This window comes from Phocoena phocoena, chromosome 3 (assembly GCF_963924675.1).
Source record: "Phocoena phocoena chromosome 3, mPhoPho1.1, whole genome shotgun sequence".
NCBI lineage: Eukaryota > Metazoa > Chordata > Mammalia > Artiodactyla > Phocoenidae > Phocoena > Phocoena phocoena.
The window spans coordinates 134,020,129-134,164,307 of NC_089221.1; the positions used below are offsets into that span (position 1 = coordinate 134,020,129).

Genomic DNA, 144,179 nt, shown 5'->3' on the forward strand with positions numbered 1-144,179 from the left:
CCACATTTATACACATAAATTCACCACATTATACACATAAAATATGTATCTTTTACCATAGTTTAAAAAGAGAAGCCAAGTGAAATAGAGAAGGTAGTTGAATTGAATTTATGAGAATTAATGTCCAATTTTCCTCATTGCCCGTAATGTTCTCCCAAAATATATATGTAAGCAAGTACTTCAGTGAGAACAGAGTGATGGGTACACATTTAGTTTTGAAAGTGCAAGCTCTTTTAGGTATAATCTCCCCTCATCTAGGATATAATCTGAAACAAGTCTTCCATGAATATGTCCCTCAAGAAATCTCATTGATAAACTGGGGAAGTATGGTCCTGATCACACAACTATTAATATTAGGTGGGTGTACCACTTACTTGAGGGTCTCATTCAGACAGGTTATCAATACCCGACTGGCTGCCTGCTCGGGGAGTGAAGGGTTCCCTTAGAGAGACCCAGCAGTGCCCAGGTTACCTGCAGACACACAGAATTTTCATTCTAAATAGTTTCTAATTCACTGCAAGTCCATCTTGCACCAACTTGACCCTGATATTTCCTGCCTTTCCCATCTGGAAAAGTCTCCTTTGTTTTAAAAGAGTCTTGGCAAACGTGTTGTTTAGTGGAATAAAACGGAAGACATTTTTGAAACACAGACATTGTAAGCCTCAAATCAGGTGCGTAGGAGAAAGAAGTGGTACACTGGAAACGTGGCCACCAGTTTGGAGAGAGTGTTAGCACGAGTGTACAGCTACAAAGACCTGAGTAGCTAACGGTGGATTATTAACCTCCCAAACTCGATTCAATGTGACAGTGACACTTCACAGCACATTGCATCCAATCTCATTTGAAGCTGACAAAGATTGTTTCTACTTTACATCTATTGGTTTATTAATGGTCTACAGCCTCTTAAGCAGATGCATATTCATTAGGTAGCCAGCTGTTAGGAGGTTCCCAGGTGTCAAATGTAACTCTGTCTTGGAACATTTTTTTTTTCCTTATCATGAAACAAAGTAATTGAGGCCTTATTAAAGAACCAGTTAATTACTAAAGCGATACCTTATGGCACCTTTTTATCATTCAAATTTGAGAGCTCTTGGGACATCTAAAAAATTTGGTAAAGAGATAATATTTAAGAGCCAACCTTTATTATATAATTATAAATATATAGAGACTGATATTGTATGTGTGGAGATATACATACACACCCTTCCATGTTGGAGAAATTAAAAGTAAGTGAAACGTTCCTAACAACTGAAAAATTTCAGCTACAATATCCTTTCCTTGGTTCATTATAGGAATTAGGTCCAAAGGACAACACTGATGAACCTAGTAAATTAATTAAAGCTACTTTAATATTTCTTTAATCTTAATCACTTTCCTATAAAAGATGACTTAAAATGGGTTTTTGTGTAACTTATGCTTCAAACTTACTTCTTTTTAATTTAATTAATATATTTTTTATACAACAGGTTCTTATTAGTTATCTATTTTATACATATTAGTTTTTATGCATCAATCCCAATCTCCAATTCATCCTACCACCACCACCATCCCCCTCATCCCCCCGCTTCCCCGCTTTGCGTCCATACGTTTGTTCTCTACATCTGTGTCTCTATTTCTGCCTTGCAGACTGGTTCATCTGTACCATTTTTCTAGATTCCACATATATGCGTTAATGTACAATATTTATTTTTCTCCTTCTGACTTCACTCCGTATGACAGTTTCTATGTCCATCCACATCTCTACAAATAACGCGATTTCATTCCATTTTTATGGCTGAGTGATATTCCATTGTATACATGTACCACATCTTCTTTATCCAGTCGTCTGTTGATGGGCATTTAGGTTGCTTCCATGACCTGGCTATTGTAAATAGTGCTGCAATGAACATTGGGGTGCATGTGTCTTTTTGAATTATGGTTTTCTCTGGGTATATGCCCAGTAGTGGGATTGTTGGATCATATGGCAATTCTATTTTTAGTTTTTTAAGGAACCTCCATACTGTTCTCCATAGTGACTGTATCAATTTACATTCCCACCAACAGTGCAAGTACATTCCCTTTTCTCCACACCCTCTCCAGCATTTGTTTTTTGTAGATTTTCTGATGATGGCCATTCTGACCAGTGTGAGGTGATACCTCACTATAGTTTTGATTTGCATTTCTCTAATAATTAGTGATGTTGAGCAGCTTTTCATGTGCCTCTTGGCCATCTGTATGTCTTCTTTGGAGAAATGTCTATTTAGGTCTTCTGCTCATTTTTTGATTGGGTTGTTTTTTTTAATATTGAGCTGCGTGAGATGTTCATATATTTTGGAGATTAATCCTTTGTTGAGTCGTCTGCAAATGTTTTCTCCCGTTCTGAGAGTTGTCTTTTTGTCTTGTTTATAGTTTCCTTTGTTGTGCAAAAGCTTTGAAGTTTCATTAGGTCCCATTTGTTTTTATTGCCATTCCTCTAAGAGGTGGGTCAAAAAGGATCTTGCTGTGATTTTTGTCGAAGAGTGTTCTTCCTATGTTTTCCTCTAAGAGTTTTATAGTGTCCAGTCTTGCATTTAGGTCTTTAATCTGTTTTGAGTTTATTTTTGTGTATGGTGTTAGGAAGTGTTCTAATTTCATTGTTTTATGTGTAGCTGTCCAGTTTTCCCAGCACCACTTATTGAAGAGACTGTGTTTTCTCCATTGTATATCTTTGCTTCCTTTGTCATAGATTAGTTGACCATAGGTGAATGGGTTTATCTCTGGGCTTTCTATCCTGTTCCACTGATCTATATTTCTGTTTTTGTGCCAGTACCATATTGTCTTGATTACTGTAGCTTTGTAGTATTGTCTGAAGTCAGGGAGTCTGATTCCTCCAGCTCCGATTTTTTCCTTCAAGATTGCTTTGGCTATTCAGGGTCTTTTGTGCTTCCATACAAATTTTAAGATTTTTTGTTCTAGTTCTGTAAAAAATGCTACTGGTAATTTGATAGGGATTGCATTGAATCTGTAGATTGCTTTGGGTAGTATAGTCATTTTCACAATGTTGATTCTTCCAATCCAAGAACATGGTATATCTCTCCATCTGTTTGTGTCATCTTTGATTTCTTTCATCAGTGTCTTATAGTTTTCTGAGTACAGGTCTTTTGTCTCCTTAGGTAGGTTTATTCCTAGGTATTTTATTCTTTTTGTTGCAGTGGTGAATGGGATTTTTTCCTTAATTTCCTTTGCTGATATTTTGTTGCTAGTATATAGGAATGCAAGAGATTTCTGTGCATTAATTTTGTATCCTGCTACTTTACCAAATTCATTGATTAGCTCTAGTAGTTTTCTGGTGGCATCTTTAGGATTCTCTATGTACAGTATCATGTCATCTGCAAACAGTGACAGTTTTCCTTCTTCTTTTCCAATTTGTATTCCTTTTATTTCTTTTTCTTCTCTGATTGCTGTGGCTAAGACTTCCAAAACTATGCTGAATAATAGTAGCAAGAGTGGACATCCTTGTCTTGTTCCTGATCTTAGAGGAAATGCTTTCAGTTTTTCACCACTGAGAATGATGTTTGCTGTGGGTTTGTCATATATGGCCTTTATTATGTTGAGGTAGGTTCCCTCTATGCCTACTTTCTGGAGAGCTTTTATCATAAATTGGTGTTGAATTTTGTCAAAAGCTTTTACTGCATCTATTGAGCTGATCATATGGTTTTTATTCCTCAATTTGTTAATATGGTGTATCACATTGATGGATTTGCATATATTGAAGAAACCTTGCATCCCTGGGATAAACCCCACTTGATCATGGTGTATGACCCTTTTAATGTGTTGTTGGATTCTGTTTGCTAGTATATTGTTGAGGATTTTTGCATCTATGTTCATTAGTGATATTGATCTGTAATTTTCTTTTTTTGCTGTGTCTCTCATTTTGGTATCAGGGTGATGGTGGCCTCGTAGAATGAGTTTGGGAGTGTTCCTTCCTCTGCAATTTTTGGAAGAGTTTGAGAAGGATGGGTGTTAGCTCTTCTCTAAATGTTTGATAGAATTCACCTGTGAAGCCCTCTGGTCCTGGACTTTTGTTTGTTGGAAGATTTTTAATCACAGTTTCAACTTCATTACTTGTGACTGGTCTGTTCATATTTTCTATTTCTTCCTGATTCAGTCTTCGAAGGTTATTATACCTTTCTAAGAATTTGTCCATTTCTTCCAGGTTGTCCATTATATTGTCATAGTGTTGCTTGCTTATGATGCTTTGTATTTCTGCAGTGTCTGTTGTAACTTCCCCTTTTTCATTTCTAATCTTACTGATTTGAGTCCTCTCCCTCTTTTTCTTGATGAGTCTGGCTAAAGGTTTATCAATTTTTATTATCTTCTCAAAGAACCAGCTTTTAGTTTTATTGATCTTTGCTATTGTTTTCTTTGTTTCTCTTTCATCTATTTCTGCTCTGATCTCTATAATTTCTTTCCTTCTACTAACTTTGGGTTTTGTTTGTTCTTCTTTCTCTAGTTCCTCTAGGTGTAAGGTTTGATTGCTTATTTGAGATGTTTCTTGATTCTTGAGGTAGGATTGTATTGCTATAAACTTCCCTCTTAGAACTGCTTTTGCTGAATCCCATACATTTTGGATCGTCATGTTTTCGTTATCATTTGTCTCTAGGTATTTTTTGATTTCCTCCTTGATCTCTTTGTTATTTAGTAGCATATTGTTTAGCCTCCATGTGTTTGTGTTTTTTACATTTTTTTCCCTGTAATTTATTTGTAATCTCATAATGTTGTGGTTGGAAAAGATGCTTGATATGATTTCAATTTTCTTAAATTTACTGAGGCTTGATTTGTGACCCAAGATGTGATCTATTCTGGAGAATGTTCTGTGTGCACTTGAGAAGAAAGTGTAATCTGCTGTTTTTGGATGGAATGTCCTATAAATATTAATTAAATCTATCTGGTCTATTGTGTCATTTAAAGCTAGTGTTTCATTATTAATTTTCTGTCTGGATGATCTGTCCATTGGTGTAAGTCAGGTTTTAAAGTCTCCCACTATTACTGTGTTACTATCGATTTCCTCTTTTATAGCTGTTAGCATCTGCCTTATGTATTGAGGTGCTCCTATGTTGGGTGCATAGATATTTATAATTGTTATATCTTCTTCTTGTGTTGATCCCTTGATTATTATGTAGTGTGCTTCCTTGTCTCTTGTAACATTCTTTATTTTAAAGTCTATTTTGTCTGATATGAGTATTGCTACTCCAGCTTTCTTTTCATTTCCATTTGCATGGAATATCTTTTTCCATCCCCTCACTTTCACTCTGTATGTGTCTCTAGGTCTGAAGTGGGTCTCTTGTAGACAGCATATATATGGGTCTTGTTTTTGTATCCATTCAGCGAGCCTGTGTCTTTTGGTTGGAGCATTTAATCCATTCACATTTAAGGTAGTTATTGATACGTATTTTCCTATTACCATTTTCTTAATTGTTTTGGGTTTGTTTTTGTGGGCCTTTTTCTTTTGTGTTTCCTGCTTAGAGAAGTCTCTTTAGCGTTTGTTGTAGAGCTGGTTTGGTTGTGTTGAATTTTCTTAGCTTTTGCTTGTCTGAAAAGCTTTTGATTCCAGTGTCTTCCTGTCAGTGATTGTTTAGCAGTTAGTTGTGATTCCGTTGCTCTCGTAAGAGGGAGCCCAAACTTACTTTTATATTTCATTAAAATTAGTATTTTTTCCCTGGCAAAAATAAGATAGTTCAGGGCTTCCCTGGTGGCCCAGTGGTTGAGAGTCCGCCTGCTGATGCAGGGGACACGGGTTTGTGCCCTAGTCCGGGAAGATCCTACGTGCTGTGGAGCAGCTGGGCCCGTGAGCTGTGGCCGCTGAGCCTGTGCATCTGGAGCCTGTGCTCTGCAACGGGAGAGGGCACAACAGTGAGAGGCCTGTGTAACGCAAAAAAAAAAAAAAAAAAAAAAAAAAAAGATAGTTCAATTACTGGCAATCAAACTAGTGTTTTCAAATCGCCAAGTATTTCTAAATGCCTTTATATCAGTGTGTGTGTGTGTGTGTGTGTGTGTGTGTGTGTGTGTATATATATATACACATATATAGTTTTAAGTTGGTGATCTGTTGATTTCACATGCACTTTTAAATTTTTATTTATTTTATTTGTTTATTTTTGGCTGCATTGGGTCTTTGTTGCTGCACACGGGCTTTCTCTGGTTGCTGCAAGCAAGGGCTACTCTTGTGGTGCACGGGCTTCTCATTGCACTGGCTTCTCTTGTTGCAGAGCACGGGCTCTAGAGCACAGGCTCAGTAGTTGTGGTGCATGGGCTTAGTTGCTCTGCGGCATGTGGGATCTTCCCAGATCTGGGATTGAACCCGTGTCCCCTGCATTGGCAGGTGGATTCTTAATTACTATGCCACCAGGGTAGTCCCTCAAATGCAATTTAAAAACCCTGCATTTGAACTCTCCTCCCTTCATGTTTACTGTTTTTGATATCATATTTTACATCTAATTGTTTTGTGTATCCCTTAACTGCTTGTCGTGGATACAGTAACTCTCCTACATACATACGTTCTGTTCTGAGAGTGCGTTCATAAGTTCAGTTTGTTCATAAGTCCAACAAATTTAGCCTAGGTACCCAACTAACACAATTGCTATATAGTACTGTACTGTAATAGGTTTATAATACTTTTCACACAAATAATACATAAAAAACAAACACAGAAAATAAAGAAAACATTTTTAATTTTATGGTACAGTACCTTGAAAAGTACAGTAGTACAGTACAACAGCTGGCATACTGGGGCTGACATTGAGTGAACAGGCAAGAAGAGTTACTGACTGGAGGAGGGAAAGGAGGTAGGAGTTGGTAGAGCTGAAGGATCATCAGCAATAGGAGATGGAGGGCAAGCTGCAGTTTCACTCACACCTGATGTTGATGGCACAGGTTCTGGTTCCTTGCTGGATTCAATTCTATCTAACCTTTTGAAAAAAATGATCCAGTGATGTCTGGGTAGCAGCTCTTTTATTCTCATCATAGATGACACAGTAGCACTGGTTTGCATTCTGAACAGCTGCTGCAACCTTTGTGTACTGTTCTACGTTCGGGTCCTGTGCCTCAAAAACTAACAGTGCCTCCTCAAATAAAGAATATCCCCTTGCCATTTCCTGCATCGTGAATCTCTTCGGTTCTTCAGTTACTTCTTCCTCTTGTCTCTCTTCGTCCTTTCTCTGGGCCTCTAATTCCGTCAGGGCTTCATTAGTAAGCTCCTCATGTTGCACAGCAAGTTCCATCATTATCACTTGGCACTTCTCAGCAGTACCAGCTATATCACCACTGCTTTTACACTTGCTTCTGGACATCCTGGGCTTGAAATAAAGATACTGTATAGAGTACAGTACAGTAAAGTCCACAAAAGCACAACCACTTATAGTAGATGTATATAGTACATCTACTATAGTAGATGCATATGTGACAACATACACCAAACAAGGGAAGTAACTTATGTGATTGGACATGAGAACACAGGTTCCCATCTTTGAAAGTTTGCAGCTTGAAGGTTTGTATGTAGGGGACTTGCTGTATAGATAATTTTACTATTTTTGGATTTTAACCTCCCTACTAGCTTTATGTGTGGATGATTTCCTACCTTTCCTGTATGTTTGCCTTTACTGGTGAGCATTTTAATTTTATAATTTCCTTGTTTCCAGTTGTGGCCTTTTTTTTTTTTGCCTAGAGAAGTTTCTTCAACATTTGTTGTAAAGCTGGTTTGGTGGTGTTGAACTCTTTTAGCTTTTGCTTGTCTGTAAATCTTTTGATCTCTCCATCAAATCTAAAAGACAGCCTTGCTGGGTAGAGTATTCTTGGTTGTCAGCTTTTCCCCTTTCATCACCTTAAATATATCATACCACTCCCTTCTGGACTGCAGAGTTTCTGCTGAAAAATCAGCTGATAGCCTTATGGGAGTTCCCTTGTATGTTATTTACTGCTTTTCCCTTGCTGCTTTTAATATTCTCTATCTAATTTTTGTCATTTTGTTTACAATGTATCTTGGTGTGTTCCTCTTTGGGTTAATCCTCTATGGGACTCTCTTTACTTCCTGGACTTCAGTGACTGTTTCCTGTCCCAGGTTAGGGACGTTTTCAGCTATTATGTCTTCAAATATTTTCTCAGGCCCTTTATCTCTCTCTTCTCCTTCTGGGACCCCTATAATGCAAATATTACTGTACTTGATATTGTCCCAGAAGTCTCTTAAAGTGTTCTCATTTCTTTTCATTCTTTTTACTTCTTTCTGTTCAGCAGCAGTGACTTCCACTACTCTGTCTTCCAGCTTGCTGATCCGTTCCTTTATATCATTTAGTCTACTGTTGAGTCTTTCTGGTATATTTTTCATTCAATTATTGTATTCTTTATCTCTGTTTGATTGTTTTTTATATTTTCTAACTCTTTGTTAAAAACTTCTAACTTCTCTGTGTGTCCATTCTTCCTACGAGTTCTTTGATCATCTTTAGATCATTACTCTGAAATCGTTTTCAAGTAGATTGCCTATCTCCACTTCGCTTAGTTCTTCTTCTGGGGTTTTATCTTGTTCCTTCGTCTGGAACATGTTCCTCTGCTGCCTCATTTTGCCTTAGGTGCTATTTGTTTTTTTATGTCTGTGGTTAGTTACATTTCTTGACCTTGGAGAAGTGGCCCTCTGTAGGAGATGTCCTGTGTGTCCCAGCAGTACACTCCCCTCTGGACACCCAAGCAGTATGCTCTATGGGGTCTCCCTAAGAGGGCCGTGTGTGTCCTTCTGTTGTGGCAAGCTAAGTATGTGGGTGGTCTGGTAGGCTTGGTTGGCCCCTAGCCTGGGTGGTTGCCAGGCCCTGCTTTGTGTGGGTGCTGCTGGCTGCTGGCTAGCAGGGCCTGGTCACTAGGCAGCTGACTGTTGAACCCTAGGAGGTCCTGGGGCTAGTGCTGGCTCACTGATCGGCAAAGTCAGGGTCCAGAAGACTCTGGGGCTGTTGCCCACCCACAGGTGGGTGAAGCCAGGTCCTGGGGTTAGTGCTGGACTACTGGCAGAGCTGGGTCCTTGAGTCTGGCTGGCTGCAAGGCTCAGGGATCCCAGAGCCAGTGTCAGATCACTGCAGTAGAGGCCGGGGGAGGGGTCTGGTTCCTGGCACACAGTTGGGTATGGGGTCTGGGGTGTCCTGAAGCTTGCGTTGGCCTGCTAGTGGGCAGGGCCAGAACCCAGCTGGTCTCACGGCAGGGTCTGGCCTGCTATGGGTGAGCTGGGTTCACAGGCTGTGGGATTGTGGTTTTCTTGTGCCTGGTGTCTGCCCCCTGGTGGGTGAGGCTGGTCCAGTGGCTAGTGCAGGCTTCCTGGAGGGCAGGGCTGGTGCCTGCCCACTGCTGGGTGGAGCTGGGTCTTGGCCTTCTAGTGGGCAGGGGCGTGTCTAGGGGTGGCTGCGTGCTTAGGAGGACTTTAGGCAGCCTCTCTGCTGATGGATGGGGCTGTGTCCCCACATTTTGTTGTTTGGCTTGAAGCATCCCAGTACTAGTACCTACAGGCTGTTGGGTTGGGCCAGGTCTTGGTGCTAATGAGCTAGAGGGAGGATTCCAAGATAGTGGCCACCAGCAGGAGTGTCCATGCAGTAGATAGTCCCCAAATATGGCTGCCATCAGTGTCTATGTCCCCAGGGTGAGTTGCAACCAGCACCCTCCCCCACCTCACCTCTCTGGGACACTCTTCAAAACCAGCAGGTAGGTCTGGCCCAGGCTCCTATCAAATTACAGCATTTACCCTGGGTCCCAGTGCATGTGAGATTTTGAATGTGCCCTTTAAGAGTGAAGTCTCTATTTCCACCAGTCCTGTTGGACTCCCCAAACTAAGCCCTTCTGGCCTTCAAAGCCAAATGCTCTGGGGGCTCATCTTCTTGGTGCACGACCTCCAGTCTGGGGAGCCCGACTTGGGGCTCAGAACTCTCACTCCTGTGGGAGAACCTCTGCAATTATAATTATTCTGCAGTTTGTGGGTTGCTTACATAGAGGAATGGGACTTGATTATATTGTGAGTCTGCCACTCCTACACATCTCATTGTGGTTCCTTCTTTATGTCTTTAGTTGTAGAAGATCTTTTCTGGGAGGTTCCAGTCTTTTTTTAATCGATGGCTGTTCTGCAGATAGTTGTGATATCGGTGTGCTCGTGAGAGGAGGTGAGCACACCAAGACTCAGGGTCTTTCTACTCTGCCATCTTAACCCCTGAATGTCTCTAAATGCCCTTTAAAAATCCTATTCTAAAGATGTCAATTCAAATATTCCCTTAAGAGCAACTTAAATCTACAATCTCCACTTCTACTTTTATTTGGTGACTGGGCATCTCAATTCTATTTCTCAAGTGCAAGAATCAAAGGAGCAAATTAAAAATAGCCTAGAGCACATAATCTTTAGAAAACATTGCAGTACTCTTTTTAAAATCCTAAACAAGTAATCCAAGACCATCCAACTGTACTGTGGCTTGCTCTTAATATGTCTTCCCATCCCTTGAGGAGCCATTGTGTTACACTAGTCCAAATCTGCTGGAATTTTCTGCCTTTGAGGTTTTTTTTTTTTGCAGTACGCGGGCCTCTCGCTGCTGCAGCCTCTTGCGTTGTGGAGTACAGGCTCCGGACGTGCAGGCTCAGCGGCCATGGCTCATGGGCCCAGCCGCTCCACGGCATGTGGGATCTTCCCGGACCGGGGCACGAACCCGTGTCCCCTGCATTGGCAGGCGGACTCCCAACCACTGCGCCACCAGGGAAGCCCTGCCTTTGAGATTTTTTACACATTATTTAGTTAATTTATTTATTTTTGACTGTGTTGGGTCTTCATTGCTGCACATGGCTTTCTCTAGTTGTGGCAAGTGGGGGCTACTCTTTGTTGTGGTGCGCGGGCTTCTCATTGTGGTGGCTTCTCTTGTTGTAGAGCACAGGCTCTAGGTGCACGGGCTTCAGTAGTTGTGGCACGTGGACTCAGTAGTTGTGGCTCACAGGCTCTAGAGTGCAGGCTCAGTAGTTGTGGTGCCTGGGCTTAGCTGCTCCGCAACATGTGGGATCGTCCTGGACCAGGGATTGAACCGATGTCCCCTACATTGGCAGACAGATTATTAACCACTGCACCTCCAGGGAAGTCCCTGACTTTGAGATTTGGTTAATGTCCTGTGCAAGTTATATCACCATTCCTGCAAAAGAAATCAAAGGTTTACTCTTCAGAATAGATCAGTTTTTATTCGCTCTGTGGCTCATCTCCAGCTGGTAACCTTTAGAAAATGTAAAAAGACTTCATAAACATTCAGTACTTACTTAAAAAACATAATAGTTAACCATCTACTAGCGGTCTACTATGTGTGGCATCTGGGACAATGTGGTCAGAGATCAGGGATATGTAACAAAAAGCTGACAGTACATCTGTATGGCATGTACAGTCTTTAAATTGAAAGGTCTGAAATATTAATAGAGGAGTAATGAGGGATAGTGGAATAAAACTGGATTTGGATTCCAAAAACCTATCCTAGGAGACATGGCTTCACTGACAGCTTTGCTCTCTTGGAGCCTGTTTCCTCATCTTTAACAAGGGGATAATAACTGTTTTACCTTCTTCGCTTAGGGCTATTGTGAATATCAGGGAGGAAATGAGTGTGAATCCATTCTGTAAACTAATATGCAAAGGCAAGTTATGACTATTTGAAATACTCAACTTGTCTTTATAAATGCCCCTTAGATACCAAAAATTCATATCTTTCACATATAAATTCACTATTAATGTATTTCAGGTTCAACAATAAATATCAAACTTTTGCCATACAATTTTCCACTCAGGTTTTTAAAGTCCAAGTAAAGTTTTTAAACAGAGCCCTGTGATACTCTGTAATGACCTATATGGAAAAAGAATCTAAAAAATAATAGATATATGTATATGTATAACTGATTCATTTTGCTGTACAGCAGAAACTGATACAACACTGTAATCAAATATACTCCAATAAAAATTTAAATATAAATAAATAAAGTGAGCCATATGACAACCATGGCAATGAAAGCAAGGCATGCCTTTAGAACAAACCACCTCTGGTGGTCATAGTTCCCTCTGAGGAACTTTTGAGAACAGTGGAGTAATCACTTACCTCAGTCCCCAAAGCAGCGATTATTTCTTTTAAGCTTTTAAACTCTAGTACAAATTATTAAGAGTATAGGAGACCTTCAAGATGGCAGAGGAGTAAGATGTGGAGATCACCTTCCTCCCCATGAATACATCAGAGATACATCTACATGTGGAACAACTCCTACAGAAAACCTACTGAACGGTGGCAGAAGACCTCAGACCTCCCACAAGGCAAGAAACTCCCCACGTACCTGGGTAGGGCAAAAGAAAAAAGAAAACACAGAGACAAAAGGATAGGGACAGGACCTGCACCAGTGGGAGGGAGCTGTGAAGGAGGAAAGGTTTCCACACACTAGGAAGCCCCTTCACTGGTGGAGACTGCAGATGGCAGGGGGTGGAAGCTTTGGAGCCGCGGAGGAGAGCACAGCAACAAGGGTGTGGAGAGTAAAGCGGAGAGATTCCCGCACAGAGGATCGGTGCCAACCGGCACTCACCAGCCCAAGAGGCTTGTCTGCTCACCCGCCAGGGCGGGTTGGGGCTGGGAGCTGAGGCTCGGGCTTTAGTCCAATCCCAGGGAGAGGACTGGGGTTGGCTGCATGAACACAGCCTAAAGGGGGCTAGTGCACTGCAGCTAGACAGGAGGGCATTCGGGAAAAAGTCTGGAGCTGCCTAAGAGGCAAGAGACCATTGTTTTGGGGTGCACGAGGAGAGGGGATTCAGAGCACTGCCTAAATGAGCTCCAGAGACCAGTATGAGCCGTGACTATCAGCATGGACACCAGAGACAGGCACGAGATGCTAAGGCTGCTGCTGCAGCCACCAAGAAGCCTATGTGCGAGCACAGGTCACTATCCACACCTCCCCTCCCGGGAGCCTGTGCAGCCCGCCACTGCCAGGGTCCCGTGATCCAGGGACAACTTCCCCGGGAGAACAAATGGTGTGCCTCAGTCTCTTGCAACGTCATGCTGGCCTCTGCCACCACAGGCTCGCCCCCTGCCGCCTCAGGCTCACCCCGCGTTCCGTACCTCTCCCTCCCCCCGGCCTGAGTGAGCCACAGCCCCCTAATCAGCTGCTACTTTAACCCCGTCCTGTCTGGACGGGGAACAGACCCCCTTAGGTGACCTACACGCAGAGGCGGGGCCAAATCCAAAGATGAACCCCAGGAACTGTGTAAACAAAGAAGAGAAAGGGAAATTTCTCCCAGCAGCCTCAGGAGCAGCGGATTAAATCTCCACAATCAACTTGATGTACCCTGCATCTCTGGAATACCGGAATAGACAACGAGTCATCCCAAAATTGAGGCAGTGGACTTTGGGAGCAACTGTAGACTTGGGGTTTGCTTTCTGCATCTAATTTGATTCTGGTTTTATGTTTATCTTAGTTTAGTTTTTCGAGTTCATTATCATTGGTAGATTATTTTATTGGTTTGGTTGCTCTCTTCTTTCTTCTTTTTTTTCTGTTTTTTATTTTTAATTTTTTATTTTAATAAATTTATTTTGTTTTTTTCTTTCTTTTTTCTTCCTTTTCTTCTGAACCATGTGGCTGACAGGGTCTTAGTGCTCCAGCCAGTGTCAGGCCTGTGCCTCTGAGGCGAGAGAGCTGAGTTTAGGACATTGGTCCACCAGAGACCTCCCGGCTCCACATAATATCAGGTGGCGAAAGCTCTCCTAGATATTTCCATCTAAATGCTAAGACCCAGCTCCACTCAACGACCAGCAAGCTACAGTGCTGGACCCCCCTGTGCCAAACAACTAGCAAGACAGGAACACAACCCCACCATTAGCAGAGAGGCTGCCTAAAATCATAATAAGGTCACAGACATCCCAAAACACTCCACTGGACGTGGTCCTGTCCACCAGAAAGACAAGATCCAGCCTCATCTACCAGAACACAGGCGCTAGTCCCCTCCACCAGGAAGCCTATACAACCCACTGAACCACTGGGGGCAGACACCAAAAACAACAGGAACTACGAATCTGCAGCCTGTGAAAAGGAGACCTCAAACACAGTAAGTAAAGCAAAATGACAAGACAGAGAAACACACAGCAGATGAGGGAGCAAGGTAAAACCCCACCAGACCAAACAAATGAAGAGGAAATAGGCATTCTACCTGAAAAAGAATTCAGAATAATGATAGCAAAGATGATCCCAAATCTTGGAAATAGAATGGAGAAAATACAAGAAATGTTTAACAAGGACCTCGAAGAACTAAAGAGCAAACAAACAATGATGAACACCACAATAAATGAAATTTAAAATTCTCTAGAAGGAAACAATAGCAGATTAACTGAGGCAGAAGAATGGATAAGTGACCTGGAAGATAAAATAGTTGAAATAACTACTGCAGAGCAGAATAAAGAATGAAAAGAATTGAAGATAGTCTCAGAGACCTCTGGAACAACATTAAACACACCAACATTCGAATTATAGGGGTCCCAGAAGAGGAAGAGAAAAAGAAAGTGACTGAGGAAATATTTGAAGAGATTATAGTTGAAAACTTCCCTAATATGGGAAAGGAAATATTCAGTAAAGTCCAGGAAGCACAGAGAGTCCCATACAGCATAAATCCAAGGAGAAACACGCCAAGGCACATATTAATCAAACTATCAAAAATTAAATACAAAGAAAAAATATTAAAAGCAGCAAAGGAAAAACAACAAATAACACACAAGGGAATCTCCGTAAGGTTAACAGCTGATCTCTCAGCAGAAACTCTGCAAGCCAGAAGGGAATGGCAGGACATATTTAAAGGGATGAAAGGGAAAAACCTACAACCATGATTAGTCTACCCAGCAAGGATCTCATTCAAATCTGACGGAGAAATTAAAAGTTTTACAGACAAGCAAAAGCTAAGAGAATTCAGCACCACCAAACCAGTTTTAAAACAAATGCTAAAGGAACTTCTCTAGGCAGGAAACACAAGAGAAGGAAAAGACCCACAATAACAAATCCAAAACAATTAAGAAAATGGTAATAGAAACATACATATTGATAATCACTTTAAATGTAAATAGATTAAATCCTCCAACCAAAAGACATAGACTGGCTGAATGTATACAAAAACAAGACCCTGGGCTTCCCTGGTGGCGCAGTGGTTGATACTCTGCCTGCCAATGCAGGGGACATGGGTTTGTGCCCTGGTCTGGGAAGATCCCACATGCCGCGGAGTGGCTGGGCCCGTGAGCCATGGCCGCTTAGCCTGCACGTCCAGAGCCTGTGCTCCACAACAGGAGAGGCCACAATAGTGAGAGGCCAGCATACAAGAACAACAAAAAATAAATAAAATAAACCAAGACCCATATGTATGCTGTCTGCAAGAGACCCACTTAAGACCTAGGGACACATACAGATTGAAAGTCGGGATGGAAAAAGATATTCCATGCAAATGGACATCAAAAGAAACCTGGACTAGCAATTCTCATATGAGACAAAGTAGACTTTAAAATAAAGATTATTACATGAGACAAAGAAGGACACTACATAATGATAAAGGGATCAATCCAAGAAGAAGATATAACAATTGTAAATATTTACGCACCCAACATAGGAACACCTCAATACATAAGGCAAATGCTAACAGCCATAAAAGGAGAAATCGACAGTAACACAATCATAGGAGGGGACTTTAACACCCCACTTTCACTAATTGACAGATCATCCAAAATGAAAATAAATAAGGAAACACAAGCTTTAAATGATACATTAAACAAGATGGACTTAATTGATATTTATAGGACATTCCATCCAAAAACAACAGAATAAACTTTCTTCTCAAGTGGTCGTGGAACATTCTCCAAGTTAGATCATATCTTGGGTCACAAATCAAGCCTTGGTAAATTTAAGAAAATTGAAATCGTATCAGTTATCTTTTCTGACCACAACGCTATGAGACTAGATATCAATTACAGGGGAAAAATCTTTAAAAAATACAAACATATGGAGGCTAAACAATACACTATTTAATAACCAAGAGATCACTGAAGAAATCAAAGAGGAAATCAAAAAATACCTAGAAACAAATGACAATGAAAACATGACAACCCAAAACCTATGGGATGCAGCAAAAGCAGTTCTAAAAGGGAAGTTTATAGCAATACAATCCTACCTCAAGAAACAAGAAACATCTCAAATAAACAACCTAACCTTACACCTAAAGCAATTAGAGAAAGAAGAATAAAAATAACCCCAAAGTTAGCAGAAGGAAAGAAATCATAAAGATCAGATGAGAAATAAATGAAAAAGAAATGAAGGAAACTAAAGAAAAGATCAATAAAACTAAAAGCTGGTTCTTTGAGAAGATAAACAAAATTGATAAACCATTAGACAGATGCACCAAGAAAAAAAGGGAGAAGACTCAAATCAATAGAATCAGAAATGAAAAAGTAGAAGCAACAACTGACAGTGCAGAAATACAAAGGATCACTACAAGGAACTATATGCCAGTAAAATGGACAACCTGGAAGAAATGGACAAATTCTTAGAAACTTCCAGGACTGAACCAGGAAGAAATAGAAAATATAAACAGACCAATCACAATCACTGAAATTGAAACTGTGATTAAAAATCTTCCAACAAACAAAAGCCCAGGACCAGATGGCTTCACAGGCGAATTCTATCAAACATTTAGAGAAGAGCTAACACCTATCCTTCTCAAACTCTTCCAAAATATAGCAGAGTGAGGAAGACTCCCAAACTCATTCTACGAGGCCACCATCACCCTGATACCAAAACCAGACAAAGATGTCACAAAGAAAGAAAACTATAGGCCCATATCACTGATGAACATAGATGCAAAAATCCTCAGCAAACTACTAAGAAAGAGAATCCAGCAGCACATTAAAAGGATCATACACCATGATCAAGTGGGGTTTATGCCAGGAATGCAAGGATTCTTCAATATACGCAAATCAATCAATGTGATAAACCATATTAACAAATTGAAGGAGAAAAACCATATAGGATCATCTCAATAGATGCAGAAAAAGCTTTTGACAAAATTCAACACCCATTATGATAAAAACCCTCCAGAAAGTAGGCATAGAGGGAACTTAACTCAACATAATAAAGGCTAAGTATGACAAACCCACAGCCACCATCGTTCTCAATGGTGAAAAACTGAAACCATTTCCACGAAGATCAGGAGCAAGGGCTTCCCTGGTGGTGCAGTGGTTGAGAGTCCACCTGCCGATGCAGGGGTTTGTGCCCCGGTCCGGGAGGATCCCACGTGCCGTGGAGCGGCTGGGCCCGTGAGCCATGGCCGCTGAGCCTGCGCATCCAGAGCCTGTGCTCCGCAACGGGAGAGGCCACAGCAGTGAGAGGCCCGCGTACTGCAAAAAAAAAAAAAAAAGATCAGGAGCAAGACAAGGTTGCCCACTCTCACCACTCTTATTCAACATAGTTTTGGCAGTTTTAGCCACAGCAATCAGAGAAGAAACAGAAATAAAAGGAATCCAAATTGGAAAAGAAGAAGTAAAGCTGTCACAGTTTGCAGATGACATGATACTATACATAGAGAATCCTGAAGATGCTACCAGAAAACTACTAGAGCTAATCAATTAATTTGGTAAAGTAGCAGGATACAAAATTAATGCACAGAAATCTCTTGCATTCCCACACACTGATGATGAAAAATGTGAAAGGGAAATTAAGGAAACACTGCCATTTACCATTGCAAGCAAAAGAATAAAATACCCAGGAATAAACCTACCTAAGGAGACAAAAGACCTGTATGCAGAAAACTATAAGACACTGATGAAAGAAATTAAAGATGATAGAAACAGATGGAGAGATATACTATGTTCTTGGATTGGAACAATCAACATTGTGAAAATGACTATACTATCCAAAGCAATCTACTGATTCCATGCAATCCCTATGAAACTACCAATGGCATTTTTCAGAAAACTAGAACAAAATATTTCACAATTTGTATGGAAACACAAAAGACCCCGAATAGCCAAAGCAATCTTGAGAAAGAAAAACAGAGCTGTAGGAATCAGACTCCCTGACTTCAGACTGTACTACAAAGCTACAGTAATCAAGGCAATATTGTACTGGCACAAAAACAGAAATATAGATCAGTGGAACAGGATAGAAAGCCTAGAGATAAACCCACGCACCTATGGTCAGCTTATTTTTTGATAAAGGAGGCAAGAATATACAGTGGAGAAAAGACAGCCTCTTCAATAAGTGGTGCTGAGAAAACTGGACAGCTACATGTAAAAGAATGAAATTAGAACACTCCCTAATACCATACACAAAAATAAATTCAAAATGGACTAAAGATCTAAATGTAAGACCAGACAGTATAAAACTCCTTAGAGGCAAACATAGGTAGAACACTATGACATAAATCACAGCAAGATCCTTTTTGTCCCACCTCCTAGAGAAATGGAAATAAAAACAAAAATAAACAAATGGGACCTAATGATACTTAAAAGCTTTTGCACAGCAAAGGTAACTATAAACAAGATGAAAATACACCCCTCAGAATGGAAGAAGATATTTGTAAATGAAGCAACTGACAAAGGATTAATCTTCAAAATTTACAAGCAGCTCATGCAGCTCAGTATGAAAAAAAAAAAACCCCATCCAAAAACGGGCAGAAGACCTAAATAGACATTTCTCCAAAGCAGATATACAGATTGCCAACAAACACATGAAAGGATGCTCAACGTCACTAATTATTAGAGAAATGCAAATCAAAACTACAATGAGGTATCACCTCACACCAGTCAGAATGGCCATCATCAAAAAATCTACAAACAACAAATGCTGGAGAGGGTGTGGAGAAAAGGGAACCCTCTTGCACTGTTGGTGGGAATGTAAATTGATATGGCCACTATGGAAAACAGTATGGAGATTCCTTAAAAACCTAAAAATTAGAACTACCATAAGACCCAGCAATCCCACTACTGGGCATATACCCTGAGAAAACCATAATTCAAAAAGAGTCATGTACCACAATGTTCATTGCATCTCTGTTTACAATAGCCACGACATGGAAGCAACCTAAGTGTCCATTGACAGATGAATGGATAAAGAAGATGTGGCACATATATACAATGGAATATTACTCAGCCATAAAAAGAAACGAAATTGAGTTATTTGTAGTGAGGTGGATGGACCTAGAGTCTGTCATACAGAGTGAAGTAAGTCAGAAAGAGAAAAACAAATACCATATGCTAACACATATATATGGAATCTACCAAAAAAAAAAAAAAGGTCCTGAAGAACGTAGGGACAGGACAGGAATAAAGACACAGATGTAGGGAATGGACTTGAGGACATGGGGAGGGGGAAGGGTAAGCTGAGACGAAGTGAGAAAGTGGCATTGACATATATACACATATATGCACATTTTACACCAAATGTAAAATAGCTAGTGAGAAGCAGCCGCATAGCATAGAGAGATCAGCTCGGCCCTTTGTGACTGCCTAGAGGGGTGGGATAGGGAGGGTGCGAGGGAGACGCTAAAGGGAGGAGATATGGGGATATATGTATATGTATAGCTGATTCACTTTGTTATAAGGCAGTAACACACCATTGTAAAGCAATTATAATCCAATAAAGATGTTAAAAAAAAAGAGTATAAAGTGTGCATTTTTAAAGGGAGGGACTGTGACTCCTTTTTTAAAATTGAAGTATAGTTGATTACAATGTTGTGTTAATTACTGCTGTACAGCAAAGTGATTCTGTTATACACATATATACATTCCTTTTTTAAAATATGTTTTTTTTTCCATTATGTTTTATCATGGGATATTGAATATAGTTCTCTGTGCTATTCAGTAGGACCTTGTTGTTTATCCATTCTATATATAAAAGCTTACATCTGCTAACCCCAACCTCCTACTCCATCACTCCCCTGACCCCCTCCCCCTTGGCAACCACCAGTCTCTTCTCTATGTTAGTGATTCTGTTTCTGTTTCATAGATAAGTTCATTTGTGTCATATTTTAGATTCCACATATAAGTGGTATTATATGGTATTTGCCTTTATCTTTCTGACTTACTTCACTTAGTATGATAATCTCTAGTTGCATCCATGTTGCTACAAATGATATCATTTTGTTCTTTTTTATGGGTGAATAGTATTCCATTGTTTATAGGTACCACATCTTCTTTATCCATTCATCTGTTGATGGACATTTAGGTTATTTTCATGTCTTGGCTATTGTGAATAGTGCTGTTATGAACATAGGAGTGCATGTATCTTTTTGAATTATATATTTATCCAGATATATGCCCAGGAGTGGGATTGCTGGATCATATGGTAATTCTAATTTTAGGTTTCTGAGGAACCTCCATACTGTTTTCTACAGTGACTGCACCAACTTACATTCTCACCAATGGTTAGGAAGTTTCCCTCTTCTCCACACCCTCTCCAGCATTTGTTATTTGTAGACTTTTTAATAATGGCCATTATGACTGGTGTGAGGTGGTACCTCACTGTAGTTTTGATTTGCATTTCTCTAATAATTAGTGATGTTGAGCATCTTTTCTTGTGCCTGCTGGCCATCTGTATATCTTCTTTGGAGAAATGTCTATTTATGTCACCTGTCCATTTTTGGATTGGGTTGTTTGTTTTTTTTTTTTGTTGAGTTGTATGAGCTGTTTATATATTTTGGAAATTAAGCCTCTGTCGGTTGCATTGTTTGCAAATATTTTATCCCATTCTGTAAGTTGTCTTTTGGTTTTGTTTATGGTTTCCTGTGCGAAAGCATGTAAGTTTGATTAGGTCCCATTTGTTTATTTTTGTTTTATTTCTATTGCCTTGGGAGGCTGACCTAAGAAAACATCGGTACCATTTATGTCAGAGAATGTTTTGCCTATGTTCTCTTCTAGGAGTTTTATGATGTCATGTAATATGTTTAAGTCTTTAAGCCATTTTGAGTTTATTTTTGTGTATGGTGAGAGAGTGTGCTCTCACTTCACTGATTTACAGGTGGCTGTCCAGGTTTCCCAACACCACTTGCTGAAGAGACTTTTTTCCCATTGACCCCTTTGTCGAAGATTAATTGACCATAGGTGTGTGGGTTTATCTCTGGGCTCTCTATTCTGTTCCATTGATCCATATGTCTGTTTTCTGCCAGTACCACACTGTTTTTTTTTTTTTTTTTAAATATTTTTTCCTTTTATTCATTTTTTTGGGGGGGTGTTAATTTATTTTATTTATTTTTGGCCGCATTGGGTCTTTGTTGCTGCACATGGGCTTTCTCTAGTGGCAGCGAGCGGGGGTTTCTCCTCGTTGCAGCGCGCGGGCTTCTCACTGCAGTGGCCTCTCCCGTTTCAGAGTATGGGCTCCAGGCGTGCTGCGGGCCTCAGCAATTGTGGCTCGTGGGCTCTCGAGCACAGGCTCAGCAGCTGTGGCGCACGAGCCCAGTTGCTGCGTGGCATGTGGGGTCTTCCCGGACCAGGGCTCGAACCTGTGTCCCCTGCATTGGCAGGCGGACTCTCAACCACTGTGCCATCGGGGAAGCCCCCACACTGTTTTGATTACTGTAGCTTTGTAGTATTGGCTGAAGTCTGGGAGGGTTATGCTTCCTGCTTTGTTCTTTTTCTTCAGGAATGCTTTGGCATTTGTGGGTCTTTTATGGTTCCATATGAATTTTAGGACTATTTGTTCTAGTTCTGTGAAAAATGTCATGGGTAATTTGATAAGGATTGCATGAAATCTGTAGATTGCCCAAAGCACCTATTATTACCATGTCCTTGCTTATCTCCCCAGTCCCACTCCTTCTACATCAAGCTCTGGGCACACCCTACTAAACTTCTGATGTTTCTTGTCCACTTGGGGCGTTCACATGTGTAGTTCACAGGGATGGCTCCTTCTCATCATTCTTCAGATCTCTGTATGCATAAACACATGGAAGAATATGTGGGTGGTGGTCCTCTGGTTTAGTGGCTCATTACCACATTGTAGTCTTGTTTCGTAGCTGGGAGTGTTTGGACTTTCTACACTTTTATCATGACTGTTTTGTGATTGTTTTCCTCAATTTAAAATTTTGATGACGGAGAAGTGAAATATCATGAAAAAAATCTAGGAATACTGGAACTCAGTCTACTACCTAATATTTTAGCTACATTTTAGAAAATACAGTCCAATAAAACTGGTTTTTAAATTACCAGACACAAAAGATCAAATCTTCAACACTTCATTCATTAACAAAAGCTGATTCTGTGACTACTATATGCATGTTTCTAAAACAGAGCTCTTCTGATATGGGAGGGAATTCTGCCTAGGATTTCCTTCCTATTTCCATGATTAAAACTCTGCCAGGGGCTTCCCTGGTGGCGCAGTGGTTGAGGGTCCGCCTGCTGATGCAGGGGACGCAGGTTCATGCCCCGGTCTGGGAAGATCCCACATGCCGCGGAGCGGCTGGGCCCGTGAGCCATGGCCGCTGAGCCTGCGCATCCGGAGCCTGTGCTCCGCAACAGGAGAGGCCACAACAGTGAGAGGCCCGCGTACCGTGAAAAACAAAACAACTCTGCCAGGCATACTTACTGAAGGCTGACCATGGTGATCTGTTACTGGAAATCTGTTTTGGGGACCCTGCACAACAATCTTTGCAAAGCTACTTTTGGTTAATTTGTTTCTGACATGCCTGTTCTTTATCAGAGGGAGGTCATTGTTCCATAGGTTATGACAATGAAGGGAGCTGATGTATATAAGGACGGAGCTAGCTACCGCCATTTCATGAAGAGGACGGAAATTTTGCTGGATTCCTCCTCTGTTAGGGATAAAATTTATCTAGGATTCATAAGGAACACTATGAATGTGGATGCACTATTTCTATAGCCATATCCTTCTGTGAAGTATTTAACAGAGAACAGTGTACAAAGTTGCCAGGACCCCTTGCAAATAACTCCGAGGCCTTCAGGTTTGATCCATTTTACTCTCTCTTCTCAAAGGATAGAAAAGGAGGTTCAAAAGTCTTATAATTCACAAAGCACTCAACACCCAGTCTCTCAATCTAAGCTTTCCTAAAAAAACCTAAAATGGGTAAGAAACTCACTTCTTCATAATTATAAAAAGCTAGTAAATATGCACTATGTATCAGAATAAATAATGTTGAAAACTGAGCAAGAGCTCTGGTGTCACCAATTTTTAATATTCAGAGTCCAGAGAGCAAGTTCATGACATGCATTTTGCTTGTGACTAAAGTGAAAGGCAAAACTAAATTTTTTGTACCTTAAGCAGATCACCTTATAAACAGAATAAATCAAGTAAATGGATACATAGTTACTAAGAAATACTTATCTGTTAATTCTCAACAGACAGGAGCAGTTACCCGTGGCCTGAGGACAACTGGGGACCCGTGAGACCCATTCAGGGGACCTGCGAGGTTCCACCTTTTCCAACCACATATTTCTGGGGCCGGACTATTTTCATGTATTTCCACCAAAACAACATGGCACAGCAGATCGAATGCAGAAGCAGGTAAGAGAATCCAGCTGTATTCTATTAAGCAGCAGATCGAATGCAGAAGCAGGTAAGAGAATCCAGCTGTATTCTATTAAGCCAGGTAATAAAGAGATTTTCAGAAATGTAAAACAATGCCACTCTTCTCACAGATTTTTATTTTGAAAAAGTTTTTAATAAAACTGTAATTTGGCAGGTGATGGGCTTGTTACTATAAAGCCAATTAATATTTTAAAAGTTTCTCAGCTTTTATTTCAAATTTTAAAGTTCCTCACCTTTTATTTCAGTTAGTATTAACAGATATGACCCACATAAACAAAAGTTCTTTGGGGTCCTCATTAGTTGTTAATGGCATTAAGGGCGTCCTGAGGTCAAACTGTTCCATATACCAACTCCAAGCACTCTTATCTCAAATGGAAGAAATGTGCTTGGAGCATTTGAAGAACACAGATGGACAGTTAAGAAAAATCAAATGGAAATGTAGGGTTCCATAGTCCAGAACTCAGTTATTTAAACTAATGACATTTATGATTTTTTTTTTTTTTTGGCTGCACTGCACAGCTTGCAGGATCTTAGTTCCCTGACCAGGGATTGAACCCCAGGCCATCGCAGTGAAAGCGCTGAGTCCTAACCACTGGACCTCCAAGGAATTCCTGACACTTGTTTTAAAGGGTAACAAATGAAAATTATGTTTGCCCATCAGGACTTTCAAATCCATCCAAAATCCCTGGGAAACTAAGCATCTGAATTGGCTGCATGCTGATTCTTCCCCCACTGGGGTAATCCAGTGCAGTGTGAAGGGGTGCTAGGAGTTACTTATTATGTCTGTGAGAGCAGTGCATTAGTAAGGCTGCCATTTTCATAGAAGGAAGACACATAAGAATTAAGGTCATAATGAGTTAAAAGTAAACATAAAATCTTCTTTTAGGGACTTCCCTGGTGGTCCAGTGGTTGGGACTCTGAGCTTCCACTGCAGGGGGTGTGGGGTTTGATCCCTGGTTGGGGAACTAAGATCCTGCAAGCAGCCAAAAAAAAAGAAAAGAAAAGAAAAAGAAAGAAAATAATCCTCTTTTATGTTTTTGTTTTTTTAGTTTTTATATCAGATTGCTTCTCTGGATATTAGAATAACAAGATCTTAGTCAAGAAAATTGCAAGAAGTCAATAGAAAAATTGAGATCTCTGCTGCTTCTAAAAGCTGAGAACATTCTGAGGGTTATTTGTGTGGCAAGTCAAGAGCTCACTTTCATAGTTCTCTCCCTCACATCTGCACTAATGTGGTAAGTGTAAGTGACTCAATACATTCACAAAGCAGTTCATTTACAATTTGCTTGTCGGTTAAAAAAAGAAAGTAGAATTAAATACAGGCAGATAGGAAAATCCTCAATTAGAAATCAGCTTAGTAACAGTCTCTCAGGCTTTCTTTTAAACTTTTTTTTTTTAATTTATTTTTGGCTGCATTGGGTCTTCGTTGCTGCGCGCAGGCTTTCTCTAGTTGTGGCGAGCAGGGGTTACTCTTCATTGCGGTGTGGCGGCTTATCTTGTTGCGGAGCATGGGCTCTAGGTGTGCAGACTTCAGTAGTTGTGACATGCGGGCTCAGTATTTGTGCCTCGTGCACTCTAGAGCACAGGCTCAGTAGTTGTGGTGCACGGGCTCTAGAGCGTAGGCTCAGTAGTTGTGGTTCACAGGCTTAGTTGCTGTACAGCACGTGGGATCTTCCTGGACCAGGGCTTGAACCCGTGTCCCCTGCATTGGCAGGTGGAGTCTTAACCACTGCAACCAGGGAAGTCCCTCTCAGGCTTTCTTAACTACACACTCCTTTTAAGAGTATGAGGTTTTGGGGTTTGCTATGCAGATTAAATGACGTGCATGTGAAACGGTTAGCACAGTGACTGGCACATAGGAAGTTCCTGATATGTAAGCACATTTGCATAAATAATAAAAATGAGAGGCAGAGAAACATTTACAGTATATGTCAGTGCTGCTGATCTCACTTATTTTAATTATCCAACACTTCCAGATTTTAAGTTAATTTTAGAAAAAATGTATTAGGGCCCAGAAAAGTCAGATCAATTGATCAAGGTGTCACACAGACAGTGAGGGCTTGAAATAGGATTAGATCTGTCTGCTTCCAAGTCCATGCTCTTTCCACAATGCAGTGCTATCTCCCAGGAGAGCTGAAACACAAAGCCAGTTTATTTCAGAAATCTATTTACCATAAGGTATGTTCTGTGCTTAGGACAGTTAGCTTTATTCTAGTGTTTCAAAAATATTTGAGAAGAAAAAGGTATTAACCCTTCTCTCCAAATATAAGTAACTATAGGCCTCAACTTATTAGTGACTAGCTCCTAACCAACGGCATTATGGGTATCATTCAGGCAATTTATTTTAAACAAAAAAGTAGACATCCCAAGTACTGTACAAGAACACTGTGTCTATTTATGGTTCCTGAAGATCATATCAGAGAAGTAAAAAACATTTTAAGAGGGAAAAAAATGAATCTGGAATGGCAGAGGAGATTCACACATTATATGTAAATTACAAGAAGAGTAATTCCTTCTCTCCACAAAATAGTAGGCAAAATGAAAAACAGATACAACAGAGAAGCTATTGAAAAAGGAAAGAGGTACAGGATAGGCAAAAGGGAGCCCAAAAGACTATTAAAGAAGAGTATTTTCTTGCCAGCTCCAAACTATTTTGGGGTATACAGACCTTTCTTTAGGTATCACTTAATAACCCCTTCAGAGACAAGTCATTAAATTGAATGGAACCCCAATGAAGCAATTCTTGTTTTCTTCTTTCAAGGGCTCTGAAACAAAAAACACTGGTAAGACAGCAGACTGTATGTTGAGGTACAGTAATAACTAAGGTAGGAGTTCCCTTCTGTCTTCAGAATACAACATTGGAAGAAGGCATAGTAGTAAAGAAAATGCTTTAGAAATAAATCAGTTTTATTGGAAAGAAATTTTAAACACAAAAGTTTAGAAACAAAATATTTATTTCCTTTAAGAACCATACATATTCGAAAAGGTGATGCCATACCTCTCAATTTAAAGAAAAAATTCATTTAAGATTGCGGGTTTTAAATATCAGTGAAGATATTCTCCAAGCTGCCACCAGAGCCTGGCTTGATTGCTCTGAAGTAACAACACTTGAAAGCTCCTATTCTTTGAAACTAATTTAAACACACTGAATTCTTGAAAGATTAAAAACCACAGTCAGCTAATTACACTCTCTCTCATCTCTTATTCAGCAAATGAATCACTTTTCATTACCACTTAGCTGAAGTACATGAATTTCTGCCTAATTAGAAATGTTGTAGATGGAACATTAGCAAGAATGGAGCAGGTCAGGATATCTTTGCTGCTTCATTTTTAATTCCTAACAGCAGTCTGATAGGAAGGAATAGAGAAGTCATTAAATAATTTTAAATTATTTATAAAAATTACTTTGCCCAAATTATAATTATTTCTTCCCCAAACGGTCTCTAATGTCTAACATAATGAAAGAAAAAGCAGTTCAACATTGATTTTAATGAACATTTTAATGTTATGTATAACAGAACTATATTATGAATACAATGGAAACAAAGTTTTATCAATAAAAAAAATTTCAAAACAAAGTGGAGAGGTAATAATTTGATGCCTATATTATAGTATTTCTTTTAAAAAATATTCCCAGCTTAAGGGTGAAACAATTTTGCATTCCAAACTCTAGAATCATGATTTTCATGTGACCTTAATGCAGAATTACAGCAGGAAAACAATTTAATTAATTTCCTTTATTTGCCATTAAATCAATAAAATCTTTGACTGCTACAGGTCTCCTTTAATAATATATATATTTAACTCCTCTCTATTGGAACCATATTGCTAATGCCATATTATATACACTCAAAACCAAAACAATACTGTATAAAAATCTAAAAGCCAACATTGTTGAGTTCTAACATTTATATTTAAGGTCTTAATGGATTTTTACCCTTTTCAAAACTTTTTTGAAGACACCAAAAAAAAAAAAAATATATTTTTCTTTTTGACTGTTCCTGACTATTACATGGTGGCTACAGGGATAAACACAGAAGGAAGCCTTGCCAAGTTATCACTGCAAAGTGTAAATAATGACTGCTAAGAACAAATAAAAATACTGGAGGATTTTTTTTTCCTTTTCTTTTAAAGGAAACCATAGAGCAGTCCTGAAAAAAATATTTTTCCGAGTTCTGCACAGGATAATTATAGCAGAAGAAATGGAAAAAGTCCCATAGCTATCACCAATTGCTTAAAGAGGTTTTGTTACAATAAAAATTTGGATAGTATAATAGCAGTATTGCTGGAACATCAGCAAAAGTATATACATTCCAGTTACCTTTGATTTAGCCATAATCACATATGTATGCCTTTTTTGGACAAAAATATATATTTTTATAAAAAACTGATCATCCAACTTTAATGATTTCATATATGGACTCAAGAGTGGTAGTAAAAGGAACAGACCCAATTGTGACAAGGCAATTTAGGGACAGAAAAATCAAGTTCTTCAGGAAAAGAAAAGTATAAAATTAGAGATTCAAACACATTTATTCAGCCCTATTCTAGTATTCCCACATATTATGATATTAAAATGGGCTCCTCAATTTATAAAGGCTTTCAGTGGTCTCACTGCCCCATTTGTGGTCTAGTCTCACTGGGAAAAATGATTCTGACTGCCTCATCTGAAGCGCCCTTGCCTGGCCATCTGAAATACTAGATACTCTGCTTTTATAAAACAACCTTTTTGGTTCTTAATGTAGGTTTATTTTAATTAATTGATGAAAGAAAGGGGAGTTGACTAGCATTTTCCATCCCAACATCACCTATCTGCACCACTAAAAATCCTTCATTCAATCTGCTCCTTTACAATCTCTTACTTGCTAAAGTTGGCGAAATTTGCAAAGGCATCTTGCTTGGGTTGCACAGTTCCAGAAGTCATGGCTAAGTTGGGCATGCCCATTCCCATTGTGCCTGTCAGGCCCATCCCAGCAGTTGACATCCCTATGTTCATGTTCATGCCCATCATGCTCTGGTTCATCATTGGACTATTTCCAAGAGGGGCCATTCCCATGGTGCCAGTCATCAAACTGGGCATGCTCATAGGCATGGGTCCCCCCATCAGAGGGTTAGTTTGGGGCCGGACAGGAAGCATGTTCGATGGAGAACTGAGGTTTACAGCTCCGAAACTTTGGGTCATCACATTCATAGGCTGTTGCATATCTAACAGCAGAAAAGAGACAAAAGAACTTTATCACACTGAATTCTTAGATTCACAGAGCAGAAAAATAACACAATCTTCCTGACCATCAATACTTGTAAGCTCCAATAAAATTACTTTGTAGTGATTTTTTTATAAGAGAAGTCAATTAACTTGTATTGTTTACTCTTGAGAAATATTCAGTGGCTGTTAGCTCTGATTTCCCCAAGATGTAGAAACAGTAAGAGTGGGCTGGCAGAAAATATCAGGCACTTTAAAACCATTCCTATAAAATCTATTACTGAATCCGACCTAACAAGTTGTCAAGAGCTACTGTGTATCAAAAACCTTAAAAAGTTTATATCCTTTGACTCGCTCTATTTTTAGAACGTTATAGTAAGGGAAAAAATCACAAGTAAAAAGATTTATACAAGACCATGGAGTTATTTATAATAGGAAAAAAGCTGGAAACAACTGAAATAACCAGCAAGAGAGGAAATGCACACTAATATGATGGATAACTATAAAGATCCAAAAATCACGCTTTCTTTCTTTTTCTTTTTCTTTTTTTTTTTTTTTGCGGTACGCAGGCCTCTCACTGTTGCGGCCTCTCCCGTTGCGGAGCACAGGCTCCGGACGCGCAGGCTCAGCGGCCATGGCTCACGGGCCTAGCCGCTCCGCGGCATGTGGGATCTTCCCAGACCAGGGCACGAACGAACCCGCCCGCGTCCCCTGCATCGGCAGGCAGACTCTGCATCACTGTGCCACCAGGGAAGCCCCACGCTTTCTTTCTTTAAGAATATTCAACACAGAAAAAACAATAATGTTGAATATGAACTGCAAGAAACAAACTATAGACAGAATGATCTCAAGTATTAAAAATGTGGTTAGAAAAGATGTACTATGAAGAAACATGAATTAATGGTGATTATCCCTGGATTATGGAGTTCAGATGATTTTTGTTTCTTGACGTATCTGCCTATATTAAAAATTTTTTCTCAACAAATACTTTTGTTTTAGTGATCAGGCTCCCAAAAGTCACCACCATACAATAAATGTTAACATGTCAAGAGCAGAATACTAAGCAATTCAATGTGCCAAGAGGGATACCAGGTATTATGTGAAAACACAGTTAAGTGTTAAATTAAGTGAATACACAGTTGCTTTCAGTACAGTTTTATTTCATGGCTTGAAGTAGTCCTGGCATAAGGGCAAAGGATTACAAATACACAAAGAAATGGGATGTCTTGCAGTAACTTACTCTGTTGTTGAATCATTGTATTGAGTGATGGCTGCTGGGGTTTGGAAGGCTGCATACCAGGTAGTAAGTTGTCTAGGCTGATGTTTACGCTGGGGTCAGACCAAGTAGAAGGCAGGGTTTTGCTGACTGACTTCTGGACCATATCTGTATTCTGATTATAGAGAGGATTAGGCTTCTGCAGCACTGTGCTAACATTTTGCAAAGGCTGGAAAATAGAAAAATGCTCTAAAAATTAAGCATCTGCTCTATAAAGATTACCAGACGGCAATTTAATCATAGTAACTCCAAATATATACTAGACTTTGTAATAAACTCTTGAAACCAATAAGAACAACAAATGTTCTACATTAAGGTCTTCAATATCCTGAATCACCAGCTTCCCATAATATTCCTCTGAAGTCCAAATCATGTTTGGGGTGGGGAAAAAACATATGTACACTAACAGTTATCCTCCCATCACCCCAAGTCTAGAAGCCACAATCCTGGGGCAACTATTAACTTCGGGTTAGTACAACTTTAAGGAAATATACAAGTGGAAATTTATTCGTACAAAATGGAATTCGGGGTATGATTTCTCAAGTTAAAAAAACAAAACCATCAAAACAGCAAATTATATTCCACATAACCTGACTGACATATCCCTGCTCCATGTATATTTCTATTGCCTAAAGCAAGCAACACTAGTGGAATTTGGTACAGTATGGACCAATACAGAAGAAAAGAGAAATTCAGGAAAAAGCAGCAGAGGTGCCTGGTAGTTACTACCAGAATAATTGTAACAAGGACAGAAAAAAGGGAAATAAATACAAATAGGAAGGATAATTTAAAATGGACCAATGCAAAGACTCACAACACAGTTGCAATTAAGATCGAAAATTAGTAGATTGGCTTTATGCTTAGACCATATGAAAGAAACAGTGAACTGCAGTTCAATTTAATGGTACTGGTATGGCTTTCATGTCCTTTTTCTTAATGTTAGGTCTAATATCTGTTATACAGATCAGTCACCTTTCTGCTTCTTTCTTCTCTTCCTTCATCCTAACACCCAAAATAGGAGATTCTACATATTAAAATGAATAATTAACATCATAAACAAATATTGAGAATAGCCTAGTCAAAAATAGCAAGTTCCTGATACAACTCAGACACATATATTCTGCACGTGTTTGAATTCTAAGCTAGTATTAGGTAATTTAGATTTAATTTTAAAAAATGAATTTAAAAGTTCCTGTTTAGTTATTTTCCTTTATGAAAATAAGAGTTGAAAGAAGAGCCTATATAAACATTATATGTAGAGCAGGTCCAGAATAGGGAAGAACATTCATTACTTTAGAGAATAATTTTCTATATTAGCAATATATCTCTATTCCTTCTTCTTCTCGTTCTTTTTTTGTTTGTTTTTTTTTTTTTGCGGTACGCTCACTGTTGTGGCCTCTCCCGTTGCGAAGCACAGGCTCCGGACGCGCAGGCTCAGCGGCCATGGCTCACGGGCCCAGCCACTCCGTGGCATGTGGGATCTTCCCGGACGGGGGCACGAACCCGTGTCTCCTGCATCGGCAGGCGGACTCTCAACCCCTGCGCCACCAGGGAAGCCCCTCTTCTCTTGTTCTTAATGTCTTTAATTTTTTATTTTTAGGCCGTGCTGCACGGCACACGGGATCTTGGTTCCCGAACCAGGAATTGAACCCACATGCCCTGCAGTGGAAACGCAGAGTCTTAACCAATGGGCCACCAGGGAACTCTTCTATTCCTTAATCTTAAAAACAATTTTTTAAACTATTAAATTCCAATTTGTTTATTAGTTCAATAAATGTTCAACAAATGCCTCCTCTGTGCAAGGCATCACACTTGGCTTTGCATGGACAGCAAGATGAGTGAGAAGGCCTTGCCCTGGAGAACCCAAATGACTATTCCAGGGTAGGGACACAAGGTAAACGCAATGTACAAAAGTAATCTGGGCTTCCCTGGTGGCGCAGTGGTTGAGAGTCCGCCTGCCGATGCAGGGGACGCGGGTTCGTGCCCTGGTCTGGGAAGATCCCACATGCCGCGGAGCGGCTGGGCCCGTGAGCCATGGCCGCTGAGCCTGCGCGTCCGGAGCCTGTCCTCCGCAACGGGAGAGGCCACAACAGTGAGAGGCCCGCGTAACGCATAAAAAAAAAAAAAAAAAAAAAAAAAAAAAAGTAATCTATGTGTCACTTGCTTATTTTTCTGTTTTATGTTAATCTGCCATTAGATAGAGCATCTCAAAGATTATGAATCACAATTTCCAAGGGAGGCAGACAACTTACCTGTGATCTTGACATGGGCAAACCCAGACCTACAGTATTAGTGCTCATCATAGAGAAATTCATACTCTGGGAAGATGTCATTGTTGTCTGCGATGAGCCCATAAGATCAAATAGGTCTGAAGAATTTGAGGCAGCTGGAGGTGGGCCTAAAGCTGGTTGTGAGCTACTGACAAGCTCTACAGCTGGCTGTGAGGCACTGCTGAAGAGCTCACCACTGGCACCAACAGGGCCTGACGGGGCTTGGTTGAAGGCACTCCAGTCACCAAAGTCTCCATTCCCACTTGCTGCTGTTACTGAGAAAGAAAAAAGGGTAAGAAAGTTTCTGAAATGCACAGAACACATATGACAGTCTTCCAAGTGAAACAAATTAGAGCTGATCTGTGTCCATCCAGATTAACATCTGCAGGTACCATCTCCATCTGGACATTATTCTTTCTCATGAATATTCCACCAGTGTTAACAAGGTGGCAAAGAAAAAAAACTTCCACATATAAAGTAAAATCCATCTCTTGGCACTGGCAGGTCTGAGGTGACACAAAGAAATTACAGAAACTAAAACTTTCCTTCAACCTAAGTTTGCATATCAAATAAGTTTCTAGCTAAACAAATATGAACTAGCCTGAGATCCCCAAAAAACAAGAAAAAAACCTCTAAACTGGTTAAACTCTTTGCTGGGAGATCCAGAATCCTCATGCAAGGAGTAACTCAGTAAAATCAGACAGTTCAGCTCATTTTGTTCAATCATTATTTGGAAAGGTTCAAAGAGAAATCAGACTATGATTTATACCATCTCATGTAAATAAAACCCCAAATTCATTAAAAAGAAAAACCCAAAAACTCAATAAAATTAAGACTAGGATTACTAAATTTCTGTAAGGAGTTCTCACCCATTTGGCCATGCTTCCACTGACAACACAAAGGCTACAGAGAGCCATGATATATAACCTTAGGACACTGTTTACTTCAAATGGGACTGTTCAATCTATTTAAGTAAAAAGCGGGGTATAGTCTTAAGAGGGGAACTCATGCTAATATTTAAAAAGAGAAACAAAACTATCACTATGCTTCAAAGTATAGTTATAACAAGTTTAAGATTTAATGCATAGAAAAGATTTAATGCATTTAATAATATAAAAATTAATAGGTTAGGGCTTCCTTGGTGGCGCAATGGTTGGGAGTTTGCCTGCAGATGTGCGGGACGTGGGTTCGTGTCCCGGTCCGGGAAGATCCCACATGCCATGGAGCGGCTGGGCCCCTGAGCCATGGCCGCTGAGCCTGCGTGTCCGGAGCCTGTGCTCCGCAACGGGAGACGCCATGGCAGTGAGAGGCCCGTGTACCGCGAAAAAAAAGAAATTAATAGGTTAATTAATAGACTGAAATATTTAAGAGAACGGATTTTGTATTTTACTGGCTGTGTGACCTTAACCTCTGTGCCTTTGTATTTTTATTTTATTTAAAGGAGAGCTTTTATTTATTTATGTGGCCCCACCGTGAGGCATGCGGGATCTTAGTTCCCCAACCAGGGATCGAACCCATGCCCCTGCAGTAGAAGCACGGAGTCTTACCCACTAGACTGCCAGAGAAGTCCCCCGTGCCATACTTTTTAAAAAATCTAAGAAGACTGAATAACTTAATATATAGTAAGTGCCATTTGAGGTTTATTGTTACTTTGGATTAATTGTGAAAAGACAGAGGAGAGGCAAAGCATCACACTTTCTTTCTTTAGGTATGCCATATAAAAGTATAAGTCAAGCTTCTATAAATTCTGCATACATAATACTATTTGGAACACAATAAATATAAAGGCAAGTGATACTTGCAAAAAAATTTTTTTTAACTAGGCTATACTAAGTAAACAAATCTTGCTTTAAGAAAGGGACAAACAGATAAATATGAATTAATGGAAGTTGAAAAAAGCAAAGGTGAAGAAAGAGCTACATATAAACTGTCATCTGAAAGCGAACAGTATGTAGCTCAAGTTAATTTCTTTGCACTACATGTTCACTTACAACTAGGAAATACATTTTGTCTAGCCTAAAAGGTAACCACCCACTATGATATTGTGATATTGTGTCTCATTATGCTAAATATCAAGAGAACAATAACATTAAGTCTTTAAAATTATATGTTCTATTACCATTTTGTAATGTAAGCACCCTCAAAAGAGAAAATAATTCACTTAGAAACCCCAAGTTCTACCAACAATTTAATATAAGAACTGGGCTGATATTCATTACTTCCGGGTTTTGCTAAAATATGTCTTTGATCTAATTTACAAAAAAGACTGAATTAAGAGTTTTACAATTAGTTCTATGTATTAAACAATTTAAACTAATTTAAGGAAGACTGCTGGATAAAGGTAAACTTTATGTTGATTTTCTATCTGCTTGATCTAGAAAACAGAATAAGAATGGAAACTGGGGCAAAATGTGTTGCCCCATCTGAAAACTTTATCTGAGATGATTAATCATGGGAGGAAGAGATTTCTAGTGAGGCATATATTGTTCAGCAATCATTAATCATTGTTGCAACAGTTTCAGCCCCTTGCGTAATGGTGATCAGGTTATCTTAATCACGTAAGATGAAGAGATGTTATCACTTAGCAACATTAACATATTTGAATTATTTGCATAGTAGGCAACTTTATATACATAAAAACTTTGAGAATTACACAGCCAGTCTGTAAAATTAGGGCAATGTTCATTTTCCACTTTGATTTGCCTATAGCAAGGTATTAACCCTTACAAGGTATAATCACACTTCTAAAATGAAGCAGTTCATTACTCCACAATCCTGGTTTCTGGGAAATACTTGGAATTTACACAAGTGGTCCAAATAACCCAAATCACATTAAAACCTATGCGTCTTTCTTCCTAAATCCTCACTAACCTAAACTAGACAGTACTAAATATAAATTTTAATCCAATTAATGGGGATAGATGACTCTACTTGAAATGAATAATAAAACTAATTCAGTTAAATATTTCCTCCTTGCCTCACCTCATGTTTATGATTTTTATAGCTAAATTTTTTATATTATCTCTCAAACTTCAGACTGACCAAATTTTATGGAAAAAAACATTAGAACCAACCCCTTTACAACCTAAAAGACACTTAATAATGAACTCAGACCCTATTCTACACGTCTCTACAGACGTTACTCTATCCTTATAAAGAACCATGACAAGTAGCATTATTCCCAATTTTAGAAAGGTGGAGGCTCAGAGGCTTTCATAAAGTTAAATAGCTACCAAAGTATATGGCAGAGGTAGTAAGATAAAAATATTAATAATAAGGGGGAAAAATACAAGCCCTTCACCTCAGTCCATTATGTTTAAGCCTATATTCTGCTTGGATGTTGGCTTTTTTTTTTTTGCCATTTTAAAAAAATTGAGGGTGTTAACTGACACATAAAGTTATATTAGTTTCAGGTGGACAACATAATGATTTGATCTTTACAAATATTGTGAAATGATCACAACAAATCTAGAGTATTTTAAAATTTCTAATTTAACATGGAATGAGGAATTCTTTTTTGCCTGAGGTTCAACTGCTCACATTTAAGGATATGCCAAAATGAAGTTCAGTTATTTTTCATAAAAATTCTTTTAAGATATCTAAATTATAAAGAAATGAATTTTGGTAAGATGGTCTGCCCAACTCCAATGTCCCTGAATTTCATTCAAGAAAATCATATAAGCTAAACATAAACCATAATATTCTTGCTGCTAAAATGAGATTTATACTTATTCACACTCCCTACGCACCTACTCCCTGCCCCGCCCCCACCCCAAAAAATAAAACAAGAGTCACTTATGAGTGAGGGCAATTTTATTTAAGTGTACCTGAGTAGTCTGCAACCAGATTAATTCGTCTGGCACATTTAGGATACTGGCCCAATAAAGTACCTTTGTGAATAAATTCTTTGGGAATTGGGAATTATAAATACTACTACAAGTAGAAAATGGCCAAAAGCAGCAGATGGGGGTGGGGTGGTGAAGGGTTGTTTTGTTTTGGTTAACATTTCCACTGCCCCTAGATTTCTGGCCAATCAAATCATATCGTACCTTGGGAAGGGAAATTGCTTGATGCAGCGGCTGAGCCAAAGTCAGCAAAGCCTCCAAATAAATCAGCTGATCCTCCTAGAAATTAAGTATGAGGAAAAAAAACTGTCAGAACCACAGCACAACTGATAGCACTTTTAGGAAGCCATTTTAGCACTGCACTCAAAAAATACCCAATACTAGAGCCCCAAGACCCATCATAAACAGCTAGTTAGTTGATCCAGCTTTTCATGTCACCATGTTCCCTTTAAGCTACCACAGGACAGACTCTCTTACAGTATCCCTCAGTTCTATAACTAGTAATATTAATAGATACTACAACTGTGGTTACAGTTACTCCTTACTCACATTTCACGAACATAATGTAGGCATGTAGTTTATCTGGCCAATTACGCTCTTTATAAGAATCTTCGGTGGATGCTAAAACCTGGGTAAAATGTTGCTGGGTATCCAATCATCACTCCACAGATTAATTACAAATAAAAAGAGATTAAGCTACTTTTACAGTGCAGAAATCAGATAGATACCACCTTAAACAAGTGCTCAAACTTAATGTCACTAATAATCGGACAAAATAGCATTCATGGGTCTTCTAATATAAAGGGACTAAAAAAGAAATCATCATCCAAATTCTTCCCAAAAATATTTAACCTGACTCCAGTCATGAAGAATGAATCAGACAAATACAAATTGAGGGACATTCTGCAAAACAGCTGTCAAGACTCTTCAGAAAATGTCATCATAAAAGAAAAAGACTAGGACCACTCCAGATTAAAGAAGCCTAAAGAAACATGGCAAGTAAATGAAATGGGTGATCCTTGACTGGACTCTGGATATTTAAGTAAGTGCTATACTGAAATGACGTAATTGAGACACCAGGGAAATGTGAATATGGTCTATTATACAACAGTACTGTTTCACTGTTAAATTCCCCAAGTATGATAATTATATTATGATTGTGAAGGAGAATGTCCTTGTTGTAAGGAGATATATACGCTGAAGTATTTTAGGGGCAAAATGTCATGATGTTTGCAATTCTCTCAAACTGTGCACAATAAATAAACAAAACCAAAAAAGAACTAGAGAGAGACAAAGAAAATGTGACAAATTTTCTGCAGTTTGACTTTTTTTTAAATAAAAGGGGAAAAAACCCCCAAAAAAACCCTTGAAGTTGATCTGCATAGTAATCAGTTTTAATAGCTATAGGAAGAAAAATGAATGCAATGATTTAGGTGGACTATTTTTTCCTACTGTTTAGTTGCAAATATTTGCAAAACACTTCCATTTTTAATCCTTGAAAAAAAAACCAGTAGCTTTTTGCTACTTCCAGACTGGTGTTTTTAAAGGGGTGAGATTCAAATCATAAGGCTGCAGATCAATCTGCATGCATAACATCACATTCTCATACAAATTTTCATTTGTAAACACTAAATAGGTACGAATATTTACTTTTATCTATAATTTGAACAGTAACATTGTTAAATTTTATATTCCACTTCTCCTCAATTCAGTTATCAATGAAACAGCAATAGTCAAAGGATCTAAAACCTTAAATAGTTGTCCTTATTTTTGTCCTTAAAGATTTCACCTCTTAAGAGTCACAACCTTAGAAATTTAGAGCGGCAGTTCAATTATAGTGCTTTTACTGTTATGTGAACATTATATAGGTTACATCACAGCTGCTTAGCCTGCAGTGCTTAGAAACTAGCCAGGTGGGACTGGAACATCTGGGCTGCACTCAAATACCACCAGGGACAGCTTCCAACATCTGGTGCCATTTCTGAATTGTCTTATCGCTGCAAGACATTCTGTCCCATCTGCTACACTCAACTGGGTTAATTAAACTAGAACCATCTCCCCTTCTTAATAAATAGCCAGCAGTAATAAAAGGAACAAATCAGTTCCTGACACAGGTGAACTTGGTATTTCTTTTTAAGGCACATTTACTGTAGTCAGCTATCAGCAGGCGTAACAAATTCCTTATTCCTTCACCTCATTACAGATGCACATATTCACATGTATACTCACTCACCGTGAACTAACTTCCACCAAGGCCAAGGTTCTCTACTCCTAGCAACAACTACAGCTCATATGTCTGCTTTTGCTTTATCCAAAGGAAAATATCACAGTGATTTTTCTCTTCTTTAAAGGTACATATGTCATAATAAATGTGACAATAGGTACAAAAGATCAATGAGCTATATTTTTAAACTATATAAACAAGCACATATATTAATAAAATCTAGCAGGGAAATCAATGGTGTGAACACTTGCTGCTTAATATTCATAAGTATGTCTTCTGTAATATTCCTTCATGTTAAAAATATTGATCAAAGTATACTGTTAGGTAACAGAATGATAGTTCATCTTTTATTATAACATTAAGGGATTTGAAAATAGGGGATTATTTTCATTTTCTTCATCCAAGCAGTGAATAAACATCAATATGTTGAATAAACATCAATATGTAATTTATTATGCCAAATGAGTTTGGAATTTTCAAACCTTATCCAGTCTGGGCTACAAAGAAAATTCATGCTGTGGAGTATAGCACTGAATACTGTGAATCACATCTTCAAACTGGGTGACATATTTTATTTTTGTCCTATCCTGAATTTAACATTTCAAATAATTATTTTGTTATTCTATTGCTCTACATTCTAACATCTAAGCTAAAATTATACTATGTTCATAACTTGTCTATAGCAAATATTATTCTTTCCATCCACACTACAGGGAGTTTAATTTCAAACATGACTAATTTAAGAACACTGGAGGTAAAAGAGTGGAAACACACCTAAGAATTTAACAAATAGAAGCCACCTTTCCTTGAAAAGGATTTAACTTTTCTCCATCTTCTGAAGTGCCACAGATTATACTTCTACTGTGTTTTACATAATGTGATCCTCAACTTTGGAAACTATCTCAGAAATTAAAAATCTCTGATTTCAATTAGGAAAAGTTTCTCCCTCCTAGGAGGGACTATCCAAACCTATATGCATGATGTTATTCATACCAATGCCTTAAATTTAACAGACATTTTCTATACTTAAGCATTTTTCCCAGATAACTTCTATCTAAGGGAATTTAAATAAGAGTCTACCAAAAATTGCTGCATGTGGAAGACTGCTAAATTTCACAATAAGAGCTACCCTTCAAGATTCCCACATGAGAGGTGTCATTATAAATGAACCATTTCCATCTGCCTTTTCAGGGAAGCAAGGAGGTTATTTACAATCACCAGCTGGGAACATGTATTTTCCAAAGCAACATTGTGAACAGGAAAAGTATAGTTGAACTAGACAGTGCTTTAACTATAAATGGAAATATTCTTTAACGAAGAATTTAATCTAGATTACGTTATGAAAACTTTTGCACAAGGAGTTCTAATAAATACAAAATTAATAGAAATGACAAAAAATTGTAAATATATGATGAAGAACTAATATAAATAAGTTTTTAAAAAATCGATAAGGATAAACAACCCCAATTTAAAAAAAAAGGACAAAGGACATGAATAGACAAGTTACAACTAGCAATATAAAACCATGAAAAGTTTCAAAGTCAGTCATCAAACACATGCAAAATAGAATGAAATATTATTTTCTCCTTACCAAAATGGAAGAATTTGAAAGATGCTACTTCACTACTTTATAACAGAGAGAAGTTTGGAAACAAATCAAAACCTAATGTCCAAAAAATAACAGGCTGACTGGTCAAGTAAATTACAGCATATTTACACAATGTTAAGATTATAAAGCAATTAAAAGGTCTGTAAAATACCAACTATAATAAGGAAATGGTCATGAGATTTTAGATGAAAAAGTTTACAAAAAAATATAATAACAATAAAATCTTTATCTAGAAGCCTGAAAAAGATTTGCAACATAATATATGCTTAATTTACAATGCTTGGTGTCAGTTTATTTATCTCTTGTAAAAATAAAATACAGTATGTGTGTGAGTTGTGAAAAATAAATAAATAAATGCTTAAATAAATATATTGACTGATTATATAGAAAATGTTTAAAGAAAGACTATTCACCAAAATTATTAATAGTTAACTTTATGCACCTAAGTTACGGTGAATTACTTTTTTTCCATAACATTTCTAAAATGAGCACACACTACTTTTATATTAGTGAAAACAGAATATGGTAAAACATTTTATTCTTAGTAAACTTAGGTTAAACTAGAGACAACGCCCATGAAAATTCTAATATGTAAGTTGGGTTGTAATAACCAGTAACTTGGCTATAACAAGGTGGTTCACATCCATGTAAATATCCTCAACTAACTTTAGTGATAACGGAGTACAAGGCAACAGGTTCAAATGTAAATGTAATGAACATTTTGGATTTTATACACGTTAATCTTAAAAGATATTTTTTAACAACCAAAAATTCAAAAGATATTGCAAGCCTTGTAAAGTCTTTATATTTTCTCTTCAACCTCATTCATTGTACTAGAAACAACTTATGTAGTAGTATGTTAATCAAGACCTAAATTCCTTAATTACAAAAGGGACAAAAGAAGACAACGAAAACTCTGAAGACGAGATATACTAAAAATGAAATGGAATGGTTCTTGGCATTATATTTGTAACTGGCTTATTTTCTAAATACATTATTATTCATTTAAAAAATGTTTACTTAGAAACATACTATGTATAAATGTCACCAAAATATCATTTGAGTACAGATTTTAAAAGAACATCACCAGAGTGGGACATTTATCATCAGAGTCTCAAGAAAATCTTGATGAATGGGTTTCACATGTGTACTTTTAAACTTGGTTGATATTCCACAATGATTTTACCACATATACTTTTGAAGATGCTAACAAAAAGGATGAAATAACACATAAAAAAAGAAAATCTGAGCATTTTCTCCAAGGAGACATTTATCTGGTGAATGGTACAGAAGCTGTACCTGCTTAGGTTTACAGTTCATGTCCATATTACTTGCATGACAGCAGTATTATAAATATAGGCACATATGGGAAATGACACCCAAATGGCATACCAAATAGCAATGCTAATATGGTAGAGTCTTAGACTTTCTTACATGTAGGTGCTAAAGATTTAACATCCAATTTTTTTTCCACTGCTGAATTCAATTTAAAATATATTACTACTAAAATATTTAAATAGAAATTCATAGTAATGAAATTCATCTTACTGATTGGAGGGGGTTCTACACAAAGTGGTTAAACTGTTTCAAATAGGAGTGAACTTTAAAAAATAATTATGGGGACTTCCCTGGTGGCGCAGTGGTTAAGAATTCTGCCAATGCAGGGGACACGGGTTCGAGCCCTGGTCCAGAAGGATCCCACATGCCGCGGAGCAACTAAGCCCATGTGCCACAACTACTGAGCCTGCGCTCTAGAGCCCACGAGCCACAACTACTGAGCCCTGTGCCACAACTACTAAAGCCCACACGTCCAGAGTCCGTGTGCCCCACAACAAGAGAAGCCACCTTAACGAGAACACAACGAGAAGCCCGCACACCTCAACAAAGAGCAGCCCCCGCTCGCGGCAACAAGAGAAAGCCCGCGCGCAGCAACGAAGACCCAACGCAGCCAAAAAAAAAAAAATTAATTAATTAAAAAAAAAGAGTGACCGTAATAATAAACAGTGAACAATTTTTAAAAAATTATGATGTCAACCCATTTTCGGTTGGTTTTTAGAAATTATTAAGATAAAAACATTAAGGCAAGAAATATTCCAAATTTCATTCAGACTTTGTCTCAATTACTGTATTAATATTAATTGCTACTTCTATTTAATTAGCCAATCTACTGCTTGCACTGGAGAAGAAAAACCACTCAAAGGTTTCTTGCCAAGCAAAGGAAGCATGCTGGTATTTAATAATTCTCTCTGTTCAAAGCAATCTGGCTAACACCAAGGAAAAAAGTTAGATTCACTCATCTGACCTTCCTAGTTAATTCTTCTCTGATTGCTCCATTAAAATTTTTCACAGATGCATGAAAAGGGCTCTTTAATATTTCATACCAGGAAATCCAAAATAGTTGATATTCTGTGACACTAAGTCTGTATTATATGACTACATGCTAACTACCAGTTAATACTACTATGAAAATCTTCAATGTACAAAAAGACAGCACATAAATTGTTAAACAACTAATGTAGTTGTCTGCAAACTTGGGCATGACAGTTCAATAGAGTTTAAGGAATAATTTTACGAAGTTACATTTACAGAAAAAAGGGAGTGGGAACTGAAGAATCTCAGAAATTGGATTGAACCAGACACCCTAGTAAGTTCACACCTAGTCTAAGAATTAATTTTATGATAGCAGACAAGGACTGGGAGAAAATAATAGGAGACTTTAAATTAATCATATGTACTAAACTATCAGTGAGAAGTAATTTTCATCATAAACACTAATGTAAATTTTTAAAACAATTCAGTTTTGAAAAATTATTACACACAACTAGAAACAACAGATTTACTTTGACATTATTTCTATGCCAATCTCGCCAGTTACATTTTAATGTGAAATGAACTTTAAACATAAGTTTTATTTCTTAAGCTGTTTTGACTTGCAGTACAGTTTATTACGACTCCATAATCATCAAATGCAACCTAAAATAATCAATTTTCTTGAAAACGATTTATAGGGAATTACTCAAAAAAATCTAGCACATACTGGACATCAAACTGAAGAAAGCATTAATCTTCTCTGTGAGAAAATCTTGGTAAATGGACTATTCTTTTGCTGCAGCCCTCTTTAAAATATGTCACACTTTCACAGAATGCCCCTTTCCTCCAAAGCACTCTGTATGTTTGTAACTAGGTAACTATTTGTGACTCTTTGGTTAATGATTACTTCCTCCACTTGACCTTACTGTGAGGGCAAGAACTGTTTTACTAAGCATTATACTGCAAGCACCCAGGCCAGTGTCTGGTTCGATAAATGTTTAGTGAATAAATGAATGAAAAGTTTAAATGAACTGTAGGCGTGGGTAGTTTGACAGCCAGAATTAAGATTTATGGAAAGACAGTGAAATGGGCAGAGCAGTCCATTTTGCTTATAGAAAAAGCAAAGGGACCCCAAATACTCAGTGCTGAAGAAATTGAGAGACATTACTGAATTACCAGTCAAATATTTAAGTGCTCACCTTCCTTATTTAAGGCAATTAAACACTTCCTCCCAAATAATGCTCAAAGTGAATTAATTTCACATTAAAAATAAATCTAATGCAAAAAAAAATTTTTTTAATTTTCATTCCATCTTTTATGTGCCATTAAAAAAAATTACTCTGAAACCAAGAATACTATTGATAAAAAGAAAAAACCAATATGGAAGCTTACCTGTTGATTGGCTGGTGCCATCAAACAGATCAACAAGGTCACCAGATGACTTGCTGCTAGGCACTGAAGTCTGAAAACACACACAGAACTAAATAAGCTTAGAAAACATATTTCTACTATTTTTTTAAAAAAATCTGCTCTACTCATCTTTAATTCCCAACTGAGACACAAATACCTGTAATTATCTTAATAAAGGTAGATTTCCTTTTCTGAAAAAAGAGAAGTGACCTTGAATCCTTATGGAGAGATAGTATTTTTAAATGCCTACCATTGTAAAAGTCCCTAACATCCACACTCCTCTTTTCCCTAACTCACTTCTTTTGGGAGATCAGACAAGATTAGGCATGTCCACTACTCCTGGGTTACTTTCTCATTTCTTACTGCATTTCACTCTGAAAAAACATACCTTCCAGATCCCACTCAAATCTTAACACAGAATCACTTGAGAAGCATTAAAGAAATATATACGCCCAGCTCCATCACAACATACTGAATCATAATTGCCCAGGTTGGGATCTTCGTCTGTACAGTCTTAGAAAGCTCCTTTAAGTAATTCCAATGTATAAGAAGGTCTGAGATCTACTGGACTGAAGGCCAACATCCTATCTAGCTCCTATCTAGCTCAGGTCAGTACAATTCTATGTTGGTCTGATATACCTTGACATCTGTTTTATATTTAGTTCCCAAACTAAACTGTGGGGCTGGAGTTGTAATATGATTTTTCTCCTATACATAGTTCTAAGCACCCTAATGCATAGGTCCTCAATGTTCAATACATACATGTTAAATTAGAACAGAAGTGCTAGGCAATAGGAAAACACTGTATATTCCTAGGCATGTTAATTTGAGCTTTGAAGATTAAAACACTATATACTGTGGTTCAAAAAGGCCTTGAGGTTGAAAGAGATCTGAAGCAGCTGAGTAACTTGCTGAGAACTTCAGAGTTCTATGCATTTTTTTGGTAATAAAAACAAAGTCAAAAAGCTTACACTATAAAGTATTTATGGCAGTGACATACATTCAGGCTGTACTACATATTGATACTTAAAATCCTAAGGTATAAAAGTCTCAGTTTACTGTTAAAAAAAATTATACAGGTTGGATGATTTTCCCCATGCAACCATAAATGAACTCTTCATATAACAGCCATCATGTATTATTTGGGTTTTAATTATGACTATCTACCAGATCTTAGACAGTCATCAGTAAGCAACTGTATCCACAGTAGGGGAAAACTAAGACCACAAGAAAATAACACATCCATTTCCCCCTTTTAACTACAACTAAAGTTGACTTGTAATTTTGAGGTTTTCCTCAAAACTAAAAAGAGCACAATATGGGTGAAATTATACACCAGAAGATATGTGGGAAAACTTGAACACAGTTCTTGACACTAAGTAGGACTAGCTTTATTTTTAGAGTCCCCTGCAATTTGCAAGATACATTAGAAAAATATTTTCCCTAGCTTTCAGCTACATTTGATGCAAAGATACAAGCTGGGTGAATACTAGTGGGGGGAGAGTAACAAAACAACTATTGAGGCTTTCAGGGCAAACCTCCCTCTTAGGCAGATTTCTGTCCAAAAGACTAGCTTGCAGCCAGGTATCTATCAGGTGGATTTCATTTCTGTGCGGAATAAAAAGTGAAGACAGTTACAAGAATTAGTGCTGCTACTGATCAATACTGACCACAGGGCAAATAAACCTTCTTTTCAGAGGAAAGATCTCTGTATTAAATAAGACCAGTTCCGCTATATAACTACTTGTCATATATACAAGTGGTCATTTCTTACAATTTCCAAACACTACCATGTTTTCCTTAGTGAATCTCACACTTGGTACCAGTGGTGGTGTCTAGAAGGAAACAGATGCACTACATTCTGATTCACAACCTTTCCCAAGTGAACCAAGAGTGTTATTACTATTTTCATAGAAAGTACATAGATAATCATTCAGCAATTGGACAGGTTTCTTCCTCCAAAGAGATTTCTTATTATTAATGACTAATACATGCCAGATGATCTATAATTAATATGATTACCTAGAAATGCCTGAGACTACTAATGCAGTAATTCTAAAAGTAACTTATAAGAATAAAACTGTGTATAATGTGTAAACTCGTGCCATTCCCACCTTAACTGAAGACTGAGGTGTATGAGCTGAAGCATTCTGATCTGGACTTGCTTTGTCCCCTGTGTAATGTGCTGCTGCTCCAAGATCAATGGTTTTGGAAGGATTTGCTGTGCGCTTGTGTCTTGTGGTGGTGGTCTCTGTGGCCTGTGTGATATGGATATGTTTTGTCGTCACAGTCTCCTCTTCATCTTTGAATTCACCTTTGGGAGATCTGCCTCTTCTTGCTTTCTTTTCCTCATCACTGTCACTAAAAGATATTAAAAAAGAAGGAAAATAATAAGACTAGGGATTACTTTAAAATGGAGCCCTCAGTGATTTGAGCTAAAGAATTTCAAATGCAGTAACTCCAAAATTCCACACTTTGACTATTTGACAGGGATCAAGAGAATGTTATCTAAGCTATCTGAATAATCATATGTATGCACTGGGGAGCGGAAGTGGGAACCCATCAAATTCCCCAGGTAAGTCTAAAATACTGCTACAAAAAAGTATTTACATAAATGTGTACAAATAAAAAAGCCTGAAATAATTCAAGTGCTTATTTATTATAGATTTAAAGCTTAATTAAAAAATAAAATAGCAGGGTTATTCTCATATCAGAATCAATTGATTAGAGTCTAGGAGCTCAAATAGCTGCATTTGATAACCATTTTCTTGAAATGGACTGTGCAACTACAGTTCCATTTATATAACATGATCCTGTCACTGACTCTCATATACTAATGCAAATATATAATAAAATACTATAATTTCAATGGATATCTTTTAAATATTATCCTATCTGCATTCAAATGATTAAACTCTCATCTGTAAATGCAGAAAAATGAGGTAATGCACTTTACAAGAACTGTGCTCTATTTTACTATATAGAATCACGAGATCAAACTTTCACAAAACTAAGAAAACTGCTTTACAGAAAATTTAAATATATTTAAAATATTTTAAAAGAATTCCTTTTCAGGCACATTCAAAGATTTTTTCCTCTTCTTAACATGCGAAAGGAAAAAAATACAGAACGAGTAAAAGAACTGTGTTTTTCATATGCCCCAAATTAAGTATGTCAGTACTAGTGTGCTCTCCAGTAATGACGCATTGGGTTTTTTTTTCTGGTGCAAGTAGGACAGAGAGAGAAATTGCCTGAAATACGTTCCATTACCTATTATTTCTTAATTTCAGAGTAGGTGGTTTAAATTATAAATATTCTGAAGTAAAATACTTAAAATTCTCCTTAAAACTATGACTATTATTACTGATGCAATTTAACTCGGACTAATCTAAAGCAATTTCTACTTAAATATAAATCAATTTGGAACCTGTATAAATCAAGAATCAAGAAGAATGGCTTCCCACACTGAGCAAAGGGGTTAAATGTATTTTTATCTATAAACATTTTAGGGAATCTACAAGTTCTGATCAAGTGTTCAAAACCCCTTGTCACTTACTAATTTCTCAGCAACAAATGACCTAAAAATTACCACCATCAGTCCTATATCTAAGACTAAAACTTCTTACCTTTCTGATGTCCAATTTGATTATAGTGCAAGATAATTTCTTTACAAGGTGAGAATATAAACCTGACTAGCAAACAATGAAATGAAAGCTTCATATATGATCAGTGTTCAAGAATTCCTGAATCTAATAATAAGCTAATAAGTCTAAAATTCTGATAACATGCCAGATAGGTCCCATGCAACTTTGTCTAAAAATCTATTCTTCTCTCACAAATACTCCAAGATGTTAAGTCCCTGGTTTGCTCTTTAGTTACTAAAACAAATAACATACACTACATTTTCACTCTTTTAAACCTGAATATATAAAAGATTTAGGAACTCTAGCAGATCCTGTCTTAGAGGCAAATGTAGAAAAGAAAAAATCAAGGAAGAAACAGAAAAAAAAAAAGAATAGGAAGACAAAGCAAGTAAAGAAAAATTGTGGGTGGAGGGCAAAGAAGAGAAAACAAAACAAGAAGGTACACAGTTAGATTTCTAACCAGCCTACCTACCTGATTCCCATACTTCTTCAGGAAATAGCAACAGAATTTGTGGCCACTATGTTTTCTAAGTCAAACCAAAAGTGTGAACACAAAGGCCACAAGAACATTAAAGAGGGAAAAACAGCACAGAGTATTTGAGGTAGGCAGCGTTTTCCATAGTTTAGTTATTTATTATTACCATATGCATATACCTTCAGTATAGAAGAGCTAGAAATATAGTTGTAAAATATATTCAAAGTATTAAAAATAAATTCTGGTTCTTCAAAGGTCATATTCCAGAAACAGACAGGAATTCCACAGATTTAATAAATATGGAAATGTAATGAGAAGACACTAAAATATTTTAGAATCTGAATAGTTTCAAAATTATTTTTATTTCTTTTTAATGACCCCTAAATCTGAACTGTTAAGATTTTTTTATAAGAGAAAAAGAGATGGTACTTAGTTACAAGAACTCACTTGAAGTTTTGGTTGCATCTCTGCATTACTTTAGGCAAGTTCCACACAGCCTGATTGGGCTTCAGTTCTTACTCCCCAAAAATAATGGTAAAATCCTTGCTCTAGACTATCTAATAGAGATACAGTGAGGCACAAATGACAAAGATCTTATAAAACTTGCTTTGCAAATTAAGTGCTACATATATTGCCCTTATAACTGGCAGAAAAACTAGTTAATAGCTATATTGGTAGGTAAGAAAAAGTGAATGCTAAAAGGTTCCTAGTACTGTTCTATGTAAAACTAAATACAAATACCCCACCATTAGAAAATGTAATCTATGAAAATATAGGTCATACTCGAAAACATTTTAGTCCAAATATCCATCTGGATTTTTTTTTTTCTGGTATAAACTGACACAGAATCTTAATGAAATGTCACAGGAAGAATTTTCAAACCCCTAACTTTTGTTTAAATCTAATAAAATAATAAACTTCATTATCCCTCAGCAATACCTTAGATCCCTGGATCATCAGATGCCCAATTGCAAAATAAGCTATCAAAGTTCTTCCTGGGAAAAAAAATTCCAATAAATGGCCTGAACAAAAACATACAGGAAATGTGATCAATTTTAGAAATAAATGGACACAGACAAGGAAAGTGTGTCAATACTAAATGCAAATGTCTGACATAGCATCTTATAAACAGCTGCACTGTATATATGTGTGTGTAAATACACACACACACACTATATATATGTATAAATCAGCAGCAAATATACTAAAAATGGAACAATACAGTGAAAATTCACGTGACCTGGGAATTCCCTGGCGGTCCAGTGGTTAGGACTTGGCACTTTCACTGCCATGGTCTCGGTTCAATCCCTCGTCAGGGAACTAGATTAGCCTGCCCCCATGCAAGGCTGACATGCAAATTCATGAATTTTTCCATATTTTTGCACAAGGCATTTTTAGGGAAGTGAAACTACTCTGTATGGTTCTGTAATGGTGGATACTATGCATTTGTCAACTATACAACACAGTAAACCCTAATGCAAACTGAAGAGTTTAGTTAATAATATTGGTTATCAATTGTTAATAAATGTACCACACTAATGCAAGATGTTAATAACTGGAGAAACCGTGTGTGTGTGCATGCATTCTTGCACTCGGAGAGGTGGGGTTATGCAGCAACTCCCTGTAGTTTATGCACAATTTTTCTGTGAAGCTAAAATTGCTCTAAAAAATAAATTAAAGAAACAAACAAATAAAGCTGAATTTCAGATAATGCCAACACCCAAAACAAATAAAAAAACCCAAGACCCAGCTGTGTCAATTTAGTACCCTTTCCAAGAGACCCAGGAGACAAAGTGTTAATAATACCTGCATCTTTCTGGAGAGTCTTCTCTATCTTTCCTCCGGAACTTGCTGATGGTGTCGTCAATTGTGCTTCCAATTTTATCACTCAGTTCACCTAATTTATCACTGAATGGAAAAGCACTCTTGCTTTTATCCCAGTCCTCATCCCATTTTGATTTAGGCTCAGGATCATATCGTTCACCTATATAAAGCATTAAAAAAAGAAGCAACTCTAAGGACATTAAATTCAAAAGGTGTCTATAGTCCTTATTTCTGAAACTTTTCCTCATAATAAAATAGTTTTCAAAGGAAAACAGAAAGCTCCCACAGTGCTGAATCAACACAATTGCAGCAAGGCACAGCATGTAGTGCCAGTCATTAAGTGGCAGGAATGCAGATTCAAAAGCTTTTGTTTATGAAAACTAACACAACCTTAATGCACAGCACAGCATATCAGGAAGTTCTTAAGGGCTGCTGAAAGTAGAGGAAAACACAAAAACCAACACAAGCTATATAAGCAAAAGAGAAATGGAAATCTTTTGTTTTCACAAAAGTCACTTAATGCATTATATTTCATTCCCATTTCTTAATGGTTTTTCAATTATTAGAAAAGCACTGGACAGCAACAATCTCTTACAAAACACAAACTACAGGAAACACTACTCTGAATGCTACATATCCCAATATACTGTAAAGACTCATAACTGTCATTCTTTACCATCAAACTAGAAAAATAAATGTAATTCATGGCATGGGAAAGCATCCTTCAATTATTTTAAAAAGAAAAGAATATTCTAACTACCAAAAACTATACAGACTAGAATCATGAAATATGCTCAAGCAGTTCAGAACAGTGATGATCTATTCAAAAACCAAGTCCAAACATTATGCTGGGACTGGCAAAACCTAGGGAGCCTGTGTGTGAATTTGATAATGGAGATAGTAGATCACTGGCAGTGAAAAAAAGCCCCAAAATGTCAAGATTTGTTTTAGTCCTTGAATTTGAGGGCCTAAAGAAGAGATAGGAATTACAGGCGCTAAATGGACCCTTTTCCATTTCCATTTTCATGTCCAAACTCAACTTAAGAGGCAAGAGTACAAGGTGCAGAAAAATCATGCGTGGTTAAAAAGAAGACCGAAAATTAAGGCAGGGTGCAGAGAAAAAGGAAAGACCAATGAGAAACAGCAAAATAATCAAAAGGTGGATAACTGAGCTTTTGTTTAAACTTTGATTAACAAGTTCTGATGGCATACATACCCTTTGGAGATCGAACAAAACCATTTTGCTGAATTACTCAGTAAAACTGCAAAGCCAAAATTTTCTGTGAGAGTTTGAGGATTTAAAAATACGTCTACTAAATCTGAAAGTGACCACCAACTTAAAGAGAACATGAAAAAAATGTTTCCTAGACAAAATTTAAGCCAGGATGGTATTATAAAAATGAATGGCTCTCCAACAATATATATGTACACTTCAATAACAATGTGATGAACTAGACTTTGAAAAGAAACAAATTTACAGGATAAATGAAAGCAGGTGAAAACTAAATTAGCACGGTGGACATCATACTAAATGAGTGCCAGAGATACTGGATATTGGCAAAACATTATCTAATGTCAAAATAAAAAGCATGTAAAATAGCTAAAGTTGATTAAGTCTCTGAATAATATATATAACATTAAAAATAATTTATAAAAGAAGGCGATGCACAGGACATTCAACTCTATCTCTAATGCAGATGATGTAATTAGTTCACTCTAAGCCTAAAAACTTACTCAATTGTCTAAATTTATCTAATTATATATTGTGCTGATTAAAAAAAGGACTACTAGCAAGTAGAATGAGGAAAGGAGTCACGAACAGCTCTTTCTACTCAAAAACACATTAAACTGCTAAAGCTACTTTGAAAAATCTAAAGAATAAAATATTTACTTGGGTAAATAATTGAAAGACTTCTTACTCCCCTAAACAAATAAAAACTCCAAAACATATTTATGTGATTTATTTAAGAGAAACGTTTTTGCCCAATTCAAGAACTGACTTAAATGAGATATGGGACATTAAAAAAAGGAATTTTTCTGCTGTTAGAAACATTAACCAATTAAGTGCAGTATTTTTAATTTGAGGGGAAGAAAGCAGAGGAGCAAAGGAGCGAAGACATTTTATAGATACTCGCAAGGTAAGAAATAGAAGATTTTTACACAGTTACAATGAAGGAGCTACGAGATCTCAGTATAATTCAAATATAAACAAACTTAGATGTGGTTGGGGGGCAGTTAGAGATCCCCAATATGCAGCTGCTAAGTATACGTGGCACTGGCCTGTCTGTGTATATACAAAATGACAAGGGACTGTCAGTGTTCAGAGAAGACAGAACGAGTCCAAAGGAACATGAAAGAGAGTTCTTATTTTCTGTATCTGTTTCAAGCACCTGCCTAGTGATCTATTTTAGGAAAACCATATTATTACATTAAAAATAAACATGAGAGATGAATGTTCTAGCTGTTCTTAAATATGTTAGAAACAATACAGTGATAGGCCTAGATGAAAAACTGATGGTATTGTCAGTTACCTTTTTCTACATCAAATTAATGCAGTGCTTAATTAAGGGAACATACTCAGGATGGACTAAACTGTAGCTCTATTTTTGGCCAAAAATAGAACTAAACTGGTTTTGAATTAGGAGGATGAATCTCTTCATCAAACTTTTTTTTTAATGCTCTACATGGTAAGTTACAGAAATCCTTTTTTTTCTTAGAATGGGAACCTCAAGAGGAAAGGGCATATATCTATTTTATTCTCTGTATGTCAACTCAAAGTTTCGTCATTCAATAATGCTTAATGGTTAAAATCATATTCTTGAAACACAAAAGTAAAAAATAGAAAGATTCCTAAGATCCACAGGAGCCAAAATGAGTATTACATATATCTCAGTATTGTATGTATTCAAAATAGCATTTTTGTCTTCTGTATTTCAATGATTCTTAAAATACACCCAAGAAGCTAAACTGATGCTTAGGTGCCAGTCTGTCTTTGATACTCACTGTATCTGAATCCTCCAACACTGTCTGAGGAAACCCCAACATATTTGTCTTTGTTCTTCTTTGCTTTCTTTCGCTCTTCACGAAGCCTGTCATCATCCTGGGCAAATTCAACCAATTCTTTCACCTTCTGGCGAATATTTATACCTTGATCCTTGCCATGCTCATCTGTGACGATGGTAAGGGAGAAACAAAACCTTAAGAATTCAGTTAATATGTATCAAACTCTTTAACACACACAAAAAAGACATGAAAATTTCAACACAAGAAACCAACTTCAATAATTTAAAGTGAATAAAAAGAGGCAAATTGTGTTATTGAATTTTGTCATTTCCTCATCAAATCCTAAGTCTTGAGATGCAATTTTGGCTTATAAGAGAGTGCAAAGATGAACTAAAAAGGACCACAGATAACGGTTCTATGCAAAATCAATTAAAGATCCACTAAAAATGATTACTAACAATAACCATACAAAATGGACTAATATCCAAAAATGTTATTTTCTTTTTCTATGGTATTTTAACAAAACAAAACAAAACGTACATTTTAATGACTGAAAAGCACCCAAACGCCTTCGTCTCCCCAATACAAGTTTGGAAACACTAATTACCAGGATTTAGTGTAGCTGAAAAACTGAATTTTTAAAATGCTTTCAACTGGGGTATGCTACAAAATGAAATGTGGTTCATTCTGTATCCTCTTTCACATTCAAAACACACTCTGGCCTTGCTGCCTTTGCACAGTAAATATTATTTGGTGGGAGGAAAAAAAACCCCCAGCTTCAAACAGATGTGTGTGTTTTGGAGCTCTAACCTTTTCTTCCCATATGATTAAAGCTATTCCTTTATGGACACCACAGGGGACCAGTCTCCAGTGCATATTTTAATATAAACCCGAACACTCATGTTGTGTTGGTTCTGTTGTTATTAGCCAGTATTTTCTGCAAGTTCTTGTCTTCACTAATTAATACTCTAGGGCCCCACGTCTTGGATTCTGCACTCGTCACACAACCAGCAACAGTCACATTCTAATTAGAGCGGAGAAGCTTCTAAGCTGGTTCAGGTGACTGACAACTCCAGCTACTGTTTTAATTTGCTTATAGGTTTTTCCATTGCTCACCTACAAAGTGGTAATTTTCCAGGGATCGCAAATCATAAATGTGTTCTCTGGCACTTGTAACAACACGCTCTGATCCATTCCTTATGAGGTAAGCTAGGAGCAGCAATGACTGTAAAAATACAAAGCACCAAATGAGATTTAATGAAATAAATTCTGGTAGAGCTCTGGTAAATGGCTAAAAAAAAAAAATTCTAACATTAGCAAATAAATAATCTTTGTGTGCGTATGTGTATGTGGGTTCTTTACCTTACATTAGACTTTAAAAGTACATTTAAAAACTCTTATTATCAATTTAAAGTTCCTCTTATACCAAGCGTACTAAGTAATTATAAACTGTCCACTGGATACACATGTCAAAAGATTAAAAAAAAAACTTAGATGTTAAATATCTGAATGTATGATATAAATGAACACTAAGCTTTTTAGAAAGCTGGTTCAGTTTTAGCGTTAGAAGCATCAGTTTAAAGAGAACAATTATTTGGTAATTATATGACCTCACAGCATTTTTCCCAGACAAAATTTAATTTGGGAGGTTTATGATGTGGCTTTTGTTTAAAAGACTTGCTGCTTGCTTTGGAAAATATAGATATTTTCTGCTAAAAAGGTGATTTATGCTGACACGTAAAAAAAAAGAATCAAAGGAAAAAAAAAACTCGCTGCCAACAAATATGAGAAAAGAATGTTTACGGGATTTCTTTTTGAAGTGATGAAAATGTTCTGGTTTAGACATTAGTAACTACTACACAACTTTGTGAATGCACTAAAAACCAATGAATTATGAATTCTGAACTTAACTTTCTTTGGAACAAACCTCACATAAAGATGATTAGATCTATGAAAATCTAGTTAGGTCGAAGAAATTGAGGGGCAAAAAACCCTCATTCTACCAGGAGTTTATTCGTTAAAAAAGTAGTTTACCCAAGAATTATTAAAACAAACAAAAAGCTCTAATTTAAAAAATTAATTTATAGAAATTTAAACTATTTCATCACTACTACTGTATAAGCTAAAGGAATGACAGTGAATGTTTTCAGAGACAAACAACATCAAAAACATGGAACTAAATAAAGCATTGATTTTCAATACTGAAAGCCAGAAATGTTGCTTTCAAAGTTTCAAATATAAATATAATAACACCATTTTGGAAAGCACAGAAAAACTTTCTGAGCAGCAAGAAAATATCGTGGGGATGGAAGAACAGATTACTATCTTGTTTTAGAATTCTACATTATATGATGAGATCAGTATTAAATGAAAAGAATCTAATAAAAGAGTACATATTTGCAAATTTTAAAAAGTTAGAATTTTAACGCTTTAGAATCTCCTGTTATGCTTAAATTTAACACATATTTTTGGTGTACAATACTGTAATAATACTGGCAAATTTTTATGTAGAGATGACAAAGCATATTAGAGGGTGGTTTTCATCTTAATTGCTCATACACTAAACATGCATACTACTATAGATTCATTACTTTCGATATGGACAAATATATGAAGAGTGGTTTATGGTGACTAGAAAACAGAACACAAACAGCAAATCTACTTCTTTTACCTGTTTTAGAATATTCTATTCTAGGATTCAACATCCTTCATAATCACTTATGTATGTACACCTTAAAACTTCAAGCATTTGTCTTCAACGTGTCAAATAATAAATACAGACTAAAACCCATACCTTATAAACTCTTCTCCAGTTTTTTTTGTTGTCTTTTAACATTCGTGACCAAAGCATGTTCATAAGTTCTGGAAATTGTTCGTACATAAATGTAGCCCTGAAAAAAGAATAATTTTCCTTAAGAGTTTGCAGTGTGTTAATTCTGACAGTAGATGGCAGGCTTGTTCTGTGTTTTCCTAAAGAGCTTTAAAAAATTAATAAGCTTAATTCAAAAAACTTTAGATATGCTTCCTTAAAAATGTCTTTCTTATATTTTATACAATATTGAGCACATTCATAAGTCCCACTAATTAATATCATATTTTACAAGCCCTTCATTCACTGGCATAATCGTCCAGATGTTCATCAGGAAAAAATTTTCCTAGCTTTATTTTAAGTCATTTTATATGCATTTGTCAAAATTTTAACAAAGTTTGTCTAAACTTCATTGAAAAAGAAAAATTTTGTTTTACTTTTCTGAGTTAATATCTAAGGGGAATGGATCCTCTGTAAAACTTCCCCCACTAATATATGAATGATTACATGCAAAATTTATATCTGGCAGCTAAACAGTTTAAAACTGAAAGCAAATTTCACATTTCTGGGTGAAGATAGCTGCATTCTTTCTGCACTGCTGAGTCAAATTATCACTTACTTGGCAATCTCTCCCATGAGTTGCCCAGAAGGTCCCCAAGGATCGTCATTCGTTGCTTCTCGAACCTTAGACTCTATCTCTGAATAATTCATAACCACATTGGTGCTGCAGAGAAAAAAAATGCATGCACATACGCACAAAGATTAGCATCAAAACTGAGAAACACATGAAAACTTAATAATGACACTACTGGGTGTCCTAATGAGATACCTCTACAGGGTGGGAAAGAAAACATCTTTTGTGCACAAGCTACCCTGAGGACACTATATAACACATTTAAGTTATCTTTAAGAAGATTTTACTATTCCATTAGGCTTCAAGAATACAGATGAGAGATTACATTAGAGCTGGCGTAAGTCCAGTAAGAAATGGCTTTAGGTCAAATTAAAAAGGAAATTGAACATGCTACAGTCTATTATAAAGCTGTCATTTTGCTGGCCAGACCTGGTTTACATGCAGTCTTAGGTTTCCTGTTCACAGAAATTCTTTAATGAGCAAAATTATATAAAAGCTAAATGTTATTTATACTGTATAAAAAAAGCAATGAAAAATCAAAGATAAGTCTAAAGATGTTTAGAACCACTATGAACATTTAACTGTAGTCCCTGTCTTTTTTCACTTACTGTACCACATGTGTTTTCTATGTCACTGTGTAGTCACTGTAACCCTCAGTGGTTGTTTTTTTTTAATTAATTAATTTATATTTTGGCTGTGCTGCACAGCATGTGGGATCTTAGTTCCCCAACCAGGGACCGAACCCGTGCCCCTGCGGTGGTAGACGCGCAGAGTCTTAACCACTGGACTGCCAGGGAAGTCCCAGCCCTCATTTCTAATGGCTACATAAATATTCCATCTGGAGACTGTATCATAATGTATTTAACTTTCACTTAAGACTTCAGCAGTGGTCAAGAACATGGACTCTAGGAGTCAGAAAGATCTGACTCCAATTAACTTACTTTGTGATCTTTGGCAAAATTATTTTGTGGGTTGGCCAAAAAATTCGTTCGGGTTTTTCCCATAAGATCTTACAGAAAAATCTGAACGAACTTTTTGGCCAACCCAATACTTCTCTTAATGTTTCCTCAAATATAAAATGGGAATAAGGAAGAAAACTACTACTATCTCAAAGGGTAACATACCAAATGATACACAATGGTACAGTGTCTGACATATATAGGAAGTACTCAATAAAAGTTAGCTATTGGGCTTCCCTGGTGGCGCAGTGGTTGAGAGTCCGCCTGCCGATGCAGGGGACGCGGGTTCGTGCCCCGGTCTGGGAAGATCCCACATGCCGCGGAGCGGCTGGGCCCGTGAGCCATGGCCGCTGAGCCTGCGCGTCCGGAGCCTGTGCTCCGCAACGGGAGAGGCCACAACAGTGAGAGGCCCGCGTACCGCAAAAAAAAAAAAAAAAAAAAAAAAAAGTTAGCTATTATTATTAGAGATCACCTATTAGAATTTTAAAATATCAATATTAAGTAATATTTTTATAAGAAAGAATTAACTTTGAAAAGAATACCTTACAATTAAGAGATGAGATGGCAAAATGTGTGGTTGTTAAAAAAGAATTTCTCATGCTTATATGGATTGAAGAATTCAAAGACATTCTGAGGAATACATACTGTGGAAATGTGACATATTATAGTAGTACTCATTTGACATGTAACACTCCAATTATTACTGAACAATTGTTATAACAGATGCCTGTAAATATGGTAATTCAAATCTTCCACTTAAAATTGAGTTTTAGAAATAGTGAAAAAATAAGAATTTGGTAACTCTTATTAGTTATATCTACCCCACTTTTGCTGTACGGTTTTTCAGTCATCAAAAAGTTGTTTTAAATAAGGAAGGTTTGATTATAATTGGCACTCGAATCTCTCAAATATAAATTTCAAATTTATTACAAATACTTCAATCAATAAACTAATTTTAAAGGAACCATTATGCATATATATGAATTGACAAATCACAGAATAAATATGGCTTCTAGATTTACATTCAGAATACTGTTCTATTAAGGTAGAAAAGCAAAATCCTATTACTTTCTTTCTCCTAAAATATCAACTGTTTGATAACAAATACAGATTATTTCCATGGCACTAAAATAAATCCCTGGTCTCCACTGCCTCCTTCAAAATTTAAGACTATCAATGAATGGATTTTTATAAAAACCCCATAATCATTCTATTAAAAATTTTATGTATAAATATAAAGAAATAGTAACTTTTTTTCTAATTTTGTTAACAACTGAATCAAAATAAAATTAAGGCAGGCAATGACACATTTGCAATTTAAGATGCCACAAAATAATGGATTTCAAAATGTTGTTTATCCTACTGGCTGAAGAATGCACGGCTTAGGCAGTTAAAAGTGTAGCTGTGGGAATGAACAATAGCAATTAGAATTATAATTCATCCAAGCATTTCATGACCAAGAATGCACTTGAAATTGTTTGCACTGTTTAATTTGTTGGAGAACAAGATGAAGAGTTAATCTCTAGCTCATGTACATGAAATATTTTTACTAGAGCCTTCATAAATGCTGTAGCTTTCCGAACACTACTTTCCTTGTTCAAGCTACAAAAACCTATGGGTCAAATGAGAAAGGTCCTGTTTCCCTAACCCTTCACAAGATTCTTAGCTGAAGGCCTATATGTGTGTTTAAGAGGAAGAGGTGGCAGAGAGCCAATAGCTTAAGAATCTCCCTATTTCCTTGGTTGAGAAACCATGGGAACTATGTAAAAGGACAATTTGCCATTAAACACACAACATAAAATATAAAGTGGCAACAACATGGAAAACTATGGCAACAATAGTAACAAAAAGTAACAAAGTTAGAACACCTCCATGAAGAGTATCAGGCTCTATTTTAAAACCATTTTCTAACAATACCGCTGCTTTCCAGAAACTGGAATGCTCAAGATGAGATCCGATGGCATAAAGAATTCCAAAACAAAGTATTTTTAAGCTGCACTTAATTCAGAAACAAATATAAACTAAAACAAAACAACACTGTATAGTTTGGCCTTATTCCAGGTCATTTAAAAATAACTGTTTCTAAAAAGGTAGAAATGGCATTTTGATCCTTCCTTTCCCATGTTTTCTATTGCCCTCAATCCACACCCTACCCATAATTCCAGTGCCCTTTTTAAGAAAGGAAAATAACTCCTCCCCTCTCCCCCAAAAAAGAAAAGTTAAAAAAAAAAAGTTATGTCCAGATGTGAAAGGAAAAAACATTCAGCTTAATTCCTAAAACTTCTTATGACTGACACAAATGTTTTAAGAATGGATAATTCAGACACTAGAGGGGGATCTCTCATCAGTTTTTTAAAACACACAAAATTCAGACAAAGGTCAAGGATCTGTTCTGCAAACAAAATTAAAGGAAATTACCAGGGAGTGACCAGAGTGAAAAATATAAGAAGCTGCTCATGTTCTGAAGATTTTTACCTTAAAGTAATATTGAACCACTGCTTTTTTTTTTTTTTTTTTTTTTTTTTTGCTGTACGCGGGCCTCACTATTGTGGCCTCTGCCGTTGCGGAGCACAGGCTCTGGACGCGCAGGCTCAGCGGCCATGGCTCACGGGCACAGCCGCTCCGCGGCATGTGGGATCTTCCCGGACCGGGGCACGAACCCGTGTCCCCTACATCGGCAGGCAAACTCTCAACCACTGCGCCACCAGGGAAGCCCCTGCTTTTTTTCTTTTTTTTTTTTTTGCGGTACCCAGGCCTCTCACTGTTGTGGCCCCTCCCGTTTCAGAGCACAGGCTCCGGACGCGCAGGCTCAGAAGCCATGGCTCACGGGCCCAGCCGCTCCGCGGCATGTGGGATCCTCCCGGACCGGGGCACGAACCCGTGTCCCCTGCATCGGCAGGCAGACTCTCAACCACTGCGCCACCAGGGAAGCCCCTTCTTTTTGTTTTAAAGTTATTGTAAAGACTTTATTCATTCCGAGCTCAGGAAAAAATATTCAGCAGTATTTTCTATTAGGTGGTTAAACTTGTGTTTTTACATACGAACATCCACACTTACAAACACAGGAGAGTCAGAAAAACAGAGGCAGCAAGAGACAGAGAAAAATACAGCATTCAAAGTAATGGCTTTAAATAATGTATTTTTTCTTCAAACAGTGTTTTCTTTTTTTCTATATTTTCCAAAATTTCCCCTATGAACATTATATTGTAACCAAGGGAAAAGTATTAAAATGCCATTAAGAATACAAATCGAGTACTGTATCATCATTAGCAACATTTTAACTATTTATAGGCAAATAAGCATCATGGTAGACCAAATTAGTATTATTTGTACTTCCAATGTCTTGTTATCAGGGTAGTAAGTGTAGCAAACTAGTAACTAAAATATATGTATACAAACTAAAATATGTATACCAAATGCTATGTGTGTAAAACCACAGGGACAACTTAGGTACATAATATTGAAATTAATGTGATTAAAAAAAAAACTGTATTAGGGAAGAATAATTCCCAACATCAAAATCTATATTTAAAAGTGACCTCTTGATCTTAATGCCACAGATTTCAGAAAATACTTTTATGATACAGGTAAAACTATTACGCTCCCTCTAAAAATATCAATCTTTAAGAAACTTTTTAAAAACAATAAAATACCCTTAAAATGAACAGTGAAAAAGACAGTTTTCTCAGGTAACAAATTACTTATGCCAGAAAAATCTGTTCCTTTTAAAAAATGTTTCTAACCAAAAGAGCAGAGAAACAGTTTTAAGAATACTTGCTCTAAAAGCTAGATAATGGACCATGTGACATTCATTTTTCATCAGGGGATGATGGTCTTCACCACATTACCCTTATCTGCAAGGTGAACATTTACAGGTTCAATACTCATATTGCTACCCATCCAAAAAAAAAAGCTTTTTCTTGATCTGAAAATGAAACACAAAGCAATGAATTATGTCTTAACACAAGCAATGGTTCAGTAGAAGAATTAATGTTGCTAAAGCAGATGTTATTATCATATTTGATTATACAGTAACATAGTTATATAGCTACAGTGCTAAAGCAAGGAAAAAACTACAGTACTCCATCTGTATCATAAAAAGAAAACTAATGAAATATTGATAAGTACAGAAGAAACAAATAACAAATCTGATGCTTGCCACTTTCTCTCTAGTGCTACCACACTGCCATTACTAGCAAAAGCCCCCCTACCAAAAAATAAATAATTTAAAAATTTGAGTGAGGAGAGAGAGAAAAATATTTAATAGCATCTCCTTAGTAGAGAACTTTAAATAAACTTACACTCAGGATCACATGACTAGTAAATGGCAATAGATGTCCAAATTTTGTTAGGCTTTCTAATTCTAATTAAATGTAGCCCATTTTCTATTATGCCATAATGCTCTAAAATCAGAGAATTAGTAGTATCATCTGAGCTAAAAGTCTACTAATTAATATATAAGATGACATCACAAATTGTTCTACTAAAAGAACTAAATGCTGAATTAATGTTTAAAAAGATATATTCTCGGTCATGGAAATTACATTTTCTTTGGTTTTAGTAAAATTAAAAACAAACTATCCAGTTGAAAAGAAGGAAATCAATGTACCCCCTCTTAAACATACATATTCTTAAAAGCAAGGTAAAGAAAACAGTTTAAATAGGAAAGAACTGAAATTGAAGACATCTAAAACCTGAGGCTCTCAACCATTCTTCTGCAGTAACAAGATTTCAGAAAAGAATAACCTGCTTACTTAAAAAAAAAATGCCCTATTTCAATCCACTTATAGGTATGTAGTATGCTCATGTGCATATTATTTATAACTTCACCTATTTACACGGAGGACTGTGCTGGATTATGTACCTTCTGTTCTCTTCTTCACTTTTCAAGAGGGAACATTAAAATGCTATAATATTTAATTGCTACTTCTAAAAATAATCAACAAGAATATGCACTGAAATATTACACCTCTTCCTTTAGCTATCACAGTAAAAAAATAAATCAATAAACCCAAATAAATATTAAAGAGCAATCTGCTGCCAGGTTTTATTGAGGGAGGAAGGGGGTCCCATAGTCCTTTTTAAAGCTTCTAACTTAAAATATGACATTAAAACCACAGAAAATGTATTAATGTTCAAAACACCATTTTAATTGTTCCCTCCCCACATATTATTATGAAAAGTACTCCTAACTGACATAACTATTTTTGAAATTCTAATTGTTTTAAGTTGTAAGAAAATTAAGGACTTTATACTCTTTTCTTAATCAAAAGCTATTCTCACATCAATTCTACTACCAAATTCTTTGATCCATTTTGAGTGATGCTGGCCTTCAATTTCAATAAATACTGCAGACCAGTATTATCATAGGGTGGAGAAATGAACTATAGAATTTTAATCACCTGTGATGTTTTACTATTACTGAACACTGTTGATAGATATGGCTCAATATTCTCGTAATCTTAACTCAAAATTTTACACTGTACTACTTACAGATAAAGTGGAAAGATAAATTGTACAAAACTGTTTTCTATAAAAGTATTTTTCATTCCGGGGGGGGGGACAAGGCAAACAGAGAGCAAAATAAACACTAAACACTACTCTGCAGGTAGAAGGAACGATAATAAACCCGTAGCATTCTTGAAAGATGAGCTGAAGACCTTTGTGTATCTTTAAAATTGTGAAAATAAAAATGTTAATGTAGACTCCTGACAATCTCCCAGATTCAATCAAAAATTAAAGTATCCTGTGCATATTATACTTCCTTAACACAGGGTAACCAATATTTAGATTCACTAAATTTTATCTCTTAGGTGAGAAACTTTTGCATGGCAGAACACTTTCCATAAATTTCTTTTACTGATTCCATATGGATTTGATTGTGTCATCAGTCCAAGGTACTACCAAACCCTTAAATGTGTTCCTCTTTGAATACACGTAATACTTCTATTTTCTGCCTGTGAATCATCATTTTCTTAGGCTCTGCCACATTCAATACCAGTACCAGAGGTTGGCTCTCTTTTTGAGTCGTTTTTCACACACAAAAAGTTAAGGTGTTACCACAGCCCCAGAACTGGAGCACAACAGGGCTAAGCTGCAAGGTGGATGCCAGTGACTGGCTTATTAGCTAAGTGACTAATTCCCATACTGCAAGTCAGATTTGGATCATGACAAAATTATACATTACTTTCTGTTAACAAATCTTCTAAGATCTGTTATAAAAAGTCAAAACTCTGAACAGAAAAATCTATCAAGACTCTACCGTAATTTAGAAAGGAGAACGGTTACACAGTAGGAAATGTAATGTAAAAAAATTTTATCTAAGAACTTTTATCAGTAACTGACACCGACTTATAACGTACTTTCTCTTCCCATCTCTAACAACAGCCATTACAGATTATCAGTATTCTAAATGATATCTTTATCTAAAGATTTCAAGCTTAAAAACCAGCATTCCAAATCTACACAATTTCACAATGTGCATTAAAAAAATACTTGGGCCCTTATGTAACAGTTTACCAAACATTCCATGAAAATTTCCAGTATTGATTCCAGTATTGAAAATTTCCAGTATTGATTTGCACAAGGCAAAATTAACCAGACCCACATCTAAAATTTCTGAGATTCCTAACTGACTTGTTCATCATTTAAGTATAAAGTAGTCCTAACATGTAACTAGCAGAAATAATAAATCTTATGAATTTCCCCCCCCCAAAAAAACCCCCCAGAAAAATCATTATTTTATAGTTTATGTAGAATTCAAGGTAAGGGTACATAAGATGAATAATCATTAAAGAAGTCAATACTCCAAATTTAATTTCAAATGGCAAACTTTGTACCAGACTAGAATGTATACATAAATTGATCACTCGAGAGAGAATTTACAGAAGCAGTAACTAAAATACCTCATTTTATATGAAAGATCATTAAATATTTATAGTCCAACATAAAGTCTTTTGGGAAACACTAGAAACCACATATAATTATTTCAATTTTCAAAAAATACAGGAATTGATCCAAAACAAAAAAAAACTTAAATTGGGATAGTAGTTGGATTTCTGCCCCTCAAAGTCTGTCATTTAATTCATTTTTCCAAAAGGTACCAACCCCTTGATCACTATTAAGTGTGACTTAAACTGGCAACTTTTCAAGAAAATAGTTTAGTAATTTATGTAACAGATGTGCAAAGGAAAACTACATGGATGAGATAAGCCAAGAAAAACATCCTGATGTCCACAACTAAATTATGACCTGTGGGAGAAACTATAAAACTATTTCTCTTTCCTTACAACTTCAGTGGTTAGCAATAGCAAATTACATAACCCATTTTATAGCAGCCCTTATTCAGACATTAAAATGAGCCTTGACTCCAGAAACTGTTCCAAAACACAAGGGCCACACTAGAGGAAAACATTGCACATCTATGTATTTTCATGATCTGATTCATCTTTTATGGTTATTTTGTAGAAAAGCAAAGTGATATGTATATTAATTGATCAATAACTTATTAGAAATGAATTGGGCTCATATCTTGTCTCAGATCCCTGGACAAATCAACCACTGATGTGTCTCAGTTTCCCCATCTGAAAGGTAGTTCCTATGTATTACAGAGATTAAATGAAATGACATGTAAAGCATTTAGCACACATGGTTACTTTTCTGCCAGTATTTATCATTTTTAGTTTGAAGATATTCTTTATATGGCTCCTTAGAGTACACTGGCATTAATACTTATTACTTACCCATCTCATTCACTGCTGTGGGACTTTACAGTCATGGTAACTGGCAGCCTATCTGACCCCAGTGTGCACACTGAAATGAAGATTATTGTAACTATACAACAAGGCAGGATGGCTATTATTTAAAAATGGCCAAAGATCTGGAAATGAGTTTCACTAAGAGACAGGACAAGTATCAATACAAGCCCTAGCACAGAACTGCCATTTTATGCTTAACAGAGTTTGTATTTTGAAGTTCACTCTCCTTAATCTTGGTACACCACCAACCATGAGCTAGGGTTTTATTTTTACATTAAGCAGCAATTTCTCCTGTAGTGATAATCTGACATCATCTGATAATGTCTCTAATTTTTTTGGATTCATTGAACTAACTCATAAATATCAGCTACTGAAGCCACACATCCCAAAGCAAATTACACAAAAAACAAAGACTTTTAAGCTATTATAAGAAGAAACATATTTAGGATGAAGTTTATATCTACAATTTGGGGATACTGAAAAAGTTGCAGAATTCTGACCTTCAAAGTACCAAAAATAAGGCCCACTCCATGAGGTGTCTAGCTGAACAAAGAATGTTAGAAAAGCCATGACACCCAGTTTCTCTATCCTGTTTCCTCTGTAACAGCAAAATCATTATACTAGGAAATGTCTGGATGTTCACAGATCTTGATGGTTTATATGGAAGCCCTTCTAATGTCTCTCTAGCATAAGCACTGCTAACATGACCTGGGCAGCAGACGATAGGCTTAGAAAAAAGCTGTCCCAACATAGGCTAGTCCCACAATGCTAAGGAGTTATTATTTTCCAGAGAGGCACTCTGGCAGCAGTAAGGTTTGGGAAGGCTGGAAAAAGGGAAGACTTTTTGAGTGGTTCAGGGAAGCAGAATGAAAAGCTCCTCCCAAGATGTTGCAGAAATGGTGCTTGGAACAATGTAGCAACAGAACAGGCAGAGGCAGCCACCACTAGGAAATTCTTCCTTTCATGGCCATAGGAAAAAAGCTCTCACAACACAAAATTGTATGAACATTAACCACTACCAACTATATAAAAACACATGTGCATGTGGACAAAGCCTAAAGGAAAAAAGCCCATAAGAAGTGTTGGGGTAGAGGCACATTTGTTTAAAATTTCACTTACACAATGAAAAAACATGATCTTTTTTTAAAGAAAAGAAAAACAGTACTTGTATATAAAACTTCTTTTCACTTGCAAGTGTCCATTGGCTGGAGGAGGATCAGCTTGCACTCCCCTGCCTCAGCAGCCTGTGTGTTATATCAATGCCCTGTCTGCACAGATAAAAAGCTTTCTAAGAAGACAGCTATGGATGGAGGGCCAGAAGGTAAAGGTATCAGGTTGCTCTCTGCCCCCTGGCTCCTGCAGAACACTGCTGCCTCAACAGGAGACATACCCAAGGAATGAATGCCAGTCCCAACCCAAAACCATTTTCTTATTTCCAGCAGACTTTTTTTTATCACATATCTCTGTAACTGTTAAGATTTTCATTTTCTTTTGAAACAGTACTCTAGTGTTTTGTGAAAAATACTCTGGGAGACATTAATAGGTGTTGTGTGAGAAATGTGTTACGTGGTAAGGTTTAGGAAATGTTATGTAAAACAAAGGCAACTTTATTACTGCAACACTTGTTGGAGGCTTTACTATTCTCAAGTGCATTATGAATCTCCAACAGGGACTATATTAAACATTTCTAAAACTTTGGGGACAAGACACCTTTTCCCTTGGGACATTTTGAAAGTGTCCCAAGAAACCCACTTTGATGTATTTTTTTAAAAAGGCCCTTTTTTCCAAACTTCCAAAAATACTGTCAGTTGATACCTTTTACCTTACCATTATTTTTAGTATCTGTTATTTCTCATTTTTAACCTAATGAAAACCTTTTATGTTTTTAAACTCTTATCTGTTGACTGGCTTTCAGCCTTTTACCTTGCTTTACTTCTTATTTATTTTTATCACACTTAAAAAAAACTCTTGATTGAACTTTATTGTTGATCTAAGTTATACATATACTTTTTCTTTTTTTAAATTTGGCTGTGCCATGCAACTTGCAGGATCTTAGTTACCTGACCAGAGATCGAACCCAGGCCCTGGCAGTGAAAGCACTGAGTCCTAATCACTGCACCGCCACGGAATTCCCTCAATATTATTTTAAGACTCATCTGTTTTACTCTTTTTGTAAAGTCCTTTCTGCATTGGGTTTTAAAAAACTTTAAAACTTTATTCCAACCCCTTCAAAGTTCTCACGTTATTTCAGCTTCAAGTTTTAATTTCTTAATCCTCATTTAATAACCATATGTTAAACATCTTTATTTCCTATATATTTTACTTATTTTATGATATTTTATAATGCACAGCTGAACAAGAAGAACCAAAGCAAAGAGCTCAGGAAAAGAGATGGATGGCCTCTCCCCGTGGCCCCTTACTCTCACACTGGTAGCTGCTTTTCTAGGCTCCCTCATGCAGAGCTAACATTTTTCACAAGGATCAATTAAATACATATATGAGATACCCCAAAAGAAAGTCCCAAGAGCGGGAAAAAAATGATTATTCTTACAAATTAGTGCTGCTTTTTAACAATAAAATGTTAGTTCTTATGTATTTGAGAGGTAGCAACATGAAGGTAGCTTCACTGTTTTGCATCCTGATATATAATCTCAGGGCACATCATAAAGCTGGGCAGGCTGGGTGCAGTTGTTGGGATGTCTGGAGTCATCTTCAGGAGTCTTTTCCCTCAATGCCTACTTCCCATTAACTTCCAGAACCTGTTCAATCTGCATTAAAAATACAGGCACTATCTCTAGCCTAGACTCCTACAAAAGCATTTAACAATCTCTCTATTTCAGGTGTATTGTCCTTTTATTCATCCTCCAAAGCACAATCAGATTCATCTTCCTAATATTTAGTGTTGGTCATGTTAGTCTACCACAAACTCATTACCACCTTCCCCTTGAAACATCTTCCTCCTCCTGTACAGTGAACAGTACCATCCTGGGTTATGGCTTGAACATCACTATTGATTACTTCTCTCCCGTCTTCTAGCTAGCATCCAATCCATTCCCAGGTCTTTTCAACCCCATTTTCTAAGTATCTCTCAAATATGTCCATCCACTTCTAGCTACACACACTGCCACTACCTTGGTCCAGGGTGACCACCATTTCTCACAGGGATTCCTGCCAACAACCTTGTAACCAGTCTCTCTGCTTCCCCTCTATCTTCCAACAGGCTAGAAACAAAGTGAACTCTTGCTGAAATACAAATCCTATTTATCTCAGCTCCCATTTTAAATCCAGCAAAGTCTTCCTTATTACCTTCAAGATGAAGTCCACATTCCTTCATATGAGATACCAATTTATTTCTTCAGTCCCATCACTGTTATTTTCTCCAGGTCTCTGCACATGCTATTCCCTCTGTTTCTAAATCCTCTGCCCAAACATCCCATCCCCCCCACCTAATCCCACCTTATCATCAGATTTTAGCTTAAATGCTACTTCTTCCAAGAAATCTTCCTTCAACTCTGGGGATCTGCCTATGTGCTCTACACAGCAAAGCACATTATGTGCTTTCTATTACCTTGAACTAAAACTAAAACCAGTGCACTATATAATGGACGTGTTTGTTTACTTGCCTGTCTCCCCTTCTAGACTGAAAACATCCAGAGGACACAAATTGTCTAACTCACTTAAAATCCCCAGTACCAGGAACAGGCTTGGTGACAGCAGATGTTTAATAAATATTTATTGACTAATTAAACAAAAGGATTAAAATCCTTATAGCTTCTTTCCTCTGACTAAAAAAAGTCCTTGTTGGTCATGCAGGTGATCAGGACCTACATAATCTGGACTCAACCTATCTGTCTAGCCTTTTCTCCCACTACTTCTGTTTCATTTACTTTACAGGATAATCATACTGTATTACTAGTTGGAATTTAAACATGCCCTTTACTTTCTTACCTGAGTAACTGTTCACTCCTGGAATCCCCACCTCTTCTTTCAGTTAAAATCAAGCCTAGTATTAAACAAAGATGTAAAAATGAAGACTTCCTGACTCTTTCCAGCCCATAGTCTCCCTTTCCTATGAAGAAATAAACATTATAAATTATATTCTGCCCATACAACGGCTATGTATGAATTTATCTTAATTCCCTTAATAAAATATAAGTTTTTAAAAAGCAAGTAGAGTTGATTATTTGAGGACTCTGTATTTGTTAGTTTTTATTTGCTCACTGAAATGTATTTTTAACACCAAAATCAATATTCACAGTGCTTTTGTGGTCATTTGTGAAGAGTACAGCAAAACATTTGAGTCATCTGTCATGCATTCCCAGATGAAGTCAAAAAGTTGATGCTCTGTCTTCTTGTTTGAGTTCTTGTACTGTAAACAAACATCCTTTCTCTGGTCTATTCAGTACTGCTTTTTCACATCTTTATGATTTTTCTTGATTTCATTGTTTAATATGGCCCCCAAGCTGACTGCTGAAGAGCTGTCTAGTGTTTCTAAAAGTAAGGAGCTTATGATGTGCCTTACAGAGAATATACCTATGTTAGATAAGACATGAAGTATAGTGTACTTGGCCCTGAGTTCAATGTTAATGAATCAACAATATTAGAGAAGGTGACTTTAAACAGAAACACACATAAAAGAAGGTTACTAATTGGTTGATGAAAATGTGACCAGAGGCCTACAGGAAACTAACCTTGTACTTCCCCTATGAACAAAGGTTCAGTGTTTGCAGTGACTTTTTAAAACATAACTACCTCAAATAATCAGAATTGACTGTACTCCATGTTATGCATTTTTGTTTCCCTCTCAGTGCCTAACAATGAATGCCTCACATAAAATGGGTATTTAATAACTGACCAGTGAATACATAAATGAAATCTATGATCTCCTGGTAACAGAGAGGGGTGGATGGAAGATAAGGAAGCTGAGATTAAGATATGAATAGAGAGGACTAAAATAAACACCCACTGATCAACAAATACACAAAAGAGAATGATATAAGAAATACTACCCTCACAAAATTTCTTTTTTAAAAAGCTGACATAGAATGTTTCAATCTCAGGCTTTTTGGAATCACAGCAAGAAAGACTTGTTAATTTACTATATATCCCTTAAAATTAGCTTACTGACCCCTAGCAAAGACTTAAAAAGTTAAGATACCTTGGCATAGGACTTCTGTGTCCCACAGAAACATGTAAAGAGCTAAATATGAAATTGAAGGCTAAAAAAACCCCCCAAAAAACTTCAAACACTTTAAACTTCCTACTCATGCTCAGTATCAACTACGAATTTGAGACCATCATGAATTTCACTTCTCTAGATGCTGGAATTCTAATACACAAGCAGCCCTCCCTTTGCATGGCACCTTGTTAACTGAAACTCATACATACTGGACCAGGCCCTCACTTGGCACAATCTATTACCACAGAAGAACTGAGCAAAGCAAAGACTGCATAGCAGTAATTCTTGTGTGTTCCTTCCAAAGTAACACAAATGGCAGAGGTAAATGAGCACATTTTATTGCCTGCTTCACATTCTATTCCATAAGATGGCCATATATATTTGTTTATTGGTTCTTAAACACTTATGTAACTCTACAGGCCAGGCAATGTCTAAGCCCTTTAAAAACAATTCATCTAATTCTCCTAACAACTCTATGAGACAGTATTATTATCCCCATTTTACAGATGAGGAAACTGAGGTACAAAGAGGTTATCTCACTCTAGGCCACACAACCATTAGTGACCTCAGTATTTGAACCTAGATGATCCGACTCCAGAGATAAAGGTCCAGAGCTTACACTCCTAACTGCTATGCTATAATCATGACTTTAACCAGTGCCCCCCTCCTACTCTTGCCCCCACCCTCAATCTATTATTCAACTCAGTACCAAGAGTAAGGTACATAAGTGAGATCATTTCACTCCTTTGCTTATCAAAATTCCTCACTGGCTTTATACACTTAAAATAAATCCAAACTCCATGGAATGGCCTACAAGTCCCTGAGCCTATCACTTCTCTTCCACATGCTCTTACCATATTGTTCTCTAACCTTCTCACCAGCTCTTTCCCCACTCTGGGTCTTTGCTCACTCCATAATGCCCTCTCTCTGGAACACTCCTCCTTTACTCTGTGTGCTCTAAATTCTTTAAGTCTTAATGTAGATACCATATTCTCAGGTCTCATCTCACCACCCTAATTAAAACAGCCCCATTCATCATTCTCTACTTCAGCCCCTTTTCTTCATAACACTCAAAAAATACGTAATTATTTTGCTTACTTGTTCTTTTTATCTCTCCCCACCAAAACTTGCTTACAACTATACTTCAAGTATCTGAAAGAGTTCCAGATGATCAGTAAATATTCATTAAGTGAATAAGCCAGGTTGTCCTGTGGCTTCCTGCAATCCTTAGTACAACACCTCATTCTCTTTGTTGTATGGGTATCTGACATGAGAAGCACACCTATAATTTGAGTTTTCTCTATCAGAGATTATCTAAGCATTAAGAATATAACTCATTCATTAAAAGATGATCATCACCATTTATTCTAAAAAACTCATCTGAAAATTATCAGTCTAAAGGGAATGTTAATTATGTAGTTATTATTTTCAAATTATTCCTTATAAATCTCAACATGAACAAAGGGATATTACCTATGTTAAATTCAAACACCAGTGTTGTATCTCCAGCAAGTTTCTCAAGCTCTTCTAATTCTTAATGTTCAAATTACTTTTATTTAATTATTTAAAATTGTGTAATTTTGCTGCGTTTTAACATTTATGCATATATAGTTATTTTTTTAATTGTTCAGAAAATGAGACTCTCAACATATGGCCAGTTTTCTCCAATTTAAGTCAAAAGCGTTTCATATTCCAAATGAGTTTTATCTATTTGGTTTGGGGGTAAAGTAGGCATAAGTCTACACTTAAGCTATACATCCTAAGATTATCTACAGGAAATTAATCTTCAATACTTATTTCTACAAATATCACAAACGTAAGTATTTTACATTTGCTAGCTAAATAAAGCACCAACATCCAGCATTCTAATTAGAACAGTACTGCCATAATTAAGTGAGACTTAAATTACTCAGTAATCAGCTGCTAGTATAAACAATTCAAAAGCCAAACAGGAGATATAATAAAAAGTATGTGAAGTACAGGTAGATGGTTGTAACATGAAATACCATTAGGAAAAGTGTACTCTGTGACAGCATTTTATTGACATAATCAGATTATCTACAGTGTATATACCTGTATAGCAAGTGCTTTGATTTTTGTCTTTTCATACTTAATTGATTCACTGAAAGCAAATTACATTGCTGGATGTGGGAATAGCAGGAGAGAATAGCAATGCAGCATCCTTCACAAATCTTATTCTCTTAAGGTTTAAAAATACGAAAACAAAATGTTAAACTTTAATTATCCAAAAGAAAAATACCATCACCACATTTCCAAAGAGGTCTTTATCCCACGTGCCACCTCTCTGTACTGTAGGTGTTCCTACATGTAAGAAGTTCTAGCAACATCTTAATTATGACAAAAATCTCTCTAATCTACAAAAAAATCACTTTTTAAAATCTGTCCCACTGCTAAAAAGAACCAAAGCCAGGGGTCCTTGCAGAAATGGCTGACTCCAGGGCTGAAGCAGTGAAAATACAGGACAAGCTTGAAACACCTTGTGCCAGAAAGGGCGAAAAAAAATAAAATGGCATGACGAAAGGATACAGGCCAGCTTCACGGGGCTCTCACTGGCTACATCAGTGACAATTTGAGTCCTGAAATAAGTGGCAGACAGTAATGGATTACAATCCACTCAATAAAATGAAAATCCATGAGAGAGGGATGGAGGAAAGAAAAAAAATAACAGCTCTTGCTTAAAGTAAACTGATAACTCTGAAGAGAAGGGGAGGGATGAGCATCACTATTTTTAACCATTATAGTAAAGACTGGCTCAAGCAATCATCTGTAGATGCTAAATCCAGGGGGGGAGTCTGATGAGGAGGGGGTCTCAGAGTATCTCCCCACAGATTGCTTATTACTTGCAATTAGATAAATAGTTACTATATGGTAGAGGAGTCAAACAACACCTTGACTGAGTGACCAAAATTAACATCACTATTACGCAACATATAGAAATTGTTTTCCCCCTGAAAAGGACACAGCATCACTTAATGTAATTTTCCAGCTCAGAAAACATAACCCGAGGAAGTATCAGCTAAACTTAAATTGAGGAATATTTTATAAAATAACTGGTCTGTAACCTTCAAAAGTGCCAGTGTCATTTTTGTTAGGAAAGAAAGGTTAAGGAACTCTTCATTAAAGGAGAGTAAAGAGTCATGACAATTAAATACATGATCCCGGATAGAATCCTGTACTGGAGTGGGATAACTGGCAATATTGGAATATGGGCTACAGGGAGATAAAATTATTGTTTCAACGTTAAATCTTCTGAATCTGCTAACTATATCATAGCCATATGGAGAATAAACCTTGTTCTTAGAAAATACACTTAAGTCTTGAGGCAAAGGGGTCATGTAACCTACTTTCAAATGGATCAGATGAGTGAGTGAGTGAGTGAGTGAGTGAGTGAGTGAGAGAGAAAGAGAGAAAGAGAGAAAGAGAGAAAGAGAGAGAGAGAGAGAGAAAGAGAAAGAGAGAGAGAGAGAGAGTGAGTGTGCATGTGTGTGCGCACGCGCAGAGAAATAGACAGTAGAAGGAGGGAAATGACAAGTAATTATGGCAAAATCTTTAAAATTGGTGAATATGGATAAAGGGTATACAAGTATTCTCTTTACTATTCTTAAAACTTTGATTTCAAAATAAAAAGTTATTTAAAAATCTGCCTCACTGCACAACACTGTGAATGTGCTAAACGCTGCTGGATTCAACACTTTAAAATGGTTAATTTCATGCTATGTGAATCTTAACGGCAATAAAAAACATTTTTTTCCCTAAAACTACTCCTCTAAGTAACACAAATAACTTGGAACAAAGTCAAACTTCATGAAAGGATTGATTGGTTTATTTCTTTTTCATTTCAAGCTGTCATTTTCTTGATTCTATAATTTGGAGAACATTTATTTCAGTGTCAAATTAGGCAGTAACTAGCTTTCTCAAGTGCAATCATTCCTCCATTAAAGCATCGAAGAGTTTTGATAGAGTGAACACTATACATTATGCTTTTAGATATAGAATGCATCAGTTTTAATGTAAAGGAAGTTTATCACAGTTAAAATGCATTATGAAATTTAGGCTCACCTGACTTTTTATAATTAGTATCATTCTATTTTATAATTAAATTATAGTAAAAAAGAACAATTAGTAGCATAGCATATGCAAATCATTCTTTTGGTACACCAACTACCACACACACACCCCAAACCACATTAACACGTCAAGCAATGTTAAGTACTTGTATGAGTAAAAAATCCTCAAGGTTAAACATTTCACACAACTTATAAATAGGCCAATCACACCCTCAAGGACTCTCTTAGGATTATTCTAGTTACAAAGTTCTCATGAAAAACAGTAATCTATTACCATTTTTTTAATGACAAAAGTTAATAAAAGCTAGCTAAATGTTATATTTAGATACAACAGTAATGTTCTATTTATGACTCTAAATAACTAGGACACCCATTCCCACTTGCTAGAAAAACTTTTAGTTAAATATTTAGCATAACGTATTTATTTGAAAATTGTTCTGGAAATACCAGTCATTTCAAATTCAACTGTATATCTTATGACACACGTTAACAATTCAAGCAGAAGTTCCTCAAATGCAACTTCTAATAAATTTTGAAAGCGTAAGCTCCTGAGGTCCATATTTTTTTTAAAGTATGGGAATATTATTCCTATTCAACAACCAGAAACAGTCCTTCTCTACTTTAAGCAGCTTCAGACTTGCATTGTTTTGTGCGTAAGTTTAATTGTGAAACAATCTTTCCTATTGCTGACGGTTGCTTAAGGTCACTTGCTCAGGTTACTTAGTAAATCAATTTTTTTTTTCCAAAAAAGAAAGGACAGTGTGATGTTTTTCTTATCAAGAGATGTCATATGTTAAACTGGTTTCAGAAGCAAATCAAATAACCCAGTGTGTTAAAAAGAGTATAGCATAAGAATTGTTAGCATTATAAATCCCAATTCTAGTTTTTACAGGTATAATAAAAGAGTAGCTACTAAAATAACAGTAGAAATTTTACTGTTAAAGGGGTTTAAAGTTTATTAAAATTATTTGCCAACTTTTAAATTCCTACTCTTTAGAACTAATCTAAGGAATGACAGTTTTTGTTCACCTATATCTTATTTACTGAGAACACAATGGTAAACCTTTTCACAATATATTAACTCATTTAATTCTCTCAACATTCCTGGAAGGTAGACTTTATGCCCATTTCATACAGAAATGCACAAAAAGTCTCTTGACTTATGATGTCTGCCCTCAAATTACTCCTCCCACCCCTCATTTAAAAATAAAACTGAAACCCAAAGAAGTTTGCTCAGCTTGGGCATACTCATAACAAATTATCTTTTAAAATATGTGGCACCCTATTTAAAATACCCTATTAAGGTAAGTTTATTAACTGTATTATGAGACTCCTTCAGGAAAAAAATCTAAAAGAAAGTACTAAAATTACTTAAGCTTAAAAAAAAGCATAAAACCCTTCTAAGAGAATGAGAAAATTATGAAACATCCTGCACTGGGACAATATGTGAAAACTACATCTTTGTAGACACAAATGCTTGACGTTGTAGTTTGATCACATCACTTATAGATGTTTTCACTTCTATGTGATTAAGTTCAGATGCACTGCCAAATATCAAACACTAACTGAAAGTATATAACTAAGAAATCCTATCAATAGAATAATAAAATGAGAAATCGTGCACCTCAGCAGTGATAAGTTTGTAAAACTACCTGTAAGTGAACTCAAATAATTTAAAATTTTTAAATAAAATTTAAAACTTAAAAATATTAAGTCAGCAATAGTTTTTTCCCCCATTTTCATCCATGATCGATTAAACTTAGATTTACTCAAATGCATTTCCAAATCCCAAAAACTAGGCTCAATTTTTCTGACATGAAGGGAATTGTTTCCAGAACCTCACTACTAAAATTTTGAAGCCTATATAATTTATTTCCCCTCAAACAAACACAAACCAGCAAACATCTACACTTTAAATTATTTAATCTGGACTATGTGATTGGGGTAGAAGGGCGACCTCCCTTTGCAACAGAACAGCTTCTTAGACAGTATTCAGTAATGTCATCCCCTGCTTGGAACCATTTGGGAGTAGGTTCTTATCAGTGAGCCCACATCGTTTGACCTGCGTTTAAGATTTTTCACTCCATGTTTGATTCCTTATTTGGCCTTATCCTCCTTTCAGCAAACACATATTTTGAAATACCAGGATCTATCTTTTTCATTAAGCCTTTGCTCTGTCTTAATTGTTCTTTCCATTCTCTGAATTTCTACAGTATATATACCTATACCCCAAATTCAGATATCATATCATCTTATATTATTCTGTCTTTTTCATGTGCTTGTCATGTGCATCCACTTCACAGAATCATGAGCTGCTATTGGAACCATAAGGTCTGTCAGTCAGTTTACAGTACTGTACAGTGCTTGTTGTAGATATTTAATAAGCACTCACTGAAAGATCCTTATAAGATATGGCGAAGATTAGTAAGGATATCAGTAATGTATTTTCAGTTATTATATACCATTTAAACAAAACCTATGCCAAAAACATACTCCTTGGATAGGTACATAACGAACTAAGGAAAATTATTCCCAAATTATTCAATCTGAGCATAAGAAAAATTGGGAAAAGTTGTACATAAATCAGGGTAATAAGACATAGCACTACAGGCACAGCTAACTGACCACAATATAAAGATCAAAAAATTGTGTGAAACTTATTAAAGTTGTAGAAGCTGGCTACAGGGGACTAATTCTGAAACACATACTACAGCTCATGACTGTCATGACATTTTTTTTTAGGATTAATTACAGTGAGCAAGTTCATTACAAGAAAAAAAAGGTTTCCTTTTTCACCTACAACTGTTTGCTTCTCGATCATTGAGGGGCATCCTACTTACATTATTCAGAGTATTACAAGAGGCCAGAAAAATTTTCTTTTATGACTGGTACATATACGGAAGAAAGGAATAAATACTCATTGAATTTGGTTCAGAAGCTTATTATAAACTTTTTTCAAGTAATTTTTAACTTGTTTAAGGCATACACTAGTAATTCACCTCTATTACAGTGAATAATGTCTTGTACAAGTTAGCAAAAACTGTTAAATATATGTTCTGAAAGCAGACACTAGATTTAAATCTAGACTCTATTTTCTAGATGTGTTACTTCGGGCAAGTTTCTGGACTTCTCTGTGGTCATTTTCCTCAACCACAAATTGAGAATAATAATAATGTTGTCACTATTGTTCTTGGCACATGACAAATGCTCAATAACGATTTGTTTTTATTAGAAATATCTGTACTTAAGAGATTTCCTCAGTAATATAAAACAACTTATCAAATTTAACATACTCATTCAAAAGAATATTTATTGAACACCTACTCTACGTCACACACTGTACTTGGAGTAAGTAATATAGCAGTAAACAAAACGAAGTCCCCGCCCTCAAGGAGCTTATATCCCAGAGGCAGCAGACGGAACAGATTATAGGATTAAAATTTTTATTTGGCTTCATGAGAAATGAGCCACACTTCAGAAACCCATTCAGTACCAAACTTACAACTATAAACCAAACATATCAAACTAAGGATATTATTTTTAACCATTATGGTTTAACTTCAAGTAAAAAGTTTTAATCATACAATCTTAAGTCACTTTTAAAAATTACAAGTGATGAATATGCACTGTTCTTTAATGGTTTGCTAAAACTGCTAAAACTGCATAGAAACAAATAGCAAGAAAAATAAGAAATTGAATTTTAAATATATGTCTTCTTTCTATTATAAAAATAAAAGCTACCTAAGGGAATTCCCTGGCAGGCTAGTGATTAGGACTCCATGCTTTCACTGAGAGGGTCCCATTCAAGCCCTGGTCGGAGAACTAAGATTGCATAAGTCATGAGGCATGGCCAAAAAAAAAACCCTATCTGGACGAGAAATTTTTGGAGTGAAACATTTTTAAATGCATACATACACGTTTATCACATAATGGTGAGTTTGTGTGGAAGTTATAAAAAAATTATTTATATTAGAATTAGGTAGAACTTACTCTCCTAAGAATTTCTAAACTAAATACAATTTGTATGTCAAGAGAAGACACTCCAAAATAATTGGCTAACTAGACTTCTCTTAAGTACAAAACACTCTTGGCTATTGTTGCACATTAACAAAATCACTCATATTTACTACAGTCATAGTCATGCGGAGCTATCAATACATGGGAATGCATTATGTTATTTTACCTGTATGAAATTTTCTGGCTAAAGGGCTCTAGTAAGCCAAAAGAATTTCTTGCCAGTTTGGGAGAGTGTACTGAAAAACTGGAAAGCACACTGCAATGTGCTTTCCTTATATATACTGCTCATCCATTATCAGAGATTATGAATTGGATATCACATTTTAGAGGATTCTTTTTCTTGATTTTGTTCAGTTTCTTTAAGGATAGACTGTCAACTTCAAATTGCCCTCACAAAATAAATCTTTTTATATTTTAGAAGAAATATTTTAGATTAGCAGCATCTTTAAAATCTTGAGAAAATACAAAACAAGCTGAATGAAAATTAGCAGATGGAAATGCAATATGTCCTTCCAAAGACTTTATTCCTTACTTATGTCTTTTGAAAGAGTTATTTCTGTAATATGCTTTACAATATTCAAGGCATTTGTGATTTGGTGAACACAACATAAGGCATATATTACAGATATTTTTATAAGTTCTCCTATACATTGCTTAACACGTCTATTGAGGTGAATATACATTGAAAATGATGATTTATGGATTAAGACACAGCTCTTATATACTTGTAAATAATCTACTCTGACATTTTCTTTACTCCTTCAAACACTATATTCCTTTCACTTTTTTCTACACGTTATAAATTGTTATAAATTACTTTTTAAACTATACAATAATGACAGTGTTTCAAGACTTTATTTTATGTCAAGTGCTATGCTAAGTGTTTCACATAAATATAATCCTCACAAGAACCCTGTAAAATAAATACCATCCTATTTTATAGATGGGAAAGTTTGGAGATACTGTCCCAATCCCCAAGATCACTATTTCTTAGTGGTGGACGTAAGATTTCAATCCAGTTCCGATCTCTGAACCACACTTCTTCCCAGATCCAGTAAACATCACATGGAGGTGTCTAAATATAAAAGTGTATATAGGACTTCCCTGGTGGCGCAGTGGTTAAGAATCTGCCAGCCAATGCAGGAGACATGGGTTCGAGCCCTCGTCCGGGAAGATCCCACATGCCGCAGAGCAACTAAGCCTGTGTGCCACAACTACTGAGCCTGCAAGCCACAACTACTGAGCCTGCCTGCCACAACTACTGAAGCCCACGGGACTAGAGTCTGTGCTCTGCAACAAGAGAAGCCACCACAATGAGAAGACTGCACCACAATGAAGAGTAGCCCCCGTTCACCACAACTAGAGAAAGCCTGCATGCAGCAACAAAGACCCAAAGCAGACAAAAAAAATTTAATAAAAAAAGTCTGGAGAGCTAGCAAATTACTATAAAAATATATAGATGGGACTTTCCTGGTGGCACAGTCGTTAAGAATCCACTGCCCCACTGCATCATCATGCCAGCCTTGGCCACCAGAGGCTCGCCCCCCATTCTGTACCCCTCCCTCCCACCAGCTTGAATGAGCCACAGCCCCCTAATTAGCTGATCCTTTAACCCCATCCTGTCTGAGTGAAGAACAGACACCCTCAGGCGACCTACAGACAGAGGCAAGGCCAAAACCAAAGCTGAACCCCAGGAGCTGTGCGAACTAAGAAAAGAAAGAGAAATTTCTCCCAGCACCCTCAGGAGCAGCGGATTAAATCTCCACAATCAACTTGATGTACCCTGCATCTGTGGAATACCTGAAGAGACAACAAATCATTCCAAATTGAGGAGGTGGACTTTGGGAAAAAGATATATATATATTCTTTCCTTATTCTCTTTCTGTGAGTGTGTATGTGTATGCTTCTTTGTGTGATTTCTGTCTGTATAGCTTTGCTTTTACCATTTGTCCTGGGGTTCTGTCTGTCCATTTTTAAAAATTACGTTTAAATTCTTTTATTTATAATAATATTTTAAAATAACTTTATTTTTTTTTTTTTCTTCCTTTTTTCTCCCTTTTCTTCTGACCCATGTGACTGACAGGGTCTTGGTGCTCCAGCCGAGTGTCAGGCCTGTGTCTCTAAGGTGGGAGGCCAAGTTCAGGACATTGGTCCACCAGAGACCTCCTGGATCCACGTAATATCAAATGGCCAAAGCTCTCCCAGAGATCTCCATCTCAATGCTAAGACCAAGCTGCACTCAACGACAGCAAGCTACGGTGCTGGACACCCTATGCCAAACAACTAGCAAGACAGGAACACAACCCCACCCATTAGCACAGAGGCTGCCTAAAATCATAATAAGGCCACAGACACCCCAAAACACACCACCAGACTTAGACCTGCCAAACAACTAGCAAGACAGGAACACAACCCCATTCAATAGCACAGAGGCTGCCTAAAATCATAATAAGGCCACAGACATCCCAAAACACACCACCAGACGTAGACCTGCCCACCAGAAAGACAAGATCCAGCCTCATCCACCAGAACACAGGCACTAGTCCCCTCCACCAGGAAGCCTACACAACCCACTGAACCAACCATAGCCACTGGGGATAGAAACCAAGAACAATGGGAACTACGAACCTGCAGCCTGCGAAAAGGAGACACCAAACACAGTAAGTTAAGCAAAATGAGAAGACAGAAAAACACACAGCAGATGAAGGAGCAAGGTAAAAACCCACCTGACCTGACAAATGAAGAGAAAATAGGCAGTCTACCTGAAAAAGAATTCAGAATAATGATAGTAAAGATGATCCAAAATATTGGAAATAGAATAGACAAAATACAAGAAACATTTAACAAGGACCTAGAAGAACTAAAGAGCAAACAAACAGTGATAAACAACACAATAAATGAAATTAAAAATTCTCTAGAAGGGATCAATAGCAGAATAACTGAGGCAGAAGAATGGATAAGTGACCTGGAAGATAAAATAGTAGAAATAACTACTTCAGAGCAGAATAAAGAAAAAAGAATGAAAAGAACTGAGGACACTCTCAGAGACCTCTGGGACAACATTAAACGCACCAACATTTGAATTATAGGGATCCCAGAAGAAGAAGAGAAAAAGGAACGGACTGAGAAAATATTTGAAGAGACTGTAGTTGAAAACTTCCTTAGTATGGGAAAGGAAATAGTCAATAAAGTCCAGGAAGCGCAGAGAGTCCCATACAGCATAAATTCAAGGAGAAGCACGCCAAGGCACATATTAATCAAACTATCAAAAATTAAATACTAAGAAAAAATATTAAAAGCAGCAAGGGAAAAGCAACAAATAACATAAAAGAGAATCCCCATAAGGTTAACAGCTGATCATTCAGCAGAAACTCTGCAAGCCAGAAGGGAATGGCAGGACATATTTAAAGGGATGAAAGGTAGAAAACTACAACCAAGATTACTCTACCCAGCAAGGATCTCATTCAGATTTGACGGAGAAATTAAAGCTTTTAAAGACAAGCAAAAGCTAAGAGAATTCAGCACCACCAAACCAGCTTTACAACAAATGTTAAAGGAACTTCTCTAGGCAAGAAACACAAGAGAAGGAAAAGACCTACGATAACAAACCCAAAACAATTAAGAAAATGGTAATAGGAACACACATATCAATAACTACCTTAAATGTAAATGGATTAAATGCTCCAACCAAAAGACACAGACTGGCTGAATGGATACAAAAACAAGACCCGTATATATGCCATCTACAAGAGACCCACTTCAGACCTAGGGATACATACAGACTGAAAGTAAGGGGATGCAAAAAGATATTCCATGCAAATGGAAATCAAAAGAAAGCTGCAGTAGCAATTCTCATATCAGACAAAATAGACTTTAAAATAAAGACTATTAGAAGAGACAAAGAAGGACACTACATAATGATCAAGGGATCGATCCAAGAAGAAGATACAACAAGTGTAAATATTTATGCACCCAACATAGGAGCACCTCAATACATAAGGCAAATGCTAACAGCCATAGAAGGGGAAATCAACAGTAACACAATCATAGTAGGGGACTTTAACACCCCACTTTCACCAATGGACAGATCATCCAAAATGAAAATAAATAAGGAAACACAAGCTTTAAATGATACATTAAACAAGATGGACTTATTTGATGTGTATAGGACATTCCATCCAAAAACAAGAGAATACACTTTCTTCTCAAGTGCTCGTGGAACATTCTCCAGGATAGATCATATCCTGGGTCACAAATCAAGCCTTGGTAAATTTTAGAAAACTATGCTGGTATCAATTATCTTTTCTGACCACAATGCTATGAGATTAAATATCAATTACAGGAAAATACCTGTAAAAAATACAAATATATGAAGGCTAAACAATACACTACTTAATAACCAAGAGATCACTGAAGAAATCAAAGAGGAAATCAAAAAATACCTAGAAATAAATGATAACGAGAACACAACGACCCAAAATCTATTGGATGCAGCAAATGCAGTACAAAGAGGGAAGTTTATATCAATACGTCCTTCCTCAAGAAACAAGAAACATCTCAAATAACCTTACCCCTAAAGCAATTAGAGAAAGAAAAAGTAAAAAAACCCAAAGTTAGCAGAAGGAAAGAAATCATAAAGATCAGATCAGAAATAAAAATGAAAAAGAAATGAAAGAAGCAATAGCAAAGATCAACAAAACTAAAAGCCGGTTCTTTGAGAAGATAAACAAAATTGATAAACCATTAGCCAGACTCATCAAGAAAAACAGGAAAAAGACTCAAATCAATAGAATTAGAAATGTAAAAGGAGAAGTAACAACTGACACTGCAGAAATACAAAGGATCATGAGAGATTACTACAAACAACTATGCCAATAAAATGGACAACCTGAAATGGACAAATTCTTACAAAAGCACAACCTTCCAAGACAGAACCAGGAAGAAATAGAAAATATGAACAGACCAATCACAAGCACTGAAATTGAGACTCTGATTAAAAATCTTGCAACTAACAAAAGCCCAGGACCAGATGGCTTCACAGGCAAATTATATCAAACATTCAGAGAAGAGCTAACATGTATCACTCTCAAACTCTTCCAAAATATAGCAGAGGGAGGAACACTCCCAAACTCATTCTGTGAGGTCACCATCATCCTGATACCAAAACCAGACAAAGATGTCACAAAGAAAGAAAACTACAGGCCAATATCACTGATTAACATAGATGCAAAAAACCTCAATAAAATACTGAGAAAGAGAATCCAGCAGCACATTAAAAGGATCATAGATCATGATCAAGTGGGGTTTATCCCAGAAATGCAAGGATTCTTCAATATACGCAAATCAGTCAATGTGATACACCATATTAACAAATTGAAGGAGAAAAACCATATGATCATCTCAATAGCTGCAGAAAAAGCTTGTAACAAAATTCAACACCCATTTATGATAAAAACCCTCCAGAAAGTAGGCATAGAGGGAATTTTCCTCAACATATTAAAGGCCATATAAGACAAACTCACGCCAACATCATTCTCAATGGTGAAAAACTGAAACCATTTCCACTAAGATCAGGAACAAGAAAAGGTTATCCACTCTCACTACTATTATACAACGTAGTTTTGGAAGTTTTAGGCACAGCAATCAGAGAAGAAAAGGAAATAAAAGGAATCCCAAGCAGAAAGGAAAATGTAAGGCTGTCACTGTTTGCAGATGACATGATACTATACATAGAGAATCCTAAAGATGCTACCAGAAAACTACTGGAGCTAATCAGTGAATTTGGGAAAGTAGCAGGATACAAAATTAATGCACAGAAATCTCTTGCATTCCTGTACTCTAATGATGAAAAATCTGAAAGAGATATCAAGGAAACACTCCCATTTACCACTGCAACAAAAAGAATAAGATACCTAGGAATAAACTGACCTAGGGAGACAAAAGACCTGTATGCAGAAAACTATAAGACACTGATGAAAGAAATTAAAGATGATACAAACAGATGGAGAGATATACCATGTTCTTGGATTGAAAGAATCAACATTGTGAAAATGACTCTACTACCCAAAGCAATCTACAGATTCAATGCAAACCCCATCAAACTACCACTGGTATTTTTCACAGAACTAGAACAAAAACTTTCATAATTTGTATGGAAACACAAAAGACTCCAAATAGTCAAAGCAATCTTGAGAAAGAAAAACGGAGCTGGAGGAATCAGACTCCTTGACTTCAGACTATACTACAAAGCTACAGTAATCAAGACAGTATGGTACTGGCACAAAAACAGAAATATAGATCAATGGAACAGGACAGAAAGCCCAGAGATAAACTCACACACATATAGTCACCTTATTTTTGATAAAGGACACAAGAACATATAATGCAGAAAAAGCGTCTTCAATAAGTGGTGCTGGGAAAACTGGACAGCTACATGTAAAAGAATGAAATAAGAACACTCCCTAGTACCATACACAATAGTAAACTCAAAATGGATTAAAGACTAAATGTAAGGCCAGACACTATCAAACTCTTAGAGGAAAACATAGGCAGAACACTCTATGACATAAATCACGGCAAGATCCCTTCTGACCCACCTCCTAGAGAAATGGAAATAAAACCAAAAATAAACAAATGGAACCTAATGAAAGCTTTTGCACAGCAAAGGAAAACATAAACAAGACGAAAAGACAACTCTCAGAATGGGAGAAAATATTTGGAAACGAAGCAACTGACAAAGGATTAATCTCCAAAATTTACAAGCAGCTCATGCAGTTCAATGTCAAAAAAAACAACCAACCCAATCCAAAAATGGGCAGAAGAGCCAAACAGACATTTCTCCAAAGCAGATGTACAGATTGCCAACAAACATATGAAAGAATGCTCAATATCGCTAATCGTTAGAGAAATACAAATCAAAACTACAATGAGGTATCACCTCACACCAGTCAGAATGGCCATCATCAAAAAATCTAGAAACAATAAATGCTGGAGAGGGTGTGGAGAAAAGGGAACCATCCTGCACTGTTGGTGGGAATGTAAATTGATACAGCCACTATGGAGAACAGTATGGAGGTTCCTCAAAAAACTAATAATAGAACTACCATAGGACCCAGCAATCCCACTACTGGGCATATACCCTGAGAAAACCATAATTCAAAAAGAGTCATGTACCACAATGTTCATTGCAGCTCTGTTTACAACAGCCAGGACATGGAAGTAACCTAAGTGTCCATCGACAGATGAATGGATAAAAAAGATATGGCACATATATACAATGGAATATTACTCAGCCATAAAAAGAAACAAAATTGAGTTTTTTGTAGTGAGGTGGATGGACCTAAAGTCTGTCATACGGAGTGCAGTCAGTCAGGAAGAGAAAAACAAATACCGTATGCTAACACATATATATGGAATCTAAGAAAAAAAAGGTAATGAAGAACCCAGAGGCAGGACAGGAATAAAGACGCAGACGTTGAGGATGGACTTGAGGACACGGGGAGAGGGAAGGGTAAGCTGGGACAAAGTGAGAGAGTGGCATGGACTTACAAATACTACCAAATGTAAAATACATAGCTAGTGGAAAGCAGCTGCATAGCACAGGGAGATCAGCTGGGCACTTTGTGACCACCTAGAGGGGTGGTATAGGGAGGGTGGGAGGGAGACGCAAGAGGGAGGAGATATGGGGATATATGTATAGGTGATTCACTTTGTTATAAAGCAGAAACTAACACACCATTGCAAAGCAATTATACTCCAATAAAGATGTTAAAAAAAAAAATTAGTAGAGGGCTTCCCTGGTGGCGCAGTGGTTGAGAGTCCTCCTGCCGATGCAGGGGACACGGGTTCGTGCCCAGCTGGGAGGATCCCACATGCCGCGGAGTGGCTGGGCCTGTGAGCCATGGCCGCTGAGCCTGCGCATCCGGAGCCTGTGCTCTGCAATGGGAGAGGCCACAACAGTGAGAGGCCCGCGTACCGCAAAAAAAAAAAAAAAAAAAATTAGTAGAAAAGAAGGAAAAGAATAAAGAACATTGTCACCAGTCAGAAAAAAAAAAAGAATCCACCTGCCAATGCGGGCCACACGGGTTCAAGCCCTGGTCCGAGAAGATTCCACATGCCGCGGAACAACTAAGCCCCAGTGCCACAACTCCTGAGCCTGCATTCTAGAGCCCAGAAGCCACAACTACTGAGCCTGTGTGCCACAACTACTGAAGCTCGCGCGTCTAGAGCCCGTGCTCTGCAATATGAGAATCCACTGCAATGAGAAGCCCGCGGGCAGCAACAAAGCCCCAATTCAGCCAAAAATAAATAAATAAATATATTTTAAAAATATACATATATGCACACATTCACATAATTAGACTAAACAATGAAAGCTCATGCAGTGACACGTTAGGAAAAAAAAAGAATAAACAGTTAAATACATTGTCCCAGAATGTTAAGTAATGTCAGCTGAGACTAAAGAGAGCTACATCTTTATACATAAGACCCATTACAAGTACTAAAAATGTACTTTGAATCTATGAAGTAGTCTTGCTGCCCCCCAAATTGGAACTTGAATTTATCAAGTGAGTAGATAAAATTACCAAATTGCAGGAAATACAGAGGTTAGAAAAACACTTAAACAACCCTATGGGATCCAATTAGCAAAAACCAAACTGAGGAAAGTACAAAAAACTCAGTTTCTTTAACACGTAAACCTTAAGAGGGAAAAAAAGAAGACAGAGATTGAGCCTACACATTAAAAGAATCAAGAGATATACCCACCAACTCAGAAACATCAAAGAGGAATCATGAGGCAAATGAGAAACAAATGCTGACTGGGCATTTGATATTAAGTAATCAGCCTTTTTAAAAGGTGTGATAATGGTATTATGGTTATGATAAAAAAAAGTTGACCCTTTACTTTTTGTAGATTGATATACTTATAGATGAAATGATACAGTGTCAGGAATTTGCTTCAAAATAATACGGAGTGGGGGTGGGATGCAGAGGCACAGATAAAGCAAGACTAGTCAGACTGTTGAAATTAGGTCTGTGTACACATAGGTTCATTACAACAGTCCCTCCAGTTTTGGATATATTTGAAATCTTCCATAATCAAAGCCAAAAAGTAAATTCCAACCAGACAGATCTAAATATTAAAGATAAAACAATAAAATTTCTTCAAGACTAAAAAAAGTTATTTAAGCTGCCTATACTCTTTTTTTCTTAAAGGAAATATTAAATAAACATTGGAAATAAGAAAATAATACAAGAGCATAGAAAAAGGTTCAACTGTGGAGTCATACTGTAAAACCTAGGAGTGAGTACTATTAAGTGGTACTTAAAATTAAAAAGGCCAAATACTTTGAGTGGATGCATAGTAAACAAATGAAAAACTACTTGAAAACAGGAAGGGCACAGGAAAATGTAAGAGGCAGCTAAGAGCTTTTTAAAAGCACCTTGGCAATGGTACTAAACAGACTAATTTGAACTACAGAAAATCACTCCTAAGAAATGCTGGCAAAGATAAAATCATCTTTCTTTGCAATTAAATTCTTAATATCTACTTGTGTCCAGTTACTAGAAGAGAGGAAGGAAGGATAATGAATTTACTGTTTCAGCAATAACAACTGGTTTAAAGAAAAGTTGATAGGGGGAAACTAGAAAGCTGAAAATCACCTTTGTTTTCAAGTTCTAAGAAGCAAACTGAACAGAGATTTACTGGTAAGATAGGGAAATAGGGGGAACACATCCGAGGACTGAAGTGGAAAACCAATGATAAGTTCAAGTGCACCAATTTGCAGTGGCAAATTTCTTGAAGGCAGGTATTGTATTTTTCAAGTTCAGAAAATACAGTACTATTCCAAGAAATAATAAATGTATTATCTGTTGAAATAACTGAATGAAATATTTTCTATAAAAGCAAAGGGTTCTCCCTCTGGAGTCAGCTAGACTAGATCAGTAGTTTCCACAGTTCTATTACATTATGTGACCATTTAGAAACTAAAATGCAAATAACACCAAAAAAATCAACTTATGGGGAAAAAAAATGCAAGCTATGCTTAAGAGAATAACTTAAAATGGAGTATCTATAGCAGTTGCCTTAGGACCTTGGCCAGCCCTGTTTGAATCACTATCATAAAAAAAAATAGGGGCCACTGATGAAATAGATTTACTGTTAATACTACTCCCTGCATGAAAGAGAAGAATTGGCTGGGCTTGAACAGTACGCAGCAGTTTGATTGACCACTACCAGGTTACCTTCACTGCATTTCCAAAATCTGAAGAAAAAAGACAACAGAACTGTAGCAACTTTCAATTTATACGATAAACAGGATAACAAAATATAAAAGTGTTCAATTTTATTACAGCCTCAAATAAAGGGAGGCAGGTCAAAGGATGACAATGGTCAAGCTTTTCCCAGTTGGTGGGAGTGGTGCCACTTATCCTCTCCTGCCACAGCTCTCTTTAATGCAACTCGAGTACAAGTGGGAGGAAACTGGCACTCCAAGCTCTGGCTGGCCTATGGTTTTATCTGCTTTTCCTCAGTTCCACAATGTTCTGCAAAACAGAGCCATTTAATACCACCAGCAGGTGCAACAATTGTGGAAAATACCTCCCCAACCTTCCATAAAATCTCAAAAGCCAGTATTTTAAATATATCATTATACTTAAGAACTGCCACCATGCTGGATCTAACAGTAGCTCCAGAGGACACATTTTGAAAGACCACATTTTTCTTTCTGAAGTAAACCTTATTAAGTAGGGATATATGCTAAATGAAAGTCCTAATTTTCCAGAGTCATGGGTTGCACTTATTTACTGCATAAAGCATTTAAATATAACATTTATTGATTGCCACATTTAAACAAAATTCCTTTTTCAGCTGAAACTGTCTCTGGAGGATAATGACTTCCTAAAATTTATCTGCTCTTATGAAATATCTGCTCTGTTTCTTTGCCTCCTGATAGAAATTCATGCCTCCAATATGCCAGTTGGCATACTGGCATATTGTTGGCAAAAGTCTTACTCTAGCCCAATCCCATCAATTTAAAGATAAGGAATCCAAGGTCTAGAGAGTCATATGAGTCTGCCTCAGATCAGACATACGGCTAATTTAAAAGGCAGTATCAGAATCTGAACCCAGGTCTCCTAAACCTCTAGCCAGTGCTCTATCATATAAAGCCTCATTTCTATTCAACAAAGCTCTCAGAGCAGTCCTTAGTCACTTCATTGTTTCCTCATTTGCAAGTTTCCTCATCACCTTATCCCCTTGATAATCAGAACAGCGGTTCTGTGGATCTGCTTCACCTTCATTATGGCAATTTAAGGTGAAGAGTCTAAATGCACACAGTGCCACAGGTACTGGTTCTGTAAAATGCTTTCATTTGGGGGGAACAATTTCTTCTCTCCTGCCAGTGAAAGATGAAAATTAAATTCTGAGTATTCATCAGCAAAATAACCTCATGTTGCAATCCTAATATCATGTGTCAGACACCCACGAAATCTTTAAAAAGTCCTTGGTGGCAACGTTCTTACATGTTCTTGAATAACTTGGTTCAAGTCTCCATTCTAAATTGGGTAGTAAAAAGGAAGAGAGAAGTTATTTTTCAACAGCAGCTCTTCCATTAGATTGACTTGCTAACTATTTATGTGACAAATTTAACCTGAAGCACTTGAAAATTAGTAACAAAGGTGTTAAAAACAATATGAAATGAACAATTAAAGCAAAAATATTGCCTTGATTTGTCTCCCAAAAAATGTACAGTCTCTTCAAATTTTTGAGTACTACAGATTGTCCCCTAAGATAAGAACGTGTTTTTTTAGTGGTTTTTCTTCCACTGTCCTCTGGCTAAGAAATAAAGAGATAGTTTTGTAGAGGCTTTTGGATTTTTAAAGACTATTTAAGCTGGTATCTTAGACTTACACCAAATATTAAAAAACCAACGAACCTGGATCTGAAAAAAAAAGGCAACCTGATTTTATTTTACCTTTGGAAAGCAAAGGTTATATAAATAGCAAAACAAACCTAAAATAAAGGACTGAGAACTTAACGGTCAAATAAATAGTTGATAAAGCAAAATCACCAAATCACTTTCCAAACATGGAGCTTCTCTCTTAATGAAGTTTAATCTTACTCTTGATGCAGAACATCTGCTATAGTTATCAAAAGCATACTGATCTAAACCTACTGTATTAAGGGCTTTATATGCTATCTAAGTCCTTAGCCCTTAATTCTCACAACAACACTCTAAGTATCTATCATTATTTTCATACTGCACCTGAGAAAACTGGGGCACTTCAAGGTTAAGTAATCTGCCAAGGTTACAGAGCTTGAATCCAGCTCTGCAGGTTCACAAACCTGTGCTCCTTAGGCACTCTACTGCCTTCTTGGTAGCACAGAAAACTTGAAAATATGGTCAGACTCTAAATTCTATCTGATGTATTACCCAAGCCACTGTGAATTTTTTTCTTATTGAAGTATACTTGATTTATAATATTAGCTTCGGGTGTACAACAGCAATTAGATATTTTCATATATTATACTCTGTTGAAAGTTACTATAAAATATAGGCTATATTCCCTGTGCTGTACATTACATCCTTGGATCTAATTTATTTTATACCTAGTAGTTTGTATCTCTTAATGAATTATTTTTTCTGGGGTCAAGAAAGCCTCAAGAATTTGCCATCTACAGTTCCTGATTTTAGGTTGGGCGAGTGGCACAAATGAAATGTTTTTGTCACCACACGTTGTATCATCACTAAAACCCGAGAGGAAGGGGAAAATTCTTAAACTTTATTTCCTGCTGGCCTAGCAGACCTTACTTAACCACTGTTATATCCGATACACTCAATTTAAGTGTAAGATACTAAAGTTACGACTTAAATCTTAAAGAAAATCAACTATATATTAGTCTTTTTACCTGTCAGGGAAGTTAAAAGTAGATCAACAGGATATAAACCTGGGTTGTTTCCTTCTTTAGGGGAAATTTCTTGTTAATTCAATGACTTCTTAATTAAACCAAATGGAACAAGTGGCCCTCCAAAAATGAAGTGTAGTGGAAAAGGAAACAGAGGAAAAGAATCACAGTAAGCTATGTGGTGATCTACTCTCACTGATGTTAGAAAAGCGAAGGATGAGTCTCCTCTTGAGTAACTTCAGTCTGACCACAGTGGCCACTTGTTACACCTACCACCCACTCCAACACTTCAGGTTCATTAGGAATTAAAAGAAACCCAGCAAGGTAAAGGACACCTCCCGACCAGGCCTAAGGTCTCTACACCACACTCTGAGGTGCACAGAGAGCCAGTGAAGTGAGTCCTCCACCCACAAGCTTTCGCTGCTGCCCAGGAGTCAAAGCCCAAAGCCTGGGGCCAAGACAGCTCTCCGGCCAGGGCACTGACCCATCTCTAGACAACCCCGCCCCCTCCCCGACCAAAGTGTCTGTGTCTAGAAGGGTGGGGGTAGGGGCAGGGTGAGGACGGCCTGCATAGGAGAGAAGGGGGCTAAGAGGATGTTTCAAACGAGGAAGGGTCCCTTCCCAGACTGGCGGTTCGGGACGCGGCCCGGGGCCGAGGAGACAGCCGGACGCCGCCATGATGGGGCCGGCCGACACGGGGGGCGTGACGCGGGAGGCCCCGCGCGCAGACCCGGCTCCCCTTTCCCCCCGCCCCTCCCCCACGTGGGCCTCGGCCACAACTGACCCCAGATACTCACGCTTTGTCCACCAGCTCCCGCACCTTCCACATGTTCAACATCGTGCCCCGAGCGGGCTGAGCCGCCACCTCCCTTTCCTGTTCCCCACGGACCCCAGAACCCTTCCGCGCCGGGACAGATCCAGGCCGGGGTCGCCGCCGCCTCAAACTCCCCCAGTCAGCGCCTTATCGTGCCACAGCCGCGGCGCCGCCAGTGACACGTCGAGACGCGGGGACAGAGGCTCTGCGTGGAGCGGAAGTGCCCGACTTTCCTCCCGCTGCGCGCGGGGCACGCTGGGACTTGTAGTTCTTTCAGCGCGCCAAGCGGGCCAGTTAAGCTGAGAGAGTTCCTGAGGTAAGATTAGTAGGGCTCCTCTTAAACTCTAGGGGTTCTCCGCACCCTCCCCAGCCCCCGACCCACAGAACCGGAAACTTTAGGGGTGAGGTCGGCAGTCTGTGCCTTAACAAATCCTCCATGCTCACAATTCAGAACCACCGGTATAGAATCTCGTCACACAAACTTGTTTTTCCAATATAAAGCATTATTATGTTATGAATAATGATTACATATAAGGAAGTGTGATTGGTATATGTATTCCTCACTGACAGAAGCAACGCTGAATTTGGTTCCAAATGTCCAAATATACTTCCTTCCCAGGGCTTTAGTTTACATCCTTGTAAATTGAAGAGATTGTATTTTAAAACCTATCTCACTCTAATTCTGTGATACGGGGCTCTTATATTTAGACAGCTACTTGATATCCTTGTTCAATACTGTATTATAAAGCTCAGAAATTCAGTTCATACTCCCTGGGAAACTGTATAAAAACAGCAGTACAACACTATGACAGGCCCAAGAACTTGGCAGCTGTATATTCTTAAAGCGTAAGTATACATCCACGCTGCATTCATTGTTTTATTTAAATGGTTGTTGTCATTTTATTTTTAACTTACTCATTTTTGACAGTGTTCATGTTAAAGCCACAAGCAACCTTAAAGTTCATTTGGTCCAACTGCTTAAATTTTATAGTTTTTTTCATTATACAAATTTTTACAGAGCATTTTCTGTGTGCCAGGAGTGGGGAATACAGCTGGGAAGAAGACAGACAAGGCCTCAGCTCTCTTGGATCTTAAAGGTCCTTTGGAGGAAAACATAGTAATCAAGGGAACATTTACGATAATTGCAGATAGAAAGTGCTTGAAGAAAACAGAAGATAATGTTATGAAGAATGATGTTAGAGGAAAATAACATTAGGGAGTATTTAGGGCCTCTTTGAGGACTTTTTTTTTGGCATGAAGGATCTTAGTTCCCCAACCTGGATTTGAACCCGTGCCCTCTGCAGTGGAAGCCTGGAGTCATAACCACTGGACCGCCAGGGAATTCCCCTGATGACATTTTATTTAAGCTGAAACTTGAATGATAAAAAGGAGCTGGCAAAAAACAAACAAACAACTGCAAGAAAAGAATTCCTGGTGAAGGGAACAGATGATGACTCTGATTCACAAAGGACACCTGAAATTGATTGCTGCTAGTCATGAAGCTAGGTAACAATGATCTCAAATCAAGAATCTAGAACATGTGACCCCTTAGTTAGTTCTTCAGGTCAAATCACCCCTTCATATTGCATCCACTTAATAACTGGAAGCAGCTCTGAAAAAGGGTTTCAGTAAGACTTCCGGGATTTCAACAAGACAAGCAAGTTGAAAGAATTGCCAGGCAGAAAAGTACAAAAAGCAGAAATCAGGACAAAGCTATCTGAGAGCTTTGTCAAGATAGGATTGCTCAGGCAGACAGAAGTAAAGTGAGTTGGAGAGTGGGTGGGGAGGGGCAGGTAAAGAGATAGGCAGAGAAATGGGCCTTTCGAATGAGAAGTTTGTGTTTCGTGTTGAAAGGACTGTCCAGCTCAAGATTCAAAGGGTGGAATGTGGCCTGGGGAGATAAGAAAGGGAAACTGCTTCCCATAAATAAGAGCTCAGCAAGTTAACTTTCAAACAAGCGGGTTCAGGGTACACCAGCAGAATAAGCCTGGCATAAAAATAACCACCTTCCCTGCCCTCGGCCTGTTTGCACATTCATAGTAATTCATAGTCAGCTTCACCAGAGTTACCCAGAGAGTACAATACTGTTATCTACTTTGCCTGATCCAACAAGTTTGAAAGTGTCTAGATTTATTCCAGAGTCGTCACCTGTGGTGTTTTCACAGTTGACCAATGCCGTCTAGAATATAACACAAAAAACCTGCCTGTCTACCTTTGATTTAAGAGAGCCCTTAATGGACTCAGAAGAGCCAGACAAGGAGAGTTTGTTAAAAAGTGCTCTGGTCTCTAAAGACTAATCATTTGCATTTTAACAAAGTGTTCCATTTTTACCCTTTATCTTGCAAGTTTGGGAGCAGTTTCCATAGTAACTTCTTTGTGGCAATTTAAATGTGTCCACAGAAAAATAAACAAGAAAAAGTCCCACCTACCCCTCTTCAGGAAAACATATTTTTCACTAAATGGGCTTTTAGTAAGGCCAAACCAACACAAGGTTTGAAAGCACATGTACTCAGCAGTGTTATTTATGTGCCAGGAGCAATTGTAAACACTGCTTCTCTCCTATGACTGGCTCCTTGGTGTTTCCTCCAGAGGAGTTTGATTCCTAGTACAGGGCTGTGGCAGCCATGGGAAGGCTCCGGCCAGATCTATCTTTAAGAGAACCAGTTGAGAGGAGTGTGGATGACCAGCAGCTCTGACAGCCACTTCTTGGGGATCAGCCACAGCATTTATGCCAAGGCTGTGCTGTCACTGGGCTGCTCCCAAGCAATGACTGAGCAAGGTGTTCTGGAGTGAGGCTGTTTCTGCCCAAAGCAGGACTCCTCTGCTGGGCCAGCATTGCCTTGGGCTCCCCACTGACCTGGCCCACATTTCCTCGGAGCTTTGCTGCAACTGGACAGATTCTCTTCCAAACCCAATCTTCCGTCTCCTTTCTCTCTTGACAGAACTTCCTTGTAGTCTGAAACTCTTCCCACATACTCCTGTTCCTTCTTCCATTTATCCTTCAATAAATCTCTTATACTTCTAATTCCATCTTGGCTTTTGCTTCTTGCAGTATCCAAATTGACACAAGAGGCAAACAGTTGTACCTTGGTTTCAGTATTTGGCCCAGCGAGGGCTACTTTTGATCACACCTAACTATTTCTCTCTAGAAGTCAGGATACTTGGTTTCGAATCGTATTATGTGGGTTGCCACAAGAGCTATGCAGATTGTATATTGCACGACCCCAGGACCATTTATGTGGACTACCATGAACTGTCAGACAATTAACCACAGGCAGGAAGTATAAAGTAGTGGTTAAAAAGTGCAGATTTTGGACTCAGACAAACCTAGGCCCAAATTCTGTATCTGCTATTCAGTAGCTTGGTCATTCTGAATAAGTTAATTAAACGAGTATAGCATAGTGGTTGTGAACAGGGACGCTGGAGCCAGATTGCCTGGGTTTGAATCTTAGTGTTGCTGCTTACTAGCTATGTGACCTTGGGGAAATTATTTGACATCTCCGTGACTCAGTTTTCTTATCATAATGGGGATAACAGAAACCTACCTTAAAAGCTTTTTCAGACAATTAAGCTAATGTTTAAAAAGAACTTAGAATAGAATCTAACACAAAATAAACACTCAGTAACTGTTAGTAACCTTGCTGCTACTACTACTGCTGCTGCTAGTAATTGTATTAATCTGTAGAATTTATTCAATATTGCAAGTATTTAGTGAGCTCCTACTATGTTGCAGGCACTGTGCTAGGTGGTAAGGTGGTAGATGTATAATTGTAGATAAAACAGACACAGTAAACAAGCAAAGAGATATGGTAAACATACTAAATTCAAAGTGATGTGCTGAGGATTGAATGAAGTAATACATATAACTCATTTCACATTGAGTCCTGCATGTAGTAAGTGCTCACTAAATTCTACCTCATCGTTATTATCAAATCCCTTATGTGGATCTCAGCTTTTATCCTTATAAGCTGAGGGGTTGGTCTATCAGAATATCCTAAACCTAGCCATACATCAGAAATCCCTGCACATCTTTCAAAATTTCAGATTCTCTTTCCTAACCTTGGAGTTATTGACTCAGTAGATGTATTAATCCCTATATTTTCGGTCACAGATGACAGAAACTCTCAAAACTAGCTTAAGCAAAGCAAGAGAATTTGTTGCCCCAGGAGACAGAGGAGTTCGGAGATAGAATTTGCCTCGGGAACTTAGCAGATATGGTCAGAACTCTCTCTGATTTTCATTTTCCTTCATTGCAGATAAGTTTCTTCTAGTTGGCAGGAAATAGGGCTACTACTGTGTGGAGAGTGCGTTGCATTTTTTTCGATTAGGCAACCAGTGGGAAAGGGACACTCTAATCTTTCCTCCACTGAGTCTGATAGCACTGGGAATGACTGATTAGCCCAGTTTGGATCATGTACCTATCTTGGGGCCATGCATCATGGAATTGCTAGTCCTAGGAGAACCATGTAGACTGGGGAAAGAAAAGTTCTCTGAAGAAACGCTGAAGAAAGCCATGCCTCGACAGACGAAAGCAATAGTTATTTACTACTGCAGGTCTAAGGTAGGGTCTAGAAATCTGTATTTTAAAAAACCTCTTAAGTGATTTTGCCAGGGCTTGGGATGCCTTGGGTTAGATGACACAAGTTTCTTTCTAGCTCTGACTTTTTTTTTTGGTCCACATCACACAGAAGTTGGGTTGTGGAGAGCAAAAGAGAAAAGAGTGCCATGGGGATAATTGAAAAGAAAAAGAAGCGATGAAGAAGTAAGGAGTCAAGTGGAGCCGCAGCACCATGCAGCAGGTAAGCTGGTAGGAGGGCATGCCCTCCCTAACTCTCTCTTCTGCTGACAGTTGGGCTCTTCTTGGCTGAAATTCAGTCTCCTTTCAGGGCTGTTAGAGGGCTTGGGTGGACCTATTCAGAGAGCCTGGTAAGTTCTCTAAAGGGCTAACACATTCCAAGTCCTTCTGCAAGAATGCGCAGGTGCTGGCAGTAGGTGAGATGGAGGCAGAAGTGCTCTTGGAATCATTTTTCTGCCTCCTGGAATGCTCTCTCTCCTTCTGTCCCCTGACCACAGGGGAGCCCAGAGTAGATGTGCTGCTCCCAGTGGCTGGGCCTCTGAAAGCTCTATTCACAGGAATCCAAGTTGCCGTCAGTGAAGCAACTAGGCAGCCTGTGACTGTTGGAACTGATCCTGCTTTGTCAAGTGAGATTCAGGGCTGAACTGGGTGGATGTCAGAAAGGATGGGCTGGCTGGTTTCTGAGGCAGGGTCTTTCTGCATAAGGGCAAGCGTCCTGGGAAAGCCCCCAGGTGTTCAGAGTTCACAGGAGGCTTTGCTGGTCCTTGAACTCTTTATCAGTTCATTAAAAGAATTGTGCTGTAGTGGAAGAGCTCACTGCAGTGGACATCAAAAGAGTCTGACTGAGAGACCACTGTTCTTTAATAAACAGAATGAATGTGGGTAAAGACTGGAGGTGAGGGGAGAGGTCAGTCAGCGCAAGACGTGCTTTTCTGGTAGGAAAGAGTTGACGTTCAGTGTTTATAGAGCATCTGCAATGTGCAGTGGGGTTAAATAGTTGACTAAAACCTGTTGTTACCCAAGGGGCTTATAGTCTAATATGGAAGATAGACTTATAAACAAACAAGCAAAAACCAGAGGGAGATGTTTAATGAGGCAGTATAATGGGGGTGGTGGGGGGAGGAAGGTCAGAGCACCAGCTGTGATATCAGTGGGATTTGGTTCACAACCCATAGCTGTGTGACCTTGACTGAATTCCTTGACCTCTCATGCCTTGGCGCCCTTTCTGGGTAAATGGGGCTGAAAAGAGTCCCTGACTCTTAGGACTTTGTTGTCGGCGGTGAATGAGATGACATACATTAAATTTCTAGCACACTGATTGACATGTAACAAGGACGGATTAAATAAGATCTGTTATCACTGCTAAACCGTTTGTGTTCAGAGATCATGGGTGAGGTGGAGAGGGTATTATAACAGGTTCGTTAAGTCTTTAAATAAATATGTGTTTGGGCATTTACCCCATTGCCAAAATCATCCTGTGAAAACACACAAATTCCTGTTCTCATGATGTTTAGTCTGAGGGAGTAGGTGGATGTTAAACAAATAACGCTGCGGTAAAGCTATCATTGCACACGATGAAGAATGCTGTAGAAGAAAAAGAACAGGGTGCTATGAAAGAATGTAACAGTGGTGTTTCCTGAAGATGGGATAGGGACAAGGGCAGCGAAAGGCCTCTCTGGGAAAGTGACATCTAAAGTGAAGGTGGAAAGATAATTTTGAGCTAACAAGGCGGAGAGAGGAAGAGTATTCCAGATAGAAAGAACAGACTGTAACCAGGCCCAAGGTAGCATGCAGCTCGGCATGTTCCTGAATGTGAAAGAAGGCTCAGTGTGGGGGTGAGGGGAGGAAAACTGGTCAGAGATGAGCTGGGGAGGTGAGCAAGGGTGTGCTGGTGAATCAGCTGCTCAATCAACTTCCCAGGGATTTCTCTGCCTTTCTCTGTGCCCTCCTGACCTCTGTGGAGTACATCATCTGCATTCTCATGGCTTCTGGTTTCCAGTTGGGTTCAATGTTGTGAGGGTGGATCAGAAAACAGGGGGAGAGATATTTCTTTCTCCTTCCTTCCTGCTTAAGCAACAGGGTTCTGGCCCTCTGTGGCCACTGCTGGTGTCAGGTGGCCCCCCCTTCCATGGCTCCAGCTCTAAGTTTCCTTCCCTTTTCTCTTCAGGCTTTGTGTGGCAATGTTTTCACCCTGAAGCTAACACCTGGGTGCTTCCCCAAATGATGTGTTTCCTCACCCTGCCTGCACGGCTGTAAATTGTCCCATTGCGGTGTTCTCTTCAGCTAAACTCTGAGTGTGCCAGTGTCTGCTACTGGGAACCTGACTGATAAAAGTAGTTATGCTACGGACGGACTTCTATGGCAAGTTAAGAACCTGGCCTTTTAGATTTCTATCTGCAGTGCAAAAGAAGCTACAAACATGCTTTAGTCACTTCCTTGTCACTTTATCTTCTTCCTGCTACTGCCCCGTTTCTCTGCTCCCTTTAACAGAAGGCTGTCTTCTTCACAAACAGGCTCCTCGTCATTACTTCTGAAGCCACAGTTGATCACTTCTTCCTTCTCAAAAACTCCCTCTCTTAGCTTTCATGACCCCACAGTCTTTTAGGTCTACATGTCGACTCCTTCACAAACCCTTTGTTCCTCTCCCTGGCTTGTAGATGTTGAGGGGCTGCTTAGGGCTTCTCTCCTTCTCCACTGCCATCGTCAACCATAATCATTTCTCATCTGAACTACTGCAAATGCTTGCTAATTTATTCTTCCAAGATCTTTTTGAATCATAAATCAGACCATGTTACTACTTGCACAAAATACTTTATTGGCTTCCCATGGCACTTCGAATCCAAACTTGAACTGTCTGAGGTCCATCCCTGGTCTAAACAGCTGTATCCTGGAGGATATACTGAAACTGTGACCCTCTTATGGGTTAAGACTCAAGGCCGGTTCTGAGAAAAAGGGTGCTAAAATCTGTCATTGACAGTGTGGCAGTACCCCTTTTTTTAACACTTAAAAAATATGTTTATTCTAGCCAATCCTTCCTAGAATAGGTCTTCACGGTATTGACTGGATTTTTATAGCATCTTGGACTTTCATTTTAAGTTTGGAAAGTTGCCAAGGTTTGGTTCACAATTTGTTTGTAAACCCTCCCTTGCAGTAGGGTTACTTCTGCTACTCTTGTTGATGTGTTGATTTGACTCGTTTCTTCTTTTTCATGCTAAGTATCTATTCTGGTGACAACTTGTTATTATAGAAAAGGAGTGTCATGAGTTTTGTTTGGTTTGCAATAAGTTTCTGACTATAGAAGCCGCTTTTCCTGTGTGTTAGCAGTTCTCTTGAATTATCATTTGAGTCTTAAGGCTTCTGGTGGGCGTTATCTAAACCTAGTTCCTGTTGGGCAGGTATAACATTAGAATTTCCCCATCTTTGATGATTCATCCTGAAAAGTAGTGGGTAGCTGATCTGGCCTGGGAAGCCTAAGAACTGACAGATGCAAACACCTGTTGGGAGGGGAAGGATGGAGAAAAAGATAGCAAGGATTATTGTCTTTTTGAAGTACAGATTCATCCTCTTCCTTCAACATTTTTTTTTTTTTTTTTTTTTTTGCGGTACAAGGACCTCTCACTGTTGTGGCCTCTCCCATTGCGGAGCACAGGCTCCGGACGCACAGGCTCAGTGGCCATGGCTCACGGGCCCAGCCGCTCCGCGGCATGTGGGATCTTCCCAGACCAGGGCACAAACCCACGTCCCCTGCATCGGCAGGCAGACTCTCAACCACTGCGCCACCAGAGAAGCCCGTTTTTTTCTTTTTTTAATTACCAAAAGTAAAATATGTTCATATATCCTCATATATCTACCCTTTGACCCAACAATTCAAATACTAGGTATTTATCCAAGAGAAATGGAAATCTATGTCAAAATTCTTGTGCAACAGATAACTATATTCAGTATCCTTTGATAAACCACAATGGAAAAGAATATAAAAAAGGAGGTATGTATATGTATAACTGAATCACTTTGCTGTACAGCAGACATTAACACACTGTAAATCAAATATACTTCAATTAAAAAAAAAATTCTCATGCAAGAATGTTCACTGCAGCTTTGTTCACAATAGCCAAAATCTGGAAACAACCCAAATGTCCATCAGCAGGATATGGACAAATTGTGATACACCATTTGAATGGAATACAACTTAGCAATGAAAAAGGAATAAACTACCAATGTATACAACAACCTGGATGAATCTCACAGGCACAACAGTGAACAAAAGAAGCCAGACACAAAAAATTATGAATCCATTTATATAAAATTCTAGAACAGTTAAAATTAATCTAAGGTGAAGTAAATCAGAACTGGTTGCCTGAGGTGGAAAGAAGGGTGGGGACAGCAGAATTAAAAATGAAAGTGATATACACTCATTTCAATAAATGAAACAGTCCAAAAATATGTAAAGAAAAGTTGATCCTTTTCCATTTATTTTCACCCCTCTATGGTAATCCTGTTAAAAGCATATGTATTTTTCCACACTGTCTTCATGTTCCTATAAATACAAACAAATATATGTGCACATATGTCACTTTTGCTTTAGGATCATACTATACATGATGCTTGCTTTTTAAAATACCTGCTTAATAATATATTATGGATATCCCTCCAGTTCAATACATATAGATCTAATTCATTCTTTTTAATACTGGTGTGATTCCTTAATATGAATGTACCGTAATTTATTGAACCATTTTCTTATTGATGGATAATCAGGTTGTTCCTACTTTTTATTTTTGCCACTGTGAACAATATTGCAATAAAGTAGATCTTTGCACATCTATCTTTACATATGGTGTTTAGAGTAGATTCTCAAAAGTGGGACCAGGGAAAGATATGTTATATGTTTTTTTATTTAAGGATGTTGCCAAATTGTATACCAAAGAGAGGATAGCAGTTCTTTCTCTCACCAAGCAACATATTGAAAAGCCCATTTTGTCACATCCTCACCAGCACTAGATGCTATTGCTCTTTAGAATTTTTGCCAATTGTATTGATAAAAATATGTTGCCTTAATTTCAAATTACTCCTAACTGTGGGAAAAAAATATGTTTTCATACCTTATGTAAAAGTCCTTTTTAACATCCCTCCCATTTTTTAGTCCTGGCTCACACCCTTCAAACTTGTATTTTCAGGTATATTGGGAGATGAGAGGCAAGCATGGCAGGGAAGGAGCCATTCCCATTCTTTTTGTTTGTCTTTTCTCTACTTCAAATATTCAGCCTAATGGGATGAATGAAATGAGTGATATACCCAGAGATATGAAAGCAGTTGCAAGCCTTAGCTCTGTGGCACAAGACAGAGACACCAGAAAAAGTGACTTGAACCTGAAGTGTATTCCTCAGCTGAGTTTGTCACCAACCTTGCTTCCACTAGCACTGCATTTCCTTCAGCCTCTTTACTGCAGATGTTAGCTGGCTTAAGCAGAGTTAGTTAGAAAGGCCTTCTCTGAATACCCTGCCTGAAGTTGGTTCTGTCATTGCCTATCGTGCAGCCTGCTTATTTTCATCCTGGTACCAACAAGGATCTGTGATTGTCTTATTCATTTATTTACTTGTGTTGGGCAGTGTCTCAGAGCTCAAAACAGAACGTAAAACAGAACTCAAGAGGGTTTAATTGAAGAGAATGAAGCCAGTGGACCCTTCATGGAGCCAAAGTCAGGGTTAAGGGTATTAGTAAGGATGTCGAGGCATCTGGGACTAAGCAGCATTGAGGACCCATTACCATCAGTTTCAGGTCTCTATTGCTATGTAACAAGGTGCCCACAACTTAGTGACTTAAAAAAACCAACCACCATTTATTTGCTCACGATTATTCAGTTTGAGCAGGGCTTGGTAGAAATGGCTCATCTCCGCTCTGTACTTGGTAGAGTTGGCTGGGGAAATTCAACTGGAGCTGAGTGAGGGTCCAAGTTGGGTACATTCATACATCTGGTACCTCTGTGCTGGGGTGGCTGGACTGGTGAGTGGTGGGCTAGACTTGTCTCTCTTTCCATGTGATCTCTCCCTGTTTAATAATTTAGCCTGAGCGCTTATTAGGTGGCTGGGTCCCGGGAAAGTCAAAGTGGAAGCTGCTGGGCCTCTTAAGGACTTGTCCCAGAACAGACAGAGCATCACATTTGCCACATTTTTCTGGTCAAAGCAAGTCACAAGGCAAGTCCAGATTCAAGGGGAGATGAACTAGATACTACTTTTTAAGGGGAGGATCAGCTTGAATATATAGGTTGAAATGAATCATTAGTAGCTGTCTTTTCAGATAATCTGCCACACATGCTTCAGTATGAAAAGATAGAGGAAGAAAGTAGAATTTCCAGTGAGATCTGGTGCTATAGAGGAAGTCTATCCTACAGGAGATGTAGTAGTTGAAATTTACTGCCAGAACTGTGAGGCTGAGGCAGGGAGAAGAAATACCCTCATCTCTCTCTTCCTGCTGCCTAATTTCTTGCTAGTAAAAGGGAGCCTGGTTTACACAGTTCTCAGAGGTGAACCCTACCTCTCCAGAAGCAGGTCAGAAAAGGCCATTGAATAGGTTGGGGATGGGAGAGCCATTGAAGAGAAGCAGCATATTTTTTATTATCCATTTTTCATATTAGAATATGTTTCATCAAGGGAAGGAAGCATTTATCCTGATCACATCTGATTCCCTGGGTATAGCAAGTGCCTGGCACTTTCCAGGTACTCAATAAAATGTGTTGAATGAATTGAGTTCAGTTATCTGAGAGTCATAAACTTGATGGTCCTTGTTTCTGATACTGCAGAGGAAACACCTGAAAGATGGCAAGATAGAGGTTAATGAGAAATGAAACCAGCTTGGTCCTAAGGCCATAGCTTCACTTTGGGGCTAGTCATCGTATAAAGCATGATGCAAATTTCCTAGAGACTGACATGGAGTGCTACTAGAATACTTATAGAGTCATAACAACCAATCTGACCTCCCTGGTGATTTTCTGAGCATTATTCTTTCCTCACTGGGTTCCCTGATGATGGGCTTAGATGCCCTGAATTGATTTATCTGTTTTCCTTAATGTAGCACCTGTAAGAAGCTGGAATTTATTTTTTTAATTGAGATATAATTCACATATCATAATAGTCTTTTAAAGTGTGAATTCAGTGATTTTTAGCATATTCACATCGCACTAATTCCTGAACATTATCATTAAACCCGTATTTGTTAGCAGTCACTTACCATCTCCCTGTCTTCCCAGTCCCTGGCAACCACTAATGTACTTTCTGTCTCTGTAGATTTGCCTACTGTGGACAATATATATAAATGGAATCATGTAATATGTGACATTTTGTGTCTGGCTTCTTACACTAAGCATGATGTTTTCAAGGTTCATTCATTTGTGGCATACATCAGTGCTTCATTTCTCTTTCATGGCTGAATATTACTCTTTTGTATGAATATACCATATTTTGTATATCCGTGCATCAGTTGATGCACATTCATTCTGCTTTTCAGTTACCTTGAATAAATAGTGCTAGGAACATTTGTGTACAAACTTTTGTGCAGACATATGTTAATTCTCTTGGGTATAAACCTAGGAGTGGAATTGCTGGGTCATATGATACTTCTATGTTTACTTTTTTTTTTTATGTTAACCTTTTTGAGAAACTGCCAGAGAGTTTTCCAAAGTGGCTGCACCACTATACATTCCTAACAGCAATGTATGAGGGTTCCAGTTTCTTCACATCCTCTTTAGAGCTTGATAATGGCCATTCTAGTAGGTGTGAAGTGCTACCTCATTGCGGTTTTGATTTGTGTTTCCCTGGTGGATAATGATGTTGAACATCTTTTTATGTGCTTATTTGCCATTTGTATATCTTTTTTGAAGAATTATGTATTCAAGTCCTTTGCCCATATTTTAATTGAATTTTTTGTCTTTGTTGTTAAGTTGTAAGACTTCTTTATATATTCTAGATACAAGTCCCTTATTAGATATATGATTTGCAAGTACTTTCTCTCATTTTTTTTCCCTTTAAAAATGGTTAATTTTATGTTAATTTCTTCACAATAAAATAAATAAAGTTGTAAGGAAAAGATGTGGAGACATATCAACCAAAACAAAAACAAACAAAAAAAAGTCTACAATTTCAAAAAAGGGGTGGGGAGGTAGCAAGGGAGCAGGTTGATGTTAATCCTTACCACATTCACGGCAAGCTGTCTGAGCCTAGTGAAGCTACACTTCTCTACTCTAGGGTTATACCTGCCAACTGGAAATGTTACTGCAAGGGTTCTAAATATCTCACAAAGACTGGAATTCTAGAATTGCCTGGTATTTCCCCTTCCTGGCCATTTCATCATAAATTGGGGTCTCAAATTCAAGGGCCATAAATGAACCCAAATCTAGGATATATACTCTGGTTAAGTACCAAAAGTACCAAGTATACTCCCAGGGACAATGGATTTTGCTCAAAACTCCAGGACATTTAGCTGTTAAAAACTACAGCTCTCTGAATGATTCTAACACTCAAGGGATTTAAAGAACTCATACTACGCTAAGGCTGCTGCTGCCGCCACCAAGAAGCCTATGTGCGAGCACAGGTCACTATCCACACCACCCTTCCGCGGAGCCTGTGGAGCCCACCACTGCCAGGGTCCCGGGATCCAGGGACAACTCCCACAGGAGAACACACGGCGCGCCTCAGGCTGGTACAACGTCAGGCTGGCCTCTGCGGCCGCAGGCTCGCCCCACACTCCGTGCCCCTCCCTCCCCCCCAGCCTGAGTGAGCCAGAGCCCCCGAATCAGCGGCTCCTTTAACCCCGTCCTGTCTGAGCGAAGAACAGACGCCCTCCGGCGACCTACACTTAGAGGCGGGACCAAATCTAAAGCTGAGCCCCTGAGAGCTGTGAGAACAAAGAAGAGAAAGGGAAATCTCTCCCAGCAGCCTCAGAAGCAGCGGATTAAAGCTCCACAATCAACTTGATGTACCCTGCATCTGTGGAATTCATGAATAGACAACGAATCATCCCAAATTGAGGAGGTGGACTTTGAGAGCAGTATTTATGATTTTTTCCCCTTTCCCTCTTTTTGTGAGTGTGTATGTGTATGCTTCTGTGTGAGATTTTGTCTCTATAGCTTTGCTTCCACCATTTGTCCTAGGGTTCTTTTTGTTTTCATTTAAAAAAAATTTTTTTTTCTTAATAATTATTTTTTATTTTAATAACTATTATATTTTATCTTTATTTTATTTTACTCTATCTTCTTTCTTTCTTTTTTCCTTCCTTCCCTCCTTCCTTCCTTCCTTCCTCCCTCCCTCCCTCCCTCCCTCGCTCCCTAACTCCTTTCTTTCTTTCTTTCTACTTTTTCTCCATTTTATTCTGAGCTGTGTGGATGAAATGCTCTTGGTGCTGGAGCGAGGAGTCAGTGCTTTGCCTCTGAGGTGGGAGAGTCAACTTCAGGACACTGGTCCACAAGAGACCTCCCAGCTCCACATAATATCAAATGGCGAAAATCTCCCAGAGATCTCCATCTCAACACCAGCATCCAGCTTCACTCAACGACCAGCAAGCTACAGTGCTGGACATCCTATGCCAAACAACTAGCAAGACAGGAACACAACCCCACCCATTAGCAGAGAGGCTGCCTAAAATCATTATAAGTCTACAGACACCCCAAAACACTCCACCAAACCTGGACCTGCCCACCAGAAAGACAAGATCCAGCCTCATCCACCAGAACACAGGCACTAGTCCTCTCCACCAGGAAGCCAACACAGCCCACTGAACCAACCTTAGCCACTGGGGACAGACACCAAAAACAACGGGAACTACGAGCCTGCAGCCTGCAAAAAGGAGACCCCCAAACACAGTAAGATAAGCAAAATGAGAAGACAGAAAAACACACAGCAGATGAAGGAGCAAGATAAAAACCCACCATACCTAACAAATGAAGAGGAAATAGGCTGTCTACCTGAAAAAGAATTCAGAATAATGATAGTAAAGATGATCCCAAACCTTGGAAATAGAATAGAGAAAATACAAGAAACATTTAACAAGGACCTAGAAGAACTAAAGATGAAACAAACAACGATGAACAACACAATAAATGAAATTAAAAATACTCTAGATGGGATCAATAGGAGAATAACTGAGGCAGAAAAACGGATAAGTGACCTGGAAGATAAAATAGTAGAAATAACTACTGCAGAGCAGAATAAAGAAAAAAGAATGAAAAGTACTGAGGACAGTCTCAGAGACGTCTGGAACAACATTAAATGCACCAACATTCGAATTATAGGGGTTCCAGAAGAAGAAGAGAAAAAGAAAGGGACTGGGAAGATATTTGAAGAGATTTTAGTTGAAAACTTCCCTAATATGGGAACGGAAATAGTTAATCAAGTCCAGGAAGCACAGAGAGTCCCATACAGGATAAATCCAAGGAGAAATACGCCAAGACATGTATTAATCAAACTGTCAAAAATTAAATAAAAAGAAAACATATTAAAAGCAGCAAGGAAAAAACAACAAATGACACCCAAGGGAATCCCCATAAGGTTAACAGCTGATCTTTCAGCAGAAACTCTGCAAGCCAGAAGGGACTGGCGGGACATATTTAAAGTGATGAAGGAGAAAAACCTACAACCAACATTACTCTACCCAGCAAGGATCTCATTCAGATTTGATGGAGAAATTAAAACCTTTAGAGACAAGCAAAAGCTGAGAGAGTTCAGCACCACCAAACCAGCTTTACAACAAATGCTAAAGGAACTTCTCTAGGCAAGAAACACAAGAGAAGGAAAAGACCTACAATAACGAACCCAAAACAATTAAGAAAATGGGAATAGGGACATACATATTGATAATTACCTTACAGGTAAATGGACTAAATTCTCCCACCAAAAGACACAGATTAGCTGAATGGATACAAATACAAGACCCATATATTTGCTTTCTACAAGAGACCCATTTCAGACCTAGAGACACATACAGACTGAAAGTAAAGGGAGGGAAAAAGATATTTCATGGAAATGGAAAACAAAAGAAAGCTGGAGGAACAATTCTCATATCAGACAAAATAGACGTTAAAATAAAGACTATTACAAGAGACAAAGAAGGACACTACATAATGATCAAGGGATCGATCCAAGAAGAAGATATACCATTGTAAATTTTTATGCACCCATCATAAGAGCACCTTAATACATAAGGCAAATACTAACAGCCATAAAAGGGGAAATCGACAGTAACACATTCATAGTAGGGGACGTTAACACCCCATTTTCACCAATGGACAGATCATCCAAAATGAAAATAAATAAGGAAACACAAGCTTTAAATGATACATTAAACAAGATGGACTTAATTGATATTTATAGGACATTCCATCCAAAAACAACAGAATACACATTCTTCTCAAGTGCTCATGGAACATTCTCCAGGATAGATCATATCTTGGGTCACAAGTCAAGCCTTGGTAAATTTAAGAAAACTGAAATTGTTTCAAGTATCTTTTCTGACCACAATACTATGAGAGAAAATATCAATTACAGGAAAAGTTCTGTAAAAAATACAAACACATGGAGGCTAAACAATACACTACTTAATAACGAAGTGATCACTGAAGAAATCAAAGAGGAAACAAATGACAATGGAGACACGACGACACAAAATCTATGGGATGCAGCAAAAGCAGTTCTAAGAGGGAAGTTTATAGCAATACAATACTACCTTAAGAAACAGGAAACATCTCGAATAAACAACCTAACATTGCACCTAAAGCAATTAGAGAAAGAAGAACAAAAAACCCCCAAAGTTAGCAGAAGGAAAGAAATCATAAAAATCAGATCAGAAATAAATGAAAAAGAAATGAAGGAAACGATAGCAAAGATCAATAAAACTAAAAGCTGGTTCTTTAAGAAGATAAACAAAGTTGATAAACCATTAGCCAGACTCATCACAAAAAAAAAGGGAGAAGACTCAAATCAATAGAATTAGAAATGTAAAAGGAGAAGTAACAACTGACACTGCAGAAATACAAAAGATCATGAGAGATTACTACAAGCAACTATATGCCAATAAAATGCACAACCTGGAAGAAATGGACAAATTCTTAGAAATGCACAACCTGCGAAGACTGAATCAGGAAGAAACAGAATATATGAACAGACCAATCACAAGCACTGAAATTGAAACTGTGATTAAAAATCTTCCAACAAACAAAAGCCCAGAACCAGATGGCTTCACAGGCGAATTCTATCAAACATTCAGAGAAGAGCTAACACCTATCCTTCTCAAACTCTTCCAAAATATAGCAGAGTGAGGAACACTCCCAAACTCATTCTACGAGGCCAACATCACCTTGATACCAAAACCAGACAAGGATGTCACAAAGAAAGAAAACTACAGGCCAATATCACTGATGAACATAGATGCAAAAATCCTCAACAAAATACTAGCAAACAGAATCCAACAGCACATTAAAAGGATCATACACCATGATCAAGTGGGGTTTTTTTTCCAGGAATGCAAGGATTCTTTAATATATGCAAATCAATCAATGTGATAAACCTTATTAACAAATTGCAGGAGGAAAACCATATGATCATCTCAATAGACACAGAGAAAGCTTTCAACAAAATTCAACAGCCATTTATGATAAAAACCCTCCAGAAAGTAGGCATAGAGGGAACTTTCCTCAACATAATAAAGGCCATATATGACAAACCCACAGCCAACATCGTCCTCAATGGTGAAAAAATGAAAGCATTTCCACTAAGATCAGCAACAAGAAAAGGTTGCCCACTCCCACCACTCTTATTCAACATAGTTTTGGCAGTTTTAGCCACAGCAATCAGAGAAGAAAAGGAAATAACTGGAATCCAAATCGGAAAAGAAGAAGTAAAGCTGTCACTGTTTGCAGATGACATGATACTATACATAGAGAATCCTAAAGATGCTACCAGAAAACTACTAGAGCTAATCAATGAATTTAGTAAAGTAGCAGGATTCAAAATTAATGCACAGAAATCTCTGGCATTCCTATACACTAATGATGAAAAATCTGAAACTGAAATGAAGGAAACACTCCCATTTACCATTGCAACATAAAGAATAAAATATTTAGGAATAAACCTACCTAAGAAGACAAAAGACCTGTATGCAGAAAATTATAAGACACTGATGAGAGAAATTAAAGATGATACAAATAGATGGAGAGATATACCATGTTCTTGATTGGAAGAATCAATATTGTGAAAATGACTGTATTACCCAAAGCAATTTACAGATTCAATGTAATCCCTATCAAACTACTACTGGCATTTTTCACAGAAGTAGAACAAAAAAATTCACTATTTGTATGGAAACACAAAAGACCCCGAATAGCCAAAGCAATCTTGAGAAAGAAACATGGAGCTGGAGGAATCAGCCTCCCTGACTTTAGACTATACTACAAAGCTACAGTAATTAAGACAGTATGGTACTGGCACAAAAACAGAAATATAGATCAATGGAACAGGATAGAAAGCCCAGAGATAAACCCACGCACATATGGTCACCTTATCTTTGATAAAGGAGGCAGGAATGTACAGTGGAGAAAGGACAGCCTCTTCAATAAGTGGTGATGGGAAAACTGGACAGGTACATGTAAAAGTATGAGATTAGATCACTCCCTAACACCATACATAAAAATAAGCTCAAAATGGATTAAAGACCTAAATGTAAGGCCAGAAACTATCAAACTCTTAGAGGAAATCATAGGCAGAACACTCTATGACATAAATCACAGCAAGATCCTTTTTGACCCACCTCCTGGAGAAATGGAAATAAAAACAAAAATAAACAAATGGGACCGAATGAAACTTCAAAGCTTTTGCACAGCAAAGGAAACCATAAACAAGACCAAAAGACAAACCTCAGAATGGGAGAAAATATTTGCAAATGAAGCAACTGACAAAGGATTAATCTCCAAAATTTATAAGCAGCTCATGCAGCTCAATAACAAAGAAACAAACAACCCAATCCAAAAATGGGCAGAAGACCTGAATAGACATTTCTCCAAAGAAGATATACAGAATGCCAACAAACCCATGAAAGAATGCTCAACATCATTAATCATTAGAGAAATGCAAATCAAAACTACAATGAGATATCATCTCACACCAATCAGAATGGCCATCATCAAAAAATCTAGAAACAATAAATGCTGGAGAGGGTGTGGAGAAAAGGGAACCCTCTTGCACTGTTGGTGGGAATGTAAATTGATACAGCCACTGTGGAGAACAGTATGGAGTTTCCTTAAAAAACTACAAATAGAACTACCATATGACCTAGCAATCCCACTACTGGGCATGTACCATGATACAACCATATTCAGAAAGAGTCATGTACCAAAATGTTCATTGCAGCTCTATTTACAATAGCCTGGAGATGGAAACAACCTAAGTGTCCATCATCGGATGAATGGATAAAGAAGATGTGGCACATATATACAATGGAATATTACTCAGCCATAAAAAGAAACGAAATTGAGCTATTTGTAATGAGGTGGATAGACCTAGAGTCTGTCATACAGAGTGAAGTAAGTCAGAAAGAGAAAGACAAATACCATATGCTAACAGATATATACGGAATTTAAGGGAAAAAAATGTCATGAAGAGCCTAGGGGTAAGTCAGGAATAAAGTCACAGACCTACTAGAGAATGGACTTGAGGATATGGGGAGGGGGAAGTGTAAGCTGTGACAAAGCGAGAGAGAGGCATGGACCTATGCACACTACCAAACGTAAGGTAGATAGCTAGTGGGAAGCAGCCGCATAGCACAGGGAGATCAGCTCGGTGCTTTGTGACCACCTGGAGGAGTGGGATAGGGAGGGTGGGAGGGAGGGAGACGCAAGAGGGAAGAGATATGGGAACATATGTATATATATAATTGATTCACTTTGTTATAAAGCAGAAACTAACACACCATTGTAAAGCAATTATACTCACTCCAATAAAGATGTAAAAAAAAATTTAAAAAAAATAAAAGAACTCATCCTCAGATATTTTACATATAGAAATAGTAAAAGCATAACTGAATTTCACTGCATTTTAAAAACACAGTTCAGGGGCTCCCCTGGTGGCTCAGTGGTTGAGAGTCCGCCTGCCGATGCATGGGACGCTGGTTCGTGCCCCGGTCCGGGAAGATCCCACATGCTGAGCCATCCCCGCTGAGCCTGCGCGTCTGGAGCCTTTGCTCCGCAACGGGAGAGGCCACAACAGTGAGAGGCCCGCGTACAGAAAAAACAAACAAACAAACAAAAAACACAGTTCATTTCCAATTCTACCATGCAGCTGAACAGGCTGTGGCTTCAGTGATGTTTGTGGTCCCTAGGATTAGAGGACTCCCAGTCCCGGGAGTGCCGGGCCCTTTTATGCCTGTGGGATTTATCTTGACTCCTACTTCTACTTCTGTGACTACGCCCCTCAGAGCGCCCACTGTGCCGGCTGCAATGTGCGTCTGAGCTTCGACCTCTGTCTCTATCTCTGTTCTTGTCTTCTCTCTCTTCCCTCCTGCTTGATGACTTGTGTTCGTGCTTGGTCTTCTCCTTCCTCGGCTCCCTCTCTCGGTCCTCTGTTCCACCATGGCAGGTCGTCCTGATCTCAGGGGAGCTGGGCTGGGGCTTCCACACCTCCCTGGACTCTGACTTCTGACCCCTCTCTGATTTCTTGCCACTGTGCTTTTTAGAGACAGGGTCATCCTTTTCCTTTATCATTTTGCATCTGGGTGATGAAGAGGAGGCTGGCTGCTCTGCCTGTACCTCCTGGTCAGTCTTCTCTTTTTCTTCTCTTCTTTTCTTCCTTTCCTTTCTGTCTTTTTTGTGTTTTCTGGTGGGTTTGCCATCTTCAGAGCCCTCAGATGAACTCAGTGAGGGAGTGTGAGCCCCGCAGCCCCCTCTTCTGCAGCTCTTTGGTCACATCATCCATTTCTTCTGAGTCCTTAGGAGCCCGATAGTTAGACACATGATCTACTCGGATAGTTCTTCCTTTGATCTTGATCCCATTAAAATTGTCAACAGCCAGAATTGTGCTCCTCTGGTCTTCATAGCAGAGGAAACAGAATCCTTTGGATTTCCCAGTCTTCTTGTCCCGTACCAAAACAATGTTAACAATTTCGCCACATTGTGAGAACACACAGATGATGTCCCCTTCAGTCAGCTCATAAGGAAGCCCTCCCAAGAAGATCCAGGCGCTGTCCTTGCACTCGGAGTGCCAAGACACCTTCTCCGCTACCCCCAGCTGGACCTCATGCTCATTCAGCTCGTTGATCAGCTTAACTTTAGTTAAAGGGTTCATCTCTGTGGGTTCACACTCAGAAGCTAGAAACCAACTTCACGCTCAGAACCTAGGAAGCGGCTTCCGGGAGAAGACGTCTGACGCATGCGCAGCCCCGGTGCTGCACGCGCATTTCTTTCTCGCATTTTGTACGTTGTCTTTGTCACTTAAAAAAAAATATATTTAGGGACTTCCCTGGTGACGCAGTGCGTAAGAATCTGCCTGACGGGCTTCCCTGGTGGCGCAGTGGTTGAGAGTCCGCCTGCCGATGCAGGGGACACAGTTCGTGCCCGGGTCCGGGAAAATCCCACATGCCGCGGAGCGGCTGGGCCCATGAGCCATGACCACTGAACCTGCGCGTCCGGAGCCTGTGCTCCACAATGGGAGAGGCCACAGTACCGCAAAAAAAAAAAGAATCTGCCTGCCAATACAGGGGACATGGGTTCGAGCCCTAGTCCGGAAGATCCCACAGGCCACAGAGCAACTAAGCCCGTGTGCCACAACTACTGAGCCTGTGCTCTAGAGTCAGCGAGCCACGACTACGGAGCCCGTGTGCCACAAATACTGAAGGCTGCACACCTAGAGCTCATGCTCCACAATAAGAGAAGCCACTGCAATGAGAAGCCTGTGCACCACAACAAAAGAGTAGCCCCCGCACGACACAACTAGAGAAAGTCTGCACTCAGCAATGAAGACCCAACGCAACCAAAAATAAATAAAATTTAAAAATTAAAAAAAAATCTTATTTATTTATAATAATGATTTAAGACCAGTCAATTGAGTCCTTTTTTTAAACTTTATTTATTTTTGGCTGCGTTGGGTCTTCATTGCTGCACGCAGGCTATCTCTAGTTGCGATAAGCAGGGGCTGCTCTTGGTTGCGGTGCATGGGCCCTAGGCCCACGGGCTTCAGTAGTTGAAGCATGCGGGCTCAGTAGTTGTGGCTCACGGGGCCTAGAGCACGCGGGCTTCAGTAGTTGTGGTGTGTGGGCTCAGTAGTTGCGGCGCAGGGGCTCTAGGGTGTGCGGGCTTCCATAGTTGTGGCTCCTGGTCTCTAGAGCACAGGCTCAGTAGTTGTGGCACATGGGCTTAGTTGCTCTGTGGAATATGGGATCTTCCCAGACCAGGGATCGAACCCATGTCTCCTGCATTGGCAGGCGGATTCTTAACCACTGCGCCACCAGGGAAGTCCGTATTTATTTATTTATTTATTTAGGCTGCACCGAGTCTTAGTTGTGTCATGTGGGATCTTCACTGAGGCATGTGGGATCCTTAGTTGTGGCATGCAGGGTCTTTTAGTTGTGTCATGCGGACTTCTTAGACTTCTAATTAGTCATGCAGACTAATTAGTTTTGGCATGCAGACTCTTAGCTGCGGCATGCAAACTCTTTATTTGTGGCGTGCATGTGGGATCTAGTCCCCTGACCAGGGATTGAACCTGGGCCCCCTGCATTGGGAGCTCAAAGTCTTACCCACTGGACCACCAGAGAAGTCCCTCACTTTCTTGATAATGTCCTCTGAAGCACAACATTTTAAAATTTTGATCAAGTCCAATTTATTAATTTTTTTTCTTTGGTTACTTGTCCTTTTGGTGCTGTACCTAAATACTGCATATTCCAAGGTCACAGAGATCTACCTCTATATTTTCTTCTAAGAGTTTTGTAGTTTTAGTTCTTAGATTCAGGTCCTTGATCCATTTTCAGTTAGTTTTTGTATATGGTGTGAATTTCATTCTTTGCTTGTGAATATCCAGTTGTCCCAGCACCATTTGTTGAAAAGATTATTCTTTTCCCAATGAATTATTTTAGTTGATTGATGATAACTGTCAGAAGTTATTCCTAATGTCGATAATAATGACTAGAATTATTGCTGGCTCTTATTTTCCATGAAGAATTTTTGTCTCCTTCAATTTGGGTACTTTTGTTTCAGAGGTCATTCCAGTATCTCAGACTTGTATTCTTTTTTTCCCCCCATATCTACCTTTTAATTTTTATTTTGTTTAATTTATTTATTTATTCTTGGCTGCATTGGGTCTTCTTTGCTGCACACGGGCTTTCTCTAGTTGTGGCAAGTGGGGGCTGCTCTTCATTGCGGTTCGCTGGCTGCTCATTGCAGTGGTTTCTCTTGTTGCGGAGCACGGGTGCTAGGCACACGGGCTTCAGTAGTTGTGGCACGCAAGCTTCAGTAGTTGTGGCGCATGGGCTCAGTAGTTGTGGCTCACAGGTTCTAGAGCACAGGCTCAGTAGTTGTGGCGCACGGGCTTAGTTGCTCTGTGGCATGTGGAATCTTCCAGGACCAGGGCTCGAACCTGTATCCCCTGCATTGGCAGGCAGATTCTTAACCACTGCACCACCAGGCAAGTCCCAGACTTGTATTCTTGATTAACACAATGCTGAACCCACTAAGGGAGGTGGCTGAGGGAGGACAATGGTGTAAGTCCCAGTCCAAGTTTGAAAGCCCAAGAACCAGGAGTTATAATGTTAAGGGCAGGAGAAGACAGATGTCCCAGCTCACAGGGAGAGAGTGAATTCACCCTTCCTCTACCTTTTTGTTTTATTCAGGCCCTCAACAGATTGGATAATGTCCACCCACATTGAGGAGGGCCATCTGCTCTACTCATTTCACCAATTCAAATGCTAACCGCTTCTGAAACACCCTCAGAAACATACCCAGAAACACTGTTTTACCAGCTATCTGGGCGTTCCTTAGCCAAGACAAGTTGATGCATAAAATTAACCATCACAAGGATTAAATGAGTTTTAATCCTGTGAAATGCATTACAGATATAAAGAAGGCAAATGTCAATGCTTTGGCAAATGTTGGACTAGGTTGTCCGAAAGCAAGCTTTGCACTTTGATTAATTAACTGGGTGACCTTGCCCAATCACTTAAACTCTCAATTTCCTGTTCTATGAATGCAGGTAATAATGACAAGTTTAAGGACCTTTCTGAGTTATCGTGAGACTGAAACAATGCAGTAGGTGTAAAAGTGCTTTGGAAAACTTCTTATTCTAGGAATTGCTTTCATTCTAAAAACTGCCCTTGAATTGTTTATAGTACCGATTTATCCCTGTGCTTGGGGCCAGCCCCAACTGATGTTTACAATAATAAAACATTAATATGAGATTTCTTACAACTTAGCTGGGTACGGGCCAGGCCCTGGTACTTGCCTCACAGAAAGTAGTTGTACAGCGTTTATTAACAACCAAGCTCTCAGGGAACTCTCAACGAATACTTTTGGTGCTGGGGTAAAATGTGACTGAATAATATCAACTATAGTCCTTTATTGATGACTTAGAATATAGAGGAAGTATGTTTTTAAAAAAAAGTCTCAGATGACCTTATTTACATTGTGGTGCAGCTGGAAGACCTAAGTCTTCATACCCTCGTCCACACACCTCCCATCCACCCCAAGTAGTTATGGGGAGGAAGATAGTTTGCTCAAGGGAACCCTATTTGAGGGGAGGGGGACAGTGAACCAAATAAAGGAACCGTAGTAATCCAGAGCACTAACTCCAGTGTTGAGAAAGATACATTTGCATATTATGAAGCATTTAGGTATGATTCTCTATATTCCTGTGGATTGGTTTAGATTTAACTGCCTTTGATGATTAATGTTAAGTTTTGGAAGATACAAGTAGGTCCAAAAGTTATTGACAGGCCGAGGTAGAAGATCTTTGTCACCTACCATGTCAAGAGAGACACCAAAGAGGACTGGACACCTGGAGTATCAACAATACCCTCCCCTACAGCGCACCTCCTCGACAAATATCTGAGTGTTATGTCAGACTGAGTAACTCAGAATTTGAGATATTTTCCCTAGGGGAAACACCTCCCCTGGTTGGGGAAGAGATATGGCCCTGGGGCAAAAACAGTCCTTGTGATAAAGGGTGGAATTTTCCAGAGATTAGAGAGGTGGGTGGTGCTTTCATATAAGAATATGAGGGTCCAGAAACAAGGTTAGGATCTGGGGGGATTCCAGGAAGGAAATTCCCTTTATGGAGGGTTTAACCTCTTAGGTGCTTTTCCTTTTAACCACGAAAAGTTATACTTAGTATTTAGTTTTATGCTATTTCCCTGATACTCCATAATTGCCTTTGGCTTCTTCCAACCCTTCAGTAAAGTTTGATACACAGCTTCTTATTAGCTGTGCCTCAATTTCCTTATCTGTAAAATGGAGATAATATCTACCTCTTAGGTGAGGATTAAATTAATTAATACATGTTAATTAATCTGCTAATTAGGGCTTCCCTCGTGGCGCAGTGGTTAAGAATCCACCTGCCAATGCAGGGGACACAGGTTCGAGCCCTGGTCTGGGCAGATCCCACATGCTGTGGAGCAGCTAAGCCCGTGCGCCACAACTACTGAGCCTGCACTCTACAGCCTGCGAGCCACAACTACTGAGCCCACATGCCACAACTACTGAAGCCCGTGCTCCCAGAGCCTGTGCTCCACAAGAGAAGCCACCACAATGAGAAGCCCACGTACCGCAGCAAAGAGTAGCCCCTGCTCGCCACAGCTGGAGAAAGCCCACGTGCAGCAACGAAGACCCAGCACAGCCAAAAAAAAAAATAGTAATAAATTTATTTTTTTTTAAAAAGTGCTAATTAACGAGTTAAATTAGGATACCCAGCAGCACTTGGCCCATAAAAATGCTCAGTATGTGTTCACTGTTGTGCCTATTGTTACCATACCTTCTCCTCTTCCTCTTCTCAAGGCCTTTCTTTTTCTTTTTAATTCGGCCACACCATGTGGCATGTGGGATCTTAGTTGCCCGACCAGGGATCGAACGTGAGGCCCCTGCATCGGAAGCACAGAGTCTTAACCAATGGAGTACCAGGGAGTCCCTCTCAAGGCCTTTCAGACAGCGAAAGGAGCCAGAGTTACTTCCATTTTTGAGGCTACCAGTGTATTAACAAATAAGGAAATTACAAAATATGATTGCAAAATATTGGTATGCTTTAAACATTTATATATGACAAATTAATGCTTTGCAACACACACACGAAAAATACAAGCAATAAAACTGCACTCTTTACGGGGTAATTACAATGGTATACAAATTGCGTACTGTGGACACTGTAGCTCAGGGATAGGATACAAGCCTAAAGCTGAAAGGCAAGGCAAACATCAGTATCTTCCAGTCCTGTCACCTTATCTTCCTATCTTTATTTATAAGCCCATTGAGAAAAATCTTTACAGGAGAACTTTAGTCCTTTCATGAATGGGAGGCCAGACCAAAAGTCCCCTCTGCACCCCTCTACTCCCAATCCTTGTGCTCAAGGCAGATTCATAAAGGAAAGTAAGGGCCCTCTCTCCCCAGACCCCTCCCACCACCTTTGCAGAGAGAAGTGGCCAAAGACCAAGTAGCCTGAAGGATGGGTCAAACGGATGATTCTGGAAGGGACAAATCATTAACGTCCACTTCCACCTTAACTCTTCCCCTAACATTCATGAGGAAGATAAAAATCTAAGGGGAGAGAGAAGCTGACATTCTAGTAGCTTGAGTAATGGCTGGTTGTATAGAATCACAGGTGAGCCAGGCTTCAGCTTCATGGGCTGATCCTTTCACTGTTATCTGTCTTGATGGAAGTCTTTCTAAAATGGAGTCTACTTCCCCACGTTATTAAAAAGAGTGTACTGAAAATAAAAAACAGAACCAAAACATAGTCTACAAATGAAAAAGATGGATGACATTTTATTTGAGATACCATGAGCTTATGAATCATGTCTGAAGAATTTTATTTTGGCAGAGAGGAATACCTAGAAACTCATAGCAGAAGATAAAAAATGCGCACATATTTTCCACACTTTCTCTGTTTTCTTTATATTTCCACGTTGGTGTCATAGCTGTACATATATCATCATGGGGGTGAAGAAAAGGCTTTGTATTCATTACTGTGAAAGTGAACCTGCAGAGAAATGTGACTGCAAGCATTTCTGTTGGATGAGGACCATTTGAAGTGCTTTTTTTTTCCTGAAAAAAAAAAAAGAAGAATACTAATAGAGGACAAAGCTAAGAAAGCTCTTAAAACTAATTTCCTTAAGAACAAAGAAAGAAAACAAAGTTTTATTTCCAGATTGAGGCCACTCCCTCTTGACTCAAGTTTTGGCCATTATTTCATTCCCTTTTGAACCCCCAAGGTACAGTGGGATAAGGGAAAGGGGATACACATTGTAGACCAAAGTCTTGGGTGCTGGTTTATCTCAGGCCCTTACCAGTTTATGGTTTCAGGCATCTCTGAATCTTGGATTTTCTATTTGTAACATGACCCAGTTTGTCCCCTGCTCCAGGAACATTATAAAGATGAAAAGCAGTAGAGATTTGTGACTATACATATAGATGTATGTCGTTGCCTAGTGCTTGTCCTGGAATCTACCTGTTACTCAACAAAGGGCAGTTCCTATTATGTGTTAGTCACATTTTATTCCCAATTGCTTCCCTTAGTATGTTAATCTTCCCTGCTTTCATCTCAGTTGTTTTGCTCTTGCCCACTGGGATGCGTGGTATGACCACCCGTTTGTTCATTCATTTATTGATTTATAAGCTTTTTATTATGGAAAACTTCAAACATACCCAAAAGTAGAGAGCGTGGTATAAGCAAGCCCAATGTACCCATCACCTAGTTGTGAGCATTAACTCATTGCCACTCTTTTTTTCATCTGCACTCTGTCTGCCTTCTTCCCCACTGGATTATTTTTAAATAGATCCCTGACATCATATCACCTATACGTAAATATTTTAGTATGTTATCTCTAAAAGATAAGGACTGTTTTAAAAACACAACCTACATTAATACACCTAAAAACAATTCCTTAATAATGTAAAAAATCTCAGAATCAGTTAATGTTCAAATTTCCCAATTGTCTCACAACTATGTCTTTTAAAAAATTGCTTGGTTTCATTAGGATTCATATGAGGCACATAGATAGCATTTGATCCATGTATTTTTTAGGTCTCTGATAATCTGTGGGTACCTCTTCTTTTGTCCTTGCAATTTATCTGTTGCAGAAGCAGGTCACTTGGAAGTTTGGAGTTTTCCAAATTCTGAATTTTGGGGACTGCACTCCCATTGTGTTGTTTAACATGTTTCTCACCCCCACAACACTGCCCCCTCCACCCCGCCCCGGATTCCCTGTAAACTGGTGTTTAATTGTGATCCAATTCAGATTCTAGTTTTTGGCAAGAATATGTCATGGATGTTGTTATGGACTGAACTGTGTCTCCCCAAAATTTGTGTGTTGATGTCATAATCCCCGGTACCTAAGAATGTGAACTGTTCTTGGAGACAGGATCTTTAAAGACGTAATTTAGTTAAAATCAGATCATTAGGGTGGGCCCTAATCCATTATGGCTGGTGTCCTTATAAGAAGAGGAAATTTGGACACAGACAGTTACAGAGTGAAAACCCAAGAAGATGGACCATCTGCAAGGCAAGGTGAGAGGCCTTAGAAGAAATCAACCCTACTGACACCTTGATTTCAGCCTTTTAGCCTCTGTGAGAAAATTAATTTCTTTTGTTTCAGCCACCCAGGCTAGAAAACGAACACAGGTGGTGTTGGGAATTTCTATCACGAGGCACATAGTGAGGGGTCGTCTCCCTCTATGGCAATATAAGCTATCATTGAGGATTTTTTTTTTTGCGGTACACAGGCCTCGCACTCACTGTTGTGGCCCCTCCCGTTGTGGAGCACAGACTCTGGACGCACAGGCTCAGTGGCCATGGCTCACGGACCCAGCCGCTCCGCGACATGTGGGATCTTCCCAGACCGGGGCACGAACCCTCATCCCCTGTATCGGCAGGCGGACTCTCAACCACTGCGCCACCAGGGAAGCCCCATTGAGGATTATTGACTAGATCCATTATTTCATTCAGGGTTTGCAAAAATGGTCACATTCTAATTCTATCATTACTTTTTCATTCAACTGGGATTTATTTGTTTTTCTAAAGAGAAATGTTTCCTTCACCAATTGTTTGGAAACTCTGAGAACAAAAATAAATGCTTGATTTTCTCTGTATTCACCAGTATTCAGAATAGTGAGTTGGTTCCCTAGCATCTTTCAGAAATGCTCCTTTTTAAAAATGAACTCATGAAGTTTAGTACATTTGACTTGTTTGAATTAATTACAGTTGTTATTCTATTTAATGTTCAGATTATTCCAACTTTGGCCAAGGGGAACTTTTTCACTATGGCTCCTGAATCTTTTTGACACAACACCAGACTTCTTTAACTGCTTCCTCGCTTTTTATTATTACACGATATCCAGACTTGTCTTTTACATTTTCTGCTTCAACCTCAAGTCAACCATTTTTCCAAGGAAATGGTATTTGGAGGCCATGATCTGAAGATTAGCAGTGCTCATTTCTATTGGGTTTATTATTGTTTTTATGACATTGCAGTGGAGAGATCTTGGCAATATTTTTTTTATTTTAAAAAGGAAAGACATCATGAGTTCATAATAATACAAATTTATTATTACAGGGTGTTATGTAATATCTTTGATTTTCATAGTATTTGTATCTATTTTCTCCTAATCTGAAAATCTTGGTTCCTAACAGCATTAACAATTACTTATTTGCTTTATTCTACCATGAATATAATAGTTTCAGAATAATAACAGCAATATTGTTACTAACAATATGATTACTAAACATACTTTAAGATAGTTTTGCAGTTCTTTTTCTTTACTAGGGATACATAGCCAAATTACTATGTTTTAAAATCATGTGAAATAATTCCTTTCGATATACTGTTAGTTTTTGTTTTATTTTGGTTTTATTTCTTAGGAAGTGCCTTTATTTTTATTTTTGTTAATCATATAGACATTTAGGTGGTTAAAAGTCAAAGCTATAAAACAAATTATATGCAGAGTCTAGTTTCTCATCTTATTCCCTCTATCTTGTTCACTCTCTCCCCAGCAGGTAACATTTTGTTTTAAATATATGTAATTTCTTTTATATATATGCATATATATATATAATATGTGTGTGTGTATATATATACCATAGATATCATGTATGTATAAGCATATATGTATTTAAACAGGAGCTTACTGCAATAACTTTCCTCTGTCTTGTTTTCTCACTCATTGTTATACCTTGGAAATCACTTCATAGCATATTTACAGCTTGGAGAACTCCACTGTGAGCATGGACTATTATTTATGCAGACAGCTTCCTACCGATGAACACTTAAGTTGTAGCCAGTCTTTTTCTATTCCAAGTAATGCAATTTGCACTTGGCACAGCATACACAGAAATTTTCCTATTTTTGTAAGTGTATTTTTGGGATCAAAACTTGGAAGTGGAATTTCTGAGTCAAAGAGAAAATGAAAATTTTGTAGATATTGCCAACTAACCTCCATAGAAGTTGTACCATTTTGCCTTCCCACCATAAAGGAATGAAAGGTTCTGTTTCCCCAAAGTAACATCACAGAGTATGTGGTCAATCTTTTGGACTTTTTGCCATCTGATAGGTAAGAAGTGGTATCTCAGCATGGTTTTAATTTACATTTCTCTCGCTATGAGCAAGATGGAACATCTTTTCATATGTTTAAGAGTCATTTGCATTTCCTTTTTTTATGAAAGAATTCCTTCTGACTCCTCCCTTTCTATGATCTCCCTGTAGTTTCCAGGTTCCTGGTGTTCCCCCGTTCAGTCCTCAGGCCTTTAGGTACAACACTCAGCCTTGGACTTCCTACAGCTGTGCCTGCATCATTGGTGGGAGAACAGTAAGAAAGAAAAAAGCAATAGGTGTTCTCCCCCTCTCCTTAGGCTCAAAGTCCCTCTAATGAGAGAGAAAGGCTCCCCTCCTCAGAAAGTAGACAACTGTAGGCCCTGGCTGCTGTTACTGTTGCTATCGTTGCTGCTGTGGCATTGCCTGAGGGCTGGTGCATGAGAGCACAGAGAAAAGGACAACCCCCAAGAAATTTCCATTCTCCCTTAGCATTAGCCCAGCTCTAGAAGGCTTCTCCTGGACCTCTCTTTCTCTGCCTCCTGACAAGCTCTGGATATCAGGATGTCTAGAAACCAGCTTGGGGATACCAGGGAAAAAAGGGGAAATTCACAGCTGGTTTGGTGGTACTTCAAATTCTGATCTTCTCTAATTTGCCTTCTATGGTTTAAGTTAAGAAAACTTCAGGCTTTCTAGCCATATCTACTGGGAGAGAATGTGCTTACATCATCTTACCTGGAACTGGCACTCCTGCCTCAGGGATTTTCCACTTACTTTCTTCCCTGCTTGAAATGCTTTTCACCCAGATATTTGATTGACCAATTCCTACTCATATTTCAGGTTTTAACTCAATTGTCACCTGCTCAGATAAGCCTCCTCTGACTACTCTCTATAAAGTAGCCTCTTCCAATCCTAGACACCCTTTGCCACAGTATTATGTTGTCTTCATAGCATTTATCATGACCTGAAATTATCTTCTTTACTTACTCCTCGTCTGTATCCCCCTAAATCTATGAAGACAAGGACACATCTTGCTGCTTACTTTCTCACCTGCATTTAGAACATTGACATCTAGAAAGTGTTCAGTAAATAGGTGTTGAATAAAAGAATGCAAAGGAATTAAGCAGTATTGGGGTAAAATGAAATTTGTTGGCTGATGGTCTGAGGAAGTGTAATATCATTACACTGAGGCCACAAGCATGGGGTAGTGGCCATGTGGTATGGGAATAGAAATCAAAATTGTGGCCCTCATCTTGGCTGTGCCACTAATTTGCTCTGTGGTATTGGAAGTTTCTTTGTCTCTTTAGGTTTTAATTTTCTCATCTGAGAAATGCTAGATTGAGATTTGTTGAACATGAAAGACCTTCCAACTTCAGCATCTTAAGCTTTTTAAATATTTAAGTCAACAGTATGCCTTTAAAATTTAGTTACATGGTCCAAAAGGATCAGTTATACCAGAAGAACCTGTCTCTCCACAGTACGAAATTTTCCTTTGGCAAGAAAGTATGAATGAGATAATGATGGGAAACGAGGTCTCGGTAGGTTCTGACACTGAAATGATCTGCTCGCTTCTGGCAGTATACATCTATTTCAATCATTATTTTTTCTTCTCCAATCCTCCAGTTAAATCTGGGTTAGTAGAGTTGCACCTCCCCTTCCCACTGTAACAGGTGTGGACCCAGAGATCCTATTATTACTAGCTTGCAGCAGACATCCTGGGCCCGTCCAATTTGGCTTAAATATTTTGGTTTCCCTCAAGTTCCTTGGGAGTTTGGATTTGAGAAACCTCAGGCCAAATCCAAACACATCGAGGCCCTAGAAGTCTGTACCAGGAATGTGGTGGTATGTAAATGAATCACTTTGCTATTTATATTTCTCTCTAGTGTTGGTGTATGAATCATATCCAAATTATTTGCCACAATGGAATCAATAGCCTTTTACAGAGAAGTCTGGAAAAAGGGCCTATTTTCTCCTTTTCTCTAGTTTCTCTCATGTTTTCATCTAGTTACTGGTATTAGATGGATACTCATTCACAAGACATTTGCTACATTCTAGACACTGTCTAGCCTTTGGGATGAACCTAGATGCAAGGAGAGCTTTTTATTCCTTCATAAATATTTTGACCTTTTATTGCTATTCAGTTCTTCCTTTACTGCATCTATGAATCTCTGAAGATAGTGCCTGTGGTTTCCTTAATGCAAAGCTAATAAAATTGTCACTCAGAATATTTTTAAATGACATGTACAATTATTAGATAGTCTTGCTGCTGGGCAGTGGGGCATAATTAGATTTTGCTGTCATAAAGTATTAAAGTGAGAAAGTTTATGGAGTGTATGTACTGTTTGGATAGAGTTATTCTTCTTTATTTATGTGCGCCCATGTTTAAGAGTGATTCAGGGACTTCCCTGTTGGTCCAGTGGGAAAGAATCTGCCTTCCAATGCAGGGGACACGGGTTCAATCCCTGGTCCGGGAACTAAGCTCTCACATGCCACGGGGCAGCTAAGCCCGCGCACCACAACTACTGAGCCCATATGCCTCAACTAGAGAGAAGCCTCCACACCACAATGAAGATTCCGCAACTAAGACCCGACACAGCCAAAAATAAATAAAAATAAATAAATAAATAAGAGTGATTCAGAGATTCAAAACTGAAGTGCACGATTGTCACACTTTAAGTTCAGAGATATTCATTACCGTGTTACCATACAAAACACTGGATATGATCTGATTGTTCAATATAGAGAACTGATTAAATAAATTAGAAGAGAATTCAGTACAGCCATTACAATTATTGTAGAGTTGTAGTAATATTGGAATTTGTGTACAATATATTATTAAATAAAATAATTAGGTTATAGCAGCATATGACCCAGTTTTATTTTTTAAATTGTAAATAAATGTATTTGTAAAATATATAAAAATAAGTTAAAAATGTAAAAACTATTACGATTAGTTACATATAAATAAATAAATTATAAATAAGTAGTTCATCAATATATTATATACACATATACACATATGTAAATGCACAGATATGTGTGTATATTTATATATGTTTATATATATTTTATCAACCTCAAGGAAAATTCTGAATTCTCTGTAAATATTAATAGTCAGTGATTATCTCTAAATTATGGGTGATTTATGGTATAACATGTTTAATCTCAAGAATTTTGGAGCTAGACCGCATGGATATAAATCCTGGCTCTACCAGCCATGTGACATTTGTTTGGCAAGTTACATAACCTCTACATGCTTCAATTTTCCTTCTGTAAAATGAGGATCATAAAAACTATACCTGCCTCATGGGATTGTTTTGAGTAATAAGTTATTTAAGATAGGAAAAGTGCATAGAATAGTGCTTGGTATATAGTAACACTATGTAAGTGTCATTGCAATTTTCAGTATTATACATATTATTAGCAATGATCATGTAGTCTTCTATACTTAGAAAACAATTCAGTAAATGTTATTTTTAACCAAAAACATATTGCATTATTGATGCAATCTTTCCAGCAATGTACCCCCCTTGTATCATAAATATATCAAGTCAAAAGGAAATGACAATGAAAATAATATGCATTAGGGTTTTTGAAGACATTATTTAAAAGCCATAAATACATTCACCCTTTCTGTCCATTTAGTGTCAAATATAAGCAGATGATGAAGAGCTTCTCCTCCAGCAATGATGTCTAACTTTGGCACACATCAGAATTTCCTGGAGGTCTTGTTAAAACCTAGATTGCAGGGACTCACCCCCAGAGATTCTGATTCAGAAGGTCTAGGATGAAGTGTGAGCATTTCTAACAAGTTTCCACTTGATGCTGGTGCTGCTGGTTCTCAGGACCACACTTTGAGAACCACTGACCTAGAGTACCTAATGCCATAATCACGCGGAAGGGCCTTTTTTCAGTCACTCCCAGCTGTATGATGTTCCTTCTCTCTTCCCTCCCTTTCTTCCTTCCACAAACGCATGGAGCATCTACCATGGGCCAGGTACTGTGTTAGGTGCTGGGGATAAAAAAAAATACCTTGCTTTCTGTGAGCTTATAGTTTAGGGGGAAACTTAAGCAAGTTATTTAATCTGACCTCTGATATCTTAACCAGAGAATGAAGAGTTTAATCATTAATTCCTTTTATTGGCAACTATTGGACATTTACTATGTCCCAGGCTCTATGCAAAGCAAAAACAAAACAAAGCTATTTAATTATATAATGTTTTCAGTATTCATAAATATTCTAGTTAATCCTCACACCAACCATTCATGGTGGATAAGGTACGATTCACCCTGTTCCACAGATGAGCCAACCAAAGCTCAGGGAGGTCACGAGTGCCTGAGCTGGAAAGTAGCTAAGGCAGACTTGAACTCAGCTCCTTGCTTCCCATTCCAGACAGAGTCTTTCATCTATATGCCATTGTGAACTAAATTTTCTCCAAGGTCTCTTTGTGCTCTTTTAGTGACTGTGATAAATACTGGTTGAATTAAATGGTGGTCAGTTTTAACATTGTTTCAAAGCTGTGGGTAATACTTTTAGATAAGCATCTGGAAACTCACTTAACATTGTAGAAAGTACAAGTCAGCAAATATTTATTGAGTCTCTCATACACAATAGGGAATGTATGACGTGTTGGAGATTAAAAATATATATAAAATACAAATGTATCATAAAATATAACGTTAATGTATATAACAGGACATATGTATATATATGTATATATTTATATATATATAAATACCATTTACCTGATTGATATACAGATACGCTTTAGTATTTTGACACAGATACCGTGTCATTTCATCTGTGCTTTAGTTAACAGTGGCTCAAGGGACTCATATATATTATATATAATATATATTATATAAATTATATATGACTGTATATTATATAAAAACATATGTTACATAACTCTTGTTTTTGAAGTCTAGTAGGACAGATAAATAAAAAGGAAATATAATACTACAACATGATGTGGTAAGGACAATGACAGAAGAATGCCTAGAGTGCTAGGGGACAACAGAGTGAGGACACAAACCCAGCCTGGGAAAGTTTCCTGGGGAACTTATGTCTCAGCTGATTTGTGTGAGATGAATGAGCAAAAGCGGTGGGGAGCAGGTGATCCTAGCAGAGTGATCCATAGAAACTGAGGCTCCAAGGTGTAAAACAGCAGGTCATGTTCAGGGAGTTGTATGTTCTTTGCTGGACCTGAAATGTGATGTGTGGCTGTACAAAAGTCTGGAGAGGCGGGCGGGGGCTTAGTAAGCCACGCTTGGGCATATCCTGTATGTGGTAGGAAGACTACGTATCCTTGAGGTTCAAAGCTTGGGCTCTCAAGTCAGACAATGTATCCTTGACCCCACTTCTTGTATGTATTAGCTAGTGATCATGGGCAATTTAATCTTTATGAGCTTTGATTTTCACAGCTGGAAAATGGGGATAATAATGCCTGCTTCTATGGGTTGTTCTGAGGATAAAATGAGGTAATGCAAGTATATCTCTTGACATAGTGCTTATTACAAAATAATCTCCCAATAAATGATAATATATGATAATGTTAATGATGATGATGATAATTATCATCATCATGATGATAGGGATCATTATACATAACTGCCTAGTTGTGCATCATATTGTAATTATACTGGAAAGTAAACAATTGGTGATGACTCCCTGGGAATTGACTGTCTTAGAGACCACAGTAGCTTGGACCCAGAAAGCATGGACACGTTGTGTAAGTGACTTTGCATTTCTTTGTCTATCAGGAAAGGTTTACTGTTATTTACCAACAGTGGAAAGACAGAGAAATGACCATGGTTCAGCATCAGGGAGGCTGTCATTAATAATTACTTAGTTTATGCTTTGTTTTATTCATTGTGGTGGACTCAGAGCCAAAGAATGAGGAGGTAGATTTTCCATTCACATCTAAGGAAGGGCAGGCAGCCTTGAGTTTCAGGTTCCTGGTCCACGGGTGCATTGACCACCTTGTTTATTTTCCAGATAAGAGCGCTGTGCTGAAGTTCTGTCCTGAAGACGGGGGCGGGATGGGGATTGTAGACTCCTGTGTAGGGTGTCTGAAATCTGGGCTGCCTCTTGTACAAAACCCTTCAAAAATCACAGGCCCTTGGCCAGCAGGTGGTTGTGTAGCTGCTGTGCTCTTGGGAAGAATGTCTCAGCCCCTGTGGCCTAGGGACTTAGGGAGAGGAAGGCTGAAGGAGTAAGCACACAGAGTGGCCAGTACCAACAAATGGAGGGAGCAGCTCTCAACACTTGCGCACATATTAGAAGGCACAGTGGTGATGATAGTGACCAGCAGAGACTGACCAGAGCTCTTACCTCCATTTTTTCTGGAAGTGCACCACATCCATGCTCTGATACAAACCAAGACAGAGAGAAGCCACAGAAATGACTGATGACAGATGTCATCTTCTCACTGACCTTGTCATCTGGGACATGAAGGTGGATTTTGTGTGGTTTATAAAAATAAAAATATGTGACATTGGGGCTTCCCTGGTGGCACAGTTAAGAATCCGCCTGCCAATGCAGGGGACACGGGTTCAAGCCCTGGTCCGGGAAGATCCCGTGTGCCACGGAGCAACTAAGCCCGTGTGCCGCAACTACTGAGCCTGTGCTCTAGAGCCTGCGAGTCACAACTGCTGAGCCCACGTGCCGCAACTACTGAAGCCTGCGCACCTAGAGCCTGTGCTCAGCAACGAGAAGCCACTGCAGTGAGAAGCCTGCGCACCACAATAAAGAGTAGACCCTGCTCACCGCAACTAGAGAAAGCCCTCATGTAGCAACGAAGATTCAACGCAGCCAAAAATTAAAAAAAAAATAAATTTATTTTTAAAAAAATGTGACATTGCTCAAATTGGGAGTATTGAGTCACAATTTCTACTCACTAAAATAACTTTCATACAGACTTCAATTCATTGCAAGTATTGGCAAGCATCAACTCATATGCCAAAGAAAACTGGCATAGGAGTAACCTTCCCCACCTGATTGTGGGGCTTATTGACTTTCTCACTTCCTCCCTTCTCTGTTCTCAGTCCCCAGCACCCACAGCACCCTATATATGGGCACAGCCTCCGCGAATGGAAGAGCATGCATTGGAGTCTTGGATGGGTGCTTTTGAAAGACCACAGACCCTGGTTGATCATATTTCCTGCTGGTGGTCAGGAGGTTTTAGCAGGCACTGTATTTTTTTCTATTAATGGCTCCCCAGATTTTGGACTGTTATCAGCTCTGCCATTGCTGCTGTCACACAGTCTTGGCAAGAAAATGTCACACTACCCTCACCACTGCCACCACCCACCTCCCACACCCCTTTCTCCTTGTAAACCTCAAAGGACTCCAAGGTAAGTTGCCACCTGCTGCACTGCCCTCCACCAGTTTGACTGGTTTTTCCTGCTACAGCAGCCCAGTCTCTGAGGCCTTGGTGACCTATGGAGACCTATGCGGTTAGCAGCCATAGGACGAAAATACTCAGATCTGGCAGGCAAACAGTAGAATTGGTCTTTTAAACTGATTCCGAGAACCTGAAGAGTGACTTTGTTGTAAAACCTGTGATTTTCCTTTTTCCTTTCCAATAAGTTGGATTTTTGAACTATACTTAGTATTCAGAACTCAAAGTCCTTTCTGTGCTCATTGATGAGAACATATTACAAAGTGAACCCTTTCTCTCACTAAGGGGCAGAGGGTTTCTGAAGAACCCTGCTGTTGTCCTTCAGATGGTAATCATATTTGACACGCTTCAACTGGCCACGATCACACCAGGTTCTTAGTACATTTCTGAACAAGGAAGAGGGAAAAACCATTCTCCCACTCTTAAAAAGAAATGTGCAGAAATTACTAATTTAATTCAAGCCTTACCTAGATAGGAACTGATTACTATAGAAAATGAGGCAAGAAACTCACATGTACTGGAATACCTACTATGTGCTAGGGACTTAGTACACATTCTCTTGTTTAATCCTCCAGCTGGCTAGCTGGCTAGCTTGGCAGCTATCTGGCAGGCTGCCATTAATTAACATGGCAGCAGCTCCAGGAGAGCCACACCAGAAGCTGCAAGGCCAATTGAGTTGCCCAGTGTTGCTTATGCCATATTCTGTTGGTTCATGTGAGTGATGAGGCCAAATCAGATTCAAGAGGTGGGGAAACAGATTCCACTTCTTGGTGGGAATTGCTGAAAAAGGGTATGCAATATAAAGGGTGGGCAGAATTATTGAGACCATCTTTGGAGATCAACTGTCACAATGGACCTGAAAAAGGGAAAGGAATAATGATAGCTGACTCATACCTGTCAAGGTGTAATATTAAATGAAAGAAGATTCAAAAACTGATTGGTGGCGCAGTGGTTGAGAGTCCGCCTGCCGATGCAGGGGACATGGGTTCGTGCCCCGGTCCAGGAAGATCCCACATGTTGCGGAGCGGCTGGGCCCGTGAGCCAAGGCCGCTGAGCCTGCACGTCCGGAGCCTGTGCTCCACAACGGGAGAGGCCACAACAGTGAGAGGCCCGCGTACCGAAAAAAAAAAAAAAACAGAACGAAACAAAACAAAAAAAACTGATTTGAGCCCCTTGCTAGAAAAGTGCAGTGTATGGGCAATTATCCACTATAAATAAACAGAAGTAGTTTCTGTTTGTCACCATGACCTACAAAATCAATTAGGTAGATTTCATCAGGTTTGGAGGGTATGTTTGCAAAGATCAGACAAAATATGGGCAATATTGATTTGGCATGCATGGGATTCACTTGTGAGGAGCTCTCTCTAAAGAAGCCATTCTTTAGAGCAGTTAAAATTGAACTGAGGCCTGCAGACTGCTGACTGGGAGAGACAGGCCAAAGGACTGAGTTGCTGTAGGCAGAGAAAAACAAAATGGTTTCAAATAGGAGTCCTAAATTGAAAGTCAAAAGGGTGAATGCTCCTAATGACAGGTGCTGATTTGCAACTGAGTTGCTTATCACATAAGCAACTTTGAGAAGCACGCTCCTGGGTAAGCAATAAGCAGGATTTCTTTAACGATGGTTAATGACTTTCCAGGCCACACCAGGTGGACACCCTTATTATTAGGTTCTATTGTTATTTCCCTATCTCTAAAGGCTTTCTACCGCTGATAGTTAGCTCTGATAAGCAGGGCTTCATATCTCAATGAGGTTTACTTCTTAGAATGGCCTTGGTGCCTCTGTTTCCTGGTAATGGATTCAGAAAGCAGCCAAGGAAACACGGTAACTGGTAGGGGAGGGATGGAAAAATCCATGAACTTAATTAAAATACTGTACTCATGGGAAGAATGGCAGTAACATGAGATTGGGATGTAGAAGGCCTGGCTTTAATCTTAGCTCTTCTACTCACCAGCTATAAAACCTTAGGTGCTTCCCTCGTTTCCATGCCCACAACAGGTAGTATCTGTAGTTTTCTCTTGAATCTAATCACTGTGCAATCCATCTCTCCTGCCATGATCCAGGCCTTCATCAACTATCTTTTGGGTTAAAGTAACACCTTTCTAGAGTTCACATCTGAACATGCTGCTCTTCCCTGTTTCTCCATTGCCTCTCTGAACACCTGAGTTTGAAAAACAAGACTTTTTATGTCTTGGACCTGTCTATCTTTGCAGGTTTACCTCTTGCCACTGCTATCCCTCTGTAGCAGGTTGACTTTTTAAAAAATAGACTAAATTCTTCCTCCCTGTATGCGCATGCTTTGCAAAAAGATTGTGTGGCTTCTCCCATCAAGAGGTAGAGTCTGTTTTCTCACCTCTTGACTCTGAGTTGTCCTTGTCACTTTGGCTTACTGAATGCACTGGAAGTGGCACTGTGTTATTTCTGAGCCCAGGCATCAGAGGCTTGGAGTGCTTTTGCTCTTTCTTTTGGAATCCTGCCACTGCCATGTGGACAAGGTCAGGCTAGCCTGCAGGGGGATGAGAGACTATTTGGAGGAGAGCCCAGCTGTCACAGCCAGGGCTATCCTAAACCAGTCTATAGCTAGCTAATGCCCAGACATGCGAGAGAGAGACTACCTGCCCAGCTCTCAGCTGTCTGCTGATACATGAATGAGCCAGCCAAGACTAGAAGAACAGCTCAGCTGAACTACAGACTCATGAGCAATAATAATGATGTTATTATTTTAAGCCACTAAGTTTTGGGTGGTTTGTTACACAGCAGCAGCTAATTGATACACCCTTAATTTAATCTCTTTGTATTGTGGGGTCCAGTCAGGCTAAATTTCTTGCAGTTTTCTATATATTGCCATCCTGATTTTTTTTTTTTTTTTTTGAGGTGCACGGGCCTCTCACTGTTGTGGCCTCTCCCGTTGCGGAGCACAGGCCCCAAGGCCCTGGCTCACAGGCCCAGCCGCTCCACGGCATGTGGGATCTTCCCGGACCGGGGCACGAACCTGTGTCTCCTGCATTGGCAGGCAGACTCCCAACCACTGCGCCACCAGGGAAGCCCTGATTTTTACCTTTTGATCTTTGCACAGGCTGGTTCCTCTGCCTGAAATGTTCTTATCCTTCATCTTCACCCTTTCCTTGGCTAAAGTCTGTTCATTTTTGTGATTAGCGTAGATGGCTCTTCCTCTAGCAAGATTTGCCTAACCCTCATCAAGAGCAGGTTAGATGTCAGTCACGTTCTCCCATAGCATCCTACCCCTACCTCTTTTGTAGCACTTGTCACACTGTATTGTAATTACCCTCCTCTCATCTGACTTCCCACTGTCCTTTAAATTCCTGGAGGCAGGCCTGTATCTTGTTTGAAGGAGTATTGTTTAAACCTAGCATGTCTAATATATAGTAGGGACAAAAGAGAACTTTGTCAGTGAATGAAGTTATTTTACTTCCCTAAGTTTCTGTTCCTTCATCTATAAAATGTAAGGGGTGGAAAGAATCCAATGATTCTTGATGAAAATACGTTTTGTATTGCATGCTGCCTCTGATCCATTGGTCCTGAATATCTGTAGTTCTATACTGAGAAGGATTGTGGGGCTGTGACTAGAGTTATAGGGAAGAATGTCATGATTAATGAGCTATGTCTGTTATGGTCAGGAAATAGGAAGTGACAGCAAACCTGCCAAGGATGTGGCAATCTAGGGAAAGATGATTCCTCTGACTGCTTTGAATTAGAATCTTGCTCGACCCAACCATAATCTGCACTATATATTGTGCTAATGAAGGGAAAACCAAATGTGAAACTGACTAGATGCTAAAATTAATGTCACTTGCTATGGTAGAGACTAGGTGCTTGCCAATCCGTTTTCTCTTCTGCCTGGGCACATATATTGGACTATGTTTCTCCAGCTCCTTGTATTAAGTCTGGGCCATGTGACTAGTTCCCACCAATGTAATATAAGCTCAAGTAATGTAAGTCACCTATGGGCTGAGCCGGTTAAGCACAAGGAAGCCTTCTTTGGGCTCTCTCCTTCTCCCTTCTTGACCAGCTCCAAAGAGAGAATTCACTGGAAGGATCTGGGTGCTTGAGGAACTGCATTCCACACTGGACTGTGATGGGAATGAGAAATAAACCTTTATCTCTCAAATCACTGAGATTTGGGGAGGTGGGGGGAGAGTTTTTACCCTACTGTGTCTGCCTACTTTTTTTCCTCTAGTTTTAGGTGTGCAGACATCAGGGAGTTAGATGCCAAATGTTAATGGCATCTGTAGAAGTCAAAAAAATTATGTTTGATACTTCAAGTGTTTCAGGTCACCTAAAGTGATGACTTTATAAATTGAGATACTTTACAATATGTGCTATTCTCACCTGCATTTATTATTGCTTTTTCTACTCTTGGATTCTTTTCCCATATAAAGTGACCCACCACAGGCACATGATAAAAGCCCCACATGGAGCACCCTCCCCTGACCCTTTCTTTGCGCTGCACGGCATGCAGGTGGGATCTTAGTTCTCTGAACAGGGATATTACCTGCGCCTCCTGCAGTGGAAGGGCGGAGTTCCTCCCTACCCCTTCCTTCCTTCCTTCCTTCCTTCCTTCCTTCCTTCCTTCCTTCCTTCCTCCCTCCCTCCCTCCCTTCCTTCCTTTTTAATTTTTTAAAAATTAATTTATTTAATTTTATTTATTTTTGGCTGCATTGTGTCTTTGTTGCAGCACACAGGCTTTTCTCTAGTTGCGGCGAGTGGGGGCTACTCTTCGTTGTGGTGCGCAGGCTTATTGCTGTGGCTTCTCTTGTTGCAGAGCACGGGCTCTAGGCACACGGGCTTCAGTAGTTGTGGCACACGGGCTCAGTAGTTGTGGTGCACGGGCTTAATTGCTCCGTGGCATGTGGGATCTTCCCGGACCAGGGCTCGAACCCGTGTCTCCTGCATTGGCAGGCGGATTCTTAACCACTGTGCCACCACGGAAGCCCCTCTTTTTAATTTTTATTGGGGTATAGTTGATTTACAATGTTGTGTTAGTTTCAGCTGTACAACAAAGTGAATCTGTTATACATATACATATATCCACTCTTTTTTAGATTCTTTTCCCATATAGGCCATTATAGAGTATTGAGTAGAGTTCCGTGTGCTACCCCTTTCTTTTGATATGTTACCCAACAGACCCTGCAGGTGAAAAAGTTTATTGTTCTTTAAGCCCAAGAAGGTAATGACTTCTACCTTCAGATTTCCTGCCTTCCACAATTTGTCTGCAAAAGTTTCTGAAGCTCCTGACAGAAACAGGAAATGTAGATTTAAAACATTCATGCCTTTCTGTCTGCAGCAGTGTGGGTTCATGAACATGCATATCCAGCCAGTCAGCTGTTGCCTTCTGGTTCAGGGAGGCAGGACTCAGGCTACAGGGGAGAGGGAGAAGTTGACATTTCCTATATCTCTGTCCTACATTCTTGGGCCTCTTTCCTCCTAAGTTCCTAGATATCAAGCCCTCATTCTTCCCCCAATAATTATGGTCCCCAGAGCTGCCTGTTCTTCATACAGTAAAATGTTTTCCCCGATGATCCCAGCAAAACTTCCCCATCTGTGGCCCAGCTCTCTCAGTCTGCTCTCTTTTCAATGCACTAATCTGATCAATTTTGGTGAACTAATGACTTACTGGGTACCTAGTAAGAGAAGTGGCTTTCCTTCACCTCTCATGTAATAAATGAACATCTCTATAGTAGCTCATGGGTTACTTGATGTTGTCTAAACTAGAAGTTTCACACTGGGCCTTTTAGGCCAGTAAGGAAAGAAGGAAGGCTCTGAGACTGACCACTGGGGGGAGGTCCTTGGACAAGCATGGCCTCTTGACATTCCTCAAGTCACCCTTTGAAGGTAGTGGTGTGACCTGCCAGTGCCCAGGGCCAGCCCAGTGTGTATGCTGTGATGCTGGAGGAGACTAGAGCGATGGAGACAGCAGGAGTTTTGATGGAATGGGCAGCAGGATTTTAATGTGTGCCAGGGTGCATGTAAAAGGGCTGTCTGAGTGAAGGTCAAAGGATGGTGTAGATTTCAGTTAAAAACAGGGCAGGAGTAGGGCACTGGGACTGGGTGGGGATAGAGAGTGGTTTTAGAGTGCAACAGGCTAACAAGAAAATGAGGCCACTTGGAGTTTGTTTTTTCCATGATTGATGGATTTTCATGGGTGTCATAGAGTGGGCCTGAGGCTTAAATTTGCCTGTGACTTTGATTGACAGGGGGAGCCCATACCGCCACTGCCACTATACAAGGTCATATTTATTGAGTCCTTGCCATGTGCCCATGGTTCATTTATTGCTCCTTACAACTCTTTGTGGTCTCAGTATCATTATCCCCTATTTATAGATGAGGAAATGGCAGTTAAAAAGTAACTTGTATGAGGTTAGCAAAGTGGCAGAAACTTGAGCCCTGTTCTTAACCACCACACCTTACTGTTAAAAGCATCCCCGAGAGGTAAGGGGGGATAGAAATCTTGTAGGGCCTGGACCTCCTGTTATCAGCCTTGCCTTTTTCTTGATAGGTAGGGGAAAGCCTAAAGGGTGAGGGAGTCAGTGCCGAGCTGTTCAGTCAGAGTCAATGCTGACAGCGAGGATTCCATCAGCATCTTTGGCTGGCCACACTCTCTCCGGGCAAGTCTTTGCCACCAGTATCCTTTGGCCGATTTGAGAAAGCGAGCTGCCAGCTTGCATAAGATAAAGCCTCATCAGTGCCAGAGGAAGGGAAACATCAAGATGAAAACCCTAGAGAGTCTGGGATTGTCATAAACCTTGTTGGTCAGGCAGGGTCTCCTGATAGAAGATTCTCCAGCCATTAAATGGTCCTGGAGGAGGCTGACATGCTGCCCTTCAGAGAGCGAGGTGATGACAAAAGACATGCAGACATAACTGTACATATGTGAGTGGAAAATCCATTTTGACAACAGGCTGCAGGATGGACTTGGCCAACTGGCTGGAGCTCGATTGCCACAGCACGTTTGGAGAAGTCAGCCGTGGTCCCAGTCCTGGCCGCCAGTGTGCGGGAAGTGGTTCAGCAATCAGGTCTTTCAAAATCAGTTTAGCTCATGCTCCAAAGTCCGGGCTGTAATTGACAGCAATTTCCTCCCTGGTTTCCTGAACTGTTAGATAAGAGTGCTGAACTCTTTTAAACCTTTTTGAGGCCAGGACTCACCTTCAAGTGGAATGTTAAGAGGCACATGCAATGAGATTTGACTTAATTCTAGACCTTTCCTTCCCTCTAGTATGAATAATTAGCAGAGCAATCCCCACCTTTGGTACCTGGAGTTTATGTATAGTGATCCGAAGAGGGAAATAAAGAAGCCCGTGCCCAGTGGTGGTGGAATAAAAAGATTTATACACACCTTCTGTGTTTTATGAAATGGGGATGACAATAATGAACTCTGCTGGATGGGTACAGACCAATTAGTCCAAGTTTATAAAGCTCAGAGTCTTATTACAGCTTTCCTGCTTGAGGAGAGTAGGCAGGACCATCCTGTGACTTTGCATGTGAAACGAATCAGATCCTCCAGCTCTTTAGATCCCTTGATAATCTTGGGCTATTTGCATCTCAAGGTTAAAGGAGGCTGTTTCTTTTTGGATACTAATCAGTTGTGAAAACTTTTGATCTCTTGGAAACGAAAACCCAAAAACCCCGTTGCAATTGCCTTATTCTGAGCGTGGTGAGAGCTGAACAGGGGAGGTGCAGAGAGGCTGGCTTTACTGGAATGAGTAGTGTGTTCAGCAGTTGTGAGCTTTAGTTCTATTTTCCTTGGGGCTCTGTGGGATCCTGGAGAGAGAAATTGGGGAAATTACTGTGATAAAACTGTAGATCATCACAGCTTGTAGATTTACATTAGAAAAGCTTTGCATACATGTTTTCTGGGTAATATATATATATATATATGCTTATGTATACATATGCATACTGTTTTCCTACGGTGCTATTTTAGCCATGCTAGGTACTTTTTAGGGATGAAAATTATTCTTCTACATCATGTCTTCTCAGCAGTGGCAGTGTTGACATTTTGGACCAGATCATTCTCTGCTATGGGGGGAACTGTTTAGCAACATCCCAGGCATCTACCTACTAGATGCCAGTAGCACCCTGTGAAATTAATTAAACAAGGAAGCCATTAAACTGAGGTGGTTCTAATGCCTTACTTAGTCTATGTAAGCAACCACGACTAAGGCTGTAAATGCCCCAAGGTTAAGGTATCAAAACCTGAGGCTAACCAAGCACAAACAGCTAACCTAGGCTTTCCCAAATAGGGCAACCACTTAAGCCATAGCCAATCAAATACTTTCCTTGCGTTGCTTCTGTGGTCTTATCTCTAAAAGTCTTGCCCCCAGCTCCTGTTGGAGGAGGTTCCTAATCACTTCCCATTTGGTACTGCCTAATACAAATTGATTTTTGCTCAAATAAACTCTTAAGAATTTTAATATGCCTCAGTTTATCTTTTAACAACCCTAAGTCATGACAATCAAAAATGCGTCCAGACATTGCCACGTGTCCCCTGGGTAGGATTGCTGGATTTAGCAAATAAAAATACAGGGTGCGTAGTTAAATTTGAATTTCAGAGAAACAATGAATAAATTTTAGAATGTGTAAATTTAACTGGATGTACTATATTTAATGTGGTAACCTACCTGGGGGGACAGTCTCCCCCTAGTTAAGAGCCACTCTTCTAGATAAAGATTTGCATTTATCAGTGAACTCACATTACCAGCAACCTCATCCTCCTCTTATTCTTGCCCCACTTTTCTTTCTTTCTCATCTCTCTCCTTAATTCCAGCTCCTTAATTCCAGCCCTTCACGATACCATAAATTACATTGTGGGTCTCACGACAAATTGTTGCTAGCCTTAGGCATGAGAGCAAATAGAAACAAATTACTACTGTATGTGTAGTATTATGATAAAATGGGAGTCAGTCAAAAAAAAAACAGTGTAGGCAATTCAAAATCATTCCTCTCCAAGCAGAACCCTTCCACAAATGGCACAGGACCCAGTCAGGCCTTTGAGGAAATGGAACTCTGTGTGCTTCCAAAGTCTCCACAGACCCTTTGAAAGTCAAGCCCAGGAGTCACTGTGAATTTTCCTTTTTGCCATTTAATCAACAGACAGTTTTTGAGCACTGACTGTGTCAACCAGGTGCTGCATGGCATACAAATAAGGAAAAGGCACAGTTTGTGCCTGGTAGAGAAGAAGCAGGTTGTCCCTCCATAGAGGGGTACTTGCTGATAACAGGTGGCACATTCCCAGGGCCTAATCAAGATGCAGATGATAAGCAAAAGGAGAAACGGATAACAGTGGGCAGGGTGGGAATTAGGAAAGCTTTTGTAGAGTAGTTAAGATGCAAGGATGGGTAGAGTTTGGGGCGGGGGTAAACGGAGTTAGCTGGAGACCTGGGACTGCCTCCTGAGGATTAGTGATTTGGTGCTTAGAGCAGACCAATAATATGGTGATCCTTTAAATTGATAGTCCTTAAATATTTGTTCAGGATCAGTTCAGAGGTGAAGTGGAACATGCATGGGGGAGGATCAGAGAGGAGGCTGGCTTCTGTCAGCCTTTAGTCTCTCCTTGATTGTCCCCAACAATTTATTATTGCTCCACTTTGCAAAACAAAAGTTAATTACACCACTAGTTTATTTATTTATTTATTTTAATATTTACTTGTTTATTTGGCTGCACGGGGTCTTAATTGTGGCACGTGGCATCTTCTTTGCAGCATGCAGGATGGGCATGCGGGGTCTTTAGTTGTGGCATTCGAACTCTTAGTTGTAGCATGTGGGATCTAGTTCTAGGGATGGAACCTGGGCCCCCTACATTGGGAGCGCGGAGTCTTAGCCACGGGATCATCAGGGAAGTCCCTAGAGCAGTAGTTTAGAGACGATCTTTTGGTACTGAGCTTGCTCTTTGATGGGACCCTTGCTCCCTATGCCCTCTGCAAGCAACTTATCCTTAATGTTTCATCCAATTCCATGTGGAGCTTTTAGTGAGACAAGGTCTCCACTTTCTTTGATTTGTCATTGTATTTCAGTGCCTCTTATAGATTATTAATTGCCCAACTTAGTCCCCTGTTAACCCAGCTCTAAAGCTATCAGGATACTATTGACACATATGCTGTGATTAACCATTTATGTAGTATTCATTCTTTGAAAAGGTCTTCACCAAATCCTCCGTGAAGGGCTTTCGCTAGTGGTGGCAAGATACAGTGGTCCCATGGAAGGAGTGTTAGATTGGGAGGCAGAAGGCTAGCTTTGCAACTAACTTGCTGAATGTTCTTGTGTAAGTCACATCCCTGCCTTGGACTCCCATTTATTCCTCTGAAAATGGGAGGTTAGATTAGAAACAGGGTGGCAAAACAGATTTTATCTGACTGATTGGTAACAGCTCCCTTGAATGCTTCATAGAGAAAGCTTTTTAGAACACATCTAGGCTCCGAAAGAAAGAATAATCAATTAGCACTGTCTACCATGGGTGAAAAAAGGGGACGGTGGTGGTGATGATAGCATGGGTGCCTCATTTTTAATATCCCTTGGTCAAATAGGCTCTAAGAAATTCCAACTGGAATTCTGAAACCTAATGCGATTATTTGTTAAATATTCAAAGAGATTTTCTGTATTCAGAATTGGGATTCTGTGAACTTTCTCAAAATTACAGTTGGGTTGTTTAGAGCAGAGGAATAGCTATAATTCTTTGCTTCATTTAGGACAGCTTTGCTTCTAACCTACCATCAATTGGATCTATACATCTGTGGTTTTTCTTGAAGTGGGGAATTTTTACACTGATAGAGTCATATTTTCACTAAGCCCACAAGCACACATTGACATTTTTCATTATTAAGTGATAGGATCCTAACCAAAACAAAATAAAACAAAAAGTCAAACAGTATAAACCAAACTAAAATGTAAACTACAGGCTGAGTGAAAATATTTGTAAATATTTACCTAAAATATATTAAAAGATAAAGAACTCCTAAAATCAACAAGAAAAAGATAACTCTGTATAAAAAGAGCAAAGACTATAATCATAACTGAAAGAAGAAATGTAAATCTCTTGACATATGAATGATATAAAGATATAAAAAAGCAAGATGCCATTTTTCTCTATCATATTGGCAAATGATATTCAGTGTGGACAAGGAAAGAAGGCAGAAAAGGGTATAAATTGACATAACCATTCTGGAGGACAATTTGAACTCATCTATAAACACTTGAAATGCATATGTCCTTTAACCCAGCAATTTTAATTCTAAGAATTTACCTAAAAAAATACTGGTAAAAAAATATCTATCTATCTATATATATAGATATATATATACTCAAGGATATTTATTGGAGCACTTTTAAACAGCTAATGGAGTCAACTTAAGTACATATAATCAATAAAGGAACAAAGAAAGCATGATACGCCTACGTTGTAGTATACTATATGTGCTAGATTATGCTGGGTCAGCTTGGTTTAACTGGGAATAATTTCCCAGAGTTCCCTTCCCTGTATGGTTCTGTGTTAAGAGTTGGCTGAAAGAGGAGATTTTGTGAGATTGGGCAGGTGGAAGTGAAGAAGTGGCCATTACTCTCAGAGGGTTGTTGTGGTCAATTGTGGTGACAGACAGGTGCTGGTAGGGTTCCAGTTTGTCGTTGGTGCTCTCAGGTCTTCCTAACTGTGGGTCCCAGACCGAGCACTAGATGCTTGGCTGTGGACCCACAGAGGCAGTAGTAACACAGAAACAATAGCTTTCCATAGACCTTTCTACAAGCTTCTTATTTGTGGTCATACTTCAGAGGCTGATTGCTCTTGGCTTCTCAGATTAACAGGTTAGTGGTTCTTCTGATCATCTGGTTTTCCCTACTTGACCTTTATTTCTTTCACAGTTTCTTTCACAATTGTGTAAGATCCGATCTCTATATTAAAGTATTTATTTTATAAAGTATTTATTTTATATACTCAGAGTGATTTTGCTTCCCCGACCGAACCCTCTCTGATATGGTTATTGGTACTGGAATGGTTCCAGGAAATCAAACGATAAAGATTGGAATCTGGAATTAGCTGTTTGATCAGATTTGATTTTATGGCATAAATGAGCCTGTTGCCAGTGGTAAATGGGACACTGATAGTATGTGGTATATAGTGGCAAATCACTTACTTTACTGATCACCTGTAGTCACCTGGAGCCAAGTGCCTATGGAAGGCAAGATAACCAAGTAGCTGCTACCATAAAACACTGTAGTGGAAGTAAAAATTTAAGGACTGCAGTTGATTAACTACTTCAAGGTCACCAGAGAATTTGGAGAAAGAAAATAATAAGCTCAGGGATTTTAATTCTTAGCACAAAGGCCAAGTAAGGAAACACAAATCTTCTATGACTTCTCTGAAAAAAAGAAAAAAGTTTATCTTTTGTAGCCATGGGGTTAGGTTTTTGAAAATCAGACCCGAAGTCTAATCCTGTGAGTGGCTGAATTACAACACAAATGGAGTTCACAAGTCTCACAAGGTCTCATATGTTAAATTTATGCTTCGTGTTGGCAGGAGTGGGATCCTGAAAATTAAGATGGGGATATATGGGTAGATTCCAGTAAAGCTCAGCACTTTGAACCTCCAAAATTTTTTTTTATATTGGTACAATACTTTTTTTTTTTTGCAGTACGCGGGCCTCTCACTGCTGTGGCCTCTTCCGTTGCGGAGCACGGGCTCTGGATGCTCAGGCTCAGCGACCATGGCTCATGCGCCCAGCCGCTCCGCGGCACGTGGGATCTTCCCAGACCGGGGCACGAACCCGTGTCCCCTGCATCGGCAGGCAGACTCTCAACAACTGCGCCACCAGGGAAGCCCTACAATACTATTTTTAAAATACAATTTTAAAGGTTACACTCTACTTACAGTTATTACAAAAACATTGGCTATATCCCGTGTTGTACAATACAACCTTGAGCCTATCTTACACCCAATAGTTTGTACCTCCCACTCCCCGGTCCCCACAGTACCCCTTGCTCCCTCCCCACTGTAACCACTAGTTTGTTCTCTATATCTGTAAATCTCCTTCTCTTTTGTTATACTCATTAGTTTGTCATATTTTTTAGATTCGACACATAAGTGATATCATACAGTATTTGTCTTTCTCTGCCTGACTTTCACTTAGCATTATGCCCGCTAAGTCCATCCATGTTGCTGCAAATGGCAAAATTTAATTTTTAAAAAAATTTATTGAAGTATGGTTGATTTACGATGTTGTGTTGCTTTCTGGTGTAGAGCAAAGTGATTCAGTTATATGTAGATATACATATATATATTCTTTTTTATTTTATTTTCCATTATGATTTATTACAGGATATTGAATATAGTTCCCTGTGCTATACAGTAGGACCTTGTTGTTTATCAATTCTATATATAATAGGTTACATCTGCTAATCCCACACTCCCAATCCTTCCTTCCCCCACCCCTTCTCCCCCTTGACAACCACAAGTCTGTTCTCTATGTCTATGAGTCTGTTTCTGTTTCATAGACAATTTCATTTGTGTCATATTTTAGATTCCACATATAAGTGATATCATATGGTGGTTGTCTTTCTCTTTCTGACTTACTTCACTTAGTATGAAAATCTCTAGTTCCATCCATGTTGCTGCAAATGGCATTATTTCATTCTTTTTTATGGCTGAGTAGTATTCTGTTATATATATATACCACATCTTCTTTATTGGTTCCTCTGTGGATGGACACTTAGGTATTTCCCTATCTTGGCAATTGTAAATAATGCTGCTATGAAAATTGACATGTATGTATCTTTTCGAATTAGCATTTTTGTTTTTTTGGATATGTACCCAGGAGTGGAATTGTTGGGTCATATGGTAGTTCTATTTTCAGTTTTTTTGAGAAACTTCCATATTGTTTTCCACAATTTACATTCCCACTGACGATGTATGAGTGTTCCCTATTCTCCATATCCTTGCCAGCATTTGTTATTTGTTGAACTTCCAAATTTTGCTGAACATTTTTGGTCAGTAGCAGTGACCTTCCATATTGGAGAAGTCTAGTTTCCCTTGACTGAAGAACCTGTAAGAGCCTCTCTTGAGGTGGTAGCTTTACAGTAGAATACTGATCCTCCTCAATACCTACCTCTCACCACTCTCACTGCCTATAGACTTAACCCAGACTTAGTTTTGGCAGGCACCAGGAGGTCAGGTACAAAGTGTAACTCATGGGGAAGTATCATAAGTGCCAAAAATTGTGGAAGATTTTGTCTCTCTATATTTTTAATATATGGAAATCCAGGGAATATGTTAGGGAATGAATCTGGATGGGTGAGGGTAAAAGGAATATTATGCCAGATCCAGTCACATTTATAAGTTGGGTGCACAAGAAATTTTGTATTTAACATGGGGTGGAATCAAGGAACCACTGGACTCACTGTGAAATGGACCTGAGTCATAAGTCCCTTTTCTAACTGGTAGAATCATGCATCATGCATTTCCAAGAATTAGTGTTAGGTCAGTAATCTCTAAAACTACATGATCTAACTTCCCACAGAAGTGGGAAAAAATCTATATATGTGTATGTACGCACACACACGCACACACACACACACACACAAAATTCATGTTAATTCATTCATTAAAAAAGTCTGGAAAGCCTCACACCACATTGTTAATGGTGGTTAATTTGGGATTGG

At 38.5% G+C, this 144,179-nt stretch overlaps 1 protein-coding gene and 2 pseudogenes across 3 annotated transcripts; 1 reads left to right on the forward strand and 2 right to left on the reverse strand.

Annotated features, from left to right (window-relative positions):
• Positions 1-27,912: 27,912 nt before the first annotated feature.
• CLINT1 (clathrin interactor 1) lies at positions 27,913-91,930 on the reverse strand. Of its 3 annotated transcripts, XM_065874335.1 has the most exons (12): positions 91,773-91,930; positions 56,054-56,158; positions 55,420-55,516; positions 53,742-53,850; positions 52,626-52,790; positions 49,605-49,782; positions 45,794-46,040; positions 43,662-43,749; positions 36,331-36,405; positions 32,264-32,556; positions 29,976-30,180; positions 27,913-28,737 (listed from the first exon to the last, which is right to left on the reverse strand). In XM_065874335.1, exons 1-12 carry the CDS (start codon positions 91,811-91,813, stop codon positions 28,391-28,393), a joined length of 1,950 nt encoding a protein of 649 aa, XP_065730407.1. In that variant the 5' UTR covers positions 91,814-91,930; the 3' UTR covers positions 27,913-28,390. The 3 variants fall into 3 exon arrangements, with proteins under 3 accessions (XP_065730407.1, XP_065730409.1, XP_065730408.1); XM_065874337.1 differs by lacking the exon at positions 91,773-91,930 and having other exon boundaries at positions 28,391-28,737; positions 29,976-30,126; positions 43,662-43,731; positions 56,054-56,151; XM_065874336.1 differs by lacking the exon at positions 91,773-91,930 and having other exon boundaries at positions 28,391-28,737; positions 43,662-43,731; positions 56,054-56,151.
• Positions 48,979-49,179, forward strand: LOC136121757 (U6 spliceosomal RNA; annotated as a pseudogene).
• Positions 91,931-111,699: 19,769 nt separating the features above from the next.
• Positions 111,700-112,708, reverse strand: LOC136121458 (RNA-binding motif protein, X-linked 2 pseudogene; annotated as a pseudogene).
• Positions 112,709-144,179: the final 31,471 nt, after the last annotated feature.

What these genes read in the sequence shown, in the direction of transcription:
- CLINT1 (XM_065874335.1), bottom strand. Translation starts at nt 91,813, where the DNA reads ATGTTGAACATGTGGAAGGTGCGGGAGCTGGTGGACAAAGC. An exon ending in AAGCAATTTCCCTTCCCAAG is followed by an intron (nt 32,557 to 36,330) that starts GTACGATATGAT and finishes TTTCTTTCTCAG; the next exon opens with TAACAGCAGCAAGTGGGAAT. An exon ending in TGCCCATGTCAAGATCACAG is followed by an intron (nt 30,181 to 32,263) that starts GTAAGTTGTCTG and finishes TCTATTTTCCAG; the next exon opens with CCTTTGCAAAATGTTAGCAC.